General features: G+C 40.0%; 3 protein-coding genes across 6 annotated transcripts; 1 reads left to right on the top strand and 2 right to left on the bottom strand.

The window, feature by feature from the left end:
- Nucleotides 1-29,442: 29,442 nt before the first annotated feature.
- Nucleotides 29,443-53,754, bottom strand: sta (stubarista 40S ribosomal protein SA). Its single transcript, XM_053778530.2, has 7 exons — nucleotides 53,598-53,754; nucleotides 49,890-50,025; nucleotides 45,850-46,055; nucleotides 44,306-44,464; nucleotides 38,877-38,998; nucleotides 31,683-31,914; nucleotides 29,443-29,540 (listed from the first exon to the last, which is right to left on the bottom strand). Exons 2-7 carry the CDS (start codon nucleotides 50,020-50,022, stop codon nucleotides 29,466-29,468), a joined length of 927 nt encoding a protein of 308 aa, XP_053634505.2. The 5' UTR covers nucleotides 50,023-50,025; nucleotides 53,598-53,754; the 3' UTR covers nucleotides 29,443-29,465.
- A 1,537-nt stretch (nucleotides 53,755-55,291) lies between these two features.
- On the top strand, nucleotides 55,292-66,118 carry mRpL23 (mitochondrial ribosomal protein L23). Its single transcript, XM_053778531.2, has 4 exons — nucleotides 55,292-55,426; nucleotides 59,671-59,876; nucleotides 65,370-65,440; nucleotides 65,840-66,118. The coding sequence occupies exons 1-4, from the start codon at nucleotides 55,413-55,415 to the stop codon at nucleotides 65,999-66,001; spliced, it is 453 nt and encodes a 150-aa protein (XP_053634506.1). The 5' UTR covers nucleotides 55,292-55,412; the 3' UTR covers nucleotides 66,002-66,118.
- A 1,250-nt stretch (nucleotides 66,119-67,368) lies between these two features.
- On the bottom strand, nucleotides 67,369-102,220 carry LOC128690021 (Carnitine palmitoyltransferase 2). Of its 4 annotated transcripts, none has more exons than XM_070088580.1 (14): nucleotides 102,074-102,220; nucleotides 99,199-99,280; nucleotides 98,250-98,302; nucleotides 94,001-94,098; nucleotides 92,770-92,915; nucleotides 88,553-88,722; nucleotides 86,277-86,418; nucleotides 81,337-81,493; nucleotides 75,798-76,068; nucleotides 75,302-75,498; nucleotides 72,022-72,191; nucleotides 70,786-71,011; nucleotides 70,100-70,292; nucleotides 67,369-67,682 (listed from the first exon to the last, which is right to left on the bottom strand). In XM_070088580.1, exons 2-14 carry the CDS (start codon nucleotides 99,241-99,243, stop codon nucleotides 67,553-67,555), a joined length of 1,998 nt encoding a protein of 665 aa, XP_069944681.1. In that variant the 5' UTR covers nucleotides 99,244-99,280; nucleotides 102,074-102,220; the 3' UTR covers nucleotides 67,369-67,552. The 4 variants fall into 4 exon arrangements, with proteins under 4 accessions (XP_069944681.1, XP_069944682.1, XP_069944683.1 ...); XM_070088581.1 differs by lacking the exon at nucleotides 102,074-102,220 and adding an exon at nucleotides 101,893-102,065; XM_070088582.1 differs by lacking the exon at nucleotides 102,074-102,220 and adding an exon at nucleotides 101,282-101,300.
- Between the last annotated feature and the right edge of the window lie 41,959 nt (nucleotides 102,221-144,179).

Here is a 144,179-nt window from a genome sequence, read left to right as displayed (position 1 = left end):
CTATGTTTAACTGAACAGGGAATTGTAACTTTTAGTCTCTGAACAGTAATATGGTGAGTGAATGAGGATTCACGTGTGCCATACTTCCTTCGATGATGGTAGTGGGTTTTAATGTTGGAGGTGAGTTAAAATGGAGAGGGAGGAAGAGGAAGAGCAGGAAGAGGAGGAGGAGGAGATAATGGAGAAGAGCTGAACGTGCCTATGTCTTGGCCAGTAGGGTCAGCATTAAGGCAGTGGGATCACAACTACTGCTTCGACCCCTCCTCCAGCACACCTGGCACTAGTTGACACACCCGACCCTGGACACCTGGCACCAGTGGAGTGGCACCTGGCACTCGGCACTTGCCTCTAGTGGAGCGACATCTGGCACCAGTGGAGCGACATCTGGCACCAGTGGAGCGACACCTGGCACCGACCAGGTGAATTTGAGTTACCGTCTCCTTCCTTAGATTAAACTTGATTACCTCCCGACGATTTTAATGCTTCCCAACGAATACAGAAATAAAAACTACCACCCTCAATTTCAATTTGTCACGAGGACAATGGAAACTAGACATCATTTCAAAATTACATAGCAAAAAAGGAACTTTCTGCCCATATTTTAAGCTTCATTACAAGACCTGTCATCTCACTCACATATACAGTAGTTGACACATAAGAATATACAGTAGTTGACACAAGAATATGCAGTAGTTGACACATAAGAATATACAGTATTTGTAGATGAATGGTTCAGAGACTGTCAGACACTGCAACTTCTTGGGATCTTAATACTTAGGAATTCTTCGCTTGCCTAATTCTTGGGCACGACCTACTTCCACATTGAACAAATGTGACACCACCTATGACTGCTGCACCTCTCCTGCCATACGGTTTATAAGCTGCTTCTCCGCTCATATGCCGTATTCTATTCAAGATTGATGGACTGAACACATCGACTCAAGGTTGAGGGACTGATTACCTCATTCTCCTCCTGTTCTTCAAGTTTCTCCTACGTATGGACTGATGAAGCCACTGTGTGGCGAAACGTTTCCTCAATAAAGATACCCAAGAATTGCACATGTGTCTAATTTATCATCATCAGAATATACAGTAGTTGACCCATAAAATTATACCGTAGTTGACACATAAGAATATACAGTGGTTGACACATAAGAATATACAGTGGTTGACACATAAGAATATACAGTGGTTGACACAAGAATATACAGTGGTTGACACATATTTACAGACACAGATGTATGTAGGAGTTACGACCTGTAGGTGATGTCATTGTACTTTAAAAAGTATAGCAAACCTTAAAACAGTTTGTGATCAATTATAACTACTGTATAACCAAAACATGCAAACACAATATGTAATAATGCTTACTGTACATGTACTGTACATGTACTGTACATGTAATGTATGTGTATTGTACACACTTGCACATCCGTATGTTGATATATTATTTTTCCGTTTTTTTTTTTTGGAGTAGTAGTAGTAGTGCAAGTAATAGTAGTAGTAGTAATGCAATTATTATTAGTAGTATAAGTAGTAATAGTATCAGTAACAAATAGTAGTAGTAAGAGAAGGTGTAGAAAAATGGTAGGACAGTATCATCATAGCAAGGTGACATCTGAGGTCACGACCACAAGGTGGCATCTGAGGTCACGACCACAAGGTGACATCTGAGGTCACGACCACAAGGTGACATCTGAAGCCACGACCACAAGGTGACATCTGAGGTCACGACCACAAGGTGACATCTGAGGTCACGACCACAAGGTGACATCTGAGGTCACGACCACAAGGTGACATCTGAGGTCACGACCACAAGGTGACATCTGAGGTCACGACCACAAGGTGACATCTGATGTCACGACCACAAAGTGACATTTGAGGTCACGACCACAAGGTGACATCTGAGGTCACGACCACAAGGTGACATCTGAGGTCACGACCACAAGGTGACATCTGAGGTCACGACCACAAGGTGACATCTGAGGTCACGACCACAAGGTGACATCTGAGGTCACGACCACAAGGTGACATCTGAGGTCACGACCACAAGGTGACATCTGAGGTCACGACCACAAGGTGACATCTGAGGTCACGACCACAAGGTGACATCTGAGGTCACGACCACAAGGTGACATCTGAGGTCACGACCACAAGGTGACATCTGAGGTCACGACCACAAGGTGACATCTGAGGTCACGACCACAAGGTGACATCTAAGGTCACGACCACAAGGTGACATCTGAGGTCACGACCACAAGGTGACATCTGAGGTCACGACCACAAGGTGACATCTGAGGTCACGACCACAAGGTGACATCTGAGGTCACGACCACAAGGTGACATCTGAGGTCACGACCACAAGGTGACATCTGAGGTCACGACCACAAGGTGACATCTGAGGTCACGACCACAAGGTGACATCTGAGGTCACGACCACAAGGTGACATCTGAGGTCACGACCACAAGGTGACATCTGAGGTCACGACCACAAGGTGACATCTGAGGTCACGACCACAAGGTGACATCTGAGGTCACGACCACAGGGTGACATCTGAGGTCACGACCACAGGGTGACATCTGAGGTCACGACCACAAGGTGACATCTGAGGTTACGACCACAGGGTGACATCTGAGGTCACGACCACAAAGTGACATCTGAAGTCACGACCACAAGGTGACATCTGAGGTCACGACCACAAGGTGACATCTGAGGTCACGACCACAAGGTGACATCTGAGGTCACGACCACAAGATGACTTCTGAGGTCACGACCACAAGGTGACATCTGAGGCCACGACCACAAGGTGACATCTGAGGCCACGACCACAAGGTAGCATCTGAGGTCACGACCACAAAGTGACATCTGAGGTCACGACCACAAGGTAACATCTGAGGTCACGACCACAAGGTGACATCTGAGGTCACGATCACAAGGTAACATCTGAAGTCACGACCACAAGGTGACATCTGAGGTCACGACCACAAGGTGACATCTGAAGTCACGACCACAAGGTGACATCTGAGGTCACGACCACAAGGTAACATCTGAAGTCACGACCACAAGGTGACATCTGAGGTCACGACCACAAGGTGACATCTGAGGTCACGATCACAAGGTAACATCTGAGGTCACGATCACAAGGTGACATCTGAGGTCACGACCACAAGGTGACATCTGAAGTCACGACCACAAGGTGACATCTGAGGTCACGACCACAAGGTGACATCTGAGGTCACGACCACAAGGTGACATCTGAAGTCACGACCACAAGGTGACATCTGAGGTCACGACCACAAGGTGACATCTGTGGTCAAGACCACAAGGTGACATCTGAGGTCACGATCACAAGGTGACATCTGAGGTCACGACCACAAGGTGACATCTGAGGTCACGACCACAAGGTAACATCTGAAGTCACGACCACAAGGTGACATCTGAGGTCACGACCACAAGGTGGCATCTGTCTCAGTAGTAGTAACCAGTTACCAGTAACCAGTTACCAGTAACCTGTCCGTTGAGTCAACGGACAGGTTACTGGTAACTGGTTACTACTACTGAGATCTGAGGTCACGACCACAAGGTAACATCTGAGGTCACGACCACAAGGTGACATCTGAGGTCACGACGCAAGGTGGCATCTGAGGTCACGACCACAAGGTAACATCTGAAGTCACGACCACAAGGTGACATCTGAGGTCACAACCACAAGGTGACATCTGAGGTCACGACCACAAGGTGACATCTGAAGTCACGACCACAAGGTGACATCTGAGGTCACGACCACAAGGTAACATCTGAGGTCACGATCACAAGGTGACATCTGAGGTCACGACCCCAAGGTGGCATCTGAGGTCACGACCACAAGGTAACATCTGAAGTCACGACCACAAGGTGACATCTGAGGTCACGACCACAAGGTGACATCTGAGGTCACGACCACCAGGGCAAGAGTGTCATCATTTAATACATGACGGACAGTACTTGGCTCCAGTGCAAAGAACTTTGTCCATTAATCAGCGCTGGAGACAGACTCTAATAGCACCAGGAACCAGACGCAAGACTTCAGCGACCCAGGGAAGGAGTTGAAGGCGGTGGTGCGTCGTGAGAGAGGGAGGGGATGCGTCGTGAGAGAGAGGGAGGGGGTGTGTCGTGAAAGAGAGGGAGGGGTGCGTCGTGAGAGAGAGGGAGGGGGTGCGTCGTGAGAGAGAGGGAGGGGGTGCGTCGTGAGAGAGAGGGAGGGGGTGCGTCGTGAGAGAGAGAGAGGGAGGGGGTGCGTCGTGAAAGAGAGGGAGGGGATGCGCCGTGAGAGAGAGGGATGGGGTGCGTCGTGAGAGTGAGGGGGTACGTCGTGAGAGGGAGGGGGGTGTCGTGAGAGAGGGAGGGGTGCGTCGTGAGAGAGGGAAGGGGAGCGTCGTGAGAGAGAGGGAGGGGGTGTCGTGAGAGGGAGGGGGTGTGCCGTGAGAGAAGGAGGGGTAGGTCGTGGGAGAAGGGTTGGGTCGTGGGAGAAGAAGGGTTGGGTCGTGGGAGAAGAAGGGTTGGGTCGTGGGAGAAGAAGGGTTGGGTCGTGGGAGAAGAAGGGGTGGGTCATGGGAGAGGAAGGAGTGGGTCGTGGGCGAGTGGAAGGGGTGAGTCGTGGAACAGTGTAAGGGGTGGGTCGTGGGACAAAGGAAGGGATGGGTCGTGGAACAGAGGAAGGGGTAGGTCCTGAGACAAAGGAAGGGGAGTGTCAGGGAACAGGAAAGGATCAAAATGTAAATCAGTGTCAATTGATGTACTTTCTCGGGCTGTCCTGTGTTACTCCCCAGCACGTTAATAATCCCAACAAAATAATTTTCTCGTAGAAACGTTTCTCTTTCCAGGAACTTTGTCACAACGGCTTGACAAAATAATTTCCAGTATTTAATTGTGTCATAACCCAACACAGTGTGACTTTCCATTGCTCGACTTTGTTGCTTTACCCTGGGTTCAGTATGCCTAATTTATCACTAATGTATGCCCATGACACTCATGTGTTATTCAACACAGACTGAAAGTGGCACTACTGTGTGTGATTAAGCAGAGCATGGCACAAGGTGCTGTCGTGAGGTCAGCAGTGTGGAAGGTGAGCACCAAGTACACCAGGAGAGTCCCACTTGTTGGATATCATCAGTAATATGATACATGTGCAAGAAAGGTATAAAATACCGACAATATGAAAATTAAGACACATGTGCAACATCTGGATATCTTTATTGTAGTAGACGTTTCGCCATCCAGTGGCTTTATCAATACAGATTCTAGGACATAATAGGAAGACAGTAGAACTATATACAAAAGATGAGGTAATCAGTCCCTCGGCCTTGGAGTTAGTGTTCACAGCATCGTGGTGGAGGAGAATCTGGAGCAAAGACAAGAAGACTGGCGGTTTATATAGGCGTCAGTGGATAGGGACGGGCAGCAGACGAGGGCAAAGTCACTGGTAGGCGGGATTCCCCAGTGGAAGTAGGTCCTTCCCAAAGAGATGGGTTAGTTGCAGCAGCCGTGAAGGTCTTGTAGATGTCCTCTGAACCAAGATTCCATGATGTTGCAGTGTCTGACAAGTTGTGCAAGAAAGGTATAAAATACCGACCACTGACGCCTATATAAACCGCCAGTCTTCTTGTCTTTGCTCCAGATTCTCCTCCACCACGATGCTGTGAACACTAACTCCAAGGCCGAGGGACTGATTACCTCATCTTTTGTATATAGTTCTACTGTCTTCCTATTATGTCCTAGAATCTGTATTGATAAAGCCACTGGATGGCGAAACGTCTACTACAATAAAGATATCCAGATGTTGCACATGTGTCTTAACTTTAATATGATACATTCTTATCAGACAGAGGAAACGCCTAAGAAACATACAGTCGTTCAAGAAATAGCTGAAAACCCTTAATATTATTACATGTATGTAAAGTTAAAATTAAAAAATCATCTCTAGAATTAGTCCACTACTAACAGGAGGTCCATTCACCGATCACGAGAAAAAATGAGCGAAATTATGAAAGATCTGTATAAAACAGTGTTCGGCAAATTACTAAAGAAATGGAGGTTGGAGTATCCAGAAAGTTTCTTCATTACCTTTGCCCACCAGACAAATCATTTATCTGACTTAAGTACAAATACTCTAGAATCCGAAGCGAAAATAAAACACATGACCACATACGGAGCACCGGCGCCAGATTCATGGACCTTCCTGTTTACAAAAAAAATACAAACCACTGTTATGCCAGGGATGGGGTTCACTTATCAAGGTCTGGGGTGGGGGCACTTGAAAATGCAGTGGAGGGAGCTGTTAAGGCTTTAAACTAGAAATAGTTAGTGGTATGGGTTTTTGGGGAAAACAATGAAGTCCCAGTGTAGTAATATTGTGAGTGTTAGGGAAACCTGTAATAGGCAGAATGAAGTGGATATTGGAAAGCCAGTGGCACTAGGTGACAAGGACAGTAATAGGTATAGTGGAAAAACAGAAACGAGCAATAAGGGGAAAAGAGAAAGGAAGATCTCTAAATTTATATTATACTAATAGTCGTATATGGCATATATTCTGTTAGTGGGATGGATTATGAAGGACCTGTCTAGTATGGGCCAACAGGCCTGATGCAGTGTTCCTCCTTTCGTATATTCTTAGAACCAACAAAACATTTAAACACTTCACCGAACAGGAAATGTGCTCTCTGGAGAGGATGTGACAAAGATACGTGTGAAAATATACTCATGCTGGAGGGCCTTGTCTCAGACTTACCATAACAACGTAATGAATGAGAGATATGAGTGGAGGCCAAAGACTGACTCTGAAAAGCAGAGGACACTGTTAACATCCATGAGCCTCGACTATTCAACCTGTTGCCAACAAGTATTAAAAATATTGCTTAAGAAATTGTAGCAATTTTCAAGAGAAAACTGGACACTACCTCCGCAGTGTGCCAGATGAACCAAGCTGTGAAGGACATGTGGGCCGGAGGGCCGCCAACAGCCTTGCGGCCGCGGCCCGCACTTGCGGCCCTAGGGCGGGCCGCAAGGGTAAAAATAAAGCTAGAAACACAAGTCATTGATAAATCACAGGAAAAACGAAAATAGCCAGGAAGCGTCTAAATCTGTCCTATTTTCAACTGTGGCGCAAGAATGGACTAACCAGATTTAACCAATAATATTGAGATGATTAAAAATAAAGGAAGACGGGGTGGGAAAGAGAGAGAGAGAAAAAAAAAGAAATTGGGATGGAGAGAGACGGAGGGATTGCGAAAGTCAAATTTATATAGCTAAAGCGAAACTGAAACCATTAAGGTATGATTTAAATGAAAGGAAGAGGAGAGAGATTAAACACTGCTAAAAAGACGTGCATAGCAATAGAAAAACATGTATAATTGAACAGATGGAGATGGATAACAGTCGTGAATGACAGGAGAAGAGTACGTAAACAGTCATGCATGATGGGGAGGAAGAGTACTTAACAGTCGTACATGATGGGAGGGAAGAGTACGTAAACAGTCGTACATGATGGGAGGGAAGAGTACGTAAACAATCATGCATGATAGGGAGGAAGAGTACTTAACAGTCGTACATGATGGGAGGGAAGAGTACGTAAACAGTCGTACATGATGGGAGGGAAGAGTACGTAAACAGTCGTACATGATGGGAAGGAAGAGTACCTAAACAGTCCTGCATAATGGTAGAATTTAGCAAACAGAGCAATAACTGACAAAAGTAGAGGATAAAAAAATATGAAGAAAAAAAAAAAGAAAAACTGAAGAGCGGGGCAAGAGGGATTAGAGGGGGAGGGGAAGGAGACGGATTAGGGGGAGAGGAAATAGTGAGGCGCGAGAGGGAAACGGTGGAGAGGAACGAGTGGGAAAGGTGGGGGAATGAGTCGGAGGGGGAGGGGAAGGAGAGAGGGAGGAAGGAGAGGGGCGAAGAGCAATAGGGCAAGAGAGGAAGATGGGGAGGGGAGGAGATGGGGAAGAGCATGAAGGAGCCGGGGAGGGGGCGTGAGGCAGCATTAAAAAAAAAAAAGCAGGAGCACAGAGGAGGCTTTAAAGCCGTATATAAGAGATTTTTCTAGGTGCAAGAGAGTGATATTTCCTGGAGACAATGGAGTCTATCCCCTAATGCAGAGCGTCAAAAGAAATGAACATCAAGAACCTACTTACTTTCTAAAGCAAATGAACATCGTGCGAGTGACATCGGCTGAAGGCCGGGATTCACAACACAACAATGAACTAGACAGAAAGACGATACAGCTTCTGTTCCCAGCAACACAGATCCATTCTCTTTTCTTTTGGAAAACAATGGAGACTGATCAGAGAGTTTGCTATGCGTCCTATTAAAGCGAAGTGATCTTTTGTGGATGGATCTGGAGCAGCGCGGCGCACAGTCCGGATGGCGGACGGGGTGATGTAATGAGTATTATCCAGACCTTGCATTATCCGGACCTAGCATTATCCGGACCTAGCATTATCCAAAACCTCGGCCGGCCACGCAGCAAGCGCTCTACACGAAGACGCCATCGTTGCTTCAGCCCTATAGTTATGAAAATCGATCTATTAAAAGAAAGTAAATAAAGAAAAAAGCGTTAATGAAAATAAGTGAAGTTGGAGAGGCGGGTGAATAACGGTGGTTCATGTAAAAGCAATCTTGGTGCGTCTCTCTCTCTCTCTCTCTCTCTCTCTCTCTCTCTCTCTCTCTCTCTCTCTCTCTCTCTCTCTCTCTCTCTCTCTCTCTCTCTCTCTCTCTCTCTCTCTCTCTCTCTCTCTCTCTCTCTCTCTATCTATCTCTCATTCTCTCTCTTCTGGGACATCCAGCCATCCTTTTGTCCGCGCCGCCAGAGTTTGGCCGGGTTTTCATGCAGACGTATTATCATAATGTACTCGGAGGAAGGAACCCACTAGGCCTTTTGTTTGTATCCTCCCAGTTTTAGGACTTTATGTCAAAACACGTCAAGCTCTATGTGACATGAGTCTGAAGCAGGACACTCTAATATTTGTCTCCTGCTGCCCCTCCTCCTTCTCTTCCTCCTCCTCCTCCTTCCCTCCCACCTATTCCACGGCGTGTTCTCCAGTGTTATTCTTTTATCTTACCACTCCATCACTCTCCTCCCCTTCCTCACTCTCTCCCCTCCATTACTCCATCTCCTTTACTCCTTCATCTTCTGACTCTTCCGACTCCAGTGTCACCCTATTCCCTCCGCCACTTCCTTTCCCTTCGCCACTTGCTTATCATTTGTCACTCCCTCCATCCACCTCATTCACTCATGTCCCCTTCGTCACTTTCTTCCCGTCAGTGTGTGTTGTTCCCACTATACAGGGATGAACTAAAAGTTACAAGGAAATAAGACTTTTAAGTCTACCATGAAAAGTGCATGGCAGAATTGGTTCCTAGAAGTTGCAAAGAGATAATGCATGGTTTGAGAAGAATAAAATACCTTTTAAAAGAAAAGAGGATGTGCTGATGAAGTGTTTCCAGTGAAACACTTTAGTGAACGGCACTTCGATAAGGAAAAGAAACTTTTTGCTGATTCTGTGGATATGAAAGAGACTTTATAACATGGTGGATAGGGAAGCAATATAATAAGTGTTGCAAATCTATGGATTAGGTGCCAAGTCGGTGAAAGCTTTTAAGAGTCTTGATGAAGAGTGAGACACAGGTTAAGGTGTATAGGAAAGAAGTGAAATGTTTCTCAGTAAAAGTTGGCCTTGCCTGGAATTAGCCTGGGGTCGCTTCCGGAGGTCACTGCCCGGTCCCAGACCAAACCTTTTGTTGCTGGCGTGATCGATCAAGCTGTTAGTGTTTGCCGCCCGCAGTCCAGCGTATGCACCAGAGCCCAGCTGATCGGGAAATGTTTGGAGAATCGGCCGAGTTTCCAGTTGAAGATAACTTGGGGTTTGTTGGTAATCCCGCATGATGGGAGGGCGTTGAAGAGTCGTGGTCCCTTAACATTTACTGAATTCTCTCTCTCTCAGTGTTCTCATCGCTTCCCTGTTTTTCACTAGAAGTGTCCTGCACCGTATGCCAAGCCTCTTGCTTTCATAAGTAGTAACTTCGGTGTGCAGGTTTGAGACTAATCCCTTCAGTGTATTGCAGGTGTAGATTATGATGTATCTTTCTCGCCTACGTTCTAAGGAATACAGTTCTAGGGACTTCAAGTGCTTCCAGTAATTATGGTGCTTGACTAACTTTATGCGAGCTGTGTGTCTTCATGGACGGGGTTGTAAAATAAATGAATAGTGAGTATTAGTGAGAGGCGCGAGCTTAAAAGATAATGAATCTGAGATAAACTGGGTGTTGTCACAGTTATTTTTTGACTGAAAAAAGAAGCTTTAGAGGTTGAAGGAATTTGGAAGGGTGTATAAAAATTTAAATTCAAAGTAATTTAAAAAGAGCGCAAGATAATGAAAAATATGAAGAAATATACGAAATGATAGTCTGGAGGCCAGATTGAAAAAGATTATAAAGGAAGTGGGTGTATTTACAAAACTGCGAGTGGATCTATAGGAAGACAGGTCAGTGATAAATGCGGTAAATCGCAGAAAAAAACTAGCTAAAAGAAAGTGGTAGGGGTTCTTAGTAATGAAATATGGAAAATAAATTAGAGAATATTGGTGTCAACATTTGTGCATGGTTGCCAGACTTGTTCTTCCAGTGCCGCAGTCAGGAAGCTGGAGATATTGAAGCAGTGTTTAAAATCAATGTGTGGCATATGTGAATATTAGGCATAAAGTGGAAAATAGTGTAGTAGCATGAAAAATACAATTCACATATATGAAACTGACATGTCTAGAAGGTCTAGTTACGTAAAAACTTTGTGGGAAAACAGTGCGGGTTGGGGGAAATAAGAGTATATGAGTGTGTGAGGGGGAACAATGTGTGGTGTGTGTAGGGAAGGTGTGGTGGTGTGGCTAAGCTGCTCCCCGGGTGTGATGGTGTGGCTGTGCCCCCGGGCGTTGGTCAGATAATGTTCAGTTACTTAACCTCCACCAGACATAAACATCACCCGGGGAAAAAACGTATTTTCTCGGTTTGGAACCTCCAGCAAGTGCAGAGTCACGAAGTTTTAACCACTGCACCAAACTCGACTGATTTTTTAGAAATACTATAAAAATAAATAAGAAAAATATAATATGCAGTAATGTGTATCCGAGATCTAAATCAACTTTACCGAGTCGTGAAATTTAATTAAAAATTCAATGAAAGATAAACAACAGAAAGAGTAAAAAGTAAGAATTTACTTTAGTTAATTCATTAGTATTGATATAAAATATTCTTATGTTCCGCTTCTGTCATTTTGCAAGCTACTTTCTACCCGGGATTCCCCCGGATGCCCCCAGGATGCACCCGGGATGCTCCCTGATGCCCCAGGATGCTACCGGATGCCCCCGGGCACCTGGAGCTCCAGGATGCCCCCCAGGATGCCCCGGATGCCCCCCGGATACCCGGAGGGCCCCCGGATGCTGGATGCTCCGGATGCCCCGATGCTACCCGGAGGGCCCCCCACCTGGATGCCCCCCGGGATGTACCCGGGATGTACCCGGGATCCCCGGATGCCCCCGGGATGCTACCCGGATGCTGGGCCCCCCGAGTACCCTGGATCTCAGGATGCTGGATGCTCCCGGATGCCCCCCCGGATGCTACCCGGATGCCCCCCGGATGCCCCCTGGATGCCCTTCTCCTGGATGCCCCGGATGCAACCAGGATGCACCCGGATGCCCCCGGAGGGGACCCAGGATCCCCCTGCAGGATGCCCCCGGGGGCCCCCAATCTGGGTTTACCCGGATGCTACCCGGATGTACCGGATGGTACCCCGAGTACCCCGATGCCCCCAGGATGCCCCGGATGCTACCCGGATGTCCCCCGGATGCTACCGGATGCTCCCCCGGATGCTCCAGGATCCCCCCGGACCCCCCGGATCCCACCCGGATGCCCCCGGTCACCCGGGATGCTCCCCGGATGCTACCCGGATCTCCCCGGATGCTCCCCCAGACCCGGATGCTCCCCCGGGATGCCCCCGGATGCCCCCAGGATGCCCCCGATGCTCCCGGGATGCCCCCGGGACGCAGGATGCTACCCGGATGCTCCAGGATTACCCGATGCCCCCGGATGCTACCCGATGCTACCCGGATGCTCCCCGGATGCTAGGATGCTACCCGATGCTCCCGGATGCTACCCGGATGCTCCCCCGGATGCTACCCGGAGCTCCCCGGATCCCACCCGGGATGTACCCAGATGCCACCCGGATGCTACCCGGATCCCCACCCGGATGCTACCCGGATCCCCGGATGTTACCCTGATGCCCCCCGATGCTCCCAATGCTACCCAGGATGCCCCAGGATGCTACCCAGAGCCCCCCAGGAGCTAAACTACCCAGGATGCTACCCGGGTTTTACCCGGTGCCCCCCGGATTCCAGGATGCACCCAGGATGTTACCCGGATGTTACCGATCACCCTAAATGACCCGGGATCCCCGGATGCCAACCATTGGGATGCTACCGGATGTTTTCCCTGATGTTACCCCCGGTGTTACCTAGAATGACCTGATGCCCCCCTGTACCCGGATGTTACCTGGGATCTACCCTGATGCACTCCAGGATGTTACCCGGATACCTGGATGCTCCTGATGTTCCTGGATGCTACCTAGGATGGCCCTGGATGCTACCGGATTGCACCAGATGTTACCAGATGCTACCCGGATGCTACCCAGGATGCACCGGGATTGCCTACCCAGGATGCTACAGATGTTTCCCAGGATGCTACCCAGATGCTACCCTGATGCTCGGATCCCAGATGTTACCCGATGCTACCAGGATGCCCCCAGAGCCCAGGATGCTACCCGGGATGCTACCAGGATGTTTCCCAGATGCTGAGGTGTACCCAGATGCTACCCAGGATGCTACCCAGGATGCTACCCAGGATGCTACCAAGGATGCTACCAAGGATGCTACCCAGGATGCTACCCAGGATGCTACCCAGGATGCTACCCAGATGCTACTCAGGGTGCTACCCAGGATACTAGCCAGGATGCTATCCAGGATGCTACCCAGGATGCTACCCAGGATGCTACCCAGGATGCTACCTAGGATGCTACCTAGGATGCTACCCAGGATGCTACCCAGGATGCTACCCAGGATGCTGCCCAGGATGCTACCCAGGATGCTACCCAGGATGCTACCCAGGATGCTACCCAGGATGCTACCCAGGATGCTACCCAGGATGCTACCCAGGATGCTACCCAGGATGCTACCCAGGATGCTACCCTGGATGCTACCCAGGATGCTACCCAGGATGCTACCCAGGATGCTACCCAGGATGCTACCCAGGATGCTACCCAGGATGCTACCCAGGATGCTACCCAGGATGCTACCCAGGATGCTGCCCAGGATGCTACCCAGGATGCTACCCAGGATGCTACCCAGGATGCTACCCAGGATGCTACCCAGGATGCTACCCAGGATGCTACCCAGAATGCTACCCAGGATGCTACCCAGGATGCTACCCAGGATGCTATCCCAGGATGCTACCCAGGATGCTACCCAGGATGCTACCCAGAATGCTACCCAGGATGCTACCCAGGAAGCTACCCAGGAAGCTACCCAGGAAGCTACCCAGGATGCTACCCAGAATGCTACCCAGGATGCTACCCAGGATGCTACCCAGGATGCTACCCAGGATGCTACCTTGGATGCTACCCAGGATGCTACCCAGGATGCTACCCAGGATGCTACCCAGGATGCTACCCTACCCAGGATGCTACCCAGGATGCTACCCAGGATGCTGCCCAGGATGCTACCCAGGATGCTACCCAGGATGCTATCCAGGATGCTACCCAGGATGCTGCCCAGGATGCTAGCCAGGATGCTACCCAGGATGCTACCCAGGATGCTACCCAGGATGCTACCCAGGATGCTACCCAGGATGCTGCCCAGGATGCTAGCCAGGATGCTCCCCAGGATGCTACCCTGGATGCTACCCAGGATGCTATCCCAGGATGCTGCCCAGGATGCTACCCAGGATGCTACCCAGGATGCTACCCAGGATGCTACCCAGGATGCTACCCTGGATGCTACCCAGGATGCTACCCTGGATGCTACCCAGGATGCTACCCAGGATGCTACCCAGGATGCTACCCAGGATGCTACCCAGGATGCTACCCAGGATGCTACCCAGGATGCTACCCAGGATGCTACCCAGGATGCTTCCCAGGATGCTACCCAGGATGCTACCCAGGATGCTACCCAGGATGCTACCCAGGATGCTACCCAGGATGCTACCCAGGATGCTACCCAGGATGCTACCCAGGATGCTACCCAGGATGCTACCCAGGATGCTACCCAGGATGCTACCCAGGATGCTACCCAGGATGCTACCCAGGATGCTACCCTGGATGCTACCCAGGATGCTACCCAGGATGCTACCCAGGATGCTACCCAGGATGCTACCCAGGATGCTGCCCAGGATGCTACCCAGGATGCTACCCAGGATGCTACCCAGGATGCTACCCAGGATGCTACCCAGGATGCTACCCAGAATGCTACCCAGGATGCTACCCAGGATGCTACCCAGGATGCTACCCAGACTGCTACCCAGGATGCTACCCAGGATGCTACCCAGGATGCTGCTCACCTCTCTAACTACTATATAAATACCCAAGTTTTTAGCCACAAGAAGAAAGAATTAAAGTCATAATTCACAGGTAACAATTACCTATATGTCGTGTCGAATAGGTAAAACTTGCAATATTGGCTTAAATAGTAACGCTCTTCTTGCCGAATAAGGGAAGCGAAACTTTGTGTATGGAGTTATTTCGCAAAAATCATTCTGAACCTAACGATAAAATATATTTTATGTTCGTTTATGATTAGATTATTGTAAACTTATCTAAAATATATTTAGTTGGATTAGGCTGAATTAAATTGCGATTGTTATAATAAGTTCAGGTAAATTTTCTAAGGTTCTTTTGGTACAAAATTATATTTTTTGCATTAACATAAATGACAAAAATATATTTTTAAACGTATGAAAATTTTTTAGAAAGGATTTAATTTTAAATGAGTTCTTGCTAATTGACCAGTTTTATGTATTCGGCACGTCATATATATATATATATATATATATATATATATATATATATATATATATATATATATATATATATATATATATATATATATATATATATATATATATATATATATATATATATATATATATATATGTATATATATATATATATATATATATATATATATATATATATATATATATAATATATATATATATGGTTATATATATATATATATATATATGGTTATATATACATTATATATATATATTGTTATATATACATATATATATATATATATATATATATATATATATATATATATATATATATATATGTCGTGCCGAATATGTAAAACTGGTCAATTAGCAAGAACTCATTTAAAATTAAGTCCTTTCTGAATTTTTCTCTTATAAGTTTAAAGATATACTTTTTTCATTAATGTTGACGTAAAAATTTATAATTTTGCACCAAAAGGAACTTAGAAAACTTACCTAACCTTATTATAACAAGAACAATTTATTTTAGCCTAACCAAACTAAATATATTTTAGATTTGTTTGCAATAATTTAATACTAAACAAACACAGTGAAATATCTTTCTTTCGTTAGGTTCAGAATGATTTTGGCGAAATTATTGCATACACAAATTTTCACTTGTCCTATATGGCAAGATGAGCGTTGCTATTTAAGCCAAGATCGCAAATTCTGCCTATTCGGCACGACATATATATATATATATATATATATATATATATATATATATATATATATATATATATATATATATATATATAATGTATATATATATATATATATATATATATATATATATATATATATATATATATATATATATATATATATATATATATATATATAATATATATATATATATATATATATATATATATATATATATATATATATATATATATATATATATATATATATATATATATATATATATATATATATATATATATATATATATATATATATATATATATATATATATATATATATATATATATATATATATATACTTTACCTATGCTGTACCTTTGATGGGTTTCGAGAACTTTCCCACTTCCACAGCAGGGTCCTGGGCTTGGTTTGTGCTTGCCTGATCACTCAGGCTGCTGCTGTTGGAGGCCCACTGTCCCACATATCCATCACAGCCTGGTTGATCTGGCAGTTGGTGGAGGTACTTGTTAAGTTTCCTTGTTCTGGAAGTGTTTCTCATATCTTCTGGGAAGATGTTAAAAAGTCTGGGACCACAGATGTTGATACAGTGTTCTATATTGTGCCCTCAGCACCCTAATTTTCACTGGGTTTATTTTACATTTTCCTCCATATCTCTCAACTCAGTATGCTGTGGCAGTGTGAAGATTTGTCACTAGACCCTCAAGTACCTTCCACGTATATATTATCATGTATCTCTCTCTCTCTCTCTCTCTCTCTCTCTCTCTCTCTCTCTCTCTCTCTCTCTCTCTCTCTCTCTCTCTCTCTCTCTCTCTCTCTCTCTCTCTCTCTCTTTGAAACATTCCCAGTAACTTAGCTACTTTATTGGCTCTATGCTAGCTGTAAATTATCTCTATTTATTCCACCTCTGATGAGCAATGCTGTAAATAAGAGACCACAAGCCATTTGAATAATGTCACCATTAGCATTACTTATCTTCTTTTGGAAGTTCTTTTTATCAGACCATTCCTTTCCCTGACTGTCGTAAAATATGTCCTATTGTAAAAAAAAAAAAAAAAACATACGACGGGCGGGGTTAGAACCCACGATCAGAGAGTCACAAAACTCCAGACTGACGCGTTAGCCACTGGGTCAGCTGGCTACAATAAAATTCATCCAACTAAGTATATTTATACACCATAGGAAGGTTAGCATAGGCACCACTGTAACCACAAATGCAAGTTTTTACAGACGAGTCTCCCGCCAGCGTGGCCGTGACGAACTCTAGCTCAAGTCCCCTCAAAGCCGTCATCTTTGAAAGGTCAGCTGATATACAGTAAATAATATCAGATCCTTCACATGTTCTTTTTGCACTATTTGGTGACCCTCTTGCGTTTTTTATATACAATGTTCTCTTTGAACTGTTCATTCTTTCCTTATTTAAGCAGCTGGCTTATTATTTTTACATTCAAGGGGGAGAGCTAAATCTGTAGGGGTTCTACAGCTGGGGGAAACGGAAGCAATTGACTCGATTCAATGAATTTGGGCACAGGCCCAATTCATTAGATCAAAATCCCTTCACCAGCATTAAGAAACATCCCTTGTGGGACACATCAGCTGGAACTTGTCACCAATGAACGTCATGTTATTCGTCTACTCAATTAAAAACTTTGTTTTTATCTTCATCCGCCAATGAGGATACGAAACTGTGGCTAATGTCTTTATCGATGTCTGCTGTTGAAGATAAGGAACAGTGAAGGCGTCTTGCTCTGTTTACTGCTACTACTCTTTGTGCTCTGTCAGTCAAAAAATTTAAAATCAACTTGCTTATGTTCTCAGTTATACTCATCCCCCTCATTTTGTGCGCAATCACCCCATAATAGCATTTCTTAAATGCGTTTGTGAAATCCGAGTGTAACATTATTCTGTGTTTTGGTTTCCATAAAATACCTTTGTAATCTTGTCAGTGGTTTAGTGGTTGTGACAAGCATGATCTTTTCGCTCTAAATTCATGTTAATTTGGATTGTGCAGGTTGTGTTGTTCCATTTTTTTTAATTTGCCTTCTTATTACGCCTTGTAAGATTTTTATGATGCGAGATGTTAGGGCTACTGGTCTGTAATTTTTGGCTGGTGCTCTACTGCCTCTTTTATACAAGGAGCTGTGTCTGCAGTCTTTGAGGTCTCCGGTTTTTTCCCTGGATCTAAGATCTTTCTCTATGCTAATGGTATTTTGCACTGTTTGATAAATATTCCACGAATCTGGTCCAGTTGATGCAAGAGTGAACATGTTTTCTATTATTTTTCCAAAATTCTACGAGATTAGTGCTATGTCAACCCTGTGATGTATGACCTTCTGAAAAAAAAATGAAAAAAAAATGTATTCTCCACCCTGCTTTCGTCTAGTGGGTATTGCATATTTTTTTTAATTTTCCTTTCTTCGTCACTGTATAAACATCCTGTGATTAACGGTCCAATTTGCATGTGGAAATATTTGAGGTTTCTTACAATATCATGGACAACTTTTTGTTCCCAGTATGTTTCTTTTGTCTGGTACGACAGCCTTTTGTTTCATTTCGATAATCTCTCGACCAAGATTATATTTCCTTTGTTGTAGAATATTCACGTAATTTAAGCAACTCACTAACCCTTTTTCTTTCATATATTCGTCTACGCTCTTTTTTTATTTGATTTTATTTTAGTTTTTTTCAGTGGAACATATTTTGTAAGACGTTGTATACTTCAGTGTTCAGTTTGTCCAAGTGCTGGTGAGGATTTAGGGTGCTCATGACTGTTTCGCAGGATATACTGGACAATTCTTTGTTAATTTTGTCCTGGTCAATTCTCTTATTGTTAAAGTTAAATTTACTAAACATCCCTTCTCATACATTCTTACTGAAGTTCACCCCTGATTTTATACCCCTGATTTTATATTGTGATCAGAGGTTAATTTCTCAGTGTATACACTAGGAGTTTATTTTGATCCGTATTTTAGGACTAGTGCAGGTGAACTGCCGTCCCAGTAACTCACAAGTCGAGAGGTTAAGTTTAAAGTCTATAAAAAACTAGCTTCCAAAGTACTTGATATTTCTCTAGTTATTTGGTCGCCACCCGACGCTTTTTTTTTCAGTGGAGAAAACAGAAAAACTAAATGGCAGCCATAACTGCGTTAACACAAAAGAGCTAAATCCGTGTTTTATGTTAATAAAAGATAAACTTTATACAGGAAATCTACATCTTACGTTACAGACAGTAACGTCAATGGGTAATGCGTTCAGTTCACATCTGAAGGACCCTGGTTCGATCCCAGCACGAGTGAAACGTTGGGCAGTTTTCCTTACACTTGATACCGCTGTTCGCCTAGCAGTAAGCAAGTGTCTAGGGATTAGCCGAATGTTATGGGTTGCATCCTGGGAAAGAGAATCAAAGGACCAAAATGTAAATCAGTCATAATTGATGGGCTTTCCTGGGCTGTCCTGTGTTACTACCCAGCACATTAATAATCCTAACAAAATAATTTTCTCGTTGAAACGTTTCGCTCTCCAGGAGCTTTGTCAAGCCGTCACAACGGCTTGACAAAATAATTTCCAGTGTTTGTGTATCATAACCCAACACATTGTGACTTTCCATTGCTCGACTTTACCCTGGGTTCAATTTGCCTAATTTATCACTAATGTATGCCCATGACACTCATGTGTTATTCAACACAGATTGAAAGTGGCACTACTGTGTGTGATTGAGCAGTGCATGGCACAAGGTGCTGCCGTGAGGTCAGTAGTGTAGAAGGTGAGCACCAAGTACACCAGGAAAGTCCCACTTGTTGATATAATAAGCTAGCTTTACACAAATAACTCTCAAGTAGGAGAAAAGTTTATGACAACTTTTCGGTCCGATTTGGATTGAAACGTCGTCGTAAGCTTTTCTCGCTCTCCTGTATGCGAGTTAATTGTGTATTGTTCTTCATGGATATTTTTTTTGTTTCTTATAAAACCAGTTTTAGTTAAGAAAGAGTGCATTAAATGGAGGCCACTAAATACCCTCTCTGTCCCCCTTCCCTTCCCCCCTCCTCCGCCATGCTTCCCCTTGCCCCTCCTCCCCAACGCTTCTCTTCCCCCTCCGCAACCAGACCACAATCGCCTCCAGCTGTTGATCTATGATAATGATCTAGCATTGGGTAACGAGGTGAGAGTGAGTCGACAGTTAACCACCATTTCCATGATCCACTCTCGCCTCCCCGAGTGTTGGGTTTTGACGTGAGGAACAAGTCCAGTAGATTATATGCAAACGAGTGTTGTAACTCTCGTCACTGACGGAGAAATCTTTTAGCTGAAGACGCAGTGTACTACTGACTGTATTCGTGGTGGAAGCGCTAAAACAGTACGGGGTCATATACCCCCTCTGGGAGAATGTGGTGGGAGGGGAGGAGCATTCTGGATTGATCCAAGGAAGGTGAGCACAGGTCCAATTCCTTAGATCAAGAGCCACGCACCGGCATCAAGGAACCTTCCTTGACACAATATTTCTTCACAATTATTCCCTTGACAGTAGGTGCCTTGATGCTGGTGAAGGGGTCTTGACTCCAAGGACTGAACCTGTTCTCCCCTTCCCTGGACTGAAGCCAATTGTCTCCCATTCCCCCAAGAACTGTTTAACCCCTACAGGTTTAGCTCTTTCCTCTAACTATACTCCAGGTAATAATAATTCTTATTAACTCTCCACTCAAGGGAGGTTCCTTGACGCTGGTGAGGGACTCTTGATCTAGGGAATTAGATCTGTGCTTCAGTTCCCTGAATTGAGCCTGAATACCTTCCCCCCTACATGCGCTGTATAATCCTACGGGTTTAGCGCTCTCCATGATTATAATAATCTCATTAACTCTCGGAATTTATCAAAAATGTTTATTCTTAGCACCTTGAACATTTACATACACGCAGACTAAATTCTAACACAAAGCTATAACAGGAGCAACATCAAATTGGCTACTGTAGCAACTACAGTATCAAAAGCCTGACCAAGAAGTAACTATTTCTCCGCCTGTTTCTGATGCTGGAATCTATTCTACGCGAACTGAAATAAGTGGGAGAAACCGTGAGGAAGCTCGCGACCAGGTTAGGCTAACAAAAACGCATGCAGTTGGGGTGACCAAAGCAATGCTTCAGTAATCCACAGGGATGCTGAAGGCCACTTAATGAATTGTAGACACCCGGTTAATCTTTACCCTACCTGAACTAAGAAGGTATCGGTGCTTAGAAGTCCGTCTTATGGTAGGTTCTAACACTACTGAACGGAGAACAGGTAGTTTACAGCCTTTCCACCACCATGTGATTCTTGACCACCCATCGTCATGCCCACATTTCAACACTTATCAGGTGACCTCACCAACACAGCTTGTCAGGGATGTAACCAAGTGGTAACGGAAGCTCCCCAAAAATCAGGGTGATTAACCTTTTTTTTTTTACTCAGTTCGCTTTTTATATATATATATATATATATATATATATATATATATATATATATATATATATATATATATATATATATATATATATATATATATATATATATATATATATATATATATATATATATATATATATATATATATATATATATATATATATATATATATATATATATATAATTAACTCCTTTTTTTAAAAGTTCACTTTTTCATTTTCATTTTCTCATGTTTCTGTTTTTTTTTACTTGATATTATGGATTACATTTTTTCAATATATTTCCTGGAACGCTGGCAAGAAAGATGCACTATAATATACACTTGAAAATCCTTGAGGGATTAATACCAAATTTACACATGAAAATCACTCCCTACGAAAGCAAAAGACTCGGCAGGAGATACATCCCCCCAGTGAAAAGCAGGGGCGCCACGAGTACGCTGAGACAACACAATAAGCGTCAGGGGCCCACGATTGTTCAGCTGCCTCCCAGCGCACATAAGGGGAATTACCAAGACCCCTGACTGTCTTCAAGAAGGCGCTGGACAGGCACCTAAAGTCAGTACTTAGCGTGCGGCCAGTAGTAACAGCCTGCTTGATCAGGCCCCTGATCCACCACCAGGCCTGGTCATGGACCAGGCCGCGGGGGCATTGACCCCCAAAACCCTCCTCCATGTCCCATCCTTTCTCTCACAGCACCGATCTCGCCACTTTTATACTGCCATACTCTCGTTTCATAAATGTCTTATAATCCTTATACGTGTCTATTTACATACTGTACAAAGCCTTAAGTGATCATTTTATCACGCAGCAAAATATTTACATAACACACTATTAGATATGGAAGATTATTAATTCCTCTTAAGTCCACACAACTAGTGACTCCATACATGTATAATGTAATTGTACATACACTAGGACGTAATACATGTACAGTGACCCCACGAGTACTGTGATCCCCCACATGGAGAGTTAAATAGTGACCCACACATCTACAGTACGAATATACGTAGTGATCCAACATTTATAGTGCACGCCACTAGTGACTAGTATTTACAGGTTAATAATCACTACAACACTCGGCAGCCTAACACAGTTTCTTAAAAAAAAAATGCTTCAAGTAATCCCCAAGAGGCCTCCCCTTCTCCCTCGGGGTACTCACATAGATGGTCCTTCACACAAAGCTGGCTGTGGCAGTGGAGCCATTTAAAAATCCCTCTGTTTACTTTTGTAAAATACACCCGAGCCGGGAGCTTCTTTCTCCCGTCACGTCTCCGGCGTTCCAACTTTCCAAAATTTTCGACCACTTCCCACACTGACTCGTACTCCATATAATGCCTAACACAACCCACCACTGGCAATACATGTTCTCTGCAACGTAATAGATGAACCAGTCTTCGCCCTTACTAACGATAGATACATAATTCATGTGAAGTTCGTAGTACTGAAAGATGTATATGGAGTATCTATGGAGGAAGTGTTTCCACCTTGTTTTGCGGGTGGTGTCAGTCAGCCAGCTTAAACTAATGGATATCGATACAACACAACTCAGCCTCTGCTGCAACGTTAAAGTTTTATCGAGCGTTAGGCTAGCTTGGGTAACTGAAGGTCTCTTTTTCCCTTTATGGTACAAGTGACACCTGCAGCAAAATCCATCACCAATGAGGTAAGCACCACAGAAGCGTGATCTGATTGTGAGTTTCTACCTAAACCAACTTGGGATTCTAGTATAGGGCCCCTGCTCAGTCGGATCCTACACAAATGACAACAAAGAAATGAATGAGATACTGAAATCTCAATATGACTCTGTGTTCAGTGAGCCACTAATCAGTCTAAAGATAGACAATCCAAACAATTTTTTCATGAATAAGCCTCAAAACCCTGCCAATGTATGCCAAATTTCTGGCATAACCCTAACTCCACTAGACTTTGAGAAAGCCATCGACGGCATGCCCATGCATTCAGACCCAGGCCCAGATTCGTGTTCATTAAGAATTTCAAGAAACCCCTCTCACGTGCCCTAAGTATGCTATGGAGAAGGAACATGGTTTCAGAGCAGGTCGCTTCTGCCTCTCGCAACTATTGGACCACTATGATATGGTTTTATATGCACTGGAAAACAAACAGAATGAAGATATAGTATATACATATTTTGCAAAAGCCTTTGACAAGTGCGATCATGGTGTAATAGCACACAGAATGCGTACTACAGGGATAACCGGAAAAGTAGGCAGATGGATCTTCAACTTTCTAACCAATCGAACATAAAGAGTAGTGGTAAACAGAGTTAAATCGGAAGCTGCCATAGTGAAGACCTCTGTTCCACAAGGCACAGTACTCGCCCCTATTCTGTTCCTCATCCTCATATCAGAAATAGACAGAGATATAAACCATAGCACCGTATCATCCTTTGCAGACGATACTAGGATCTGCAAGAATGTCATCCATTGAGGACACGGCAAATCTCCAAGATATAAACCAAGTTTTCTAATGGGCAACGGAGAACAATATGATGTTCAATGAAGACAAATTCCAACTACTCCGTTATAGAAAACTGGAGGAAATAATAGCTAAGACTGAGTATACTATAAACTCAAATCACACACCAGAGCGGAAAAGCAATGTGAGGGACCTGGGAGTGGTAATGTCCGAAGATCTCACCTTCAAGGACCACAACAATGCCACTATCACATCTGCGAGGAAACTGATAGGATGAATAATGAGAACATTCAAGACAAGAGATGCCAAGCCAGTGATGATCCTTTTTAAATCACTTGTTCTCTCTAGGCTGGAATACTGCTGTACATTAACATCTCCATTCAAGGCAGGTGAAATTGCAGATCTAGAGAATGTACAGAGAACCTTTACCGCACATAAGTTCCATCAAACACCTTAACTACTGGGAACGCTTGGAAGCACTTTACTAGTACTCACTAGAGCCCAGGCGAGAGAGATATATCATAATCTACACCTGGAAGATTCTGGAGGGACTGGTCCCTAACCTGCACACAGAAATCACTCCCTACGAACGCAAAAGACTTGGCAGGCGATGCAACATACCCCCAGTGAAAAGTAGAGGCGCCACTGGTACACTAAGAGAAAACACAATAAGTGTCTGGGGCCCAAGACTGTTCAACAGCCTCCCACCAGCAATAAGGGGCATTACCAGTAGACCCCTGGTTGTCTTCAAGAGGGAGCTGGACAGATACCTAGTCAGTGCCAGATCAGCTGGGCTGTGGTTCGTACATTGGACTACGTGCGGCCAGCAGTAACAGCCTCGTTGATCAGGCCTTGATCCACCAGGTCTGGTCATGGACCGGGCCGCGGGGGCCTTGATCCCTGGAATGCCCTCGAGGTAGATTCCAGGTAGATAGGCTCTAATCTTATACCAATTTCGGAAAATTTTGAATTTTTCTAAATTCATCATGTGTAAATTTGAATAATATAATAATTGTTTATTAAAATGTGATGCTGATTTGACCTTTCGAGAAATTTCGAGTGTATTTTTTACATTCCACAGTCCACAGCCATCAATCGATCTGTATCATCGAATAATATTAATGCAAAAATAATTAAAACATAATAATGATAATAATATAATTAAATTAAGCTCTGCAGGGAGGAATGTGCAAACTTGATGAGGGAGTAAGATGTAGGAGTGTGCGAGGGCAGTAGTGGTGGTGGTGGGGGGGGTATGGAAGAGTGAGAGGAAATCATCCTCCAAAAGCGTCAGCAAATTTCGACAGAAGAGGGAAATATCCTCACATTTATACCTCGAGTTGCTGGATTTTTAGGCTAAGCCGGTAAACCCAGCGTCGGGAGTATCGATCTCCATCACATTCATAAAAAGAGGCTGTTTGTAATTATGAAAAAAGAAAGACTACAGTCAGCTGAGGCGAGAAATGTTTCCGAGACGACTCTTATTAAATTTATTAGTTTCTTCTAAATATGTTTTGCTGTTGTATTCCCTCGATTATAATCAAAACTAAGCATTAACCCACAAGGGTCATGCAGCGCTGTCTATTCCCTCGCAGAAGGTGCCCTGACGCCGGTGATACTTGTTCTCCCCTAGAATTATAATAAGGGCGCGCTAAACCTGTGAAAGTCATAGAGCGCATGGGGAATGGCAGGCATTTATGTTCGATCCAAGGAAGGGAAGCTTAAGTCTACTTCTTTGGACCAAGAAACCCTTCACCAACAATGTCTCACCAGCAATACTATATCCCTCGCCAGTAATAATATATGCGTACCTTGTCATGGCAACGGAGCTCCGTAATTTTCCACAGTCCCATGAACCAACCAAAGCTCCTGAGATGGCTTAACTGCAGTTACAACTGCACCAATTACATGAAACCCATCATGACCTCAAGAAAAAAAAATGGCTGTGGATACCTACATTATAATCATGGGGAAGTGCTAACCCATAGGATTATACAGCACATGTGGGGGGGGGGGGAATGGAAGGTATTCATGATCAATTCAGGGAACCAGAGCACAGATCCAATTCCCTAGATCAAAAGCCCCTCGCCAGCATCAAGGAACCTCCCTTGAGGGGTATGGGTACCTACAACCTAACAAAATAGACGCCCAAAGGAAACCCAACCCAAACTCAGCCCTGCTGCCGGATACACAACGCCTATGTTAACATGCGTAATACGAGGCTGGAAGAGGGTTGTAATTAAGTTTGATACGAAGAAAAGAGTAACTCTTATATTCATTAGTTAGAGCTAAACCCATATGGGTCATCACCTAGGGATTTTTTTAAAATCGGTAAGGTGCTAAACTCATTATTTTATTATTATTTTTTTTATTATCACACTGGCCGATTCCCACCAAGGCAGGGTGGCCCAAAAAAGAAAAACTTTCACCATCATTTACTCCATCACTGTCTTGCCATTATTATTATTATAATCAAAAAGAAGCGCTAAGCCAACTGTCTTGCCAGAAGGGTGCTTTACACTACAGTTTTTAAACTGCAACATTAACACCCCTCCTTCAGAGTGCAGGCACTGTACTTCCCATCTCCAGGACTCAAGTCCGGCCTGCCGGTTTCCCTGAACCCCTTCATAAATGTTACTTTGCTCACACTCCAACAGCATGTCAAGTATTAAAAACCATTTGTCTCCATTCACTCCTATCAAACACGCTCACGCATGCCTGCTGGAAGTCCAAGCCCCTCGCACACAAAACCTCCTTTACCCCCTCTCTCCAACCTTTCCTAGGCCGACCCCTACCCCGCCTTCCTTCCACTACAGACTGATACACTCTTGAAGTCATTCTGTTTCGCTCCATTCTCTCTACATGTCCGAACCACCTCAACAACCCTTCCTCAGCCCTCTGGACAACAGTTTTGGTAATCCCGCACCTCCTCCTAACTTCCAAACTACGAATTCTCTGCATTATATTCACACCACACATTGCCCTCAGACATGACATCTCCACTGCCTCCAGCCTTCTCCTCGCTGCAACATTCATCACCCATGCTTCACACCCATATAAGAGCGTTGGTAAAACTATACTCTCATACATTCCCCTCTTTGCCTCCAAGGACAAAGTTCTTTGTCTCCACAGACTCCTAAGTGCACCACTCACTCTTTTCCCCTCATCAATTCTATGATTCACCTCATCTTTCATAGACCCATCCGCTGACACGTCCACTCCCAAATATCTGAATACATTTACCTCCTCCATACTCTCTCCCTCCAATCTGATATTCAATCTTTCATCACCTAATCTTTTTGTTATCCTCATAACCTTACTCTTTCCTGTATTCACCCTTAATTTTCTTCTTTTGCACACCCTACCAAATTCATCCACCAATCTCTGCAACTTCTCTTCAGAATCTCCCAAGAGCAGTGTCATCAGCAAAGAGCAGCTGTGACAACTCCCACTTTGTGTGTGATTCTTTATCTTTTAACTCCACGCCTCTTGCCAAGACCCTCGCATTTACTTCTCTTACAACCCCATCTATAAATATATTAAACAACCACGGTGACATCACACATCCTTGTCTAAGGCCTACTTTTACTGGGAAATAATTTCCCTCTTTCCTACATACTCTAACTTGAGCCTCACTATCCTCATAAAAGCTCTTCACTGCTTTCAGTAACCTACCTCCTACACCAAAACTCATAGGGGTTATATATCACCTGGAGAATCAGAGGCATTCAGGGTCGACCCAATAAGTGTACGCATTACACTACGATCATATTATTATTATTATAATCAAAAAGAAGCGCTAAGCCACAAGGGCTATACAGCGCTGCACTACGATCATAGATAAGGGCTAAACCTTCAAAGGTCAATATAGTGCTGCAGAGTAGGGTGTGCTCAACACGCAATATGACTGATCAGACCAAAGAAGGGTAGGATAAGTGGAGACTGGGAGGCAATCAGGGTCATTGCAATGAAAGAATTGCTACAATTGCTAGGATCAAGAGCTTTTCACCAACTTCTGGGAATATTTTGTTCTCCCGGTGCAAGACAAGTTGTTGTGGCAAGTTTCTAAGGATCAGGAGGGAGATCAGTCAACTCCCATTATTCCAGTAGGTTATGTTCCTTGAAGTCTATGCCACATATGAAATAGCAGCTAATGATACGAACAAATGAGAAAAATAGGGTTGTATTCTGGACACCTAAAAAAAAAAAACCTTCAATTTATTTCTCAGAAATAAGAGCTACCTAAAAATGTAGTTGATGTGATCCTGTGCAATATCTGTACTGTCATGAGGCTTAGACAGTGAAAGAAGTTTCACGTAGGGAAAAATCAAGTTAATAAGAAATTTCTTACTTTAGTCTGTTTGCTTGTGCATAAAAAGTGGAGAGGATGACTGCCAAAATGAATGGTTGTGGTTGTTGGGTTTATGGTTACAGATTTTGCATTATGTCAGTAGAGTTGCTAGTTGCTTCAAGTGGAGTAGTACTAATATTTTAAAATGGTCTCTGCTCTAGTTTTAATCTGCAGTACTATATACAGGTGACTAAGGCATCATTGCACTTCCCAGCAGTGCTTAAAAATGTGCCAGGGACTTTTTGCAATCAGCATCTCTACTAGCATGCAGATTATTACATTCATGGGAAAGCAATAAACCCATAGGGGTCTTATGTTTGAGGAAATTTAAAACATGCATGCTCAATTATAGAGCCCTTCAACACCAAGGAACCTCCCCTTGAGGTGCCTCACAGCATCACGAGTATTATAATAATAAACTTAAGCACTAAACCCATTAGGGTCAGAACACCATCAAATTCTTCAGTTTGTCAACACTGCAAACCATTAATGTACTGACTGTCTCATACAACAATACAATGGAATCTTGGTACAAATGATGTCTTTTAAGCATATTTGTTAACTTCTGATCTAACCTTGGACATGATATACTTTCATTACTGGGGCCTCCATAACTGTTGTACCTTATCTGACCCCAGTATACAAGTGTCTGTCTTCCTGCCACTGTTTCCAGTTATAGTACATTTTCAAAATAGATATCCAGGTGTTGAATGTGCCTAATTTCAGTACCAAGAGTGCTGGGACAGTGCTGACACCCAGCATTTGTAAAAAAATAAGTTCATGGGGAAGCAGTAAACTCTCAAAATACTTGAGGGGTTACCTGGAGGTTACCTGGAGGTTATTCTGGGGATCAACGCCCCCGCAGCCCGGTCCATGACCAGGCCTCCTGATGGATCAGGGCCTGATCAACTAGCCTGTTACTGCTGGCCGCACGCAGTCCAACGTACGAGCTACAGCCCGGCTGATCCGGCACTGACTTTAGGTATCTGTCCAGCTCTCTCTTTGAAGGCAGCCAGGGGTTTATTGGCAATTCCCCTAATGCTTGATGGGAGGCTGTTGAACAGTTTTGGGCCCCGGACACTTATGGTGTTTTCCCTTAGTGTACCAATGGCGCCCCTACTTTTTATTGGGGGCATTTTGCATCGCCTGCCCAGTCTTTTACTTTCGTAGGGAGTGATTTCTGTGTGCAGATTTGGGACCATTCCTTCCAAGATTTTCCAAGTGTAGATTATGATATATCTCTCCCTCCTGCGTACCATAAACAAGTGGAAATTTTCACAATGTTGGTCATATCTGGGGCAAAAGTTTTCAAATAAACGCACAATTTTTGCACACCCTTCAAAAACATCACTATAAGGTAACTAAAGACACCCCAACCTGTTATCTTCAAAACAGAACTTCAAGAAGTGATATAATACTGGAGGGCAGAGAGAGAAATGGATCATGACTATTATTTATTGAGGTTTACCAGTTGGTACCATCACCTGCACCACCCCAATCATCGCCAGTTCCAGCAGCAGGAGCAGCCCAGTCATCACCCTGGAAAAGAAGCACAGTCTTTAAAACAAACAGTTTATCATAAGAAATGATAGACATTCAGGAGAATTAACACATTGTTTTTTCATTTTGCATGACGTTAACTACACCCAGCCTTGTTAAAATCTAGGGATGGGATGATACCAATTTATTTCTGATACTTATACTCAATTTTAAGTCAATACCTATATTATTAGCATTAACCAATACCTCCAAAAATTTGACACATCAATTAAATCAATTCACTCTCACCAACTAAGACCAACCTGCGTTTTGCAGTTATTGCAACAATGAATTTACCCTCCTTTTAGCAATATAATGGTGCCTAACTTCCCTCGTACAATCTCAAGAACTTTCACTATCATAATAATCTTCACACTTGTCAAAGTGCTTCTTGATCAAGTCTGTCTTTTCAAAATAATGTATAGAAACTAAAGGTGTTCACACTAAAATCTGCATGCATTTTAGTGCAAACACCTGATACACATTTAGTGGTGTTTATTTTAAAAGAAACTGTTCTTGTATAATACCTATACAGGTCTCCCTCAACATTCGCGAGGGTTAGGGGATCAAGAGCCTCGCGAATGTTGAAAAACCGTGAATGTTTGGTGCCCCAATATTATTTTTTTTTTAATGGCTATTAGGAAAGGTATTAGACAGTGACATCATGTGTTTACTCTTGAACACAGCAAAGAATCGAACATTTCTGCTATTGCTAATAATAACAATAGTAATAATAATAATAATAAATGATATAATTGAAGAAGGAAATTGTACAAAAATACGAGGGAGTGGTTGACACATCGTCAGTGTGACTGTTTATGCTGGAGTGAACATTAGTCTCCCTGCTCTTCCAAACATTTCACAATAATTCAGCAGTTGAGGCAGTGGTATTTAATAACATATATGTTATAAATAATAATAGTACATGTTATTATTAATAACATGTATGTATTTAATAACATATATGTTATAAATAATAATTATAGTACATATTATTAATAACATGTATTATTATTAACATGTATGTTATTAAATACCATTGCCTCAGTCACTGCCTCTACCACTCCAGTCACACTCAATCTACAAGCACCAAACACAATGAATTATTGTGAAATGTTTGGAAGAGCAGGGAGACTAATGTTCACTCCAGCATAAACAAAGTCACACTGACGATGTGTCAACCACTCCCTCGTATTTTTGTACAATTTCCTTCTTCAATTATATATTTATTATTATTATTATTATTATTGTTACTATTGTTATTATTAGCTGTAGCAGAAATGTTTAATTCTTTGCAGTGTTCAAGAGTAAACACGTCACTGTCTAATACCTGTCCGAATAGCCATTCCAATATGCAGTCATGAATGGGTTTACATTATTTACACTAGTTCAATAGCAAATAATGAACAAACAAAACGCTCACCACACTGAGTGGTGGGAGGGCTGGCTGCCAGTTGCGGGGGTCAGAGGGAGGGTAGTAGGGACTCGCAGGTGGCAGGAAACTTAAATATGATTTGGCGGCTGGGAATTTGGCAGTTGGGAATTCGCGAATGTGTGAAGCCCGTGAAATTTGAAAACGTGAATGTTGGGGGAGACCTGTACACTGTATTTCAAATTACCTTACTAATCACACTACTTGGTACTGTATACAAGACATATAACAATTTATTCACACAGTTAACTAGGAATATACCAAAGTATCAGTGTCATCAGAAGAGTATCAGCTAATTTTGAAGGTATTAGTAAAAAAAAAAAAAACTGAATCGTCCCATCCCCGCAGGCAACATGTACCCAATATTCTCTGCCTTTGTTTCCATATTATGATTTTGTCTGACTGCCTCACCCATCCATTTTATTTTTTGCATAAGTGACATTAGTTAGTTTCAACAAATGCACAAAAGAAAAGATTACTTTAAAAAAAAAAAAAAGGAAGGAAGTACAGAAGGAAATAATGGACATCAGTCACAACAATGGATCAATTTTATTATCATATATGTGAGGGACTAAAACCAATTCACAGGTTAGCCATTACTAGCACAGAGAAGCAGGCTTGATCTTTCATCTGCTAACTGTGACTGTCTGACCAGCGAGGATGTTGTCAGTTGTATAGTGTTCTACAAAAACAAAATAAATAGGACTTACAGCTTGACCCCAGTCATCAACAGTTGCAGGAGCAGCAGGTGGTATGCCCACACCAGCCACTGGAGCTGTACTAGCAGCAACAGGTGTGACAGGTGCAGCAACAGGAGCCTCTGCATCAGCTACATCACTGACCCAAGTTTCTGGGGCTGGAACTTCTGCCTTAGCTGCCTCTGCTTCAGCCTTGGCAGCCTCAGCCTTGGCAGCTTCTTCCTTCTCCTGTTCCTCAGGGTCACTAATGAAAATTCAAATTTGGAATATCAATTTCAATGCCAATGCAATCAAAGCATGAACAGAAAAAGGGAAAAAAATTGAAGGAAACAACTAAAGTCTGAAGACCAAGATTAAAAAGGTGTAACAAAGTAGAACTAATTAGTATCAGTCGTTTCAGGTCACAGGGCAATAAAGATAATGAAAATGAAAAAGTTAATGTAGATAATGATGGTCCTGTAATGAAAATTAAACTCAGCATGTATAAGCTTTCAAACTGGGATGAATAGAAAGACATGCATACAATCCATGATGATACCTAGCCTGGAAAGAATAGCCATTCCAGCATATGAACAAGTTTACGTAGAACCATGGCTGTATGAAGATTTAAATTACTTATCAGCCTCCCAGTTAAAATGTGACAAAATATAAGGCGAGTTTGCTACAAGAGAGCTTTCTGGTATGTCCCATGTAATTTTCATATGCCTAGAAAAATGACTGGATGGATAATGAGAACCTTCAAAACTAGGGAGGCCAAGCCCATGATGACACTCTTCAGGTCACTTGTTCTATCTAGGCTGGAATATTGCTGCACACTAACAGCACCTTTCAAGGCAGGTGAAATTGCTGACCTAGAAATGTACAGAGAACCTTCACGGCGCACATAAAGGAGATAAAACACCTCAATTACTGGGAGCGCTTGAGGTTCCTAAACCTGTATTCCCTGGAACGCAGGCGGGAGAGATACATGATTATATACACCTGGAAAATCCTAGAGGGACTAGTACCGAACTTGCACACGAAAATCACTCACTACAAAAGCAAAAGACTTGGCAGACGATGCAACATCCCCCCAATGAAAAGCGGGGGTGTCACTAGCACGTTAATAGACCATACAATAAGTGTCAGGGGCCCAAGACTGTTCAACTGCCTCCCAGCATACATAAGGGGGATTACCAACAGACCCCTGGCAGTCTTCAAGCTGGCACTGGACAAGCACCTAAAGTCGGTTCCTGACCAGCCGGGCTGTGGCTCATACGTTGGTTTGCGTGCAGCCAGCAGCAACAGCCTGGTTGATCAGGCTCTGACCCACCAGGAGGCCTGGTCACAGACCGGGCCGCGGGGGCATTGACCCCCGGAACTCTCTCCAGGTAAACTCCAGCTGTATTGAGCACTTAATACATGATAATGTAAACACGTTATCAGGCATTTTAGATGCTATAAGAAAAAAAATGCTCTTTCCACTCACTGTCAATTTTCGCTTAACCCTTTGACTGTTTACGACGTATAAATACGTCTTACGAGCCAATGTTTCTGACGTATTTATACGCACAAATTCTAGCGGCTTCAAATCAAGCGGGAAAGGCCTGGTAGGCCTACATGAGAGAGAATGGGTCTCAGTGGTCGGTGTGCACCCTGTGAAAAAAATCTGGGACCCAGCGGTGCATTGTGGGAACGCCATCTTGTTAGTCCATTTTCACCATGCCTCTCGGTAAGAAGTTCCTCACTCCTCGGCGGATTGGAGGACTTTTGTTCCCAAGTGATAGCTCTAACAGCGATGAAAATGTCAGTGACAGTGAATTCCAGGGTTTTGAAGCGAGTGTTACAGGAAAAAGTGCCCAGGATAACGTAATTAGTGATGAAAACCCAGATGACCCACAACCTTCCACCTCTGGTGCTGGGCCGGCTTGTTCACGTTCACGTTCGCCTGTACCAGGATGAAAGAGGAAACTATTTGGCCGTGTACAACACCCAGATGATAGCAGTGAATGTGATAGTGATAGTGATTTCAAGGTCATTGAAAGCAGTTCTAGTGACAGTGAGGGTGAATATTCCCCAGTGAAGCTGCAATATATACGACGTAGCATGCGGTCTGGTAGTGTTTCATATGTTGTTCCAAGGGGAAGGAGAAACTCTGGGAGCACATCCCGTGGCCCTACACCACGACCTGATAGTGAAGATGACGATATTGTAACGATGGGTATGAATGATGTGAGTGAAGGAGCAGGCAGTGGTGGTGATAGTGAGGGTGGCACGGCCCATGTGGCACCATCAGCGGGCCACGCTACTACCCACGCTGCTGACTCTGCACAACAACCAGCCTCACCTGACCCCACACTCCCACAACCTGCACTCCCACAACCTGCACAATCACAACCACGGTACAATATCCAGACCCCACCAGCAGATCGCATCTGGGATTGGCAGGACGGTGACGAGTTTGTTCCCAGTCTCCATGACTTTGATGAAACACAAAGTGGAATAAAGCCATCATGTCCACTTGGGAACAATGCCAGTGAACTGGACTGCTTTGAGTTATTCTTCGATGAACCCCTGATGGACATCATTGTCAGGGAAACAAACACATACTGTGATTACACCATGGCAAATACAATTCTCTCACCAAAATCACGGCTACACAAGTGGAAGGAGACAACTGTGGCAGAGATGTACCTGTTTTTTGCCACAATAATGCTTATGCCACATGTGTATAAGCACACTGTCACCACATACTGGGCAACAGAACGCCTGATTTCAACTCCAGGTTTTAGTGACATTATAGGTGTCAATCGTTTCCTGATACTGTTACGTATGTTACACTTTTCAGACAAAACCAGGCCTGACAGAAGCAACAGGTTATATAAGATAAGAAATGTGTTTATGTACCTGAAACAAAAGTGCTGCATGTATTTTTATCCCTTCAGGAAGCTTGTTATTGATGAGTCCTTGATTTTATTCAAAGGAAGACTCTCATTCAAGCAATATATACCAAGCAAGAGGAAACGCTTTGGTATAAAGCTATTTGTACTGTGTGATTGCAGAAGTGGTCTAGTTTTGGATATCATTGTGTACACTGGCAGTAATACTTTGAGAGATACCATGAAGTTATTGGGTATCTCTGGTGATGTGGTTCGAACAATGATGGAACCATATCTTGGTAAAGGGCATATGTTATTTACTGATAACTGGTACACAAGCCCCTTACTCAGTGATTTCTTGCGAGTGAACTTGACAGACGTGTGTGGCACAGTGCGTTGTAATCGTAAACACATGCCAAGGTTCGACGCTGGCACTCGCAGAGGTGAGGTGCAAGCCTTTGCTGCCAATGACATCATGGCATTTCGGTGGCATGACAAACGTGATGTCACATTATTGACATCAGTTCACCGAAACGAAATGGTACACAGTGGCAGGCACAACAGAGAGACCAATGAACCCATTCTAAAGCCTGCAGCTGTCATGGACTACAACCTCAATATGCGCTTAGTGGACAAATGTGACATGCAGATTGGGTTTGCAGACTGTGTACGCAAGAGTTATAAGTGGTATATAAAACTTTTTTTCCATCTTGTTGATATCTCTACACTGAATGCGTATAACATATACAAGTTGAAGACCAACAAAACACCAAAATATGGTGAATTTTGCTTGTCAGTAATCAGACAAATAATTGCAAAGTACCAAGGAGCAACACCTGCAATAGACCAGCGCCCACGAAATTACCAACACATGTCATTTCGTTTCAGGCCTGGTGATCACTACCCCATGCAACTGCCTCCTACTACTGCCAAGAAAAATGCTCAGAAGAGGTGTTATGTATGTATGCATACCATAAAACGCCCACAAACACGCAGAGACACTCGTTTTATGTGTGAGGAGTGTCAAGTGCCCCTCTGCATATACCCATGTTTCAAAGAGTTCCACAAGCTGCAGCAGTTCTAGGAACGTGTTTAGTGACATAGAATGACAGTTTCAGAGAGGGGCCTGAAACAGTCAAAGGGTTAATAGTTTGGGGTTGTGAACCTTGGGAGACGTATAAATGGAGCCCGCCTATATAGAAAGGAAGGACCACAGCAGACTTCCACATCAGTGGGAGTGAATAGACTTTACCTAGTAAAGGCCAGAATCCATACTACAGTGCTCCTCTCTTATGCTCATAAATATAAGTCAGCTATATTGTAAATTTGGATGAAGTTTGGATGAATTCAGATTTAAAAAGGAAATAAAGCACTGATTTGACAGAGTTGTACCATAGGTGAAGGACAAACCACCAAACATGCATACTTTAACTCAATATAGTGATTCCACACAAGTGACATACAGTACACAGGAATTCTAAGTCAACCTCATAAATTAGCCCCGATATATTCAAGAAAAAGGTAGAAGATTGGTAGACAGCAACCACCCAGAGGGGTACTACCGTCCTGCCAAGTAAGTGTAAAACGAAAGCCTGTAATTATTTTACACGATGGTAGGATTGCTGGTGTCTTTTGTCTGTCTCATAAATATGCTAGATTACAGGTATGTCTTGCTACTCCTACTTACACTTAGGTCACACTACACATATGTGTACAAGCATATATATACACACACACCCTTCTGGGTTTTCTGCTATTTTCTTTCTAGTTCTTCTTGTTTATTTCATCTTATCTCCATGGGGAAGTGGAACAGAATTCTTCCTCCGTAAGCCATGCGTGTTGTAAGAGGCGACTAAAATGCCGGGAGCAAGGGGCTAGTAACCCCTTCTCCTGTATATATTACTAAATGTAAAAGGAGAAACTTTTGTTTCTCTTTTGGGCCACCCCACCTCGGTGGGATATGGCTGGTGTGTTGAAAGCTACAAGAAAATTTATTTCTACATCTCTATAGCAAGGTGCTACATCCTTAAAAAAAGCACCAGCTGACAGAGCTTTGCAAGAGGCTAGCAACACTTATTGATATTATTATTATAATTAAGGGGGAAGCGCTAAACCCGGAGGATTATACAGCGCCTGGGGGGGGGGATGTGGAAGGCATTCATGCTTAATTCAGGGAACTGGAGCACAGATCCAATTCCCTAAATTAAGAGCCCCTCACCAACATCAAGGAACCTTCCTTGAGGGGAACACTTATTGAGTAATGTTCTCTTTGTTGCTGAGAGTGTGAATGGAAACCACTGGTAATATTTTGGTGGAAATAAATGGTAATGGTGTCTACACATCTCATTTTTCTAATATAATCATCTCATATTTAAAGTTCATAAATTATTTAGCACTAAGAATTTAAGGAATGTGAGGCGAGGCAGCCATGTGCCATCCAACAACTCTCACATGTATATTAGCCATAGTGATTATGGTTAGCAATAAAAGTTCCTGCAGATAATGAGCAAATATGCTTACTCCAGTGATTTTCTATTCTTATGTAAGTGTTGGCTGTGAGCAAAACTCCTGCCTAGCATTTGCTAGTAGATTTACTGCCATGCTCAACTGTTCTTATGTAATAGCTAGAAGTGATAAGGAAATGCCTAGCATGAGCCAGGTGACCGTCTGTAGTGCTCTTTTAATTAAGTGCTTGGGCTATTTTTTTCTTTTTATAAATATTTAGGTATGGGGGGGGGGGACTCTAGAACATTTTTAGCATTAAAACCATTTGTCCCTTTTTAGTCTCAAAAAATTAGAATATACTTACAAGCTAGATAATGAAAAGTTAGTGTTTGGCAAAGATGTCAGGGATCATTATATGCACATTGTCAGGTTACATCAAGTATATACGGTATACAACATCCACATCCTCACTTTTAAAGGAAAATATGGAATTCATAAGTTAGTTTCCATTTTTTTTTCAAAGAAATTCATGAATAAAATAACAATCACAGCCTTTCCTGGACTTTACATTTTAAAGAATATTTCCAGATGCTGTTATTTCAAACAGGTTCTCTAGCATTTCTTGACAAAATTGCTATAAAAAAAAAAATTACCAAAAAGCTTTCAGGGTTTACAATTTCAAGATTTATCTACTGCATCATCAAATATTGGAAAAATGTGTTAAGTCTGAAGCTCTGCCAAATTTGGTGTTGCAACAGTAAACAAGAGGTAAACTAAACAAATTGGTAACTAGGGGTGACAATTATTTAATTTTCAAATATTAATGCAGCATACAGTCAGCAAAAGTGCAAAGCCTGAGAGTTAATTAAAGTAGCTCATAGATAAAAGAATGCACTAACCACTGCCCTATCAAACAAAATATGCTATAAATATTTATCAATGTAACCCCTCAATATACAGTGGACCCCCGGTTAACGATATTTTTTCATTCCACAAGTGTGTTCAGGTGCCAGTACTGACCGAATTTGTTCCCATAAGGAATATTGTGAAGTAGATTAGTCCATTTCAGACCCCCAAACATACACGTCCAAACGCACTTACATAAATACACTTGCATAATTGGTCGCATTGGGAGGTGATCGTTAAGCGGGGGTCCACTGTATTGGACTAATTGGGAATATTATTCAAGCATCTGTTAAATCAGAAGAGAAGTAAAAAAGCACTAATGTACTCTTCTGTATACCTAATAGAGTACTGAACACAATTTACAGATATACTGCAATGCACTGAAAATAAACCTATGTTAGGTAACAGGACACATTTGAAACAAATTTTTTTTTTTCAACAAACCAGCCATATCCCATCAAGGCGGGATGACCTAAAAAAGAAAAACAAAAGCTTTTCATTTTAGGTCACCCTGTATAAAATTACTAAATTTAAGAAAACAAAAGTTTTTCTTCCCAAATTTAGTAATTTATACAGATGAAGGAGTTACCAGCTCCCGGCATTTAGTCGCCTCTTACGACGTGCATGGCTTATGGAGGAAGAATTCTTTTTCACTTCCCCACGAAGAATTTGAAACTAACGCAACTTTTTATTGTGGCAATGTTTCACTCTCCAGGAGCTTGTCAAAGCACCTGAAGAGTGCAACATTGCCACAATAAAATGTCACCTGAAACTGTTAGTAATTTTACCAACATTACAAAAATAAAAGTGTTAACAGTATAATTTAAACAGTGGATTCTACCCATAATTTAAAAAATCTGTTATACTGAGAATGATTTACTGTATTAAGACCCATAGTTTTTTGTTTTTCATGTATCCAATCAATGTAAATAAGCTTCTTGCACTTGAAAAAATTCTTCCATTAAAAAAAAAAAAAAGGTCAAATTATTGAACATACCGGTAGAAGAACAAATCAGGCATAACGTCAGTCTCCCAAGGAAGGTTGCGGGAAATGGTGCCACGCAGACGTAGAACTTCACGAGCCAACATCCACCAAATCAGACCAACTGAGTGAGGACTCTGAAATAATTTCAATTTTCAGCACAAAAAGATAATATAGGCAGGTTAACCACCACATTAAAGAATCTTTCGAGAGTGAATAGAAATTACATACCCACTTATCATTCAGTAACCATTTCAAGTGTGCAATGGCAGTTGTGTAGTTTGTAAGACTATGTACTGTAAATACAAGGCTATGTACTTGTGGGATAGAATAAGTACAAATGGTGAGGAGACCAAAGAAGTACAGGATAGATTAAGTATGCAATACTTGAACGAACAGAAGAGGTTTGTGGTTAAAGTGGGGGAGGGTACAGATGGGAAGATAAATGATTAGTGATAAGTAACAAGAGTGGCAAAAAAGGAAAAATCAGCACACAAGTTTTTAAGAATGTAAAAATGATATACAGAAGGGAGCACACATGGAGAATGAAAAAGGCTAAACAAGTACGAAGGGACTGTAAAAGTCAATGACTAGAGTCTTTCTCAGCAACTTTTCCAGACGAAAAAAATATTTGGAAAGAGATTAATAAAAACGACTGGTATTTTTCAATGACTGGTCATGGTTGACGCTGTCTCAATAACTGAAGCTGATGTAGTAAAAACCAGAACCAACCAATGGAACCATGGAAACCACCCTACAAAATGCCCAAAACACAGAGTCAGAAGTTATTCTTATCATGCACTGTGGGGATTGGGGGTGGGGTGGAGGCAAGATATTTTTTATATTACCCACACCCACTGTATGGGCCCATTCTCTTGTCTAGGACAAGATCTGCTACTCACAGCAAATTTAAGGGAACTAGGAATTAAAAGTACTAGTATGTCATGGACTGATTACTACAATGTACTGGCACATGATGGACACCTAAAGGGTTAAAGAGTTTATTTCTCAAAATACAAAATCAAGTTTATGTAATACTGAAGTTAGCAAAAAATGATCACTCATCAGCATGAGCATAGCAGTATTTATGCTTTCAAATTTGTTTACACCAAATTACTGACTTTCTAAAATCATAACACTGTATACTACATTGTCATAATATCTGTACATCAAGATTTTAGTACTCGAAACAAGTGGAGCAGCAGAGTAAGCCATAGTCCCAATTGCAATCATTATAAACTGGTGCAAATACTCTAAACGTACAAGGAAATCTAACAATATTAAAACTGTTTCAAGGTGTGATACTCCTCAAAACACTGAAGTAATTCAAATTGTTTGACTATCAGGTTATCATGGAAAAAGATCTACATACTGCAGTGTGTTTCGAGTTCTAATTTTAGAATCATGAATTACATTAATAAATTTGGCACAAATAAAGTATCATCCTTGTGTTTCATACACTATATGCTGGGAGGGAAACTGGTGGAAGCAAGACAGGTCCTGGTTACATGTGCTGCTTCTGAGAAAGTGTTTTCCATGATGCAATGCATGGACCTGCCTAGTCCTAGAAGATAGACAACCCAAACAGTTGAGGTGTGCGCACGTGCAATAAATAAAATAAATACGTACAGCCTCTCCTCACTTAACGACGAATTCGGTTACTAAGAGTAGGTCGGTAAGCGAACTGGTCTTTAACCCCTTGACTGTCAACCCCCAATCCTGAGGTGTCTCCTGGTGTTGCAAAATTAAAAAAAAAAAAAAAAAAAAAAAAATCTTATGAAATGATAGAGAATCTTTTCCCGATTGTAATGACACCATAAAAACAAAATTTGATAGAAAACTGACGGAATTATGCTCTCGCGAAGTTAGCGACCTCGGCGATATTTACAAATCGGCGATTTCGCCCACTTTGAGCCCTATTTTCGGCTAATTCCTTTGTTCCAGTCGACCAAACTCATAGCTATTTCTTTAGAACTCCATTTTTTCTATCGATTGAGTACAAGAAACTGCCCATTTACTGATTTCAACTACCCAATAATGTGGTCAGAAATTTGCAATTTGGCCAATTTCATGAAAATTAAAAAATATGACAATTTCAAAATAAGGTCCAGAATGAACAATGCAGACATTCCTGGCTCTAAAATAACATTTTCTTTGTTCATCAGTCATGTCTCCAGGCCCCTCTGATATTACTTTTGCTTTCTATTTTGAATTTTTATTCAAACAAAAAATAGAAGACTTACTATTATGCAGACTACTGCAATACTGTAATAATTGTATAAATAACATCAACCCATTCATGACTGCATATTAGAATGGCTAGCTGGACATATATTAGACAATGACATCATTTGTTTACTTTTGAACATTGGCAAAAATCAAACATTTCCCCTACTTTGAGCTCCATTTCCAGGTTCTTTTTATAGTAAAATCAATCAAAATCACCTCTATTTCTATAAAATGTTTTCCATTCTATCAAATGAGACCAAGAAAACGAGAATACAACCATAAATACTATATGAAAATAGATCACAAAGTCGGCATTTTAATTAAAACAAAAAAAAAAAACGGTCGGAGTTTTTCTTTTCTCATTATGCACTGCGTGCTCCAGGATTTTTTTTATATGGTGCACACTGACCACACAGACCCATTCTCTCACATGTGGGCCTACCAGCTTTCTCCTGCTTGATTTGAAGCCGCTAGAATTTATGAGTGTGTATACGTCAAACACGGTACCTCGTAAGACGTATATATACGGCCGCGACAGTCAAAGGGTTAAGGAAGGAGCATACTGTACTGGTAGTGTGTTTGTGTCAATCATTTTTAGATATTTTTTTAATGGCACCTTTGCACCAATTATAACACTTTTAGTATATTTTTAAATACTTATACAGTAGTGTACTGTATACTGTAATAAACAGAATAGAGGAAATCAGCTCTATTTTACATTAGTACTTAGGTTTGCATACTTGTTGGAGAGCTGGTCAGAAGTCCGAGCGGTCGGTAAACGAGTACGTGGCAAAGTGAGAAGAGGCTGTTCCCGTGACATGAAATGTACAACACACAATTTAAGGGTTAACATTGAGCTAAATATCCCATGTTATTGAAAAAATCCATCATCTGGATAAAATCTGAAAGACTCTCTTAACCCTTTCACTGACTGTGCCATAGTACTACATGATGAGCTCAGCTCACTTGGTTAAGCTTCAAGCAGTAAATCTGGGTCTATATGAGAGAATGGGTTGATGTAGTAAGTGTGCACCACAAAAAATTGTGCAGCAAGTAGTGCACGAGAAAAAAAAATTTGACTTCTTGGTTTAAAACAGCACCATTGCGGTGTATTTCGTATGATTTTTATAGTTGTATTCTCAGTTTCTTGGTCTCACTTGACAGAATGGAAGACATATTACAGAAACAGAGATGAGTTTGATTGGTTTCAGGACTAAAAGTAGCTTGAAATTAAGCTCAAAGTAGCGGAAATGTCCGATTTTTGCCAATATTCAAGAGTAAACAAATCGTGTCATTCATCCAATACACATCCAAATGGTGGATCTAATTTGCATTCATGAATGCACTGATATTATTCATACAATTATTACCATATTGCATATCAGTAAATTTTCTAATTTTGCGTGTGAATAAAAATTCTTTGTGAATAAAAATTCAAAATGAAATTCATGTTTAAAGCCTGGGAACATAGCTAATGAACAGAGGAAATATTTTAGTGCCAGGAATGCCTGCATTGTTTATTCTGGACCCTAATTTGAAACTATTCTGAAATTGGCCAAATTACCTGTTTCTGAAGACTTTACTGGGTTGTGGAAATAGTTGACTGGGCAGTTTCTTATGCACAATCGATAAAATGGAAGACACATTAGCAAAATAACTAAGAATCTGGTTGACTGGAACATTGTAAATGGCCTAAAATAGGACTCGGTGAGTAAAATCGCCAATGTGTAAAGAGTGCTGACACATAAAAATTTGTGAAAGCATAATTTCATCAATTTCCCATCAAATTTCATACTTTTAGTTTCATTACCTTCAGAAAAACTCTCATTTCAAAAGGGAAAGGAGGGGGAGATTCATGGACAGAGAGCAATTCTCAGATCAGGGGTCTGGACAATGAAAGAGCTAATTATCAGGTATCTCTCAAATAGACGAGATGTTATACTAATTTTATTTAAGTTGTATAGCCCTTCTTATGTTTTTCCAGTTTTGCTGTCTCTTCTGCTTATTTTTTTTTTTCAACAAGTCGGCCGTCTCCCACCGAGGCAGGGTGACCCAAAAAAGAAAGAAAATCCCCAAAAAGAAAATACTTTCATCATCATTCAACACTTTCACCACACTCACACATTATCACTGTTTTTGCAGAGGTGCTCAGAATACAACAGTTTAGAAGCATATACGTATAAAGATACACAACATATCCCTCCAAACTGCCAATATCCCAAACCCCTCCTTTAAAGTGCAGGCATTGTACTTCCCATTTCCAGGACTCAAGTCCGACTATATGAAAATAACCGGTTTCCCTGAATCCCTTCACTAAATATTACCCTGCTCACACTCCAACAGATCGTCAGGTCCCAAGTATCATTTGTCTCCATTCACTCCTATCTAACACGCTCACGCACGCTTGCTGGAAGTCCAAGCCCCTCGCCCACAAAACCTCCTTTACCCCCTCTCTCCAACCCTTTCGAGGACGACCCCTACCCCGCCTTCCTTCCCCTATAGATTTATATGCTTTCCATGTCATTCTACTTTGATCCATTCTCTCTAAATGACCAAACCACCTCAACAACCCCTCTTCTGCCCTCTGACTAATGCTTTTATTAACTCCACACCTTCTCCTAATTTCCACACTCTGAATTTTCTGCATAATACTTACACCACACATTGCCCTTATTGCTTATGATTACTGATATTGTTTTTCTTGTTTTGAAAGTTCTTATAATAAACCTTGTCATTTCACCAACCTTTACTGCATTTGCCTAACTGTTTTCTTCCAAATGACAGATCTGCCAAAAATTATTCCTGCACCTTTGACCTGTTTTAATGCTCTGTGATCTGATCTACCTGTGTTCATTTTATGAATTTCATTCCTCCCATACTTTAGTTGAATGTGCAAAAAATTATTTTTGCAAAAAGAGAAACCTTGGATAATTCAAATGTGTTTCAGTTAGTGGCAAGCCACAAGTCATAGAAAAATATAGAGGGGATGAGGTAAGAAAAGGAATAGCTGTAAGTGGCTATGTGAGAGGCAAGAGTGCTCTAACCTCAATCTACAAAAAATTCTCACTCCTATGGAAAAAGCAAAATACCTATCCTGCCAAAATCAACTTGTTGCTCATCAGAAGGATCAACTGGGCCTACCACTTCCTCAGGATAAAATATTTAATAAATAAAAACAAAAAATTAATTACTAATTATTTGCTCCAGTAACATACCTTGTTATTACATGGGATAGCAACGTCCACAAAACGAAGGGGAGAATCAGTGTTGCAAAATCCAATAACAGGGATATTAACATAAGATGCTTCAGTTATGGGCTGATGGTCCGAAGCAGGGTCAGTCACAACTAACAGTCGAGGTTCACGGAAAGCAGCCTGTAAAATATTTAAAGCTTTTATGTCTATAATATTAAGTAAGAAGTTATATAAATTAAGTACAAAAGACCAGAATTTATTAGTTACAAAGGAAGAGGCATCCCCTGGTTAAACGTGCACAGTGTATCCATATTCCTAAAAGGCCATATAAGGAATGCGCAAATACAGTGGAACCTCTGTTTTCGTTTGCCCTGGTGTTCGCTGAATTCGGTTTTCGACAACTTTTTTCGTCAATATTTTGTCCCGGTTTTCGTTTATACCTTGGTTTTTGTGTCTGCCATACCGAAAGTGTCCACCTACCCGAGCCCACACAAAGCATCCCACGCGCTGAGTCATTCTGACTTTGTTTCTCGTCAAGTGAGCATCACCCTCCGCGTTCATCCAAAACATTTCGTAATAATCCATTTTTTGTGCTTGTTTATTGAGTGCGACTGCTAAACAAGCCACCATGGGGCCAAAGAAAGTTCTGAGTGCCAGCCCTTTGATAAGGGTAGTGAGAAACAACAGAATTCAAGAAAGAGCTCGTAGCAAAGTACGGGGTAGGAGGCGAGTGGCCAGGATGTGGAAGAGTTGGTGGACGACCACGGGGAAGAGCTAGCCACTGAAGAACTGCAACACCTTCAACTGGAACAGCAACAGATCACAGCTGAAGAAATTGCTTCAAAGGAAGAGTGGGGAAAAAATGTGCCTTCTTCAGTGATTAAGGATGTGTGCAAAGTGGAGTGAGTTGCAAAGTTTTGTGGAGAAATATCACCCTAACAAAGCTGTTGCAAGCCATGTCTGCAACATGTTCATTGACAATGCCTTGTCCCATTTTAGGCAAATCTTAGAGACACCACAAACAGACCTTTCTGGACAGATTTTTTGTGCAACAGGGGTCCAGTGCCAGTAAAAGACAAAGAAGGGAAGTAACTCTGGATAGGGACTTGATACCTGAAGTCCTTATGGAGGGGGATTCTCCTTCCAACCAATAACCTCTCCTCCTCCCTTTCCCCTCCTCTCGTCTACCATACACCAACATGTGTCTTCAATAAAGGTAAAAGTGATATTAAACGTTCATTTATCCATTTCATCAGTCCTTTATATTTATTTCTCACTGTTTTCTGTATGTAAAACTATAGTCATTTTCTATAAATGTATTTTTTTTTTAATACTTTTGGGGGTCTGGAACGGATTAACTGAATTTACATTACTTCTCATGGAAAATATTGCTTCAGTTTTCGTCAAATTCGCTTTTTGTCAGACTCTCTGGAATGAATTAATGAAAAAAACCAAGGTTCCACTATATTTCTTAAATGTGCAACATTCATATACTTCATGAAACTACCACTTTTAAAACCTCAGCCAATGATCTAATCTTAATTTTACTCCATGAAAAAAATTACCTGGATTTGGTTGGTGAATGCTCCAGGAGTGAAGCGCCCAGCAATTGGAGTGGCACCAGTGTATCTTGCAAATTTGAGTACAGCTCTCTGTCCCATGGGGCGTGATGATATCACATACACATCAGCAGGATTTTCAATGGCAGCAATTGCACGTGCTGCTAGCAGGATCTTCTCATAGGTCTTGCGCAAATGGATGATGTGAACACCTGCAGGGAGGATATTAATATTCTTTTTCTTACAAGGGCAACAAAAGTTCTTTTTACCAAGTTTCAATAGCAGAATGCCAAATAACAATGGTTACATTCCTGGAATCCAGCAGCTTACCCAAAATCTTAAGTGAATTAACTAGTAATGTCATCAATGCAGAGGACTACGACCACTACATAGTCAATTTAATACAACAGATTATTGTTCGAGTGCATATCTCCTCCCTATCAGTCCTTTGCACTAAGGTTTCACTGCATTCCAAATTACCACTTTTTTTTTAAACAAACCAGCCATCTCCCAGTGAGGTAAGGTGACCCAAAAAGAAGAAAAACTTTCAGCATTATTCACTTCACCAGCCTCTTGCCAGAGCCATGCCAATACTACAGTTCAGATGCACTTCCAGACTGCAATATCTCCAACCTACCTTCCGAATGCAGGCACTATACTTACCACCTTCAGGATTAAAGTCCAGCTAACCAGTTCTCCCTGAAACCTCTCATAAATGTTAGTGCTCATATAACACGTCAAAAAGCACTTGCATCCACTCACTCCTATCTAACACACTTACACAGGCCTGTTGGATGTCCAAGCCCCTCACATGCGAAACCTCCTTTACCACCATCCTCTAACCTTTTCTAGGACGACCCCTACCCTACCTTCCCTCCACTACGGATTCATACATCCTCCAAGTTGTCATATTTTGCTCCATTCTCTCAATGTCCAAACCATCTCAACAATCCCTCCTCATTTTCTCAATAATATTTTTAGTAGCCCTGCATATAATCTCCAAACTACTAATAGTTTGGAGATTGGATGATGATAATTCTCTGTATAATTTTCACATCCCACACTTCCCTCAGACATCATCATCACTACCTCCAGCCTCTTCCTTGCTGCAACATTCACAATCCATGCTTCACACCCATACAAGTGTGTTAGTACCACTATAGTCTTACATATTAATGCATCCATGAACAAGTGGTTTTAAGCAAATAACAATACTGCAACTAGCCAAGACTCAAACCCCCTGATATTTTAGCATGCCTCCTGAGAAGTCTGCCAAAATTCCAAAGTGCCTTAGTCCATTTGGCTAGCAATGCTGTTTCCCATCCTCAGACAGATAAGAACACCCATCACAGTTTTGTATCATTATTTGCAGATAACACTATAATAAGCATTGAAGTCACTTCGGTAGAAGACACTGAAAAATTACAGGAAGATATAAGCAGTTTTCCAGTGGGTAGTGGAGAGCATGATGTTCAATGGTGTTAAGGCGGAATTCCGGGATTACACGAACGAAAAATTTTTTCCGAAAAAAATTCACAAACTGAGTTAATCTTATAGAAAAATAGCTTAACTCTCTGGCAACACAATGGTACCAGAATCATTGTTCTACGACATTCCTACAAGGAATTATGGTCATTTAAATACACCTAGGGTTACGTCACCACCCGCGACAGGTGTGCTCACCTGTCGTCAATTTATTTTTTTTTTTTCCGTTTTTTTTTCGTGTATTTACTGTATTATTCTTTCTAAGATAATAATTGACGATTTGGCATCATAATACAGTAGGTGGGACTTATACGTAGAGTTCCAACCAACCAGGAACCTCCCGACACCATTTTGCTGACGTCATGGAAAATTCCAGTCTCGGGGGTGGCCGGGGAATATGGCTCAATATAACGCTATTATAGCTTCTACGGCTTATTTATCTATCACAATTGATCTAATATGACATAATAAACAATATAAATAACAAAGAAGTATGGTAAATACTCCAGAATGAATAATATATGGAATATTCCCAGAGCGCTCCATCGGGAATAATAGATTCCCATTCTCAGAGAGGGGCTTACATTCTCTTTCTCTCACCTCCAGGGTCCTTATATTAGAGAAAACGAACATGGTTAACTATGATATACACTCGTAATGCAGTATAAGACTGAGAAAAATGTTATTTTCTCGGAAAAAAAAAAAAAAAAGGTGGTCCGGCTGTTTCGTGGATTATCTCGGAAGTAAGTTATTCACATATATGAGCAAGTAACTAAGTTAATAATAGCAGGAATGTAATGAAATTCACAGAGAACATAAAGGAAAGATTGTTTTACAAGCTAGTGGATCGCTTTTTGAGATATCATAATTTGTTTTTGATTTATGTGAGGGCAAAAGTCAGATATTTGGCTGAAAGTCAAAAAACATACAAAATTTATTTTTTTAAGAATGAAGAAAGGATAAATTACAGAACGGCAATCCACTAGAAATACAGTTTAGCATTGTTTTATGCGTAGATAATGCCAAAACAGCTTCTCCAAGTCCCACTTCGACGGTACCTTGCAATATGTATGATTATGTATGATTATTAGTAAATAATTTTTTTCTCAGTTGTTTTTTGAGCTATCTTATTGAAACTTGGTCACATTACTATTGAAAGGTGCTTCTTTACGTACAAAAAAAATGAAAGAAATCGAACGAAAAATAAAAAAAAAAAAATTTTAGGCCATTAGTGTACAGCAATATTCCAGCCTAGAGAGAACAGGAGACTTAAGAACATAAGGAACACTGCAGCAGGCCTACTGACCCATGCGAAGCAGGTCCGTGTCACCCTCTGGCATAGCCCAATGACCCACCTAGTTAGGTCACTTCCACTTAAGGAGCACGGCATCAGACCTAGTAGCGCAAGCTAGTTAGGTCCAACTCACACCCACTCGTGTGTTTATCTAATCTATTTTTAAAACTACACAATGTTTTAGCCTCTATAACTGTACTCGGGAGTTTGTTCCAATCATGAGCTTGGCATCCCTAGTTTTGAAGGTTCTCATTATCCATCCTATCATTTTCCCAGCAAATGTGATAGATACTTTGTTGTGATCTGAGAGTGAGATCCTCTGACATTATCACTCCCAGGTCCTTCACATTACTTTTTTGGTCTATTGTGTGGTTGGAATTTGTTTTATACTCCAATACAGTTTTAATTTCCATAAGAGTAATTGAACTTCGTCTTCATTTAACTTCATATCATTTTCTGCAGTTCATTTAAAGATTTGGTTGATGTCCGCTTGGAGACTTGCAGTGTCTTCAACGGACAAGACACTGTCATGCAAATTTGGGAGTCATTCGCTGTAGCTTACATCTCTGTCTGTCAGATATGAGGATGAGGAAAAGGATGGGAGCAAATACTGTACCATGTAGGACAGAGCTTTTCACTGTAGCCGCCTCTGACTTTACTCTGTTTACTATTACTGCGTGTTCCCTAACCTGAACCCCATTATCTTCATAAATACTCTTAACTGTTATAAGTATCCTATTACCTATTTCATACATTTGTGTCATCTGCCATATTGCTTCCCTACCCACCTTATCATACGCCCTTTCTAAATTTATAAATACAACGAAAACTACCTACCTAAATACTGTTCACTTGTACGCTTCAATGTAAACACGGTCTAAAGCTTCCTTTTTCATTTACAATCCAGCTCTTCATTGTACCTTTAATTCTTTCAATAATAACCATCATACACTATATGGTATACTAAACAAGCTTATTCATTTCCAAAGCTCGATGAGTGGAACGAGTTAGCACAGACTGATAATGTATCCAATCGTGCACCCATAGATGATGGTGCAACTTTTGATGAAAGCCATGTTCAATTAGGTTTCCTTATCATTACGCAAAACTCTTAACCCCTTTCTCTGAAGCATACACTATCCTTCAAGTGCATACAATTGGAAATCATGTGGTTTAATAAAAATTATTCACTGTAAAAATGAACATTGACAAAAACAATACTATGTAATCTTTTCAATTACTGTATACAAATGTAGTATTTATTTACCATCCTGACGCCTCTTGAAGACGTATTGTTCCATCTGAAAGTTTGCATTGTTGGCACCCAAATGAGTTGATGCTGCAAGAAACCTTGTCACATCATTCTCCTCAAGGCTCATAACAGCAAGTCCTCCCGACATGATCTGCAAAAAAAAAAAAAAAATTAATTTTACAAACAGAAAAAGAAAATAGCTATTCCTTAAGGTTCATCTATAAAAATCATCAACACTGGAACCAGAGAATTTACATTTCTAGTACTAAACAAAATGAACATGTAAACTGGATTTACCTAATTTAAAACAAAAAATCAATAGACACTAATCTGGAAATTATGAAATATAAAAGGAATAAAAAAAATACAAACTCTGACAATGACTGCGACAGGAAAATATAGGAATGAGGGAAAAAAAATCCTCTTGGAAAAAATGTCACTAGTAGGGTGCCTCAAATATCTACACATGCCTCTATAATGTTTATAATTCACAGAAATAACTTATCTGAAGAAATAAAAATTAAGTACAGGTACACAAATAGTTACACAAATTATGGTATATATAGTAACACTTGTAAATTACCCAGGATAACCAAAAAAGTCAAAGCGACTTATTTCCATTGGAAGAGTGCCTACTGGCCCATGCTACATGGATGTTTATGGACGATACAAAAAATCTTACGCAAAATAAACAATAAAAATGAAGATTACCTAGATAAACTGAGCATACATGGTGAAAGATGAACTATGATAAAATGCTTGTTATGGAAATGAAAGTAAAATTGGGCCACGTAACAGATTTGATAAATGGTTTTGAAAACCAAGAAGTTGAAGAGTGAGACACTTATGCAACATATGGGAATCTTTATTGAAGAAACGTTTTGCCACACAATGGGGCTTCATCAGTCCAATACAAAGCAGAAAGGTGTAAGGAGAGGAACAGTTTGAGATAATCAGTTCCTCAACCTGGAATCAATGTGTTCAGTCCATCACTAGTAGAAAGTACAGCTTAGGCCCAGAGAAGTGGCTTATACTATACTGTAGTCAGGCGAGTCGAAGCAGAAGGCGGAATCACAGTGGAACCATCCACTAGGGTAAGTAGGTCTTCGTCCAAAGGTTGGACAAGTGTTGAAGAATTCCTTGTATCAAGATCCCATAATGTTGCAGCGTCTGACAGATGTGATAAATGGTTTTGAAAACCGACAAGTTGAAGATTGAGACACTTATGCAACATATGGGAATCTTTGTTGAAAAAAACGATTTGCCACACAGTGGCTTCATCAGTCCATTACAAAGCAGAAAGGTGTAAGGAGAGGAGTTTGAGGTAATCTTGAAACGAAGAATTCAACACTTGTCCAACCTTTGGACGAAGACTTACTTATACTAGTGGATGGCTCCACTGTGATCCCGCCGCCTCCTGCTTCAACTCTCCTGACTACAGTATATAAGCAAATTCTTTGGGCCTATGCTGAACTTTCTACTAGTGATGGACTGAACACACACACTCCAGGCTGAGGGACTGATTAGCTCAAACTCCTCCTCTCCTTACACCTTTCTGCTCTGTACCGGACTGATGAAGCCACTATGGGGAAACGTTTTTTTCAATAAAGATTCCCATATGTTGCATACGTGTCTCAATCTTCCACATAACAGATTGTTTATAAAAACATAGGATTTTGAGATTAGGTATAAAAAAATTCACTACTGATAGATCATATATTATTATCATAAAAAAGAAGCGCTAAACCACAAAGGCTATACAGCGCTGCGATAGATCATATAAATGCTACACTGACAAACTAAAAAATAATTTTAAAACAAGATTTTGTATGGATTATAACTCAAAGGGTTATAATCCAAGATGTCACATGGGTTATTTCCAGTGGCGGAAGGGGTCCTTTAATCCCCTCCCCCAGATTGTGACACACATCAATCAGCTAACACCCTGGTACCTATTTACTGCTAGGTGAGAAGGCAACAAATGTAAGGAAACATGACCTGCATTTCTACACCTGTCAGGGATTGAAAGCTGGTCCCTCAACGCAAGAGTTAAGGTGGCTATCAACCAACCACGAGACAATGATTACATGGTTAGGTAAGGTTTGTCAGGAAACAGGACAAGCGTTTCCTAACGCAGGTCTTAGTCATATGATGACCGACCGTTGGAGCTTTTGGTCATCTGACCGAGGCCTTCCGCTGGCTTACCAGTCCACCCTTTTAAAAATTATGGTCATAGTTATAACCATTTAGTAAATGATTACACGTTTACTCTTCCTTAACTGTATCCAGAAAAGTTAGTAAATGATAGCTTTTAAATACTATAGGGATGGAGAAATGCTGAGAAAGCAGTTTGCAACAAATATTTGACTAGTGTGTAATTACAGGAGAGGAGTCACTGCCATGCCCTGTATTGAATATGGACAAAATATATTGTCCAGGCAAATTCCATTGTTTCCAAGATGGTTTATTGTTGCATTCCACTGGGTAAATTGATTTTGGATTTAATAAACTCCAGATTCCAGAATTGTTCATTATTGCAATCATGGAAAAGAAGAATCATTTGGATTTAATAGATAAATGGCATTACAGGACACTTACATTCGCCCTCCCCCATTAATCTGTTAAATCAAGATTTTGCATTGCAGCGTATGTTAGGCCAAAATTAAAATATGCAACTGCAGTGTGATGCTCTCATGTAACAAAACAAAAATGGAACCAACAGAAATGGTTCGAAAAGTTACAAAATGGCTTGGGAAAAAAAAGTTTAAAAGTAAGTTTATTCAGGTACAGGTACACGTAGTTACATAAATTATCATACATAGCAGCATATGTGTAGATTACCTAGGATAACCCCCCCAAAAAAGTAAGAGGGGTGCAAGCAAGTTTATTTCGGTACGGGTATACATAAGTACAATTATCATACAATGTAAATTACCTAAGATAACCCCCCCAAAGAAAAAAAAGTAACAGCCAATGTGTTAAAATTATAACCACACTCAAGGTCATAAAATGATAAGAGCAATTAAGAGAACTTTTTACTATGTTCAACGGGGAAAACAAGAGATCACAGTTGTAAATTTAATGGTGAAAGAATGGAACGCAATGAAAGAAGGTAATTAGGCCTACAACTAATTATTTTTATTATATTTACACAATGAAATAATTACTGAAGGCAGAACACCGCAAGTAAAACTCGTGCAGCTACAAATACAGCATACAATATTTCCAGTACCAGAAGCATTTTTTCCAGCCCAACTAGAAATTGACTATGTTACTATGTATGTATGATACCTGTAATCAAAAATTTGCGAAACTGTACGTATGTGTAAATGTACCTAATTAAACGTACTTATTTACACGTCTTCTAAGTACCATTCACAAGTAATGGGTGCATGTAACTACCAAACTATTATATCTCTGATGATACATGTGAAAGAGCTCAGAGCTAATATCGTACCTTTTATTACAAATGAATATGTTGAAATGAATACTATGCTAACATACTAGTATATCAAGAAAAATTTGACACATTGTTTACATTCACCAGATACGGTGATGGAGAACCGTACTTATTTATCTTCAAACATCCACTCACTCACAACCGTATTGTAGTTTAATTCAGCAAAAACCCATAAAGACCTAACTCAATGACAGTTATATGTTATTCTGTGATCACTAAAACTCCCCCAAGCCGCTAAGAGGTGAAATAAATGTGACACTCACGGCGGCTATCCGCTCCTCGGCAGGATCACATCAAGAAGAACTCGGAATTGAATCTAACACTCGTATTTCCATGCATTAATAATTTCCAATTCCCTTTATTGCCTCCTACTCACTAAAATATTTAGAAATATCTATCGCACCAAAATTACTCCGCAACATATTTTTTGTAAGCTGAAGTGAATATTACATATTTTCCAAGATTAGAACGCATTTAAAGAGAAAACTGGGAGCTTATTTCATGGCTAACTATGTAAAACTTCACATTGAAAACTAAAAATGTTGATTTAAACATTCAGAACATAACGCATTATTTTTTATAACGGTTATGAGAGTCCATCACCTCAGTAAAATATCTGGGAATCCCTTATAACCCATGCATGTCAGAACTGATGGGAAACAGTGTAGTAAAGAAGGCGAATGCCAGACTGAAGTTCCTCTACAGACAAGCAGAGTGTCTACCTACTGAGGCTCGCAGGACCCTATGTCTAGCCCTTATACAATGTCATATGAACTACGCTTGCTCTTGGAAATAAATGGTATAAAATACCGACACAATGGAAATATAAACACATATGCAGTATAATGTGATCCTTTATTGACTACGTCAATAAACAGATCTGTTTGTTGATAAATTAGACACATGTGCAACTCTTGGGTATCTTTATTGAGGAAACGTTTCGCCACACAGTGGCTTCATCAGTCCATACATAGGAGAAACTTGAAGAACAGGAGGAGAATGAGGTAATCAGTCCCTCCTATGTATGGACTGATGAAGCCACTGTGTGGCGAAACGTTTCCTCAATAAAGATACCCAAGAGTTGCACATGTGTCTAATTTATCAACATGTCGGTTCTCTGAACCATTCATCTACAAAAGATCTGTTTGTGACTTGAAAAAGCCCACTATGTGGACGAAACGTAGTCAATAAAGGATCACATTATACTGCATATGTGTTTATATTTCTACGCTTGCTCTTCATGGTACTCTGCCTTGACAAAAAAAAACTGAAAGATAGACTGCAACTCACCCAGAGCAAAATGGTAAGATTCATCCTGGACCTGAGTCCAAGAGAACATGTAGACCAGGATGAATTACAACAGTTAGATATTCTGAATGTTGAAGAAAAGAGTAAAACAACTGAGGTTAAATCAAGTTTATAAAATTGCTCACAAACAGTGTCCAGAATATCTTGCTGCCAATTTTGTCAAGACTGGGAACCAAAGCAATTATAGTATTAGGATGAGAGAGCACAACTTTGTAGTACCCACAGTCAGTGGCCAGGCTTCAAACACATTTTATTGTACAGCAATAAAGGAATGGAACAGACTACCTGAACATGTCAAAGCCAGTCATAGCATGAACCAGTTCAAGAAGAGTGCCAAAAGGTACCTAATGAATATAGCGACAGAAAGGGAGGAGAATGACTTTTTTTTTAGTTAACACACATGTTAATATAAATAACTCATTTGACCTTATTCCCAGTATATCTCCTTTACAGTATAATACGTAATAAGGTATTAAAAGGACCCCAATGGAAATAAGTCACTCTGACTTTTTGGGTTATCCTAAGTTCTCTACACATATGCTGCTATCTATGATAATTCTATGTAACTGTATTTGTGTATACCTGAATAAACTTACTTACTTACTTACTTACTTACTTACGTAACTGTATTTGTGTATACCTGAATAAACTTATTAATCCCATGCCGCTGGGAGGGTGTACGGTAGTGTTTGCACGGCTCCTGCAGTGCTGTACACCCTTAAGCAGCTTCAACAACATTCTGGTGACCAACCTGACAAAGTTTGTACGAAATGTCAAGTAGATTGTAAGTGATATATGTTAGTCTTTTCTTTTTTTTATCGTGTAGAAGCTTAACCCATTGGGGTCATGTTGCGCCTGAGAAATGGAAAGTATTGAGGTTCGATCCCCCCCGGGAAGATAAGTCCTTGGATCAAGAGCCCCATATGGTATATATCCCCTTGAGGGGATATATGTCTTTTTAGGGTACTTATTTGATTGTCCAAATAGTATTAAATTAATTTAAAGGTCTCAGAAATGGCGAGCACCCCTCAAGGGAGTTCCTTGATACCGGCGAAGGGCTCTTGATGCAAGGAATTAGTCCTTTCCTCACCTTTGGATCAAACGATCACCGGGTTTAGCACTTCAAGCTAAATTTAATAATAAAGTTAGCAAAGTTTTTTTTATGCTTTAAATATTGTTACCTGTGAGAGGCTCTTGATCCAAGGAATTGGACATTACTTTGATCCACTCAGAGTGCTTTCCATTCCCTCTGTGTGCTATACAACCCCTACAGGTATAGCATTTCTTTCCCAATCATCGTGATGTATAGTAATGTACATATCCTCCCTTTCCTTGGATCAAATCTCATGATCCCTCCAGATTCAGCACTTTTCCTATATTTTTTTTTTTCAACACGTCAGCCGCTTCCCACCAAGGCAGGGTGACCCAAAAAGAAAGAAAAAAACTTTCATCATTCAACACTTTCACCATCACTCATACATAATCACTGTCTTTGCAGAGGCGCTCAGATACAACAGTTTAGATGTCACTCCAAACTGCCAATATCTTAAACACTTCCTTTAAAGTGCAGGCATTGTACTTCCCATTTCCAGGACTCAAGTCGAGCTAACCCGTTTCCCTGCTCACACTCCAACAGCTTGTCTGGTCCCAAAAACCATTGTCTCCATTCACTCTTAACTTACATGCTCATGCATGCTTGCTGGAAGTCCAAGCCCCTCACCCACAAAACCTCCTTTATCCCCCTCCCTCCAACCTTTTTGGGGACGACCCCTACCCCACCTTCCTATATACCTTCCTCTTCGTATATATTGTACATTCATAATAATTATTATAACTATTATTTCTACATGACCCTATCTGGTTTAGTGCTTAATTTAATACGTATTATTATTATTTTGTTTTATTATGATGTATCAAATCTGATTATGTACCTCCCATTCCATAGGCATTGTAGGTTTCCTGTGGAAATAAGTTACTGACTTTATTAGATTCTCTTAAGTTAAATGTACGTAATGTACCATTTATGTATGCCTAAAACATTTTTGTGCTCTCAGAACTATTGTAGAAATTTATACTGCTGTTAGTAAAAATCATTTGAATATTTCCTGACTAGAAGTTGATCACTTCCCCATGAATATAATACTCTGTATTTTGTAAGCTATCCAAATTGTAAGTCTCTGAAAATCCTAAATGAAATTCATGACCCTAAAATGTATATTTATCTACTGTTTAATTTAATATGACTCTTACAGGCTTGGTGCCTTTCTGTTTTCTGTGACTGTAATATGTATTAAGAATGTTTAATGGAAATAAGTCACTGAGTTTTTTGGGTTATCCGATCTACACGTGTGCTACTATGTATGATAACTTACGTAACTGTATTTATGTGTACCTGTACCTGAATAAACTTAATTGCACCAACAAGCTTGAACAACACTTGGATGCTTAATTTGATTGAAATATTTGTGTATGCTTTCACATTTTGGGTTATATTATTCATGTTGCTTTCCACACACAAATAGAATAGGCATAAAAGACTTCATTCAGATTATTGACCCTGAGGGTTAATAACCAAAATAATTATTATTAAAAGTGGGTCATACAGTTAACACTCCAGAATAATTCAGTAACAGTAATAATAATAATAATAATAATAATATTATTATTATTCATTTTATGAGCTAAACCCATATGGGTCATGCAGCTTTCTCATAACTCTAGAATACCAAGGAGTGACTTATTTTCATTAAGGTCCATAAGTTCTCCCCTAGGATGTAAATTACATCAGTTATCTACCACCTAGATATGTTCCTTATCTATTATCTGCTGACAGATTGAACCCATATCCTTTTGGTTTTCAGCTGAACAAATCAGCTGAACTGGATTGATTCAAGGGATAAAAATGCCAAAGAAAACATGAGATTAAAATCAGTTTAACCATATCTTCTCGACATTGTAAATGTGTATACAGAAATAAGGTGGATCACAATATCATGATGGGTTAAGTAGCATCTAAAGATATTAACCCTTAAACGGTCCAAAGAGATCGACGTTCAAATTCGTAGTGCTACAAAAGTAGATCTACTTTTTTTTTACATATTTTCAAATATAACAAAAAAAATGTAGATAAAACTTTTTTTTACACGTTTTCAAATGTAAAACAAAAAAGAAGATCTACATTTTTTTACATACTTTCAGATGTTGAAAAAACGTATATATACGTTTGGACCATTTAAGGGTTAACCAAACTTAACCTTGGCTTACCAAAAATTAATTTGTCCTTGATCCCCCTCCCCCCCAAAAAATGTCAAAATGATGTGATTAAATAAGTGTCCATTCTCTAATGGTGCTTTTTAGCCTTACCACTCTATGATGTCTTACAGCACTTGCACATTGTGCCATAAGATAACAAGAAACTTTTTATACTAAGCACACTCACCACATAAACCCATTCTCTCATGTCTAGGCCAAAATTTACCACTCACAGCATATTTAAGGGCACTATGACTCTATGACCGCGGGTTCAATCCCGGCCGGGGGTATGGTTTAAGGGCACTATGATTAAGAAGCATACATATACATACGTATACATGTAAGCAGCACTGGCCTCAATAACATATATACGTACTGTATATACACAAGAGACACTGAAAAGGTTTAAGCACAGGGATTTGCTCTGGTATTCCTAAAACAATGGCCTGGACCTAGATGCAAAGGGAAAATATCCCACCACGCTGATCATACTGAATTTTGCACAGAAAAGGGCATAACCTTATTTTCCTTCAACTTTATAGTTATCGCATGGTCGATTTCGTATGAAATGTGAACTTGAGTACAATATTTTAATGGTGATTTATTGAGAACGCGATCTCTGGATGCATGAAACGTGAGGTTCTACTGTACTTCTGCACTTAAACTTTGGGATGGTCCTCATTTGAGGTTCATGTTTCTCCAAGCTTCTAGGGCCTCTCAACTGCAGAGTTCTTCTCCCAAGTAAAACTTAGAGGTACTTTGCCTGTTCTGATAGATGAGGATGCTTCCACAGGTCACATTGATTTTTGGGCTTTGTCATTGGTGGGTCATTTACATGTGCTGTGTGGTGAGCTACTGTATGTGATTTCACAAATGTAATGGCAATCTTCTGGCCTCACAGAATGTTATCACTTTGACCTACAGTATTTCAGTGTGAACTTAGCTCAGGGTTATATGTGGAGATCCTCTTATGTAAGGTTCTGAAAATATCATTCATCATTTGATAAAGTTGCCTCTTGTATTTCTCAGGTTCCTGTATCAAACGTCTACCAGCTGTGATTCCACCTCCAGTCAAAAGCAGTTTCTTCTATCTTGGGTTCTTGTACAATTTCAGGTGGACCTCCAGGTTTCTGCTTTACAGGCCCTGGCATGTCCAAAATTTGTTCCACCTTCTTATATACATGTATTTGGGAGTCTCATGTCAGAGGGTGGTTAAGGCATTAAAATAAGTATAAAGTACACATAAAGACCTTACCAAGATTCAGAGAGGATTGTATAGATGACAGTGAGGTATTGCATATTCCACATGGGCCTCCCAAGACCTCTAACTCAGAAATGCAACTTGAGTCAAAATGCAGGGTTATATTCAATAGTATTTGTTTGCGTCTTGTACAGTATATAATCCATCCCTTTGTTGTTTATGGCATTCATTTGTTGCATTTAAACACTGTAAACAAAGTTTTTTTTATTGTGAGAGTAGGGCTAATCTCTTCGACATAGTCAGATCTGTTTGATTTTTCATAATTTCATTGTTGTTATTACTGTATTTAGGGGAAGTGCTAAACCTGTAGGGGTAATACAGAATGGGAAGCAATCAGTTTTGATCCATGGAAGGAGAGAACAGGTTTAATTCCTAGGATCAAAAGTCCCTCATCAGCATCATGGTGAGGGATATGACTTCAGTAATGAAATGCTTTAAGAAATAATCCTAAGTAATTCTCCAATTTTTATTAAGAGTACCTACATGTATGCTAATGTCTTAAAAATAAATTACAGGTATCCCATCTACCAGCAAGGGAATCCACAGTTACGAATATTTCTTCCAAATTTCTTTATGAAGCTTGTTAAGCCGAGTGACCCACAACCCCCCAATGTTGTCCAGTTCATTGTGCCAGTGCAGATGACCAGATATGACATCAAAAATTATTTGGAAAAAATTTACAGTGTTCCAGTGGAAAATATTGTAACACATGTGAGAATGGGTGAGTAACTCTGAGTAACTTTTATTTGTAAATCTAAATAGGATAAAATGAGTTCAGTTACTTGGGTTTTATTATTTAATTGAAAAATTGATTATAAAGAAAATAAGTACGCACACGTTGTAGAACAAGCTGCTAGTGGGACAGATTAGTTGGTCACTAACTGATAAAGCTCTTCACAGAGCAAAACATTGTACCAATAAAAGTGTTTTTTACAACTTGTATACTGTACTTTATTCCCAATTATTGGCACTATGCCATTTGGAGCCCAAACCATTACCTGCTAAATATTTTGTACCACCTGAAAATGCACTTATGTAGGAGCATGCAGAACTGTATAGAAACTAGTCTGTTTTACTAATGTACAGTAATTTATTCTCCCTCTCAATAGATTCATTAGTTCTACAGTTGCTACTCTAGCACAGTATGTACTCTATATTAATGTAATTACATTATAAAGTACAGTATACTTTTTTTTTTTTTTCAACAAGTCGGCCATCTCCCACCGAGGCAGGGTGACCCAAAAAAGAAAGAAAATCCCCAAAAAGAAAATACTTTCATCATCATTCAACACTTTCACCTCACTCACACATAATCACTGTTTTTGCAGAGGTGTTCAGAATACAACAGTTTAGAAGCATATACATATAAAGATGCACAACATATCCCTCCAAACTGCCAGTATCCCAAACCCCTCCTTTAAAGTGCAGGCATTGTACTTCCCATTTCCAGGACTCAAGTCCGGCTATATAAAATTAACCAGTTTCCCTGAATCCCTTCACTAAATATTACCCTGCTCACACTCCAACAGCTCGTCAGGTCCCAAATACCATTCGTATCCAATTACTCCTATCTAACACGCTCATGCATGCTTGCTGGAAGTCCAAGCCCCTCGTCCACAGTATACTTATTGTGCTAATTAAAATTGGGCACAGAAATATATGTATGTACAATAATACAATAATATACAGTACAATGTACAGTATTTGCAATAGAATTTGTGGTACATTACACAAGTATATAATTTTAAAAGTTACATTAAATGCCCTTTTTTAACTATTGGCAGCAAGTATGAGTAGTGGGGGGAGGGGGAGTTGAAGAGGGTTGGAATAGTTTTAAAAATGCAATATTAGAATGTGGGGCAGAAGTTTGTGGTTATAGGAGGGTGGGTGCAGGAGGAAAGAGGAGTGATTGGTGGAATGATGAAGTAAAGGGTGTGATAAAAGAGAAAAAAGTAGCTTATGAGAGGTTTTTACAAAGCACAAGTGTTATAAGAAGAGCAGAGTATATGGAGAGTAAAAGAAAGGTGAAGATAGTGGTGAGAGAGTGCAAAAGGAAAGCAGATGATAGAGTGGGAGAGACACTGTCAAGAAATTTTAATGAAAATAAGAAAAAATTTTGGAGTGAGTTAAACAAGTTAAGAAAGCCTAGGGAACGAATGGATTTATCAGTTAATAACAGAGTTGGGGAGTTATAAGTAAGTAAGTAAGTTTATTCAGGTATACACAAATACAGTTACATAGAATTATCATACATAGCAGCATATGTGTAGAGAACCTAGGATAACCCAAAAAAGTCAGACAGAGTGACTTATTTCCATTGGGGTAGATGGCGGCAATATTTTGAGGAACTTTTAAATGTCGACGAAGAAAGGGAAGCTGTAATTTCGTGCATTGGCCAGAGAGGTATACCATCTTTTAGGAGTGAAGAAGAGCAGGATGGGAGTGTGGGGAGGTGCATGAGGCATTATGTAGAATGAAAGGGGGTAAAGCAGCTGGAACTGACGGGATCATGACAGAAATGTTAAAAACAGGAAGGGATAAAGTGTGAGAGGGATTGGTATTTTTGTTTAATAAATGTATGAAAGAAGGGAAGGTACCTAGGGATTGGCAGAGAGCATGTATAGTTCCTTTATATAAAGGGAAGGGGGACAAAAGAGATTGTAAAAATTATAGAGGAATTAGTTTACTGAGTATACCAGGAAATGTGTATGGTAGGGTTATTATTGAAAGAATTAGAGGCAAGACAGAATGTAGGATTGCAGATGAGCAAGGAGGTTTTAGAGTGGGTAGGGGATGTGCAGATCAAGTGTTTACATTGAAGCATATATGTGAACAGTATTTAGATAAAGGTAGGGAAGTTTTCATTGCATTTATGGATTTAGAAGGGCATATGATAGAGTGGATAGAGGAGCAATGTGGCAGATGTTGCAAGTATATGGAATAGGTAGGAAGTTATTAAATGCTGTAAGGAGTTTTTATGAGGATAGTGAGGCTCAGGTTAGGGTGTGTAGAAGAGAGGGAGACTACTTCCCAGTAAAAGTAGGTCTTAGACAGGGATATGTAATGTCACCATGGTTGTTTAATATATTTATAGATGGGGTTGTAAAAGAAGTAAATGCTAGGGTGTTCGGGAGAGGGGTGGGATTAAATTATGGGGAATCAAATACAAAATGGGAATTGACACAGTTACTTCTTGCTGATGATACTTTGCTTATGGGAGATTCTAAAGAAAAATTGCAAAGGTTAGTGGATGAGTTTGGGAGAGTGTGTAAAGGTAGAAAGTTGAGAGTGAACATAGAAAAGAGTAAGGTGATGAGGGTATCAAATGATTCAGATAAACAAAATTTGGATATCAAATCAGAGAGGAGGAGCATGAAAGAAGTGAATGTTTTCAGATATTTAGGAGTTGACATGTCAGCGGATGGATTTATGAAGGATGAGGTTAATCATAGAACTGATGAAGGAAAAAAGGTGAGTGGTGCGTTGAGGTATATGTGGAGACAAAAAAACATTATTTATGGAGGCAAAGAAGGGATGTGTGAAAGTATAGTGGTACCAACACTGTTTTATGGGTGTGAAGCTTGGGTTGTAAATGCTGCAACGAGGAGGCGGTTGGAGGCAGTGGAGATGTCCTGCCTAAGGGCAATGTGTGTGGTGTAAATATTATGCAGAAAATTCGGAGTGTGGAAATTAGGAGAAGGTGTGGAGTTAATAAAAGTATTAGTCAGAGGGCTGAAGAGGGGTTGCTGAGGTGGTTTGGTCATTTACAGAGAATGGATCAAAGTAGAATGACATGGAGAGCATATAAATCTGTAGGGGAAGGAAGGCGGGGTAGGGATCATCCTCGAAAAGGTTGGAGGGAGGGGGTAAAGGAGGTTTTGTGGGCGAGGGGCTTGGACTTCCAGCAAGTGTGCATGAGCGTGTTAGATAGGAGTGAATGGAGATGAATGGTATTTGGGACCTGACGAACTGTTGGAGTGTGAGCAGGGTAATATTTAGTGCAGGGATTCAGGGAAACTGGTTATTTTTATATAGCCGGACTTGAGCCCTGGAAATGGTTTGGAGGGATATGTTGTGTATCTTTATACGTATATGCTTCTAAACTGTTGTATTCTGAGCACCTCTGCAAAAACAGTGATTATGTGTGAGGTGAAAGTGTTGAATGATGAAAGTATTTTCTTTTTAGGGATTTTCTTTTTGGGTCACCCTGCCTCGGTGGGAGACGGCCGACTTGTTAAAAAAAAAATTATGCACAATGTTTCAGGAAGTGTTTGAATTTACATATAAATGTGAGTTTCCTTGGCCTTCATGATGCAACATCTTAAAGAATTATTAAGGATATTAGTAAAGTTAACAGGCTCATTCATGAACATACTTGTCACTGTGTGTATTTTGGGTCTCCTTTCTGGGATGTCAGCATACCTTCAGAAAAAGTTCTCTCATCTTCAAGGTGTCAGGCCCAGTCTGATTATCTTTGTTGTGATATGGTATTTCTTCCCAGTATACTGGTGATAAGGATCACCATGCTATATGACTAGGCAGCATGTTTGCAAAGTCTAGGTCAGAGTGATCTCTGGATACTATCATTTGTGCTTACTCCACTATATGCTTGTGGGGTTTTGCATTAGACCACACGAGGTTGCTTGTAATCTGCTTGGCTGTTCTGGTGGATGAATATACATGCAGTGATCAGGGTCTTTCTTCCCACAAGGAGATTGGTTTTGGCTGATCCCTGGTTTTGAGTGTAGGAGCTTTGTTCTGAGCCTCCAATATGAGATGCATGTGATGAGTACCTGTCTCTGCTCATAGCTCCTTTCAAGGCAGATTACAGAACTGGAAATGTTTTAAATTGTTTACTGAAGAAAATCATTAAAAACTAAACTACTGAGATTGCATCAAAGCACTTGGTGTGTATTCACTGGAGTTGAGGGTATCAGAAGCACTGTTAGGTAATACAATACTGTCAACTTCCATGGTCCAAGATTTTTTTTTAACATTCTACCAGCTAATATAAGAAATACTTCCAAACAAATTGCATCAAATGCCAGATCAGTCAGGTGGTGATGGCTGTATAAGTCTGTGGGTAGCTGGCCTCAACCATGATGTTGAGACCAGCTACCCAGCTAAGGAAATTTGGCCTTAGGTCAGGTTGTGAGGATAGAACACTTAATCATAAATAAGAGCCCAAACACTGAATACATGGCTTTAATATGTGAAAAACTTGTTTCCTTATGTGGACCAATAAAGACAGTCATTTTCCGTTGTCATCTATTATACACTGGTTATCAACTTGTGGCTCAAACTCCTTGCTAATACTGACTTGGTTCAGTTCTTGGAGAGTAAAAATTGAGCAAGAAAATGAATACAAGAGACATTCATGACCCTTGTACTGGTAATGTTTTATAGGCAAGCAGGATGCTTTTCTAGTGGTCATCAGACCCTTACACAGAAATGTGTTGTCCATAATTCAAACCTATGTATTTTAAGTTCAAATATATAGAAAAATACACACATGTAATGAATATAATGTTCTGTAATATAGCACTATATTATTTATATACGCAGTGCTGTATGACCCTGGTGGTTTAGTGCTTTGTTTTGATTATAATAATAATAATGATTTACATACTGTGTGTGTATTACATCACAAACATGTCAGCACACTTCTGGCAAGATAAAAATTTAGTGAATGTCGGTGAGTTTTCTTCTTTGGGTCACCCTGCCTTGGCAGGAGATGGTTAAACTCTTATTGCACCCTCAGGGGAGTTTCCTTGATGCTGGTGTGGGATTCTTCATATTAGGTATTGGACCTGTCCTCTCCTTCCTTAGATCATACCTGATGGCCTCCCTTTCCCCAGGCACTATATGATCCCTCCAATGGGTTTAGCTGTTGCCCATGTTAATAATAATAATCATAAACTCATGGGGGCTCTGCAGCACCCTGAGAATGAGGACAATTAAGTTTGATCTTAGGAAGGGGAGGGGTAGCTCAGATTCCCTAGATCATGATGACTTTTGCTTGCCTCAAGGCACCTACCTCCCTTAAAGGGTGTATTGTAGTATTAACCTTATTTTATATCTGCTAGTGTTAGGCTTGGTCATGTGCTTACAATGTAGTGGCAGAGACTTGGGTTGAATTTCCAGTTAGTTTTGGTTCATCACTAGTATGTAGCTGATTTTTATGGCTATTTATTAATTGAATGAACATTTTCAGGCAAGTTTGAAAGGAACTTTAAGGGTTACATCATCAAAAAGGATGACTATAAAGTTGCTTATGTAACACTGGTATGTAATTTTAAGTTTTTATTTTTACTTCTGTAGTACTATGATTTCTTGCATTTGTATAGTTTGTATGATTCCCTGATATGTATTTTTTAATTATTGCAGTGTCTTTCTTTTACATTTTGGTTAAAAACTGAGACCATAAGTTATCAGTATAATACACCATTTATCATCACACCAGATTTGTTTCCATATCTTGCCATCATCTGTCTTAATATCTGGAAACATTTCATTTGAGAGCGTAAAATATTTTTAAAATTCTTTGTGAATATATAGAAATTAATTGTTTAGTGCTTCACAGATTTCCTCCTCTGAATTTATTTTGGTAGTGTATGCATACGACTGAGGTGAATGTTAGAGGATATTTACCAAAGAAAATATTAATTTTTTTTTTTTCTTTAGCCCAGGACAGAGAAATTTGTATTCCCAGATCTCTTCCCAGAAAACAAACAAAAGGAGGCAGATAAAGAACTTGAGAAGATTGACACTCTAAAGGCTGAATGGGACGCAAGCATTAAAAGACACAAGCACCGGCAGGGAGTTCCAACATGGTTTGGATTGTAATTGCTGTAGTTTCTCTAATAAAGTGTGAATAGTAAAATGTAATGGAGAGATTATTTGCTTAAATATTAGTAAATTTTCATATATGTACTGTATAAATAATAATAAAATCCTATTCTATACTTTTTATTTTCACCAAATTATTAAATTTATGGGGGGAGCAATAAACCCATAATTGTCATGGAGTGCCTAAGGGGGGGGGGGGGAAGGAGGTAATCAGGTTTGATCCAAGGACAGGGAGGAGATGTCTAAATTCTTAGATTAAATGCTCATCACCAGCATAGAGGTATTTCATACCCAATGTACTCTGTATACAACTGGGTGTTGCCACGAGCTCTGCATCTCTCGGTTCCGTCTGGAAACTTTCCAAATTTTTGAGTGTTTTAAAGTTATTACGATGTAAGGCTCTCACTTTATATGAACTCTAAAGGAAAGTGCTACACCAGTGAACACTAAAGTTATAAGAAAATGTGATATCCTTATTTCTTACATGGAAAACTTTTACTGATGTGGAATGAAAATAAGACTAGCTACAATGTACTTAAGCTGAGCCATTATCCAGTCCAAGACCCTAAGTCACTTCAGCTCTATGAAGGCTGAGAAAGGTGAGGAAGCAGAGGCTGGTTTTATCTCCTGACTTTCCTACAATAAATACTACAGCCTCTCCTTACTTAATGATGGGGCTCCATTCCTACGAGTAGGTCGGTAAGCAACTTGGTCGTTAAGCAAGGAGCATACTATACTGGTAAGGTGTTTGTGTCAACCATCTTTAGATATTTTTTTAATGTCACCTTTGCACCATTTATAACATTTCTGATATATTTTTAAATGTTTATACAGTAGTTTTCTGTATACTGCAATAAACAGAATAGAGGAAATCAGCTCTTCTATACATTATTTAGGTTTACACACTGGTTGGAGAGCCAGTCATAAGTCCGTGTCGTCAATAAACGAGTACATTACTAAATGAGGAGAGGCTGTACTTTCCTCTCATCCTATGTTAATGCCAAAAATATTTTAAGGTCAGTAATGAGTATACTGCATATACATTTTCCTTTTTTATTGCTTTTTAGACCTAGTTCTATTGCTAACTTAATATATGATACTGTAAATATGTTATCACTCATTTGTGTGTGTTTATAAGTTAAAAAAAGAAAAAGAAAAAAGGGTGATTCGCTTTACGGCAGTAGCTTGGAACCAGACCTGTCATATAAGCAGGGCCCTCCTGTACAAAAAAAAAAAAAGTATAGATTTTTAGAGCAAGAAGTTACTCACAAAATTTCATTTGTAAGCTTTCACACAGATCAACTATTTTCAAAACTACTCAGATGCATGCCCAGCAGTCCCAGGTTAAAATAATACTAGTTAAAGATATCTTGATTTCTTTTTTTTTCTAACTGATGTGCATACAATAATCAACTTAAATTGCCTACCATTTTTTTCTACAACATTTATTTTAATTTGTTTTGGCTGTTTGTGGGTGCTATAGAGGCATTCAGGAGAATTTTCAGCAATTCTGTAATTTCTCAGATGAATCTCTAACCAAGTTGTAGGTTAAGGATTTGTTAGTGCATCATGAATGATCTTGTAGGCTTTTTCAGCACATTCAATAAAGCCAGCACCATCACGATGAGGATGATACGAGGACAGTACAAGACCCAACCAGTCATCCTGAATCTGGTAACTGCAATATAAATAATGAAAAACAAAAATCATTTCAAGACTGAGGCAGTAAAATGATTGAAGTCATTAACTATAATGATACAGTAATTAGATATATTTCTTCTTCCAACAAACTGGCCATATACCACAGAGGCAGGGTGGCCCAAAAAGAAAAACGAAAGTTTCTCTTTTTAATTTTAGTAATGTATACAGGAGAAGGGGTTACTAGCCCCTTGCTCCTGGCATATTAGTTGCCTCTTACGACATGCATGGCTAACAGAGGAAGAATTCTGTTCCACTCACCTATGGAGAAATTAGATATAAAAATAGTAAACAAACACATACTCAATAAAAAAAAAATATGATTTCAAAGCTAATTACAATTACTATATATTATAAACTACAATTTTTCTTATTTTTTTTTTTTGCACACTCTACCTAATAAAAAGTTCAAAATTACAGTAGACAGTCATTTAACACGGTAGTTACGTTCCTGAAAATGCAGTGTTACTGCTTAAGACTACAAATGCAACAGAAATAATAGTATTTCTTACCTTAATTTGTGGATGCTGGTGATTGTCGATGACTGTGAAGAGAGTGGAGAGTTATGCTGTGGCCCTACTGGGCTGAGGTAGATGGGAGAGGTTCTGGTACTGAAGTCAATGGTTGTACTGGAGTATGCATAAATTCTGTAATTGATTTCTGTTCTCTTTTACCCTGTAGTACATTATACAACTGACGGTGAGGCATCAGCTGCTCTCTTCAGTGTAAAAGCCTAAGTCATTCAGTGAGTGAGTCAAGTCAGTCAGTCAAATTAGTCAGTAAGTTAGTCAGGGCAGTAAGTCAGTCAAGCCAGTAAGCCAGTCAATCAGATTTAAAAAATGGCAATGAAAATATGAAAATATGTATGTAAATAAACACAGCAAGCTTCCCAAGTATTGTCGTCCTACATGTGTATGAACCAAACTGAAGGCTGGGAGGGTGGTGTGGGGGGGCTGAGGGTGGTGGGGGATGACAGCAGGTCTCCCTCAGCCACCCACACCACCCTCCCAGCCTTCAGTTTGGTTCACACACATGTAGGACGACAATACTTGGGAAGCTCCTGTGTTTATTTACATAGTATATATTTTCTTCCTAGGTAGTAGGTTGGTAAACAGCAACTGCCCAGGGAGGTACTACCGTCCTGCCAAGTGAGTGTAAAACGAAAGCCTGTAATTGTTTTACATGATGGTAGGATTGCTGGTGTCTTGTCTGTCTCATAAACATGCAAGATTTCAGGTATGTCTTGCTACTACTACTTGCACTTAGGTCACACTACACATACATGTACAAGCATATATATACACACACACCCCTCTGAGTTTTCTTCTATTTTCTTTCTAGTTCTTCTTCTTCTTGTTTATTTCCTCTTACCTCCATGGGGAAGTGGAACAGAATTCTTCCTCCATAAGCCATGCGTGTTGTAAGAGGCGACTAAAATGCCGGGAGCAAGGGGCTAGTAACCCCTTCTCCTGTATATATTACTAAATGTAAAAGGAGAAACTTTCATTTTTCCTTTTGGGCCACCCCGCCTCAGTGGGATACGGCTAGTGTGTAGAGAGATATTTTATTTTCATTGCCATTTGTTAAATCTGCCAAGCAATCGTGGCAACCAGTAAGCATACAAGTGTTCCTGCAACTGACAAGAAAAGGTTTAAGCATTCAAGTCTAGGAATTACGAAGAAAATCGAGATGTTAGATAAACTTAAGAGTGGCCTTAATGAAGCATCAGTTCGTACAATTAAAAAGAACTAGCTGACTTGACTGAATGATTGACTTGACTTACCGACTGGCTTACTAAATGACTTGACTCAATGGTGTAACCCACAGACCATCCCACCCGGCAGGTGACTGCTCTCAAAATTTTTTCCCCTCCCGCAACTGATAAACTAATTTTACAAAGTGTTAAACAAAAATATGCCACAATTCTTCAATCGTGCTATAACCAAAACGTGCAAGACAAAACCGTGTTAAATGATGGTCTACTGTACATCCTTCACCCATGACTGTCATACACTTTTGTTTTAATCCAAAATGAAGAATATGGAGTATACTACAGTATGGATGGCTATTACTGTTGTTGGGCTGAAAGGTTCAGACATCAGTAATTAATCACTGAGAAATGCTAAACCCACTAAAGCCATACATCTGTAGAATGGGAGTTAAGCAGGTTTGATCCAAGGAAAGGGAAAAATATCTCTATCCTTGGGTCAAGAGAGCTTCCCAAGCATCAATACGCCCATTTCCCTTAAAAAGACTAACAATATATATATTGGTAAACAAGGAACTGTAATGAAACAAAATAGCTAAAAATATTTAATAAAATAAAAAGGTTAAAAACCATAAGGAATCTTACTGAAAACAAAATCTAATAATTAGAGAAAACGTATTCGAACTTACCCAACACCAAATCCATCTCTAACAACTGGTGCAAAGCCACCAAAGCTTATAGCAGCAGATGGAAGAGTAGAAGTAGATAAAATATTGTGATTTATTTTTGCATACGCAGGATCAATGAAGAGGTCTGGCATCCGACCACCTTGGGCTTCCGCTAATTTCCTCAGACCAAACAGGTGACGGTCAAACCCTTGACCTAAGGCATAAAAAGAGAAATACTGAAGGGAAATTTGTGTAAATTTCCTTTATTCAACCCTGTTGCCTATGTAGTTAAGCACCAAAAGGGAATTTCATAGCATTAATATTACTGGCAAAGAATCTTTATCACTGTGTAATCAGAATGACATTTATGTGTATACATGTTTGTATCTGTACATGGGATTAACTATATATGTACAGAGTGGAAGCAAATTTTATACAGGGGTTTAAAATGGATATGACAGCTATTTCACATCTCTGCTGAATGTTAAGAGGTTAGACCAAGAACTAGATCTCACTTCCCTATAAATTCTAATATATAAATACTGTATAGCAAATAAAAGTACACAATGATAAACTATTATTTTACTTTGCTTACAGTACCCCTTAATTCACAAAAACATTAAACAAATTTAAATTTAATTCTACTTTCAAAATTTACAATAACCTGTAACCCAAAATAAACAAATTAATAGATAAAATTGCCTCACCCATAGCAGCCTCTTTAGTCAACATCCCATGATATTTAGAGCATTCCATTATTAATTTCTTCAAGTCTGCATTGCTCGGTGGCTGTGACCGAGACACAGCTTTTGCAAACTCTGTTGTTTCCAAAGTTGCTGGGCGAATGGTCTCTGTACGACCATGTTTAAATGCAGCAGTGCTGCAAGATTCATATGTAGCTACAACCATTCCATGCTGAAGGTAATATGCAACCTGTAAAAACAGTGAGCTTTGAACATAAAAATACTTTCAAATTACCAACAGTTATTTTGTCAACACACTGGCCATCTCCCACCTAAAAAAATAGAAACACATTCACCATCAATCACATCATGAGTCAAATAGCCCTCTGAACTGCAACATTCCCACCCCTCCTTCAGAGTACTACATACTTGTACTCTGAGCCAGACTCAAGTCCAGCTAACCGATTTTTCAGAATTCCTTCAAATATTCCTTGTTCGCATTCCAACAACACGTCAAGCCATAAAAACCACTTGTTTCCATTCAGCCTGGTCTAACACACATACAGACCTCCATAGACAAGTTTTTGAAAACCAGAACAAAATTTGCTGGGTCAGTCATTTTGGAAACAATGTTTAAAGTCTATGGCCACATAATTATCAGTTAGTGTTATCACAGCAAAACAATCTCTTTTTCTATCCACCAAAATTGCCATTACCAGGCACCTGCTCTCTCCTATTAGTTTGTTATATTGAGGGTTTATTTATGTAACATTTATGGAGGGATTCAGGGGAAATTGGTTTGCTGGATCTGAGTCCTGGAGGTGGGAAGTACAGCACACTCTGAAAGACTAATGGGAGTGTAACAGTTGGGAAGGTCATTTTAATTGTGATGTCTCTACTCTTCTGGCAAGACAGCAACTGAATGAATGATGGTGAATGTATTACTTTTCTTGGGGTTACCCTACCTCAGTGAGAGATGGCTTGTGTGTCAAATTTTCTTTTTATGTTCATTATCTGCATTCCCCTTTTCCAACTTTAATGAAGGGGCACCACTTGGCTTCTACCGGGCAGAAGATGTGCTCCCTTCCCTATCTCCTTATCCTTATCACAGGAGATGCAAGGCTGTCTAAAACATCAAGTGATTGGTAGTGAAACTGTCACATCCTAATGCACTTAAAAGTATTTTTGTATATTTAAAATCAATGACTAAATTAGTATTTTACAGTAATGTAGTGCATTTATTATTTAAACATACTGTACCTGGAATCCTAACTGCATCATGGCATCTGGTGACACTTTGTATTTCTTGCATAAATTCTTGCTCAAAATTTTGGATTCCAAAACATTAACTTGTAGAGTGCTGATGTTAGTCTCATATGTTTGGATAGCCTTATTAATAGCAGCCTCTAAATTTGATGTCAAGTTGAATTCTGAAATGAATTACAGTCTTTAAATAATTCCTGTATTACAGTTCCTTGACAACATAATCTATATCCTCTGTTTTATCATTTAATTAAACACTACTAGCTCTTGCATGCATTATTTCTTTCACAGTTTAAAGTACTGGGCTCTTGGCACAATTTATTTTATTTTGCTGTGGAAACCGTCAACAACCCAGGAAGAATGTGACCTCTGCACCTACACATCGCTAACTAGGGGCTCATGTGTCTTACATTGTTATAAACCTTAAACACCTCATCATCCCTAGCTACAGGGTTTATTATATATTGTAATCAAATCTGCTATTACTCTAGTAATATAAATAACCGCATACATCAAGTGTTAATGTACAATGACAGGGAAGGTACAGTATGTAGAAAACTGAGTTTAAAAAACATATATTATAGTACAGTACCATAGTCTAAGCTCTTGATTTGGGCATCAGCTGCCTGATTCCAGCCACTCAAACAGTCTCTCAGTCATCCAGTGCATCTTGTCACACTGTTAAATAAAGGGTAAACAAGGCTTAGCATACCTTTCAAGGCATGGGGATTCTCTGAACAATAAATAAACATGGTTCTCACGAAATATTCTGATGTGTTGGAGCAGTTGCCGGCCACTCGATATTTTCGTCCAGTCATGTATTCCGTAATGAACTAAGACTTGCCAGTCTTTCTTCCTTCCTCATTATGAAAGTAGGTCAAGCTGTCACTAACTTCCTGAACAAGACTTTTTGGTTTATTAACCTCAGAGGGTTCTTAACACAGGATAACCCAATTAAGCCAAGCAGTGTGGTATAGTTCCTTTAAGGGTCCTTTAGTCCTCTTTCCTAGGATGTAACCCACAACAACTGACTCTCAGATATCCATTTATTATTGGGTGAACAGGGACAGCAGGTAAAAGAACTGCCCATATTTGCTTGGGAAGACATAGCTGCAAACAGAAGTATCCAGCACGGAAAATACTGGCTAGTGTGGAACAAGACAGTCCAACTATTCTAAACTTTTATCTCCAACTACTTTCATCCTTCAAGGGAAGAGGATAGGTAGACAGTTTCGATATTTGAAGAACACCTTGAACCTTGAACTACTAAAATAAGAAACATAAAACACAAATAAATACTAGCAAACAAATCCCATTAAATTATTAACATCAAAAGACTCTCCTAAAAGTTCCCCGAGATAAGCAAATTGTTAGTGCATTTTCCACAGTTAGCTGCACACCACAAGCTACACAGAAGGGGCAAGCACACCTGCTGAAAGGTATCTATAGGTGAGAAAAGAGACTTGATGCCAGTGAAGTGCAGTGAAGGGAATTTGAGCTAATCTCCCCTTCCTCACTTTTAATTCCATCTACCCCAGCTGCTTTATCCCATTTCATCCTGCCTATTTATTTCACACTCACCACCAGATATTCCCTCCTCATAACAGATCCTATTTCTCCCTGCCCCATGCATGAAATCACCATCTCCCTTTCATCATTATTTAACAATGCCTCCAAATAAACTATCTTTCCAATAACTATCCCTCCCCCATTTTACCACTTGTTTTTTTTAACAGCTAAGTTAATTAGCTTCCAGGGTTCCTCATCTTTCTCCAAAGTTATTTTTAAGTTTCAGCAAAATTTTTTATTAGACTGTTTCTTTTTGAATTCTTCTACCACTTACTGAACCTCTCCTTTTCTCCCCTATCTCTTCCTTCTGCATATACTTTTTACATTGTAAGTCTTTCATATGCTAACTTTTTCTCCCCCTACCATCCTTTTTACCTCATTCCACCCATCATGCTTCTTTCCACCTACCTATAACCAAAAGCCTATGCTGCATATTCTAGCATTGTATTTTAAAATCTACACCATAATGCCTCAACCACCTCTTTATTACTTGCTCTCACTCTTTCAGCAGTTACTCATCATTCTTATTAACTTACCCTTTTCTTACTTCATCTACTTTTACCTCTCTCTCTCTCTCTTATCCACTCAAACTTTTCTTTTAGCACTTCATCTTCCTTTTTTTTTTTTTAACACTTTCGCCAAAAAATAAGAAACACTTCATCTTCACTCACTCTATCACTGTCTTGCCAGAGGTTTGCCGATACTACAGTTCGAAATCTATGTAATAATCAGACATAGCAGTTACTCCTCTCAAAACAAGAACATCCAGAAGTCTATAAACCAGATGAAGCTCTGCCCTGTATAGTTTGGATAACTGAGCATTCACTGTATTATGCATAAAGATGTTGTGAAAAATGATCCATATAAAAGTTCCATGGTCTGCAGTGTCAAGACAAGTGGCTAAACAATGGCATAAGATGATAGATAGTGAGAAAGACTATGTTTACAATGAAACCTTTATTGCTATTAAAATGGATAAAGTTGTCATGGCCAAAACATCACAATGAAGGTTTCACTGCAAACATATTGTCCTTCTCACTGAAAACAGTCTGTTTTATATGAATCAGACTGAAAAAATAACTTTCACTTTTGTATATAGGTATAACTCAGTATGAGCAGATAAAACTTTACAGATATGCCTGGATCAGAATGTGTAAAAAGAAACTGTACATTGTGTGTGAAGTCTTTGTCCAACAAAACCAAATTTTACAATAAGAAATAATTTAATTAGAGTACAATGTCTGCACTCTGAAGATGTGAGGATGATGCAGTACTGAGGGTCATTTGGACTGTAATTTCTCTGCACTTCTGACAAGGCAGCTACTGAATGAACCATGGTGAATGTGTCCTTCATTTCATCACCTTACCTTGATGAGAAATGGTTGCTGTGGTTAAAAAAATAAGTTTGTTAAGAGGTTAAAGTTAAAAACAAATAATGTTTATATTTCTGTTTGAAGTGATATGTTGTGTATCTTTATATGTACATGCTTCTAAGCTGTTGTATTCTGAGCACCTCTGCAAAAACAGTGATTATGTGTGAGTGAGGTGAAAGTGTTGAATGATGATGAAAGTATTTTCTTTTTGGGTATTTTCTTTCTTTTTGGGTCACCCTGCCTCGGTGGGAGATGGCCGACTTGTTAAAAAACTAAAAAATAATAATTTCTGTACAGTACATGAAATATAACAAAACTTGAGTCATCACACTTACCTAACCTACGAACAAACTGCGAGGCATCAATATTAGCAGGTACACTCTCAGGGTGAATGGATGGCTTCTCCTGAACATCTTTGGCTACTTCATTGAAGTAGCTCATGACAGCTACTCCATCACCCCATGAATGCTCAAAATTGAGAGCACCTTGACCATCAGAAGTGAAGATTACTGAGAAAGATTTGTCAAACCACCTGAAAATAAATGAATTTTAAAAAAATAGCTAATAAAGTGTAATGAAAATTATTACAGATAGAAACTACAGAAAATAGTGCATATAAAATAATAATGTAGAGATTTTAATTAGAGTACAACATAATATGGATTCATACATTTATACAGAAAACTATTTTTAATACTGTACACTAAGTCCTCCAAAAAAAAAAAATACTTCTATTTAGTACTACAAAGCTTTAATTGCAGCATATTTAAATTAAGCACAATTTTATTATACCCTATTAGATACTTATAATAAAATCTGGCACATACAAACCGATTCTTTCCGTTGCCATAGAGAAAAGTGTGAAATATTTTTTCTGGTTGTGAACCAACTTCTACATCATCAAATACTATATTAAAGGCAGCACAATCTATAGCATTCAAAGCAGCTTCGTTTCCTGCTGCAAGCAGTTCTGCCCGGCACGCAGCCCAAGTATTTCGGTTTTCTGATGAGAAGATGGCAATGGGATACTTTGGAGGGGGAGTCTGATCCTTGGCAATGTATGATATGCAGGCATGAATATGTTCTGGAGGTAGTATGTTACCTGGTAAGAGAAAGTGACATAAATAAAAGTTTAACAAAGCAATGGCAGAATTTAATGCAAGAGGTTCCTAACTTACAAACACTGCATTCATAGTTTTTCAACTAAAAATGTGTCTTTTGTTTAAGCAATAATAACAAAGGATGTTTTTCCCTCACATGTTTGTACTGCATCTTGATGGTTGTAAAACTTTAATTGGTCTCAAGTGCTTCATTTGTAAGTGCACATGTGTGTAATTTGAGGAGTTTGTAGGCTAGGAACCTCCTGTTTATTTTTTATTCCTGTATTATTTTTGTGTCATATGAGTGATTGTTATGAAGTGAGTTTCCTGAGTCTCCCATAGATGGAAAGACACAAAACTTGTTGTTTTATAGACTTCAACTGACAGTGAAGAGATCTTTCTTCTTCTTTCAACACACCGGCCGTATCCCACCAAGGCAGGGTGGCCCAAAAAGAAAAACGAAAGTTTCTCTTAAATTTAGTAATTTATATGGGAGAAGGGGTTACTAGCCCCTTGCTCCCGGCATTTTAGTCGCCTCTTACGACACGCATGGCTTACGGAGGAAGAATTCTGTTCCACTTCCCCATGGAGATAAGAGGAAATAAACAAGAACAAGAACTAGAAAGAAAATAGAAGAAAACCCAGAGGGGTGCGTATATATATGCTTGTACATGTATGTGTAGTGTGACCTAAGTGCAAGTAGAAGTAGCAAGACATACCTGAAATCTTGCATGTTTATGAGACAGACAAAAGACACCAGCAGTCCTACCATCATGTAAAACAATTACAGGTTTTCGTTGTACACTCACTTGGCAGGACGGTAGTACCTCCCTGGGCGGTTGCTGTTTACCAACCTACTACCTAGAGTGAAGAGATATAGTGAGAAAACATAAGGTTAATCCCTATTTCTTCCTCACTGGCAATCTTACAGTAGTCATGTAGACTGATAAGCCCAACACCATACATCCCTATGGAGTCTTCAGGACAGGAGTTGAGTCTAAGCAAGTTACAATTCTTATGAGCACTGAAAAAAAAAAAAAATTTAAACCACAGAAAGTGGGCCCTAAAATAAAATTCTTTAACAGTAAAACAATTATCAATTGTCCTGATATTTTAGCCAAAACAAGTTAAGCAGTATATGTGGATACCGTATGCTTTCTGTGTCTGTGATATGATGAACTACTTAGGAAGACAACCACTCTAGTTTTACCTCTCCTTATGCTACAGTAGTAGTGGACCACCTTACTTCCTTTATAACTCATATGCCTCCTTCCACCTATGTAGTAGGTTGGTAAACAGCAACCGTCCAGGGAGGTACTACCGTCCTGCCAAGCGAGTGCAAAACGAAAGCCTGTAATTGTTTTACATGATGGTAGGATTGCTGGTGTCCTTTTTTCTGTCTCATAAACATGCAAGATTTCAGGTACGTTTTGCTACTTCTACTTACACTTAGGTCACACTACACATACATGTTTTTTTTTGTTTTTTTTTTCAACAAGTCGGCCGTCTCCCACCGAGGCAGGGTGACCCAAAAAAGAAAGAAAATCCCCAAAAAGAAAATACTTTCATCATCATTCAACACTTTCACCACACTCGCACATTATCACTGTTTTTGCAGAGGTGCTCAGAATACAACAGTTTAGAAGCATACACATATAAAGATACACAACATATCCCTCCAAACTGCCAATATCCCAAACCCCTCCTTTACAGTGCAGGCATTGTACTTCCCATTTCCAGGACTCAAGTCCGACTATATAAAAATAACGGTTTCCCTGAATCCCTTCACTAAATATTACCCTGCTCACACTCCAACAGATCGTCATGTCCCAAGTACCATTCGTCTCCATTCACTCCTATCTAACACGCTCACGCACGCTTGCTGGAAGTCCAAGCCCCTTGCCCACAAAACCTCCTTTACCCCCTCTCTCCAACCCTTTCTAGGACGACCCCTACCCCGCCTTCCTTTCCCTATAGATTTATATGCTTTCCATGTCATTCTACTTTGATCCATTCTCTCTAAATGACCAAACCACCTCAACAACCCCTCTTCTGCCCTCTAACTAATACTTTTATTAACTCCACACCTTTTCCTAATTTCCACACTCCGAATTTTCTGCATAATATTTACACCACACATTGCCCTTAAACAGGACATCTCCACTGCCTCCAACCGTCTCCTCGCTGCTGCATTTACCACCCAAGCTTCACACCCATATAAGAGTGTTGGTACTACTATACTTTCATACATTCCCTTCTTTGCCTCCATAGATAACGTTTTTTGACTCCACATATACCTCAACGCACCACTCACCATTTTTCCCTCATCAATTCTATGATTAACCTCATCCTTCATAAATCCATCCGCCGACACGTCAACTCCCAAGTATCTGAAAACATTCACTTCTTCCATACTCCTCCTCCCCAATTTGATATCCAATTTTTCTTTATCTAAATCATTTGACACCCTCATCACCTTACTCTTTTCTATGTTCACTTTCAACTTTCTACCTTTACACACATTCCCAAACTCATCCACTAACCTTTGCAATTTTTCTTTAGAATCTCCCATAAGCACAGTATCATCAGCAAAAAGTAACTGTGTCAATTCCCATTTTGAATTTGATTCCCCAAAATTTAATCCCAACCCTCTCCCGAACACCCTAGCATTTACTTCCTTTACAACCCCATCTATAAATATATTAAACAACCATGGTGACATTACACATCCCTGTCTAAGACCTACTTTTACCGGGAAGTAGTCTCCCTCTCTTCTACACACCCTAACCTGAGCCTCACTATCCTCATAAAAACTCTTTACAGCATTTAATAACTTACCACCTATTCCATATACTTGCAACATCTGCCACATTGGTCCTCTATCCACTCTATCATATGCCTTTTCTAAATCCATAAATGCAATAAAAACTTCCCTACCTTTATCTAAATACTGTTCACATATATGCTTCAATGTAAACACTTGATCTACACATCCCCTACCCACTCTGAAAACTCCTTGCTCATCCGCAATCCTACATTCTGTCTTACCTCTAATTCTTTCAATTACAACCCTACCGTACACTTTTCCTGGTATACTCAGTAAACTTATTCCTCTATAATTTTTACAGTCTCTTTTGTCCCCTTTCCCTTTATATAAAGGGACTATACATGCTCTCTGCCAATCCCTAGGTACCTTTCCCTCTTTCATACATTTATTAAACAAAAGTACCAACCACTCCAACACTATATCCCCCCCTGCTTTTAACATTTCTGTCATGATCCCATCAGTTCCAGCTGCTTTACCCCCTTTCATTTTATGTAATGCCTCATGTACCTGCCCCACACTTACATTCTGCTCTTCTTCACTCCTAAAAGATGGTATACCTCCCTGACCAGTGCATGAAATTACTGCCTCTGTTTCTTCCTTAACATTTAAAAGTTCCTCAAAATATTCTCGCCATCTACCTAATACCTCCATCTCCCCATCTACTAACTCCCCTACTCTGTTTTTAACTGACAAATCCATACTTTCCCTAGGCTTTCTTAACTTGTTTAACTCACTCCAAAATTTTTCCTTATTTTCATTAAAATTTCTTGACAGTGCCTCTCCCACTCTATCATCTGCTCTCCTTTTGCACTCTCTCACCACTCTCTTTACCTTTCTTTTACTCTCCATATACTCTGCTCTTCTTGTAACACTTCTGCTTTGTAAAAACCTCTCATAAGCTACCTTTTTCTCTTTTATCACACCCTTTACTTCATCATTCCACCAATCACTCTTTCCTCCTGCCCCCACCCTCCTATAACCACAAACTTCTGCCCCACATTCTAATACTGCATTTTTAAAACTATTCCAACCCTCTTCAACCTCCCCACTACTCATCTTTGCACTAGCCCACCTTTCTGCCAATAGTCGCTTATATCTCACTGGAACTTCCTCCTCCCTTAGTTTATACACTTTCACCTCCCTCTTACTTGTTGTTGCCACCTTCCTCTTTTCCCATCTACCTCTTACTCTAACTGTAGCTACAACTAAATAATGATCCGATATATCAGTTGCCCCTCTATAAACATGTACATCCTGGAGCCTACCCATCAACCTTTTATCCACCAATACATAATCTAATAAACTACTTTCATTACGTGCTACATCATACCTTGTATATTTATTTATCCTCTTTTTCATAAAATATGTATTACTTATTACCAAATCTCTTTCTACACATAGCTCAATTAAAGGCTCCCCATTTACATTTACCCCTGGCACCCCAAATTTACCTACTACTCCCTCTATAACATTTTTACCCACTTTAGCATTGAAATCCCCAACCACCATTACTCTCACACTTGATTCAAAATTCCCCATGCATTCACTCAACATTTCCCAAAATCTCTCTCTCTCTCCTCTACACTTCTCTCTTCTCCAGGTGCATACACGCTTATTATAACCCACTTTTCACATCCAATCTGTATTTTACTCCACATAATCCTTGAATTAATACATTTATAGTCCCTCTTTTCCTGCCATAGCTTATCCTTCAACATTATTGCTACTCCTTCTTTAGCTCTAGCTCTATTTGAAACCCCTGACCTAATCCCATTTATTCCTCTCCACTGAAACTCTCCCACCCCCATCAGCTTTGTTTCACTTAAAGCCAGGACATCCAGCTTCTTCTCATTCATAACATCCACAATCATCTCTTTCTTATCATCTGCACAACATCCATGCACATTCAAACTTCCCACTTTGACAATTTTCTTCTTCTTATTCTTTTTAGTAATCTTTACAGGAAAAGGGGTTACTAGCCCATTGTTCCCGGCATTTTGTGGAGAAAGAATTCTGTTCCACTTTCCCACGGAGATAAGAGGAATAAACAAGAACAAGAACTAGTAAGAAAACAGAAGAAAACCCAGAGGGGTATGTATATATATGCTTGTACATGCATGTGTAACGTGACCTAAAAGTAGAGTAACAAGACATACCTGAAATCTTGCATGTTTATGAGTCAGAAAAAAAGACACCAGCAGTCCTACCATCATGTAAAACAATTACAGGCTTCCATTGTACATTCACATGGCAGGATGGTAGCACCTCCCTGGGTGGATACTGTCTACCAACCTACTGCCTAGGATATTTTAAATTACATATTCTAAATATTCCTATCATGTTATCCACTGTATATACTATACAATCTTTTAAAAAAAGAGGCATTGAATTTTTTTTAAAACTAGTAAATTACATACTAGATAAGCAACATAAGTAAACATACCATCTCTATCAAAGACATCAAATATATAAAAGTGGCCATTTTTCATGAAGAGCATATGCCGTGCATGTGGGTCACACTTCAGACTGTCTTTACCAATCTCTGGTATACGAGTAGAGTGGAAGAGGTTGCCAAACTGAGACATATCCAGTGGAAACACCTAAAATATAAATAGTGATACAGTATTTCATTACTTATACATGATTTTGTAATCAGACTAAAAATCAAATTAAACATTAATGAAATATTAAAGAAAATAATATACAGATTAAATGTGAATCTGTTATAAGAAAATCAATATATTTAAATTTTCTTATATACTGTATATGATCAAAAGCAAGATTCACACTATATTATTTACATCTTAACAAATTAAGCATAAACTTTAATGCTGAATTGAAAATTGAAGTGTGAGCAAGGTAACAGTTGCAGACAACTGGCATTATCATACACCTTTACCCCTCTATAAGCCCATTAATGAGGTTTCTTTGTACAGCTTGCTTCAAATCAGCTTACATATTCATTGCATTAATTTCTTTTTTAATACAACAGCCACCTCCCACAGAAGCAGGGTGACTCAAAAAAGAAGAAATGTTAAGTTCTTTCTTTCTTTTTACATTTAGCCATTATACAAGGGAAGGGGTTGTTAGTCCCTTGCTCTCATGCACTTAATGTCACCACCTATATTTCTACCCTCAATTATTTTTATGACAAAATTATATCCTATTGCAGTGGCACCCCGGTTTTCATCCTTAACCTATTCCAGAAGGTCGGTTGAAATCAGAAATGGACGAAAATCGAAGTAATATTTCCCATAAGAAATAATGTAAATCCAATTAATCCGTTCCAAACACCCAAAAATATTAACAAAAATACATTTTATAGAGAATAACTATAATTTTACATACAGAAAACAATGAAAAATAAATATAAAGCACTAATTTTAATGAATAAATGAACATTTAAATCACTATTACATACCTTTTTTGAAGACTCTTGTTTTCATATGGAAGAAGGTAAGGAGGGGAGAGAGAGGAGAGGTTATTGTTTGGTAGGGGAATCCCCTTCCATAAGGACCTCAGGTATCAAAGCCCTATCCAGGGTTACCTCCCTTCTTTGTCTTTTACTGGCACTGGGACCAGCTTGAGATTCACTGCACCTCTGTTGCACAAAAAATCTGTCCCAAGGGGCCTGTTTCTGGTATCTCTTTGAGATTTGCCTAAAATGTTGCAGACATGGCTTGCAACAGTTTTGTTAGGGTGATAATTCTCTGCAAAACTTTGCAACTCACTCCACTTTGTACACATGTCCTTAATCACTGAAGAAGACACATTCTCCCCTCTCTCTTCCTCCTCCTCTAAAGCAATTTCCTCGGCTGCGATCTGTTGCTGTTCCAGTTGAAGGTCTTGCAGCTCTTCAGTGGTTAGCTCTTCCCTGTGGTCCTCCACCAACTTTTCCACATCTTGGCCATTCACATCCAACCCCATGAACTTCCCGAAAGACACAATAGATTCTACAACAGGCGTAGGGTCGTCAGGGTCAGCCTCAAACCCTTCAAAATCCTTCTCTTGGACACATTCTGGCCACAATTTTCTCCAAGCAGAGTTCATCATCCTGGAAGTCACTTCCTGCCAAGCATTGTCTATAAGGCTTATGCAACTGAGGATACTGAAGTGATTCCTCCAGAACTCTCTCAGAGTCAGTTCAGTGTCTGAGGTCACTTCAAAGCACCTCTGAAATACTGCTTTGGTGTGGAATTTTTTAAAGATTGAAATGACCTGCTGGTCTATGGGCTGGATGAGAGGAGTGGTATTAGGAGGCAAGAACTTCACTGTGATGAAACTAAACTCCTCAAACAATTGGTCTTCCAAGTCTGGAGGATGAGCAGGAGCATTGTCCATTACCAGGAGGCACTTGAGTGGCAATTTATTTTCCAGGAGGTATTTCTTCAAACTCGGGTCAAACACTTCATTGACCCACTCAATGTAAATTACCCTTGTGACCGATGCCTTATTGTTAGCCTTCCACAGCACACACAATATACTCTACATGACATTGTTTTTCTTGAACACTTGAGGATTTTCAGAGTGATGCACCAGTAAAGGCTTCACTTTGAAATCCCCACTAGCATTATTACAGACCAAAAGAGTTTGCCTATCCTTCATAGGCTTGTGTCCTGGCAGTGCCTTTTCCTCCTGCTTGATGTAGGTCCTCTTTGGCATTTTCTTCCAAAAGAGGTCTGTTTCGTCACAACTGAACACTTGTTGGGAGAGGAATCCTTCAGTCTCTACGTACTCCCTGAATTCATCAACAAATTTTTTGGCTGCACGTTTGTCCGAACTTCCAGCCTTGCCATGCCTTACCACACTGTGTATGCCACTTCGCTTCTTGAAACTGTTGAACCAGCCTTTGCTGGTCTTAAATTCTCTAACAGCAGCACTCGTTCCAGGCATTTTCTTTACGAGATCCGCATGCAACTGCCTTGCCTTTTCGCAAATTATCCCTTCCACAACACTATCTCCTGCTAACTGTTTTTTGCTGATCCACACTAACAACAACTTCTCCACATCTTCGATTGTTCGAGGTCTCTGTTTCGTTAGCATATTTACCCCTTTTGCAACATCAGCTTCCTTGATTTTTACTTTCTTCGCCATGATGGAACTCATTGTTGATTTGGATTTCCCATACATCCTAGCGAGCTCGGCCACAAGTACGCCACTTTCATATTTTGATACAAGCTCTTTCTTGAATTCTATCATGTTTCTCACCTTTATCAAAGGGCTGGTACTCTGAACTTTCTTTGGCCTCATGGTGGCTTATTTCGCATTTGCACTCAACAAACAAGCACCAAAAACAATGGATTAATGCGCGGAGTATTGTTCACTTGACAAGTGACAGAGATAGACTGAGTCGGCAGTGGCCCGGGAAGGCGGACACGTCAGATACAGACGATTTCAGAGTCGATGTATGAAACCTAGAGTAAAAATTCGCCAAAAACAGTGGTTGAAATCCAAATTGTACAATATTCGGACTGGAAGAAAACGGGAGTTTTACTGTACAGTGGACCCCTGGTTCGCAATATTAATCCGTTCCTGAGAGCTCATCGTAAACCAAAATTATCGGAAAGCGAATCAATTTTCCCCCATAAAAAATAATGGAAATCAAATTAATCCATGCAAGACACCCAAAAGTATGAAAAAAAAACTTTTACCACATGAAATATTAAGTTTAATGCAATAATTACAATAACAATAGAATAAATAACAATAGAATAATTGGCACTTACCTTTAATGAAGATCTGGTGATGATTGATGGGATGGGAGGAGGGGAGAGTGTTGAACCTATTGTTTAGAAGGGGAATCCCCCTCCATTAGGACTTGAGGTAGTAAGTCCTTTTCCGGGGTTACTTCCCTTCTTTTAATGCCACTAGGACCAGCTTGAGAGTCACTGGACTTCTGTCGCACAACATATCTGTCCATAGAACTCTGTACCTCCCGTTCCTATAAGATTTGTCTAAAATGGGCCACAACATTGTCATTGTAATAGTCACCAGCATGGCTTGCAATAGCTGTGTTAGGGTGATTTTCATCCATAAAGGTTTGCAGTTCAACCCACTTTGCACACATTTCCTTAATCTTTGAAGTAGGCACAATGGATTCCACAACTGGCATAGGCTTCTCAGGGTTAGCCCCAAACCCTTCAAAATCTTTCTTAATTTCCATACTAATTCTCACCCTTTTTACCACAGGGTTGGCACTAGAAGCTTTCTTGGGGCCCATGGTGACTTATTTTGCAGAAACAAGCACCAAAACAGTGATAATATGGATAATAAGGAATGTACCGAATGTATCCTTTGATGCGCGCACACTGGCTGGCTTGTAAACACTGGCGCACACAGGGCAGTTCAGGCCACACATGGACACGTTTCATACGAATCGCATCGCATACCGGGTTTTGTAACAGGAACTGAGGCAAATTTTTGGTGATATAATGCATCGGCTACTGGATTTATCGGATACCGATAGCATTGCGAACTAGGGGTCCACTGTACTTATATACTACTAACCATTTTATATTACTATTGTTAGATCTTTCTTCTTCTTTCAACAAACTGGCCGTATCCCACTGAAGCAGGGTGGCCCAAAAAGAAAAACAAGAATTTCTCTTTACAACTTTAGTAATACATACAGAATAAGGGGTTAATAGCCCCTCGCTCTCGGCATTTTAGTCGCCTCTTACAACATGCATGGCTTACAGAGGAAGAATTCTGTTCCACTTCCCCATGGAGAACTATTGTAAGATATTTTTTATAAAAAAAAAAAAAAATCACTTAGAATTGTTATAAATGTTAATATTCACAATATTTAGACACAAACTGCATTAAACTGTGGGTAGTTTCATGCCAACATATAACTATATTAGTGTTAAAATCTTTCAATCCTGGTTAAAGTTTGCGTGAAATGTTCTGCATAACTATGACCGCTTTAAAAATATAAAAATATTGTTTACCCCATCTTGTAAAAACATATTTATGTAATTAATATTAGACTTGCTCAACTCTGACTCCCAGGTGTGAGAGATTAGTTGCATCAAGGATTTAAAATACTTTAGTACAAACACTTGACAATGAGTCCATCAATGCCGAACATACCTCAATCCTGGGAACTGGATGTGAGGGAGTGTACAGTACCTTTACTGCATAAAACAATCAATACACTGTGTTAGACCTAATAAAATATTATCCTAAACAGTACTGCTATAATGTCAAGGGTAATATGCAATACAGTATTACATATAATTGTTGGGTAGTGTTATCTAGCACAGTTACCTTGGATGAGCTTTGGCATTCTAACTCTAGGGATATAGCTATGATTCCAAAAAACCAAAACCACTTTCATTTAGTGGCTTACACTCAGTATGTAAACAACAAATTCTTCTTTACCTTCAAAGCATAAGCAGCATAAGATGCCAAAGAAGTTGGCATCCATCGCATAATATTACGAAACCGTTGATTATCACTCTTTGCAGGATTAAGATGATAAACAACTGGCTCCAAGACACTATCCCGAAGAGTGCACATATATCTGTTGAATTATACAAAATATATATATGCTGTATATATAAAAACAGGGCGGCTAAAATGCCGGGAGCAAGGGGCTAGTAACCCCTTCTCCTGTATATATTACTAAATTTAAAAGGAGAAACTTTCGTTTTTCCTGTTTGGGCCACCCCGCCTCAGTGGAATATGGCCGGCGCATTGAAAGAAGATATAAAAACAGGCTCAAGTGATAACCAGCAACACTGAACAAGGAAACTTATTTACCACTGCCAGACTCTACATAATATTTTTAGACCCTCTGTGATATCCCACCAAAGCATGCCGACTCAAGGAAAACAAACATGTATCAAATGCACTATTTAACTGCACTTCAAGAAGGGCATCATCATCTTGATCAAATGTCGACAAAATGCACCTGAAGGTCCCTTTCCCAGGACAGACACTGTACTTCCCAACTTTCATAACTTAAGTTTAGCTTGCTGTGTTTCTCATATTACTTTACTCATCTTCTACAAGCACTTAAAATCCTATAGGCCATACACAAATAACCAGCACATAGAAGAGAGGAGCTTAGGACGATGTTTCCGAAACGTCGTCGTAAGCTCCTCTCTTCTATGTGCAGGTTATTTGTGTATCGTTCCAGTCACGGTATTGTGCCTTTTTTTTATTATTTCCTATAGGCCACTTGTCTCTCAGTCTAAAATACTCATTTCTGTTTTCAATGAACTGGTTGTATCCCACCAAGGCAAGATGACCTAAAAAGAAAAATTTCTGTCAGTTCTCATGACATGACACGCATGGCTTATGGAGGAAGAATTCTTCTCCACTACCTATCATACCTATCCCAATTAATGACCCCAATAGCTCTAGTCTGACCTGGAATGCTGTATTAATTCCTCATTTTTTCAGCTCAAATAGTGAATACCAGAATGTTCTATGCTCATTTTCATTTATACCCATTTCTGTTACATAGCATTTATCCACTTTAAATTCCATCATTCATCTCTTATCCCACTTAATTTTTTATAGTCATTTATATACAGTAGGTTAAAAACATTATGAGAGTATATACTGACCCCACTAATGACATTACTGTATCTCATGTTGATATTCTGAATCATCTCATTAACTGCATTTTTCTTGCAAATACAGAATCTCTAATCTACTTCAAAAGTTTGCATTTTTATGCCTCTAATGTTTTGAAGTTTTCCAATAAGTCTCTCAAGAGAGACCCTATCAAAAGCCTTAAAATCTAAATATATGCAATATGTGCATCATTAGTATTAGTCAGAGGGCTGAAGAGGGGTTGTTGAGGTGGTTTGGTCATTTAGAGAGAAGGGATCAAAGTAGAATGATATGGAGTGTATATAAATATGTAGGGAAAGGAAGGCAGGGTCGGGGTTGTCCTCGTAAAGGTTGGAGGGAGGGGGTAAAGAAGGTTTTTGTGGGCGAGGGGTTTGGGCTTCCAGCAAGTGTGCACGAGTGTGTTAGATAGAAGTGAATGGAAACGAATGGTTTTTGGGACCTGACGAGCTGTTGGAGTGTGAGCAGGGTAATATTTTGTGAGGGGATTCAGGGAAACCGGTTATTTTTATATAGCCGGACTTGAGTACTGGAAGTGAGAAGTACAATGTCTGCACTTTAAAGGAGGGGTTTGTTTCTAAACTTACAGGTAGTAGGTTGGTAAACCAGCAACTGCCCAGGGAGGTACTACTGTCCTGCCAAGTGAGTGTGAAACGAAAGCCTGCAATTGTTTTACATGATGGTAGGATTGCTGGTGTCCTTTTTTTTCTGTCTCATAAACATGCAAGATTTCAGGTATGTCTTGCTACTTCTACTTACACTTAGGACACACTACATATACATGTACAAGCATATATATACACACCCCTCTGGGTTTTCTTCTATTTTCTTTCTAGTTCTTATTCTTGTTCATTTCCTCTTATCTCCATGGGGAAGTGGAACAGAATTCTTCCTCCGTAAGCCATGCGTGTTGTAAGAGGCGACTAAAATGCCGGGAGCAAGGGGCTAGTAACCCCTACTCCTGTATATATTACTAAATATACAAGGAGAAACTTTTGTTTCTCCTTTTGGGCCACCCCGCCTCGGTGGGATACGGCCGGTGTGTTGAAAGAAAGAAGAATGTACATGACACAAACCTTAGAGATGACACTAGGGTGTTTGTAGCACGTATAACTGGGTCAGAGTAGCCTGGGCGCTCCTCAGGATGGAAGGCCATGAAGGGATTGTAGTTCAGCACTACAGGTACGCGATCACTCAGATACATATCAAACCAGGGGTCCGAGATGTAGCTTGTGTGTTTGTTTGCCTGACGATACAATTTCTCTATTAATTATGTGAACAGACAATGAAAGATAACATAACATGTATTTATTCTAATTATTGCCAGTAAAAGCTATTAAAAGTCTGTATAAAATAAGTAAAATAAAGATGAACTCAAAGAATTCAGGGGCAAATCAGTTAATATTTTTCTCCACTGCAACTTAGCTTTATCAACATCTTCACCTGTTTTAACATTTTTCCCCTTATCCTCTAATATTTCATCATCTCTTATGCAACACACCTTATTCACAGTGTAGGGTTATTCTATTCCAGTCTATTATCTATATTTTTCTTCCAACTGAAAAGGGGTAGACCAAACACACTGCAGCCTCTCTCCCTCTCTTATCCCACTTGTATACTATTTTTAAATTGTATACTTTGAGCTGGAGTGCACAGCTTCTTGCCCTCTACAAAGGCGAATTATTATTATTCATTGGCTCTTCAAGCTGATTTCTCTAACCGGGTCTACATCTCTATTCACTCTAACATCCTCTCCCACCTAATGCTTCCACTGCCTGTAATCTGTAATAAAATAAATATTATAAATAATATAAATAAGTAATGTACACTGGCCATAATGTGCACTTATTATTCTGACCACACAGTAAACTATTCTGCAACTATTCCATCTTTTGACAGCTTAATACTGCATGTCCACCGTGTTTTGATTTCCCATTCTTGTATACAGTATACCCCTCTCATAATCCATGGGTTACATTCAATTGAATAACCAGGTTCTAATGTCGAGGAGTAAGCACATAAAGGTGTTACCCTGCATGCCAAATAAAAATCACTTTAAATTCATTCTATAATGTAAATATGATAATGCACAATACTGAAATTTTGTGGATGCCTGATATTATTACATACAAATATAATAAACATTCTCTTCAAACTTTTCTACAAATGTTTTATATAAATTAAACATTTATAAGATACAAAATTTGGAATGAAATACAGTGGTACCCTGAGTTTTGCCCATAATTTGTTCCAGAAGGCTGTTCGAGTGCCGTTACCGAATGAATTTGTTCCCATAAGGAATAATGTAATAATACACTTACATAATTATTTGAGCTGGGAGCTGTATGAAACTCAGGGTACCACTGTAGATAAGAAAAATAATGTTCAGTGACCATGACTTGCTCTCACCTGGCAAGAATGGTGGGAAGCTGAAAGGTTCACAGCCACCCACAAGCAGACTGAACAAATGTATGACATTTACTACCAAATTTCATGTTAATTACTTTATTTTAAATTTAGAGTACATACATGATATCAAGATTCTTTTGTGCCACCAAAATATTTGGTTGTACGTTTTAATTGCATTGTGGAAAAGACACACTATGTGCAGTTGCATTATACAAGGGTTGACTGTACTTCATAACATTATTATATTATAATAATCTTAGGGAAACACTACACCAGTAAGGGTCAACATGAAATATGGTTGAATGATTTATAGAACAAATAATATGCATATGCATTTTTTTTTTTTAACAAGTCGGCAGTCTCCCACTGAGGCAGGGTGACCTAAAAAGAAACAAAATCCCCAAAAAGAAAATACTTTCATCATCATTCAACACTTTCACCTCACTCACACATAATCACTGTTGTTGCAGAGGTGCTCAGAACACAACAGTTTAGAAGCATATACAGTGGACCCTCGACTAACGCTATTAATCCGTTCCTGAGAGCTCATCGTTAATCAGAATAATCGTTAGTCAAGTTAATTTTCCCCATAAGAAATAATGGAAATCAAATTAATCCGTGCAAGACACCCAAAAGTATTGAAAAAAAAAAAAATTTTAACACATGAAATATTAATTTTAATACACACAAACTAAAGAAGACATGCACAGTTACATGACACTTACCTTTATTGAAGATCTGGTGATGATTGATGGGATGGGAAGAGGGGAGTGTGTTGATGGTCTTAGTGTTTAGAAGGGGAATCCCCTTCCATTAGGACTTGAGGTGGCAAGTCCTTTTTTGGGGTTACTTCCCTTCTTCTTTTAATGCCACTAGGACCAGCTTGAGAGTCACTGGACCTCTGTCGCACAACATATCTGCCCATAGAGGCCTGTACCTCCCGTTCCTTTATGACATTCCTAAAGTGTTTCACAACATTGTCAGTGTCACCATTAAACACTTGTTCAGGTTTCAGTCCTTCACTTTCTATGTACTCCTTGAATTCCTGCACATATTTTTCAGCTGCTTTTTGGTCCAAACTGGCAGCCTCACCATGTCTTATCACACTATGTATGCCACTACGATTCTTAAATCTCTCAAACCAACCTTTGCTGGCCTTAAATTCACTCACATCACTAGTTGCTGGCATTTTTCTAATTAAATCGTCATGCAACTTCCTAGCCTTTTCACATATGATCGCTTGAGAGATGCTATCTCCTGCTATCTGTTTTTCGTTTATCCATACCAATAACAGTCTCTCAACATCTTCTATCACTTGCGATCTCAGTTTCGAAAACATAGTTGCACCTTTGGCAAGAACAGCTTCCTTGATTGCCGTTTTCTTGGCCACAATAGTAGCGATGGTTGACTGGGATTTTGTGTACAGCCTGGCCAGCTCGGAGACATGCACTCCACTTTCATACTTAGCAATGATCTCTTTCTTCATATCCATAGTAATTCTCACCCTTTTTGCTGTAGGGTTGGCACTAGAAGCTTTCTTGGGGCCCATGGTGACTTATTTTGCAGGTGCAATCACTAAAAAGGCTGTGATAATATGAAATGTTCCGATTGTATGCTTGGAAGCGACCGCAGTGGCTGGCTGGCTTGTAAACACTGGCCAGAAGTGGACGCGTCTCAGACGGAACAAATAGTGTTGGTCGAGTTTTTTAGCGCTAATCGAGGCAAAATTTTTGCGATAAAATGTATCGCTAGTCAGATTTATCGTTAATCGATGCCATCGCTGGTTGAGGGTCCACTGTACGTATGAAGATACACGACATATCCCTCCAAACTGAAAATATTCCAAACCCCTCCTTTAAAGTGCAGGCATTTTACTTCCCATTTCCACGACTCAAGTCCGGCTATATAAAAATAACTGGTTTCCCTGAATCCCTTCACTAAATATTACCCTGCTCACACTCCAACAGGTCGTCAGGTCCCAAATACCATTCGTCTCCATTCACTCCTATCTAACACGCTCACGCATGCTTGCTGGAAGTCCAAATCCCTCGCCCACAAAACCTCCTTTACCCCCTCCCTCCAACCTTTTCAAGGACAACCTCTACCCCGCCTTCCTTCCCCTACAGATTTATATGCTCTCCATGTCATTCTACTTTGACCCCTTCTCTCTAAATGACCAAACTACCTCTATAAAAATTACAAGATGTCATTATATCACTGCAATGGAAATGTTGTACTTGGTATTCATAACCGGGTGCATTCTGTGAGATCATGAGTGGTGAATATGCAGCTTTTGAACTGTATTATCGGCATGCCTCTGGCAAGACAGTGATGGAGCGAGTAATGATGAAAGTGCTTCTTCTTTTTCGGGTCACTCTGCTTTGGTGGGAAACAGCCGTTAAGGGTTGCTCTCTGTTTCCCCATACCCAAACAGAATTACCAGTTGAACGTTTTGTGAGAGTAAGACACATGTGCAACATCTGGGTATCTTTATTGTAGACGTTTCGCCATCCAGTGATTACCTCATCTTCTGTACATAGTTCTACTGTCTTCAAGTTATGTCCTGGAATTTGTATTGATAAAGCCACTGGATGGCGAAACGTCTACAATAAAGATACCCAGATGTTGCACATGTGTCTTACTCTCATCTTGTCGGTATTATATACCATTCGTACACAACATGAACGTTTTGTGTTATTTCAGGTCGGTTGCAGTACATGTCACTGTTCTGTGAACTAAGTCCTTAGACAAAATAATACCTTAGGGGAATTTATGGTTCTGGCAGCCAGATTAGAAGGATAAAACCAGAAAATCATATTTGAGTTGTAGACTTACAGGTACCTGAGAGAGTACAGTATTCCCAAAATAATTAAATAATTTAAACCTTATCCTTTTGTTTCAGTTGAGCATGTAAATCCATCCCTGATCCTTCTTTGAACTGGTCAACAGCACGTTTTGTAGCACTATACTCTTCATCACTTAATAAGGCTTTCTGTGATCGTAAATAACGAGTACATGTCTTGTCCAAATCTGAAAAAAATGCACCAAATTAAGCATTCTTCTAATAATATGCATTGCATAGGATAATTATCATTATTTTTATTAGCAAGCACTAAACCCTTAATATTGTAAGAAATATTTCATATGAAATATACTGAAATATATTATGCTATGATACTGGAATTAGCACCATAGGAATACATCTAGTATGAAATGGCTATTGGGGATAAATGAGTATAATACAACACAGAATAATTAGAAAATGGATGATCCTTCAAAGGACTGCTGTACTGAATATGTAAAGAAAAAGAAAGAAACGTGAATTTTATAATAAAAAATACATGACACAAGTAAATAAGCTAAAAAAAATTAAGGCACTGCAAATACAGTGGTTGAGCATGCTTAGAAGGAAAGTGTAAGTGAGCAAGGTGTAAGCCAGGATGGTGTAAGCCATTAAGGTGTAAGCAGGAAGTTGTGAGTTTGGTAAGTGAAAGATATTCAAACCACCAATGTAAGCAGAAAAGCACTGTAAACCCATTACATTCACAGAGACAACCCCCAATAAAATGCAGAGATCAATATTCAGCATTACTATTATTATCATAGGGAATGGAATGAATATAATCATAGGAAATGGAAGGTAATCAGATAGTGAAGGAGGAGGACGTGACAAGTCCTGAAATTAAAAGCTCTTTACTAGCATCAAGGTATCTTCCTTGAAGGATAAACTCTTAATAAATGAAGGATCTGCTTAAAGTTTCAGGTCACTGCAAACAGGCATTTTCAAGTAAGCCAGAATTTAATTGTAGAAAAAAAACAGAAAATTATAAAATATGCATCAGACCCATAAGGCATATATGCTAATCAAACAACAAATTTATTTACAAAGATAATACATATGTACAGCATAAGAGATTTCATAATTTAAGGATACATACATACAGGTAAAGCTCATAGTTATGCAAAGCAAGTCAAGCAGACTAAATATTAAACAAACCCCCCAAAAATTGATAGAACAGTTAAGGTTTATATAAATAACTGCAGTGTAAAATAATTAAGGTGCATGATCATGATTGCTCAAAACATAATTTCTCGAGAAAATTTTACAAACTCACCTGGTATAGGCAGTCGCAATAAGGACTTCTGAAAATGCATTGTTGGTATTTTTGATCTGTGAATGTATCGATAGTCATCTTGGACACTAGAAGTGTATCTAAGTGAAAAAAAAAAGAGAAAAAAATAAGATGTGATAAATTGTAAATTTTTGCTATGGATCAAGAATTCTGGGAAACCCTGAACAATAAAATATGGTAAAACCTCGATTTAACAAACTTCAATCTAATAGACTTGGAAATATGGAACAAAATATGGGTTCAACTGATTTGGAAACAAAGGACAAGGTCTGTTATTGCTATGATCATGGTAAAACAATCTCATCTCTATCCACCAAAATTGCCATTGCCAAAATGGCCAATGCATTAAAAACTTCATACTGTATCACATCAATGATATCACACAAGTGTGAGGTGTATGCTGTGTAGGTGTAAATTTATCCATTTTGTTGAACAAACTGGGATGACTGGGGTACTGGTTTCCATGCAATAACTTGAGAATGCCTCTTCTGATCAGTTTCAAATTTTGAATAAATGTGTATCTTAACAGAAGGTTCAGATTTGTTTTTATGCTACGTAAGTGCCAACTTGTCAATTTTATTTACAAAATTGGGTGGTGATGTTGTATACAGCATTCTGGAATGATCGGAGATTGGGTTAATTGATACATGGGATAGTTCTCTCAGATCATGTGCCTACCAGAACACACATTCTGTACTGTAGTGATAATGCAAAGGGGAAATAACCTGCTTGACTTAGTTATGGCAAACAATGAATCCCTTGTTAATAATTTAGAAATTTCAGAGGAACTGGGTGCTAGCAACCACAAATCAATTACATTTAGCATTGAATGGAAGTACGATAGTAGCGATAACTCAGTAACAGTCCCAGATTTTCGCTTAGCAGATTACGATGGGCTTAGAGAACACTTATCATCTGTTGACTGGCTAAGAAAAGCTACAAGGGACTATGAAATTAAAGTTGCTAGGGATTCTAAAACTAACCCAAAAAGTTTTTTCCAGGTCTATAGAACAAAAGTTAGAGATAAGATAGGTCCCCTTAAAAATAACTATGGGCACCTTACTGGCAAAGAGAATGAAATGTGCTCGATTTTTTAATAATTATTTTCTCTCAGTTTTTAAACAGGAAGACACTAACAATATTCCAGTAATTAATTTTTATAGTGGGCTAGAAGAAGATAAATTATGTAACATCACAGTCACTAGTGAAATGGTTGTGAAGCAGATAGACAGACTGAAGCAAAATAAGTCGCCGGGTCCTGATGAGTTTTTTTCAAGGGTTCTTAAGGAATGCAAAATGGAACTCTGTGAACCATTAACTAATATTTTTAATTTATCTCTTCAAACAGGTGTAGTGTCTGATATGTGGAAGATGGCTAATGTAATTCCTATTTTTAAAACAGGGGACAAGTCGTTACCGTCAAATTACCGCCCAATAACCCTGACCTCAATTGTAGGCAAATTACTAGAGTCAATTATAGCTGAGATTATAAGAAGCCATCTCGATAAGCATAGCTTGATTAATGATACTCAGCATGGATTCACAAGAGGCCGGTCTTGTCTAACTAATTTATTAACTTTCTTCAGTAAAGCTTTTGAGGCTGTTGACCACGATAAAGAATTTGATATTATTTACTTAGATTTTAGTAAGGTTTTTGATAGAGTTCCGCACCATAGACTGTTAAAGAAAGTGGCGGCTCATGGCATTGGGGGAAAAGTACTCTCGTGGATCGAGTCATGGCTCACTCACAGGAAGCAGAGAGTGTCCATAAATGGGGTTAAATCCGAGTGGGGATCTGTAACAAGTGGCGTTCCACAGGGATCAGTCTTGGGCCCGTTGTTGTTTATAATATATATCAATGATCTTGATGAGGGAATTACTAGCGATATGAGCAAATTCGCCGATGACACAAAGATAGGTAGGATAATTGATTCAAACGTAGATGTTATGGAACTTCAGGAGGATTTAAACAAACTCTATTCTTGGTCAGAAAAGTGGCAGATGCAGTTCAATGTAGATAAATGCAAGGTTCTGAAGCTTGGGAGTGCCCATAACCCTAGTACTTATAAGTTAAATGATGTAGAACTTAGCCATACAGATTGCGAAAAGGACTTGGGGGTTATGGTGAGTAGCAACCTTAAACCAAGACAGCAATGCCTAAGCGTACGTAATAAGGCAAATAGATTACTGGGATTTATATCAAGAAGTGTAAGCAACAGAAGTCCAGAGGTCATACTGCAGCTTTATACATCATTAGTAAGGCCTCACCTAGATTATGCAGCTCAGTTCTGGTCTCCATATTACAGAATGGACATAAATTCGTTAGAAAACATTCAGCGTAGGATGACTAAATTAATACATAGCATTAGAAATCTTCCTTATGAAGAAAGATTGAAGACTCTTAAGTTACATTCACTTGTTAGACGAAGAATGAGGGGAGACCTGATCGAAGTGTATAAGTGGAAGATAGGTATTAATAAAGGGGGTATTAATAAGGTCTTGAGGATGTCTCTCCAAGAGAGAACCCGCAGTAATGGATTTAAATTAGATAAGTTTAGATTTAGAAAGGACATAGGAAAGTATTGGTTTGGAAATAGGGTAGTTGATGAGTGGAACAGTCTACGTAGTTGGGTTATTGAGGCTGGGACTTTGGGTAGTTTCAAATTTAGGTTGGATAAGTACATGAGTGGGAGGGGTTGGATTTGAGTTGGACTTTCACATCAGAGCTTATTTCTTGGGTGGCATTGAAAATTGGGTTGGGCAAATGTTTTGTTAGTGGGATGAATTGTAGAGGACCTGCCTTGTGTGGGCCAGCAGGCCTCCTGCAGTGTTCCTCCTTTCTTATGTTAAAAAAAAAAAAAGTATAGTAATGTCAGTAAGTTACATGAATAGTTGTACAAGTGGCTGAAAGTAAGGTGATGAAGATGGGGCAAGAGACAAGGAACCAGTAGCAGTTAAATCAATGAAAGGAAAAAAAAAAACACGAATCATAAAGAAAGACCTAGGGGTGGATGCACCAACAGGTTAATTCCAACAGGACTTCCTAATATTAATGGCACACACTAAATATAAGTTGAAGAAAAAGACACATGTGCAACACTTGGATTTCAAGGAATCCTTCAAGATTCTGTATATCACATACATAAGATCAACCTCAGAGTATGCGGCATCAGAATGGAGACCACACCTCAAATACATAAGCTAGAAAGGGTGCAAAGGTTTGTTATCAGGCTGGTTCCTAAAACAAAGTGCCTGAGCTAAAATGACAGACAAATCTCACAATGTTAGAGGAGAGGAGAAGCAAATACTTCTGAGGGGGTTCAAGAGTTTTCCTACCCCAACAGCCCAGCCCTGGCCCAGGGTTGTCTGGTGCTTTACAACATACAAAATATTTAGCCACATCAATAAAGATTCTCCTTGGGAAAGTGGAACAAAATTCTTCCTCCATAAGACATATGTGTTGTAAGAGGTAACCAAAATGCTGGGAGGAAAGAGCTAGTAACCCCTTCTCCTGTATACATTACTAAATTTAAAAAGAGAAACTTATTTTTCTTTTTGGGTCACCCTGCCTCGGTGGGATATGGCCAGTATGATGAAAAAAATAAGGATAAAAACAAGCTATTCTTAAGGGTTGGAACAAGGATAAGAATATACAGGAGGGCCCTGCTTTACAGTACTTCACTTCACAGCATTTTGCTAATGCAGCAGTTTTCAAAAATACCCATTCTTCACTTATTCAGACTTCCTACAATAAATATGTTCACTCACTATAAGGTAAGGATGAAAATATTTTAAGGTAAGTAATGTGTGTATACTGTATATGCATTTTTTATGCCTAGCTCTATTACTTACTTAATATATGATAGTGTAAACATATTATCAGGCTTTTATTTGCATTTGAAAGTGAAAAAAACTGTTTCACTTAACGGCGATTTTCTGTATGCAGCAGCAGCCTGGAGCCTAACCTGCTTTATAAGCAGGGCCTGACTCTACAAGTAAAAAGTGAACAATTAAATATGCCAGAAAAAATGAGAAGAAACTTCTTCCAAGTGAGAGTACAGTAATAAGTGCATAAAGTCCCCAGGTGAGGAAGTAAGACAAGCAAACTGCAAACACAGGTTCAAGCATAGCTATGACAAAAAAAATCCCTGAGACTAGGGGAAGAGGAAGGGGAAAAATTAAGATAAGAGTTAATTCTCCAAACTCATACAGGCAACTGTAGGGTACTTACATAGAGGTTGTGTGAAGCCCTCGCACCACACTGCCTTTCACAGTTTTTAGAATCTGTGAAGGATTTAATGAGATCATTTTAATACACTTTTCCTTATAAATAGGATTTCAATATCAAAATTAAATTACTGTTCTCCAACTTTGTTACACTCTAAATCTGCAAATTTAAGGGTCTCCCACAAATAATTTTAATTATTCACAGACTGGCACAAATATGGAAAATTTGATGAAAAATCAAATTTTATTTAGTTAAACATCTAGTATACAAATGACAATATTTTAAATATTCATTTCAATTAATACTTTTAGAATTATGAATGGAACTATGAGAGGATTGAATTTACAGTACAGCTGAGTACAGTACAGTAGTATTTAGATTTTAAGAAGGCATTTGACAGAATTCCTTATGAAAGGCTAATCAGGAAATCACAAAGCATAGGATGAATATAAGGCAAAATATTCCAGAGGATAAGAGATTTCTGGACTGAAAGGAAAATGTGAACAGTAATAAAAGGTACAATCCTTTCACAAGGTAATATCACCAGAGAAGAGATTCTTACCAAATTCATGTGTCTAATCGCTATACTGTAAATGGTTACTAGGTCCTCTCTCTCCCTTCTCCATGAGTTGTATCATACCTCGTCTCAAAGCCATGCATGGTCTCTGCCTCCACTACATCATAAATGCTTGCAGGTGATGCAAAATTCCTATGCAAGATATGCAAGACCTGAACACATTGTGAAAGTGGAGTGATAATTATAGGTGGAATTTAATTGCAGCAGATAAGGAATGATCCAAGGAAAGGGAAAACTAAGTTCAATTCCTCAGACTGTATCAAGAAACTTCCTTTGAGGAACTGAAATGAAGAGAAATGATCAATGCTTCCTCAAAACATATCTAGCCTAAATTACGTATAATTTTTACTGGCATTACTCAAATTATAATCTTACCTGCTTTAACTGCACCTTAATGATTTTGCTGTGAGTCAGCAACATTTTAGCTGATACAGTAGAAGATATGTATAATGAAGTTCTGTAAATTAGAAGACAGAAATTAAAATCAAATAAGCTAAAATAAAATAGGTTTATAATTGAATGACACAAAATAACTTATAGATGTACTGTAAGTTTTTATTTAGGTTTCATACTTTGTTACAATGGTCCTCTATAGTAATTTATGGAGAAATTAACCTAAGATCATCCAGTAAAGTTGAACAACGTAACTAATTAAGGTGTCATGACAAAACATTATCATATTTAGGGGGAAACTGTAATCCCGTATATATTACAGCATCTGGGAAATAGGAAGCAATCAGATTTGATCTGAGGAAGAAGGCAAATCCAATTCCTTGGATCACAAGCCTCTTACCAGCATCAAGAAACCTCCCTCGAGGGGCTTGACAAAAGAATAGAAGTAGAAGTGTTGAGAGTGATCAGTGCAAAAGGAAGTGTGTGAGGCTTCATGTGACATTTTGAACAGTGATAACGTATCAACACCAAAAAAAACTCCCTTATGGGAGGAAAGCACATAATAATAATGTTTATGTATCACACATGATGATTCTTGATTCTATGTGCCCATTGGTAAGTTCAGATGTGAGACATAGGGAGGGGGGGTTGTTCCTCAAAAACCCCAATGGAAATAAGTCACCTTGACTTTATTTTAGTTCTTAGGTAATCTACACATATGCTGCTATATATGATAATTTATGTAACTGTATTTATGTGTACCTGTACCTAAATAAACTTACTACAGCTTGAGCAACCTCCTGTAAATAGTAAGTAATTTTTATCTAAGTCTTATACACAACCTCAAACTTACATTAGCTGTACAGAATAAATTATGAAGAATTTAACCTAGGATAACCTCTTACATTGTGTCTTATTTAGAGAACACACCTTAAGCAAGTTTATTTATGTACGGATACATACACACAATTTTAGATGATTACAACTGTCTTCCATAGCAACATGTGTAAATTAACTAAGTTTATTCAGGTACAGTACACATAAATAGTTACATAAATTATCATACATAGCAGCGTATGTGTAGATTACCTAGGATAACTAAAAAAAGTCAAGATAACTTATTTCCATTCGGGTCTTTGAGGGACAACCCCCCAGAAATCTAAAGTAACTTATTTCCATTAGGGTCCTCATAAAACCCCAGATGAAAGTAAATCCTCCTGAGGAATTATAGAAATAACCTAGATTAAGTCATAATAAACTATCATTTTTTTTTTTTTGCATAAAGTACCCATAAATACTACTGTAAATTCCAGGTAAACTCCAGGTATATGCAGTGAAAAATGATAAACATTATTTCTAGTAAGTATGATTGACAAATGATTCAGGAAAAGGTGCCACAATCGACTTACTTCATAGAAAGCCCCTGATTATGTAATCAGAGCATTGCTGGCAGCCTTAAATTAACTTACAATTACTTTTATCTTAAAATTACTACTTGAATTTTTAACAATATCAATTTGTTGGAGGCTTCAGTAAAATAATTTGCTATTTGTTGAAGTTACTATAAATGTTCGTTTGTGTAGTGCAATTTAGGTTCAAATACATTTTTGCCTTTATGTATACTATAATAATTTTGCATATGGCTGACAATATGATTCCCATACTGGTGCCACAATAAATGAATTTCTGGTATTATTTGTATTACTACAAATAATACCATTATTTGTATTTAGTATTATTTGAAGAATATTTAAATAATAAAAATAAATAATTATATTATTATTATTATTATTAATCATTATTACTGTATTATAGTTATTAATCATTATTGCTATTATTACATCACATTACTGGCACCCCACAGAACAATCTGCAAATCATCATGACTTCAGAGGAAGATAAGCTTTATTCGGCTCCCTATATATATAGTACATTATATGGTTTTTACACATTACTGAACATTAATAAAATAGTTGCCATACACACATTAACAACTGTTACACACAAACTGGTAGTAAACTGTGGATTTATCCTGGGATAACACAAAAAAAAAATTAATATTTACCAGCTGTATAACCCCTACGGGTTTAGCACTTCCGATTATAAGGGCCCCCCCCCCATCTGGTTTAGCGCTTTCCCGTGATTAAACAAGAAGCGCCTGAATTATAATTATAGTTGAAGTTTGTCATTACGAATGAATAGAAGGTCCACACGGATAAAAATTCGTAATTATCTTTTTAATAGCTACGTATTAGATTCATGGGGAGAGCTCTAAACCCCAATGGGGTGGCCCGGTGGTCTGGTGGCTAAAGCTCCCGCTTCACACATGGAGGGCCCGGGTTCGATTCCCGGCGGGTGGAAATTCCGACACGTTTCCTTACACCTATTGTCCTGTTCACCTAGCAGCAAATAGGTACCTGGGTGTTAGTCGACTGGTGTGGGTCGCATCCTGGGGGACAAGATTAAGGACCCCAATGGAAATAAGTTAGACAGTCCTCGATGACGCACTGACTTTCTTGGGTTATCCTGGGTGGCTAACCCTCCGGGGTTAAAAATCCGAACAAAATCTTATCTCTTATCTTATCTCTTATGCAGTCTGGGAATGGGAGGTAATAAGGTTTAATCTGAGGAAGGGATGAAGGACTAGCTCCAGTTCCTTGGATCAAAGACTCTTACCGGCATGGACTTAAAAATCTGATTATAAAGATTTTTTGCGCGGGGAAAGCGCTAAACCCGTATGAGTTCCACTCAGCTCCTTGGCAATGGGGAGAGATGGCGTGGGCAAACAGCTGTGATCCAAGGTAAGGGAACTTCAAACTCCTTGGATTAGGAGCTCTTAAAAAAGACAAAAGCTTACGAAGGTGTTGTGTTGTTGGTGAGGTTTGTTGAGGACCACTAGATTTACGCCTCGGGTGTGAATTATGGTACAGCCATACACACACACTGGAAAATATAATAATATAACATCTTTATTTACTACAAGTACATGTCCAAGGTATACAGGCCTAGCTTTTAAAAACTAAAAATGAAATCGAGAGAAATCCAAAATACTTCTTTTATGCCAAATCCAAGGCAAAAACAATATTCAGAAAGTCCCCAGTATTGGGACTTACACATATGACAGCTAAGAAATGAGTGAAATAATACTGAAAGTCCCAATAAGACTCAGCATTAAGTGAGTTGTTAATCAGACTAAGGGTTGACAACCTAAATTATTTTTTTATGACCGAGACTCAAAATTTGGTTAATTAAGAGTTTCTGATATTATCCTAACATCACAAGACGTTGAAAACTAAATAAATGACATGCCCATGCACTCTGCCCCAGGTCCAGACTCATGGAACTCCGTGTTCATGAAGAACTGCAAGAAGCCCGTCATGTGCATGAAGTATTCTATGGAGAGGAAGCATAGACAAGGGGGTCAACCCAACACTCACTAAAAACAACAGACATAACCCCACTCCACATTATTATTATTATAATCAAAAATAAGCGCTAAGCCACAAGGGCTATACAGCGCTGCACCCCACTCCACAAAGGTGGCAGTAATTGCAAAGAATTGCAGACCAATAGCACTAACGTCCCACATCATAAAAATCTTTGAAAGGGTTCTAAGAAGCAGGAACGCCAACCATTTAGATATTTAACCCATCAGTTGCATAACTCAGGACATGGGTACAGAGCAGGTCGCTCCTGCCTATCCCAACTACTGGCCTACTATGACGTGGTCTTGGACGCCCTGGAGGACAAAAAATGCAGATGTACTATTCAAGTCAATTCAATTCAAGTTTATTCTCTATAATGGTTACAATGTGGAGTTTACAGGTTTTGGGTATTTTTTGGTTTACATGTTATAAAATACTAATTACAGAGGGGGCCACTAGGACACCTAGCATGGCTTGGCATTTCGAGCAGACTTAGATTAATTCTTAACATTAAATCCTTACAGATTATGATATTAAGGCTAAGTGACTAATCATAATTTGTGAGTTTAGCAATGTGAATGCTTTTGTTTTGGCACAATACAAAGTGTCTATATTTGAGTATCATAGGCAAACTTATGACTAGTTAGGATTTATTATTTTAAGATTAAGATTAGTATTTCTGGGTTTATAGTCAGCGGGTGAGTGAGTGTAATTGTGAACCACCAAGTGGTTATCATGTAGTTAGTTGTCGGGGTGGATCAGGGAGATAAGATGTTTTCTAACTGTAGTTTTGAAAGTGATGAGTGTGTCTGCAGTTCTAGAGTTTTCAGGTAGGGTGTTCCAGATTTTAGGTCCTTCGAAATACATTGAACTTTTGTAAAGGTTTAGTCGAACACGGGGAATGTCATCGAGATGTTTGTGTCTGGTGTTATGCCTGTGGATCCTGTCACAACTATCAAGAAAGTGTTTTAGGTCAAGGTTAATATTGGAATTTAAGGTCCTGTAGATATAGATTGCACAGTAGTAAGTGTGGATGTTCTGAACAGGGAGTAAGTTTAGATCTACGAAGAGTGGGGGGAGGGGGTGTTGCAAGGGATGGGATTTAGTGATTATTCTTACTGCGGCTTTTTGTTGGGTTATTATTGGCTTTAGGTGTGTTGCTGCAATTGAACCCCAAGCACAGATAGCATAGGTGAGGTATGGATATATAAGTGAATGGTATAGTGTGAGAAGGGCAGTTTGCGGTACGTAGTATCGTATCTTGGAGAGGATCCCCACCGTTTTGGATATGGGTGCTGAAATTTAGGTTGTGTCGAGGTATAGGCCAAGGAATTTGCCCTCATTATGTCTGGCAATTAGAGTGTTGTCGATCTTAATGTTAAGTTACGCAACACCTGCTCTGCTACCAAACATATAGTAGGTTTTGCCAGTGTTAAGTGTAAGTTTATTGGCTGTCATCCAAGTCGATATTTTGAGTAGCTCCTCGTTAACAATGGTGTTGAGGGTGGCAAGATTAGGGTGGGAGATGACATAAGATGTTTAGTTTAATGTTTATTATGCACCCCATACCCATCCTGTGGGCGGTAGTCAAAAGATTACAGAGGTACATAATTGGTCCAGGGACTGGACTCCAGCAAAGAGAATGGGTTTCAGGTGTTGGGATATGTTTGGAAGATCATTGATGAAAATGAGGAAGAGCAGGGGTCCAAGGACACTTCCCTGCGGAACTCCAGTATCAAGTGGCCGTATTGATGAGGCTGTGTCTTTAACGGTGACATACTGATACCTATTAGAAAGGTAGGATTTAAAATATGCAAGCGCATGGCCTCTTATACCATAGTGGTCAAGTTTGTGGAGTAGGATGCCGTGGTCTACTGTGTCAAACGTTTTTCTTAGGTCAATAAAAATTCCTAGTGGATATTCCTTATTTTCCAATGCTGTGTAAAGCAGGTCTAGCATTTTTATAATTGCATCATTAGTGCTTTTATTTTTCCAGAATCCAAATTGGCAGGGGTTGAGTATGTTTTGTGACGTTATAAATGAATATAGTCTCCTGTGCACGAGCTTCTTGAAGATTTTGGATAGCAATGGTAAGATTGACATTGGCCTATAGTTGTTTACGTCTGTAGGGTCACCACCTTTATGTATTGGTGTAACCCTTGCTGTCTTGAGTAGTGTCGGGAAAGTGCTAGTTTCTAGTGACTTGTTAAAAAGTAATGTAATAGCATGCGAAAGGACATGGGCCGCTCGCTTGTACAATAATGGTGGGACGTGAGACAGATTCCCCGAGTTATTTTTAAGTGACTTTATGATCGCAGTGACTTCCGTGGGCTCAGTTGGTACACGATAGAAGGAATTTGGGAAATTCCCATCTAGAGTCACTTGTTTGCACAGAACTGCTTAATGCCTCAAATGACGTAGTGGAAGTTTTAGCAGTAAAGGTCGAGAACCAAAACCTAGTCATTGTGGAAGTCTACAAGCCTCCGGATGCAACATCCCAGCAATTCCAGGAACAGCTGTTAAAAATTGACCACTGTCTGGAAAATCTTCCAGCTCCTGCACCCAACATCTTGCTCCTGGGGGATTTCAACTTAAGGCACCTAAAATGGAGGAATATAGCAAATAATATTGTTGCAGTAATAACACCAGGAGGCAGCTCTGATGAAAATTCACACTCACACGAGCTTTTAAATCTCTGCACAAAATTCAATTTAAACCAGCAAATAATAGAGCCTACTAGACTGGAGAATACACTAGACCTCATATTCACTAACAATGATGATCTGATAAGAAATGTCACCATATCAAAAACAATATACTCAGATCACAACATAATTGAGGTTCAGACATGTATGCGAGGAGCCCCAGACCGACAAAATGAGACTAGTCACGAGGGAGCATTCACCAAATTCAACTTCAATAACAAAAACATAAAGTGGGACCAAGTAAACCAAGTCCTAACCGATATAAGCTGGGAAGATATACTAAGCAACACAGACCCAAACTTATGCCTAGAACAGATTAACTCGGTGGCACTCGATGTATGCACAAGGCTTATTCCTCTAAGAAAAAGGAGGAGTAGATGTAAAATAGAAAGAGACAGGCGCTCCCTTTACAGGCGACGGAAAAGAATAACAGAGCGGCTAAAAGAGGTCAATATATCTGTAATGCGCAGGGAGACACTGGTCAGAGCAATAGCAAACATCGAACTTAAGCTAAAAGAATCCTTTAAGAGTCAGGAATCGCGGGAAGAACTAAAAGCTATAAATGAAATCGAAAGAAACCCAAAGTATTTCTTCTCCTATGCCAAATCAAAATCGAGAACAACGCCCAGTATTGGGCCCCTACTTAAACAAGATGGGTCCTACACAGATGACAGCAAGGAAATGAGTGAGCTACTCAAGTCCCAATATGACTCAGTTTTTAGCAAGCCGCTAACCAGACTGAGAGTCGAAGATCAAAATGAATTTTTTATGAGAGAGCCACAAAATTTGATTAACACAAGCCTATCCGATGTTATCCTGACGCCAAATGACTTCGAACAGGCGATAAATGACATGCCCATGCACTCTGCCCCAGGGCCAGACTCATGGAACTCTGTGTTCATCAAGAACTGCAAGAAGCCCCTATCACGAGCCTTTTCCATCCTATGGAGAGGGAGCATGGACACGGGGGTCGTCCCTCAGTTACTAAAAACAACAGACATAGCCCCACTCCACAAAGGGGGCAGTAAAGCAACAGCAAAGAACTACAGACCAATAGCACTAACATCCCATATCATAAAAATCTTTGAAAGGGTCCTAAGAAGCAAGATCACCACCCATCTAGAAACCCATCAGTTACACAACCCAGGGCAACATGGGTTTAGAACAGGTCGCTCCTGTCTGTCTCAGCTACTGGATCACTACGACAAGGTCCTAAATGCACTAGAAGACAAAAAGAATGCAGATGTAATATATACAGACTTTGCAAAAGCCTTCGACAAGTGTGACCATGGCGTAATAGCGCACAAAATGCGCGCTAAAGGAATAACAGGAAAAGTCGGTCGATGGATCTATAATTTCCTCACTAACAGAACACAGAGAGTAGTCGTCAACAGAGTAAAGTCCGAGGCAGCTACGGTGAAAAGCTCTGTTCCACAAGGCACAGTACTAGCTCCCATCTTGTTCCTCATACTCATATCCGACATAGACAAGGATGTCAGCCACAGCACCGTGTCTTCCTTTGCAGATGACACCCGAATCTGCATGACAGTGTCTTCCATTGCAGACACTGCAAGGCTCCAGGCGGACATCAACCAAATCTTTCAGTGGGCTGCAGAAAACAATATGAAGTTCAACGATGAGAAATTTCAATTACTCAGATATGGTAAACATGAGGAAATTAAATCTTCATCAGAGTACAAAACAAATTCTGGCCACAAAATAGAGCGAAACACCAACGTCAAAGACCTGGGAGTGATTATGTCGGAGGATCTCACCTTCAAGGACCATAACATTGTATCAATCGCATCTGCTAGAAAAATGACAGGATGGATAATGAGAACCTTCAAAACTAGGGAGGCCAAGCCCATGATGACACTCTTCAGGTCACTTGTTCTATCTAGGCTGGAATATTGCTGCACACTAACAGCACCTTTCAAGGCAGGTGAAATTGCCGACCTAGAAAATGTACAGAGAACTTTCACGGCGCGCATAACGGAGATAAAACACCTCAATTACTGGGAGCGCTTGAGGTTTCTAAACCTGTATTCCCTGGAACGCAGGATGGAGAGATACATGATTATATACACCTGGAAAATCCTAGAGGGACTAGTACCGAACTTGCACACGAAAATCACTCACTACGAAAGCAAAAGACTTGGCAGACGATGCACCATCCCCCCAATGAAAAGCAGGGGTGTCACTAGCACGTTAAGAGACCATACAATAAGTGTCAGGGACCCGAGACTGTTCAACTGCCTCCCAGCACACATAAGGGGGATTACCAACAGACCCCTGGCAGTCTTCAAGCTGGCACTGGACAAGCACCTAAAGTCAGTTCCTGATCAGCCGGGCTGTGGCTCGTACGTTGGTTTGCGTGCAGCCAGCAGCAACAGCCTGGTTGATCAGGCGCTGATCCACCAGGAGGCCTGGTCACAGACCGGGCCGCGGGGGCGTTGACCCCCGAAACTCTCTCCAGGTAAACTCCAGGTAGGTAGTCCCCGGCACGGGCATTGGTACGTGGGATTTTACTGGCAAGATTAGATCCTATGTTTGAGAAGTCGTTTTCTTGTTAGCTGTATAAGTGGGATGCAGTGGTGTTTTATGAGGTTTAGTTAGAACAATATTCTTGGTTTTTTTTCAGTTTGTGTGTCCCCAGAATCTGGAAAAGTGTTTTCCAGGTCTTTTTTATATCTCCTCTTGTGTCTGAATCTGCTGGAGTAGTACAGTTGTTTGGCTTACTTTATTAATTTGGTGAGAACTGTTGAATATTGTTTAAGAATATCTTTGTGTATTAAGCCCTGTCTATATTGCTTTTCATATTGGTGTTTCTTATCAATGGATTTCAGAATGCTGCTGGTTGGCCATGGGCAACCAAGCCATTTATTCGTGATCTGTTTCGTTTTTATAGGGCAATGTTTGTTGTATAGTTTAAGTATTTTGTTAAGAAAAATGTCTGTCCAATCGTCAATACCAAAAGGTTTCGACAAGTACGATCATAGTGTAATAGCACAATATGCGTGATAAAGGAATAACAGGAAAAGTTGGTAGATGGATCTATAACTTCCTAAGAAATAGAACACAAAGAGTAATAATAGAGAAAATAAAGTCTGAGGAAGCTACAGTGAAAAGCTCTGTTCCACAAGGTGCAGTACTCCTATTCTGTTTCTCATCCTTATTTTTGACATACAGAGATGTAAGCCACATTACTGTGTTTCCCTTAGCGCATGACACCCGAATTTGCATGACAGTATCCTCCATCGAAGACACTGCAAGTCTCCAAGCGGACATAAACCAAATCTTTAAATGAGCCACAGAAAACCGTATAAAGTTCAATGAAGACAAATTCCAATTACTCCGCTATGGAAAACTCGAGGAAATTACAGCTGTATCGGAGTTTAAAACAAATTCCAACTGCACAATAGAGCAAAAAACTGTGAAGGACCTGGGAGTGATGTCAGAGAATCTCACTTTCAAAGATCACAACAATGTATCTACCACATCTGCTAGGAAAATGATAGGATGAATAATGAGAACCTTCAGAATTAAGGATGCCAAGCCCATGATGATTCTCTTCAAATCGCTTGTTATCTCTAGGCTGGAATGTTGCTGCCCCTTTCAAGACAGGCGAAATTGCAGACCTTGAGAATATATAGAGAACTTTCAAGGCTTGTGTAAGTACGATAAAGCGCTTAAATTACCGGGAACAGATGAAGTCTCTTGGTTTGTACTCCCTGGAACACAGGTGACAAAGATACATGATAATATATACATTACTATGAAAATCCTAGAGGGACTAGTCCCAAATCTGCACATGGAAATCATTCCTTACGAAAGCAAAAGATTTAGCAGGAGATGCAGCATCCCCAGTGAAAAGCAGGGGCTCCCCGAGTACGCTAAGAGACAGGGGCCCAAGATAGTTCAACTGCTCCCAGCATACATAAGGGGAATTACCAATAAATCCCTTGTGGAAAATTGCATTTATCTGAATGTAACTAATTATGTACATAACAGTAAATGATAACAAAGATAATTATTTATCAATGTTAAGATAAGATTTCGTTCGGATTTTTAACCCCGGAGGGTTAGCCACCCAGGATAACCCAAGAAAGTCAGTGCGTCATCGAGGACTGTCTAACTTATTTCCATTGGGTCCTTAATCTTGTCCCCCAGGATGCGACCCACACCAGTCGACTAACACCCAGGTACCTATTTGCTGCTAGGTGAACAGGACAATACCTGGAGAGTTTACCTGGAGAGAGTTTCGGGGGTCAACGCCCCCGCGGCCCGGTCTGTGACCAGGCCTCCTGGTGGATCAGCGCCTGATCAACCAGGCTGTTGCTGCTGGCTGCACGCAAACCAACGTACGAGCCACAGCCCGGCTGATCAGGAACTGACTTTAGGTGCTTGTCCAGTGCCAGCTTGAAGACTGCCAGGGGTCTGTTGGTAATCCCCCTTATGTGTGCTGGGAGGCAGTTGAACAGTCTCGGGTCCCTGACACTTATTGTATGGTCTCTTAACGTGCTAGTGACACCCCTGCTTTTCATTGGGGGGATGGTGCATCGTCTGCCAAGTCTTTTGCTTTCGTAGTGAGTGATTTTCGTGTGCAAGTTCGGTACTAGTCCCTCTAGGATTTTCCAGGTGTATATAATCATGTATCTCTCCATCCTGCGTTCCAGGGAATACAGGTTTAGAAACCTCAAGCGCTCCCAGTAATTGAGGTGTTTTATCTCCGTTATGCGCGCCGTGAAAGTTCTCTGTACATTTTCTAGGTCGGCAATTTCACCTGCCTTGAAAGGTGCTGTTAGTGTGCAGCAATATTCCAGCCTAGATAGAACAAGTGACCTGAAGAGTGTCATCATGGGCTTGGCCTCCCTAGTTTTGAAGGTTCTCATTATCCATCCTGTCATTTTTCTAGCAGATGCGATTGATACAATGTTATGGTCCTTGAAGGTGAGATCCTCCGACATAATCACTCCCAGGTCTTTGACGTTGGTGTTTCGCTCTATTTTGTGGCCAGAATTTGTTTTGTACTCTGATGAAGATTTAATTTCCTCATGTTTACCATATCTGAGTAATTGAAATTTCTCATCGTTGAACTTCATATTGTTTTCTGCAGCCCACTGAAAGATTTGGTTGATGTCCGCCTGGAGCCTTGCAGTGTCTGCAATGGAAGACACTGTCATGCAGATTCGGGTGTCATCTGCAAAGGAAGACACGGTGCTGTGGCTGACATCCTTGTCTATGTCGGATATGAGGATGAGGAACAAGATGGGAGCTAGTACTGTGCCTTGTGGAACAGAGCTTTTCACCGTAGCTGCCTCGGACTTTACTCTGTTGACGACTACTCTCTGTGTTCTGTTAGTGAGGAAATTATAGATCCATCGACCGACTTTTCCTGTTATTCCTTTAGCGCGCATTTTGTGCGCTATTACGCCATGGTCACACTTGTCGAAGGCTTTTGCAAAGTCTGTATATATTACATCTGCATTCTTTTTGTCTTCTAGTGCATTTAGGACCTTGTCGTAGTGATCCAGTAGCTGAGACAGACAGGAGCGACCTGTTCTAAACCCATGTTGCCCTGGGTTGTGTAACTGATGGGTTTCTAGATGGGTGGTGATCTTGCTTCTTAGGACCCTTTCAAAGATTTTTATGATATGGGATGTTAGTGCTATTGGTCTGTAGTTCTTTGCTGTTGCTTTACTGCCCCCTTTGTGGAGTGGGGCTATGTCTGTTGTTTTTAGTAACTGAGGGACGACCCCCGTGTCCATGCTCCCTCTCCATAGGATGGAAAAGGCTCGTGATAGGGGCTTCTTGCAGTTCTTGATGAACACAGAGTTCCATGAGTCTGGCCCTGGGGCAGAGTGCATGGGCATGTCATTTATCGCCTGTTCGAAGTCATTTGGCGTCAGGATAACATCGGATAGGCTTGTGTTAATCAAATTTTGTGGCTCTCTCATAAAAAATTCATTTTGATCTTCGACTCTCAGTCTGGTTAGCGGCTTGCTAAAAACTGAGTCATATTGGGACTTGAGTAGCTCACTCATTTCCTTGCTGTCATCTGTGTAGGACCCATCTTGTTTAAGTAGGGGCCCAATACTGGGCGTTGTTCTCGATTTTGATTTGGCATAGGAGAAGAAATACTTTGGGTTTCTTTCGATTTCATTTATAGCTTTTAGTTCTTCCCGCGATTCCTGACTCCTAAAGGATTCTTTTAGCTTAAGTTCGATGCTTGCTATTTCTCTGACCAGTTTCTCCCTGCGCATTTCAGATATATTGACCTCTTTTAGCCGCTCTGTTATTCTTTTCCGTCGCCTGTAAAGGGAGCGCCTGTCTCTTTCTATTTTACATCTACTCCTCCTTTTTCTTAGAGGAATAAGCCTTGTGCATACATCGAGTGCCACCGAGTTAATCTGTTCTAGGCATAAGTTTGGGTCTGTGTTGCTTAGTATATCTTCCCAGCTTATATCGGTTAGGACTTGGTTTACTTGGTCCCACTTTATGTTTTTGTTATTGAAGTTGAATTTGGTGAATGCTCCCTCGTGACTAGTCTCATTTTGTCGGTCTGGGGCTCCACGCATACATGTCTGAACCTCAATTATGTTGTGATCTGAGTATATTGTTTTTGATATGGTGACATTTCTTATCAGATCATCATTGTTAGTGAATATGAGGTCTAGTGTATTCTCCAGTCTAGTAGGCTCTATTACTTGCTGGTTTAAATTGAATTTTGTGCAGAGATTTAAAAGCTCGTGTGAGTGTGAGTTTTCATCAGAGCTGCCTCCTGGTGTTATTACTGCAACAATATTATTTGCTATATTCCTCCATTTTAAGTGTAAGGAAACGTGTCGAAATGTTTCCATCCGCCGGGAATCGAACCCGGGCCCTCCGTGTGTGAAGCGGGAGCTTTAGCCACCAGACCACCGGGCCACATAGACAAGTAGGAATTTGGGACACCTAGGTCATAAAAAATGTCTCCCTTCGATACCTACAACTGTCATAACCACAAGTTGCTCTGGACCTATTAATTAAATGAAATATACATACACCAGGAATACTGGTAAATATTATAATCAAAAAGAAGCGCTAAGCCACAAGGGCTATACAGCTACTGGTAAATATATAAATTTGTGGACTGTATATTAAAAATAATAAATGGTTATATATATACACAATTACATAACAGAAGGAAAACATATCTTAATATCACTCACCAATTTGACTGGAGATTAATGTGTATCATACTCAGAAAAACCTCACTCTAACTAAATCTATGAAAATAATGCTGGCCAGAATTATACACAAATCTAGAGAGCTTATCTGAGGTTCCTGGAGCTGTCTTGTCCAGTCGTCTGATATCTCAAGTTATGCAGCAATGCATATCCACCAATTTCGCCTCCTATTTGAGAGGTGTCAGCACGAAAAATTCTTCCCATTACACCAACGTTTGTACAAAATTCAAAACCAAGATGGCGAGTCTCGTCTGCGCAGACGCAGGCTTTCCGTTTTCTATGACATAAATATTATTAAATACAGTATGGCCATCTATTTACATATAAATACTGTATTTCCGGAAAATATGTACAGTATTTTCCACATCCCTGGCTGTCTTCAAGAAGGCCCTGGACAGGCACCTAAAGACAGTAACATGACCAGCCTGGCTGTGATCCATACGTCGGTATGTTTGCGGCCAGCAGCAACAGCCTGGTTGATCAGGCCCTGATCCACCACGAGGCCTGGTCACAGACCGGGCCGCGGGGGCATTGACCCCCGAAGTAGCTTAATAAAAAAACTAAATCTGTTTGGTATAGACAGTAAAATGAAGTGTATAAAGATTAAGTTTATTCAGGTATACACAAATAGAGTTCCATAGATTATCATACATAGCAGAGTGACTTATTTCCATTGTTTGGGTAAAAATACAAACAAGTCTTATCTTATTAACAGTCATCGACGACACATGAGTTTCTTGTGTTATCCTGGTTGGTTAATCCTCCAGCTTACAAATCTGAGCAAATATTATTTTAATCTTAGACACTACATGCATGTCAGGAGAATTGATAGGGAACAGTGTAGTAAAGAAAGCGAATGCCAGGCTGAAGTTCCTGTATAGACAAGCACAGTGTCTACCTACTGAGGCTCGCAGGACCCTATGTCTAGCCCTTATACAATGCCATATGGATTACGCTTGCCCTTCATGGTACTCTGCCTTGACAAAAAAACTGAAAGATAGACTGCAAATCACCCAGAACAAAATCGTAAGATTCATCCTGGGGCTGGGACCAAGAGAACATGTAGGCCAGGATGAATTACAGCAGTTGGATATGCTGAATGTTGAAGACAGAGTAAAACAATGTAAGTAAGTAAGTAAGTAAGTTTATTCAGGTAAACACAAATACAGTTACATAGAATTATCATACATAGCAGCATATGTGTAGGGAACCTAGGATAACCCAAAAAAGTCAGACAGAGTGACTTATTTCCATTGGGGTCCTTTTACCTTATTATTATAGTATAAAGGTTATAATATTTTCTTATTATTCTACAATGAAGATAACATCTTATTATCATACTAAAAAGACTATCTGCTACACCAAGGTCATTAAGACTATCTACAATACGAGGGTCATTACAAGGAATAAGGTAAAATTTACACGTATGTTAGCTAAAAAATAGAAAATCATTCCCCTCCCTTTCTGTAGCTACATTCATCAGACACCTTTTGGCACTCTTCTTGAACTGGTTCACGCTATGACTGGCTTTGACATGTGCGGGTAGTCTGTTCCATTCCTTTATTGCTGTACAATAAAAGGTGTTTGAAGCCTGGCCACTGACTGTGGGTACTACAAAGTTGTGCTCTCTCCCCCTAGTACTATGATTGCTTTGGTTCCCAACCTTGACAAAACTGACAGCAAGATATTCTGGACATTGTTTGTGAGCAATTTTATAAACATGATTTAGCTTCAGTTGTTTTACTCTGTCTTCAACATTTAGCATATCCAACTGCTGTAATTCATCCTGGCCTACATGTTCTCTTGGTCCCAGCCCCAGGATGAATCTTACGATTTTGTTCTGGGTGATTTGCAGTCTATCTTTCAGTTTTTTTGTCAAGGCAGAGTACCAAGAAGAGCAAGCGTAATCCATATGGCATTGTATAAGGGCTAGACATAGGGTCCTGCGAGCCTCAGTAGGTAGACACTGTGCTTGTCTATACAGGAACTTCAGTTTGGCATTCGCTTTCTTTACTACACTGTTCCCTATCAATTCTCCTGACATGCATGGGTCAAAGGGGATTCCCAAATATTTTACTGATGAAACCAAAGTGATGGGCTCCCCATTACATTGAACATTAAAATTATTTACCCTTCTCAGTTTATGTTTCGTGCCAAAGAGAATGGCTTCAGTTTTCCCTAGGTGTAATGATAGTTTGTTGTCTACTAACCATTTGCTGCAGGACTCCAGTTCCAGTGATAAAACATTAGCAATATCTTGTGGGTCTTTACCTGACACTAACAGAGCACTGTCATCTGCATACAGTAGGAGTTTGCACTTGACACTGATAGGCATATCATTGACATAACATAAGAATAATAAGGGACCCAGAATACTACCTTGGGGAACTCCACATGTTATCGGCAGGGGTTCTGATTCTGTTTTGTTGATTTTGACTATTTGTCTCCTGTTGCTAAGGTAGGACTTAAACCAGTCTACAGAACCTATACCAATAGCTTGAAGTTTATTACATAATATATTGTGGTTGACAGTATCGAAGGCCTTTTGCAGGTCTAAGGTTACCATGCCTATGAGGTTCCCCTTTGACATTTCAGTTCTCAGGTAATCCATCAGATTAATAAGGGAGGTGTCGGTTGAGTAGGATCTTCTAAAGCCCGATTGATAGCTATGGAGAATGTTGTTGTCATTAAGGTACTTAACTACTTGAGAATACACCGCCCTCTCTAGAATTTTAGATATTATACTGAGTATACTAACAGGCCTATAGTTGCTTACATCAGACCTACTATTTTTCTTGAAGATAGGAGTGACTCTGGCCTCCTTGAACCCCTCTGGTACTGTATTAGTGGTGATTGATAGATTTATTATGTGAGCAATAGGGATTGACAGTTCAGAAGCACCATCTTTTAGGAACTTAGACGGGATGTTATCAGGGCCTGTGCTCTTAGTTGGGTTTAACCTGCTTAGTTCTTTTTGAATAAAGTCATGAGATACACTTACTAGTTGACAACTGTTTGGGGTTACCCCTTTATTGGTATAGTATGTTTGAAACTTATCAGAGTCTGTGTTAAAGGTATTTGATGCAGCTGGTAGTTTACTTACTAGTGTTGATGCAACAGATGTGTAGTAGGAATTAAAGCAATTTGCCACCTTAGATGTTTCGTGGCATACCTCATTATCGATAGTGAGTACTATGTTAGACCTATCTACTGGCTTATGGCTATACCCCAACTGTTTTAGTTGTTGCCAGAGCTTTCTGGGGTTATGCTTATACTCTTCAATTTTTGAGCAGTAGTGCTTTGCCTTTGCTCCTTTTATAAGTCTCTGTACTCTGTTCCTCACCCTTTGGAATTCATTTAGTGCTGCAATATCCTGTCTGTTTGCTTTAAATCTTTTTAGCAGCTGGTCTCTGAATTTCATATTATCTAATATCTCAGTATTCATCCAGGGTTCAGTTCTTCGTTTAATCCTAACCTCTTTAACTGGTGCAATATTATCAAGGATGGTAGTGAACATTGTTTTGAATTTTTCCCAGGCATCGTTTACGTCCGTGCAACTTGTTATCTCTGTCCAGTCACAATTGTGTAGCCTATTTACCAGTGTTTCTTTACTGTAGTTTCTAGTTGACCTCATTTTTATTGTCCTGTGTAGGCCTATCCTATCCCTAGTTATTTTCCTGGTGCAGTAAATGATGAAATGATCACTAAGACCTGTGGTAATGACGCCTGACTGACTAATGTTCTCAGAGCGGTTACAAAGTATGTGGTCAATTAGGGTGGCTGAGAACTGTGTGATCCGGGTTGGAGTATTAATAAGTTGAGTGTAACTATTTAATCCTAGAATTTGCTTATACCTTTTGCATAGCCCGTTATTTTGCTGCTGAAAACAGATATTGAAGTCGCCCAGTATTATTGTCTCGCAATTGTTTTCAACTCCGGACAAGACTCTGGAAAAGTCTTCTAAGAACTGGTCCTGGGTAGGAGGGCGGTAACTAGTTCCTACTAAGATGGGTTTGGTCTTAGGAAGCAGCACTTCAAACCATAGAATCTCCAGTTTATTGTTATTTAAATCAGGTCTTGGGTTGTAAGCTAAGTCATTTCTAATGTAGGCACATACTCCACCACCCTTTCTGTTCCTATCTAAGCGTTTTATATTGTAACCATCTATTTTGACCTCGTCGTCAGTCACCGTATCATCCAACCAAGATTCAGAGATGGTTATAACTGCCGCCCTAATTTTGTTAGCTAGAATCCTAATCTCTGCCAATTTAGGAAGAAGTGATCTTGCATTGACATGAATAAAGTGAAGGCCTGTTTTCATAAAACAATCATAATCATCAATATATGGTAATGGGTCATTTGTATTAAAATTTGGTAAATCAATGTCATCACTGCTAAAGGGTAACTGTGCCAAAGTGCATTTGTTACACACAAAATGAATTCTGGCACCGTTGCTATAATTGTACATACATCCATCATGCACCCACCCCTTACACATTTTACATAAGGTGCCTTTTCTGTTTTTCATGCGTACTTTAGTACAGTGTATGCACCTGTTTGGTAGTGTTTGAGATAATAATGGCTGTATTGTCTCACACTGACCTATGTATGCATTACATATGGAGTTAAGGTTATCATTCCTAGCTACTAGACCGTCATTATTGCCGTCATTTATCTGTCTGTTTTGCCTCTGCACAATAGTTTGAGGTCCTGGATTAATTTGGATATCACCACTTAAGAGCGCTACAATAAGAGCTGTGTGCCACTGTTTCTGTTTAGGTATGCGGTGTTGCCATACCTTGCGGCGATAGTGAGGTTTACTTTTCTGGTAGGATGGCAACTGTTGGGCTTTTACTGTCCAGGGCGCTGTTACTCCATTCACCTTTTCCAACCCCCATGACTGATTTCTTTCTTCATGGAATTGAAGAAGAAATATAAATATAATTATGCCAGCCTGTACCCCCCTAATGCCTGCCATTTTCACTCTTCGCTCTTTTACTCATATACAATAATATTTATTTCTCTTTTCCAGTCCCTAGTACACTTAGTATCTGCTTTAGCAATCACCACTGCATTACTAGTAAAATTTCCTCTTCAGAAACCATCTTCACTGCTCACTTTTCCCTTAACTTCACAACACCCTTACATTTAACCCCTTATTCACCCTCCCCTACCCACCTCACTTCACAGTCTGGCTTCACCAATTAACTTCTAACTCCTTTCCATTCTGGTAGACCAGAAAGGTTTAATCCATGGTTTTATCCTTCCAAATCCCCCTCAATTCCATTTATCGGGGGTTGTGTCGTGTTGTTGTCTCCTGACCTGTTTTGCTGACTCAACCATTTTTAAAACACTGAGGGGAGTAACACCACCTGACTTTCCTTGAGTTTATAGATATATTTGGCTTTTTCTGCTATGATTCTCTCACTGTACACTGGTCAGCTGAATATAGGTCAGCTACTAAAACATTAACCTTGACTATTTAACTATTCACTTCTTTCCCAAGACTGTCACTGAGGGATAACCGTCCTATACCTTGGAGTTTTATACTGTTGATTTGACGATGTCTCCTGTGTTTCCCTCTCGTTAGCACTGGTACAGGTGATATGATGGTGGTACAGATATGATGCTACTGTCAACAGATGAACGTCAGTAAAGATGAGAATTTCACTTCGCTAGTTGTACGTCTGGCAGTAGCGGCTGTTTGAATGCCGGTCAGCCATGTTTAAAGGCTCAAATCTTTCCCTCGTTTGGCACTGACGAAAAAAGTCCTACAGACCTGTCATTTCCTTGGAGATTTAGTTGATCAGGTTTTCTGCCATGTTGTCTTCCCGTTAAACACTGGTGCAGTTGATTTGTAGGTCAGTTATTTCACTGTAGTGGAAAACGTCTCATGTCTGGTTCACGTCTGGCAACAGCAGGTCTGGTACTTGAATGCCAGTCCCTCTTTTGTCATATTTAGTCCATTTCGTTGTCGTCACCGTCAGTTTTTATGTCACTATAGGTTCCTTGCATGTTGTTGCAGCAGTACTTGCCAACTTGGCCATCACTGGAGTTCGGATAGGCCCAGGGGACGGCAAGATGTAGGAGCAGCCTTGTTGCTGCTTGCTGCGGCTGAGTCTTTGTAGTTAGTGATGTGTGGGAGTGGCTCTTGATCCAAGGAGCAGAACTTGACCTCCCTTTCCCCTCAATGGAGGTTTCTTGATGCTGGTGAGAGGCTCTTGATCTAGGGAATTGGATCTTTGCTCCAGTTTCCTGAATTAAGCCCAAATACCTCCCATCACCTTCCTACAGGCACTGTATAATCCTACAGGTTTAGCACTCCCCATGATTATTATAATAATTTACTTCCCTTTAGAATTAGATCAAACATGAATGCCTCCCAATCCCCAGGCTTTATGACCCCTATGGGTTGAGCACTCCCCTGATTAAAATAATTGTATAATATACAAGTTACAGGGCTCTTATTCCAGGAAATTTAAGCTCTGGTATCAAGACTGGTGAAGTGATCTCACTCATGTTTCCAAGTCACTAATCAGTCATGATAATGATTGTTTCGGATTAATGTATAAATATTTGCAATAATTTGAAAGCCTATAGTATGTATAGCATTTCAGGAAAGTTCTATATAAAAGTATAGTGAAACTATCAGCAAGCACTGACCTAATCTTAACTTAAACCCAGCAGCCAGGTAGCAGAGTTTATGGGGTAGCAACTTGTTTATAGGTTAGGGTAGTTTAGGTTTAGCTTGGTTGTATAACCTTATGATGATACATATTTAACCGCAACTAAGCAAATTGAAAATAAATGAACACTTCATGTCTGGCAACGTAGTTCAATAGCTAATTTACATTTGGGCACTTGACTGTGAGTTATATATCCTTAGTCATTTTTATATCACTTGTGATGACTGCGTCAATCTAAGTTTCCTTGGTGGAAACCTGAGAGGCAGTAAGGTAGAGGCTTGCCAGCATGATGCATTGAAAAGTATTGTAAATGCAGCTAAAGCAGTACAGCATTTATTATTCAGAGGTAAATCAAATAAATCTAATACAGTATTCCAAATTGGTAAGCTAGAGGTTGGCAGACAGCAATAATTCAGAGAGTCACTTCCATGCTGTCATATGAGTGTAATAAAACTGTTTTGTTCTCTAGCAAGATTTCTGTTTTTTTTTTTTTTTGGCATTTCCCCATGAATATAATACTGTCTATCATCTGGTAGGAGCCTAATAGTACATTCAGTGCATACTTAGTTTTACTTTGCTGTGTCTTTTTAATTGGTCTTATTCCAGTATTATTTCTTTCTTAATTTAGGCCTGGTCTGAGACTGGGTCATGGTGGTGACATGATGGTCTGAGACTGGGCCATGATGGTGATATAACAGTCTGGCCTGGACCATTATCAAATTGTTGTGACAACCATTTTTAAGGACATACTAAAACATCATCATAAGTTTGCTAAATGTGGGTTATTCATGAATACCTGGAACATTATAAGAGTTTTGATAACATAAGTGAGCTGTAAAAGGGGGCTTCAGACACTGAAGAAATCAGAGGGGAAAAAAACATCCATGTATTATTCTAACACAATCTCTTTTTATCAGGAAAAAGACTGGCAATGTTGCTCATCCTTTCCTCTTGAAAAAGCAAATAACCTCATAAATGAATGGTCAAAACATCCAGGCATGAAAACCTTCCATCTCATGTTAGAAAAAAATTAGAGAGTGCTTCTGAAGAAATGTTGAAACTGATTAATTTTATGAGCCAAAATATTGATGAGAGTGATTGTCTCTTCACTGAGTATGAATTTGATAATGCATTAACTAAAGGTCAATCAACTGCTCCTGGACAAGGTGAACAGACTGACTGATGTTGTAGTGGCCAGGCTTAGGCTTGGTTGCAAGTACTTCCAGCAGTTTGGGAGACACACACATGATGATCAAACTAAATGCAAATTATGTGATCAGGCATATGGTCACTGTCTTGAACACTATGTGCTTAATTGTCCACTTATTGAAGAATGTATAGTGTCCCAACATACGGCTACCTTATACACACTATAGACTTTAGGCATTTTGGGTCTAGGCTGATTCTATACGATGTCAGTGTACACAATAGTTGAACATATGAACTATACTTAAGGATGATAACAGATTGTAATGCATTGCAAATTATAGTAAGTCACAAATCACTGTAATTGAAAGAATCAATAATGGTATAGTACAACAAAAGAGAAAGAGAAGATCAAAATAGGGAAGATCAATAAAGTGAAAGAGGAGATCAATCGATCTGTATTCATGTGATCTACGGATTCTGATGAAGCATATTTACAAAGGAAAAAGTGTTTAACAGAAAAGGCGCTCAAGTCTTTTACTGTTAACTCTCAGAATTCGGAGAGAACGTGAACACAAAAAAAATTTTTTTTGAACATCAGTAAGTTAATATAGTAAACACACAGTTGCAGTACTCTCTAGACTAGATTATCTATCTATAGAGATTATTTACATTTAATTCCAACTCTGTTAGAGTGAGATTTACATATGCAGAATGGCTATCATCTCTGGGGGGATCAAATTCTGTTGCAATGGATGACACATGCAATGGTTGAGGAGGATCTAAATTGGTATTTACGAAAGATACTTGGGGATTCAATTTTCTTCTTCTTATTCTTTTTAGTAATCTTTACAGGAAAAGGGGTTACTAGCCCATTGTTCCCAGCATTTTAGTTGACTTTTACAACACGCATGGCTTACGGAGGAAAGATTCTTATTCCACTTCCCCATGGATATAAAAGGAAAAGTAATAAGACCAAGAACTATTAAGATAAAATCAAAGAAAACTCTGATGAGTGTGTATAAATAAATGTGTACATGAATGTGTAGTGTGACCTAAGTGTAAGTAGAAGTAGCAAGACATACCTGTAATCTTGCATGTTTATGAGACAGAAAAAAAGACACCAGCAATCCTACCATTATGTAAAACAATTACAGGCTTTTGTTTCACATTCACTTGGCAGGACGGTAGTACCTCCCTGGGCGGTTGCTGTCTACCAACCGTCTTCCCCTCTGATTTGTGAAGCGGGAGCTAGAGCTCCCGCTTCACACATGGAGGGCCCGGGTTCGATTCCCGGCGGGTGGAAACATTTCGACACGTTTCCTTACACCTGTGGTCCTGTTCACCTAGCAGCAAATAGGTACCTGGGTGTTAGTCGACTGGTGTGGGTTGCATCCTGGGGGACAAGATTAAGGACCCCAATGGAAATAAGTTAGACAGTCCTCGATGACGCATATATATATGGAGTCAAAAAACGTTATCTATGGAGGCAAAGAAGGGAATGTATGAAAGTATAGTAGTACCAACACTCTTATATGGGTGTGAAGCTTGGGTTGTGAATGCAGCAGCAAGGAGGCGGTTGGAGGCAGTGGAGATGTCCTGTCTAAGGGCAATGTATGGTGTAAATATTATGCAGAAAATTCGGAGTGTGGAAATTAGGAGAAGGTGTGGAGTTAATAAAAGTATTAGTCAGAGGGCTGAAGAGGGGTTGTTGAGGTGGTTTAGTCATTTAGAGAGAATGGATCAAAGTGGAATGACATGGAGAGCATTTAAATCTGTAGGAGAAGGAAGGCAGGGTAGGGGTCGTCCTCGAAAAGGTTGGAGGGAGGGGGTAAAGGTGGTTTTGTGGGTGAGGGTTTTGGACTTACAGCAGGCGTGCATGAGCGTGTTCGAATGGAGTGAATGGAGACGAATGGTATTTGGGACCTGACGATCTGTTGGAGTGTGAGCAGGGTAATATTTAGTGAAGGGATTCAGAGAAACTGGTTATTTTTATATAGCCGGACTTGAGTCCTGGAAATGGGAAGTACAATGCCTGCACTCTAAAGGAGGAGTTTTGGGTTATTAGCAGTTTGGAAGGATATGTTGTGTATCTTTATACGTATATGCTTCTAAACTGTTGTGTTCTGAGCACCTCTGCAAAAACAGTGATTATGTGTGAGTGAGGTGAAAGTGTTGAATGATGATGAAAGTATTTTCATTTTGGGGATTTTCTTTCTTTTTGGGTCACCCTGCCTCGGTGGGAGGTGGCCGACTTGTTAAAAAAAAAAAAAAAACTTGGGGATTCCTCATTACAGGTCTCCCTCAACATTCGCGAGGGTTAGGGGGTCAAGAGCCTCGCGAATGTTGAAAAACCGTGAATGTTTGGTGCCCCAATATATTGTAGGGAAATATATTACAATACTGCTTCCTTAACTTGTTGAACCATGAATAATCATAAAATACATGAAAACGTCGTAAATTGTACTAAATATATACTACATGTTATGCCTTAATAACGTATGTTATTTAATAACATGTATGTTAATAACATGTATGTTATTAACATACATGTTATTTAGCCACCAGGCCCGGTGGCCTGGTGGCTAGAGCTCCCGCTTCACACACGGAGGGCCCGGGTTCGATTCCCGGCGGGTGGAAACATTTCGACACGTTTCCTTACACCTGTGGTCCTGTTCACCTAGCAGCAAATAGGTACCTGGGTGTTAGTCGACTGGTGTGGGTCGCATCCTGGGGGACAAGATTAAGGACCCCAATGGAAATAAGTTAGACAGTCCTCGATGACGCACTGACTTTCTTGGGTTATCCTGGGTGGCTAACCCTCCGGGGTTAAAAATCCAAACGAAATCTTATTTTATCTTATCACAGACTCCACCACTGCCTCCACCAATGCCTCCACCAATGCCTCCACCAATGCCTCCACCACTGCGAGTCCCTACTACCCTCCCTCCGACTCCCGCAACTGGCAGCCAGCCCTCCCACCACTCAGTGTGGTGAGTGTTTTGTTTGTTCATTATTTGCTATTAAACTACAGAATAAATAATGTAAACCCATTCATGACTGCATATTGGAATGGCTATTAGGAAAGGTATTAGACGGTGACATCATGTGTTTACTCTTGAACACAGCAAAGAATCGAACATTTCTGCTATTGCTAATAACAATAGTAATAATAATAATAATAATAATAATAATAAATACTATATAATTGAAGAAGGAAATTGTACAAAAATACGAGGGAGTGGTTGACACATTGTCAGTGTGACTTTGTTTATGCTGGAGTGAACATTAGTCTCCCTGCTCTTCCAAACATTTCACAATAATTCAGCGGTTGAGGCAGTGGTATTTAATAACATATTTTTTATTAAATAACGGAAAACAATATGATGTTCAATGAAGATAAATTCCAACTACTCCGTTATGGAAAACTGAAGGAGATAATAATTAGAACTGAGTATACTACAAACTCTGATCATACAATAGAGCGAAAAAATAATGTGAGGGACCTGGGAATGGTAATGTCTGAGGACCTCACTTTCAAGGATCACAACAGTGCCACGATCACAACTGAAAAGAAAATGATAGGATGGATATTGAGAACGTTTAAAACAAAGAGATGCCAAGCCAATGATGATCCTTTTTAAATCACTTGTTTTCTCTAGGCTGGGATACTGCTGCACATTAACATCTCTGTTCAAAGCAGGTGAAATTTCAGACCTAAAGAGTGTACAGAGAACCTTTACTGTACATATCAATTCCATTAAACACCTCAACTACTGGGAACGCTTGGAAGCACTTGTACTTGCTGGAACGCAGGCGAGAAATACATATATCATAATCTACACTTGGAAAATCCTAGAAGGAATGATTCCGAATCTGCACACAGATATCACTCCCTACGAAAGTAAAAGACTGAGCAGGCGGTGCAAAATACCCTCAATGAAAAGTAGGGGTGCCATTGCTACACTAAGAGAAAACACCATAAGTGTCTGGGGCCTAAGACCGTTCAACAGCCTCCCACCATGCATGAGGGGAATTACCAATAGGCCCCTGGCTGCCTTCAAGAGGGAGCTGGACAGATACTTAAAATTATCTCTCCACTTCTTCAACTGTCTCCTGTATAAAATTCACCTCTGTATTTGACTGAATAAGCCTGCTGCGCAGTCTTAAGACAAGAGATACCAAAGTGTAGGGAATATCATTCAACATATTACTGGGGTTGTTAATAGCTACCAAAACTTACGCCTGAGTATCATTGAACGTGGTTTAGAAAGACACATAAACAAACACTATGACATATTTATTAGAAAACGTTTCGGTCCTGGGACCTTGATAACTTCTAACATACAGAGGCAGAAAGAAATTATATATATAGACTATGTTAGAAGTGATCAAGGTCCCAGGACCGAAACGTTTTCTAATAAATATGTCATAGTGTTTGCTTACGTGTCTTTCTAAACCAACTTGTCGGTATTTATTACCAAGGTTTATACCATCATTGAACATGTTGTATAAAGGCTACGACGGTTTATGCTATACGAGCCTTCATGGAGTCACCTTCATGAAGGGGATGGTGTATAGACCATCCTACACGTGTACTACTACCAAGCATCGAAGGTTGTCATTACAATAGTGTTTAGATTGGCATCATGCACCTGCTTTTTATTTATACACAGTATATGAGTCTTTAAATAAATATGATACTAAAGACGAAATGCGAACCAACGTTGTCATAAATAAAGAAGAGTGTCATAGAGGGAGGCACTGCAGTGTTGCAGCAAACATCGATCCTCGGAATTTTCCACATACGGGCTTAGTGCTTTTTCCTTTGCATTATTTTTGTTAACCATATATGAGATTTTCCATATACATATGCTCAAAATTCACCTGAAGAAAACGAAGATGAAAAAGAGATACTCGTAAATAAAGTTAGGAAAAAAGAGATGAAGTGAGATGCCTGGCGCAGGGTTGAGGGTGAGGCCGCATGGTTGCCAAAACTCAGTCTGCACATGGGAATTTTCCATATACACACAAGGGAAACTTTTTATATGCTTATATTCAATAAAAAATAAAAGTAAGTAAGAATAAGTGTAGGGACAGTGAAGTTAAGCAATTGATCCAGGTGATCACTCCAAGGTTAACATGAAGGCGCCTCCCACAGCCAAGCTTTTGTCTTCCTGCATGTACACTGCGTCACCCTATCACGGTGATTCATATGAAAGTTTCTTCTCACACCTACTCTTTCCCTCCCACGTATTTCTCTAACCTATTTTTAATGCTTCCCAGAGTTGGCTCTGGGAATGGCACTATTTGCCAGTTTTTCCACTCGTCTACAAATATTAGCAAATTAGTGAAGGAAACTTCTAGATGTATTGACACCAGTCATTGAACACAAGTATACATGCAACAGATAACATACTCATGCGTTGTATGTACAACTCACGTAGGCACATTATGAGTTGGAATGGTGCCAAAATAATCATAAGGAAGAACAATTCCATGTAAACGCAGATGTTGAGAATCGTCTATTATCATGTAGCATTTTACACCATGTTAAGTAAAAGGACAAGTTGATTGTTCTACCATATTGTATTACTACTACAACAACTAATGTTATTACTACTACTACAACTAATGTTATTGTGTGATGAATGGTTTTGAAAATAGACAAGTTGAAGAATTGAGACACTTATGCAACACATGGGAATCTTTATTGAAGAAACGTTTCGCTACACAGTGGCTTCATCAGTCCAATACAAAGTAGAAGTGGGTAAGGAGAGTAGAAGTTTGAGGTAATCAGTCCCTCAACCTGGAATCGATGTGTTCAGTCCATCACTCTTGTAGGAAGTGCAGCTTGCTTTGCTTGTTCAGACCAGAGCTTTGGTGAGATGGGTAAGGAAGAAGGATGGGTAAGGATAGAAATATTGGAAAAGGGTGGGAGGGGGGTGAGAGGTAGGATATAAAGGCAAGTGGCCCAACCACTTTGGTGTAATTTAAAAAGTGTACGTGAAATGATAAGATATTATTTAAGGGGTATAAGACTAACCCATCAGAGTCACATAGATATAACAGATATATAAGTACATGACTCTGAATTGGTAGTAATTATACAAGTTGCAATTGCTTTTTTTTGCGATTGCACAACGGATATTTATGCGACAAGGAAGGCAATAATTTTCTGGCCAGTTTATAAAATTTCGTGACAATGGCTTCTTACAGGTGGTGTCCAACCATAGTAAATAGCATAATTTTTACATTAGAAAGTTATATAAGATGTCTCCCTAATTGGGGGCGATGATTTTCTCAGTATACATAGAAGGGTTCTGGTGGTACCCAATCTTCTTCATCAGGGAGGTTGCTCAATATCATGGGTCGAGGGTAATCATCTTTATGAACAAAACGCCGGACCCTCTGCGGGAGAGTCATTCTTTGAGTCCTGTGAGGAGGAGTATTGATTATATAATCCGTGGTATTTACCACTTGTATAGGATGTTCTCTATCTGGCATGTATAGTTCTTGCATTGAATAGAGTTGTTTCTTTTTTAGAGTGTCGAGGCGTACATTTATGGCAGTAATATCTTGTTGTATGTGTAAATCTGCCATTTTAACTCTGTCTCTCCTGGTATCGGTAATGAAGCGAAGAGCTCTATTCTGGACCCTTTGTAGCCGTAGCATGTTGGTCTTTGTTGTTAATGACATTGGGACACAAGGGTATTCGAGTATTGGTCTTATTATCATTTTATACAGATGTTTTTTGACATGTTGAGGGGCTTGATTGAATCGAAAGAGACTGCTAAGACCGGCTTTGGCTATGTTGATCTTTTTAGTTACATGAGATGTTGAGTGGAGCAGCCTGTCTATTTCATATCCCAAAATCTTGTTAGGGTTTCTAATGGCTACAGGTGTACCTCTGATGGAGATACCCCCTTCATCTTCAATTGTTGATGCAAAACATCCTATCGTGCTAACAAGGACCTTGTCAGGATTAGTTGTAATTCTCCATTTCTTTCCCCAATTAGATGTTCTACGAAGTTCAATATTCATTTTTTCTATGACTCTCTCATACTTGTATTTTCCTGTTACCGGAAAATACAAATACTACTACTACTACCACAACTACTACTACTACTACTAATATTACACCTCACTATGAGCCTATATACACCCTCTGTGTCCATGTATTGTTTGTAACGGCTTGATAAAGCTCGCGGAGAGCGAAACGTTGCCACAATAAAATGTCACATTAGTTGCATTTGTGTCCTTTTACTTAACATTTTACACCATATTACAAAACACAGAGTTTCAACATCTCTCAAGTTCTGGCTCAGTAATCTCAAAACTCCCAGACATATCTATCAAATAAATCACATCACCATAAGCAGACCCTACCCACTCTTACATGCCCAGTACTACGTTACCCTCGTCACTGTTTCCAGAACCATCAAGTTAAATTACATCTCCACTAGCAAGTTTCACCCATGCTTGACTTACTTCGCTCTACTTCCTCTCTGGTTCCTCTATAAGTCTCTTTTCTCTGTTCTTATGTTATCCTCTAAATTTACAAACCACAACAACCAGCTGTGAGTGCCAGCTGCTTCTTGGTTCTCCTTAAGGAATAATGAGTTTCCCTAACCTACTTTATATGTTTTGTTCATGAAGTTCCATGCGATACCTGTTTCAACCAGGATGTATTGAGCAATATCACTGATTCTTACCAAAATACAGATTTCAATGGATGTTTACCTGGAGTTTACCTGGAGAGAGTTTCGGGGGTCAACGCCCCCGCGGCCCGGTCTGTGACCAGGCCTCCTGGTGGATCAGCGCCTGATCAACCAGGCTGTTGCTGCTGGCTGCACGCAAACCAACGTACGAGCCACAGCCCGGCTGATCAGGAACTGACTTTAGGTGCTTGTCCAGTGCCAGCTTGAAGACTGCCAGGGGTCTGTTGGTAATCCCCCTTATGTGTGCTGGGAGGCAGTTAAACAGTCTCGGGCCCCTGACACTTATTGTATGGTCTCTTAACGTGCTAGTGACACCCCTGCTTTTCATTGGGGGGATGGTGCATCGTCTGCCAAGTCTTTTGCTTTCGTAGTGAGTGATTTTCGTGTGCAAGTTCGGTACTAGTCCCTCTAGGATTTTCCAGGTGTATATAATCATGTATCTCTCCCTCCTGCGTTCCAGGGAATACAGGTTTAGAAACCTCAAGCGCTCCCAGTAATTGAGGTGTTTTATCTCCGTTATGCGCGCCGTGAAAGTTCTCTGTACATTTTCTAGGTCGGCAATTTCACCTGCCTTGAAAGGTGCTGTTAGAGTGCAGCAATATTCCAGCCTAGATGGTCAGTCCATCAATCTTGAATCTATTCAAGATTGATGGACTGACCACATCGACTCAAGGTTGAGGGACTGATTACCTCATTCTCCTCCTGTTCTTCAAGATTCTCCTTTGTATGAACATTAAAATGGTATAAAATACCGACAGATTGTTAGGTAAGACACATATGCAACAGTTAGGTATCTTTATTTTGAAACGTTTCGCCTACACAGTAGGCTTCTTCAGTCGAGTACAGAAAAGTTGATAGAAGCAGAAGATACTTGAAGACGATGTAATCAGTCCATCACCCTTAAAGTTTTGAGGTGGTCAGTCCCTCAGTCTGGAGAAGGGCATTGTTCCGTTGTCTGAAACAATATGAAGTTGAAGTGACAGAATCGGGCCTTATATAGTGCCAGGAGGTGAGACGTAGGTTGATTTGGGAGGGCAGGTCCTTCCCAAACCCAGCCGTTCTCACTAGTAGAGGTTGTTGAAGTAGATGGTCTGTACCAAGATACCCTTGTGTTGCAGTGTCTGACAGAATGAACATTAAAATGGTATAAAATACCGACAGATTGTTAGGTAAGACACATATGCAACAGTTAGGTATCTTTATTTTGAAACGTTTCGCCTACACAGTATGCTTCTTCAGTCGAGTACAGAAAAGTTGATAGAAGCAGAAGATACTTGAAGACGATGTAATCAGTCCATCACCCTTAAAGTTTTGAGGTGGTCAGTCCCTCAGTCTGGAGAAGGGCATTGTTCCGTTGTCTGAAACAATATGAAGTTGAAGTGACAGAATCGGGCCTTATATAGTGCCAGGAGGTGAGACGTAGGTTGATTTGGGAGGGCAGGTCCTTCCCAAACCCAGCCGTTCTCACTAGTAGAGGTTGTTGAAGTAGATGGTCTGTACCAAGATACCCTTGTGTTGCAGTGTCTGACAGAATGAACATTAAAATGGTATAAAATACCGACAACTTTTCTGTACTCGACTGAAGAAGCCTACTGTGTAGGCGAAACGTTTCAAAATAAAGATACCTAACTGTTGCATATGTGTCTTACCTAACAATCTGTCGGTATTTTATACCATTTTAATGTTCATTCTGTCAGACACTGCAACACAAGGGTATCTTGGTACAGACCATCTACTTCAACAACCTCTACTAGTGAGAACGGCTGGGTTTGGGAAGGACCTGCCCTCCCAAATCAACCTACGTCTCACCTCCTGGCACTATATAAGGCCCGATTCTGTCACTTCAACTTCATATTGTTTCAGACAACGGAACAATGCCCTTCTCCAGACTGAGGGACTGACCACCTCAAAACTTTAAGGGTGATGGACTGATTACATCGTCTTCAAGTATCTTCTGCTTCTATCAACTTTTCTGTACTCGACTGAAGAAGCCTACTGTGTAGGCGAAACGTTTCAAAATAAAGATACCTAACTGTTGCATATGTGTCTTACCTAACAATCTGTCGGTATTTTATACCATTTTAATGTTCATTCTGTCAGACACTGCAACACAAGGGTATCTTGGTACAGACCATCTACTTCAACAACCTCTACTAGTGAGAACGGCTGGGTTTGGGAAGGACCTGCCCTCCCAAATCAACCTACGTCTCACCTCCTGGCACTATATAAGGCCCGATTCTGTCACTTCAACTTCATATTGTTTCAGACAACGGAACAATGCCCTTCTCCAGACTGAGGGACTGACCACCTCAAAACTTTAAGGGTGATGGACTGATTACATCGTCTTCAAGTATCTTCTGCTTCTATCAACTTTTCTGTACTCGACTGAAGAAGCCTACTGTGTAGGCGAAACGTTTCAAAATAAAGATACCTAACTGTTGCATATGTGTCTTACCTAACAATCTGTCGGTATTTTATACCATTTTAATGTTCATTCTGTCAGACACTGCAACACAAGGGTATCTTGGTACAGACCATCTACTTCAACAACCTCTACTAGTGAGAACGGCTGGGTTTGGGAAGGACCTGCCCTCCCAAATCAACCTACGTCTCACCTCCTGGCACTATATAAGGCCCGATTCTGTCACTTCAACTTCATATTGTTTCAGACAACGGAACAATGCCCTTCTCCAGACTGAGGGACTGACCACCTCAAAACTTTAAGGGTGATGGACTGATTACATCGTCTTCAAGTATCTTCTGCTTCTATCAACTTTTCTGTACTCGACTGAAGAAGCCTACTGTGTAGGCGAAACGTTTCAAAATTAAGATACCTAACTGTTGCATATGTGTCTTACCTAACAATCTGTCGGTATTTTATACCATTTTAATGTTCATTCTGTCAGACACTGCAACACAAGAGTATCTTGGTACAGACCATCTACTTCAACAACCTCTACTAGTGAGAACGGCTGGGTTTGGGAAGGACCTGCCCTCCCAAATCAACCTACGTCTCACCTCCTGGCACTATATAAGGCCCGATTCTGTCACTTCAACTTCATATTGTTTCAGACAACGGAACAATGCCCTTCTCCAGACTGAGGGACTGACCACCTCAAAACTTTAAGGGTGATGGACTGATTACATCGTCTTCAAGTATCTTCTGCTTCTATCAACTTTTCTGTACTCGACTGAAGAAGCCTACTGTGTAGGCGAAACGTTTCAAAATAAAGATACCTAACTGTTGCATATGTGTCTTACCTAACAATCTGTCGGTATTTTATACCATTTTAATGTTCATTCTGTCAGACACTGCAACACAAGAGTATCTTGGTACAGACCATCTACTTCAACAACCTCTACTAGTGAGAACGGCTGGGTTTGGGAAGGACCTGCCCTCCCAAATCAACCTACGTCTCACCTCCTGGCACTATATAAGGCCCGATTCTGTCACTTCAACTTCATATTGTTTCAGACAACGGAACAATGCCCTTCTCCAGACTGAGGGACTGACCACCTCAAAACTTTAAGGGTGATGGACTGATTACATCGTCTTCAAGTATCTTCTGCTTCTATCAACTTTTCTGTACTCGACTGAAGAAGCCTACTGTGTAGGCGAAACGTTTCAAAATAAAGATACCTAACTGTTGCATATGTGCCTCCTTTGTATGGACTGATGAAGCCACTGTGTGGCGAAACGTTTCCTCAATAAAGATACCCAGGAGTTGCACATGTGTCTAATTTATAGTACTATTACTATCACTGCTGCTACTACTATTACTATCACTATTTCTAATATTACCCCAATGGAAATAAGTCACTCTGACTTTTTTGGGTTATCCTAGGTACTTTACACATATGCTGTTATGTATAATAATCAATGTAACTGTATTTGTGCATACCTGAACAAACTTACTACTATTAGCACTAATATTCCCAATATTGCTGGTGGTATTCCTTTGCTGTTGCTGTCGTGCGCCGCTGTGTTGTTCTAAAGGTTATCTCTACTCTAACCACCCACTAAGTAGGCCTTATTTATAGTTTTAAGAAACAATCCCATGCCAAATTAGTATTATGTCTGTATATACATCAAGTTCGACTGAAAAGGGGAGACGTGTGCAACAAAAAGAGAGGAACAGCAGTAAGTTTGGCAACGCTGCGCGGAAGAGGCTGGGAGGTTGCTAGAAGGTTCCTCTGTGATGCACAACCTTCCCCCTTCACTCACTGTTATCACCCCTTTCCCTTCCCTTGGTACAGCTATGCTGCAAATGGTACAGCTAGTAAATAAGTAAGTTTATTCAGGTACATAAGAGCATATTAGAATCAATTATAGCTGACTTTATCAGAAGTCACCTTGAAGAGCATAACTTGATAAATGAATCTCAGCATGGATTCACGAGAGGTCGTTCCTGCCTGACAAACTTACTGACGTTCTTCAATAGAACATTTGAGGCAGTTGACAGTGATAAGGAATATGATATTGTTTATTTGGATTTTAGTAAAGCTTTCGATAGAGTACCTCACAAGAGACTCTTAAGAAAAGTGGCAGCTCATGGTATAGGAGGTAAAGTTCTAGCATGGATTGAGGCATGGCTAACCAATAGAAAGCAGAGAGTTACCATTAATGGAGTGAAATCTGAATGGGGATTAGTCACTAGTGGCGTTCCACAGGGATCAGTTTTGGGCCCTCTCTTGTTCATAATTTACATTAATGACCTTGATGAAGGGATTACGAGTGACATGAGTAAATTTGCTGATGATACGAAGATAGGCCGTATAATTCACTCTGAGGAGGATATCAATGAACTCCAGGACGATTTGGACAAATTAATGTCTTGGTCTGAAAAATGGCAGATGAAGTTCAATGTGGATAAGTGTAAGGTACTTGCCCTTGGTAATGAAAATAACCCTCGAAGCTATAATCTAGGTAAAGTAGAGCTTGATCATACAGAATGTGAAAAAGACTTGGGAGTCATGGTAAGCAGAAATCTGTAAAGTAAAAGGACACAAGTGCAACTAATGTGACATTTATTGTGGCAACGTTTCGCTCTCCAGGAGCTTTATCAAGCGTAATGGCTTGATAAAGCTCCTGGAGAGCGAAACGTTGCCACAATAAATGTCACATTAGTTGCACTTGTGTCCTTTTACTTTACATATTGTCGGTAATTCTACCAACTTTATTACAAGCAGAAATCTAAAGCCAAGACAGCAGTGCCTTAGTGTGCGCAACAAGGCCAACAGATTACTTGGATTTATCTCAAGAAGTATAAGTAACAAAAGTCCAAAAGTTATTTTACAGCTCTATACATCACTAGTGAGGCCTCATTTAGATTATGCTGCTCAGTTTTGGTCTCCTTACTACAGGATGGATATAGACTCATTAGAGAGCATACAGAGAAGAATGACTAAAATGATTTTCTGTGTAAGGAACCTCCCGTATGAAGATAGACTTAAAGCCTTAAATCTCCACTCTCTGGAGAGGTGTAGAACGAGAGGAGATATCATTGAAGTGTATAAGTGGATGACAGGCATAAACAAGGGAGATATTAATAAAGTACTGAGGGTGTCGAACCAGGTAAGAACCAGAAATAATGGATATAAGTTGGATAAATTTAGATTTAGAAAGGACATAGGTAAGTACTGGTTTTCTAACAGAGTTGTAGATGCGTGGAACAGTCTTCCTAGTGGGGTGATAGAGGCTAGGACCTTGTGTAGCTTTAAGAAGAGACTGGACAATTATATGAGTGGGAGGGGCTGGGTTTGATTGGTGTCATTGGGTACGGGAGTTATTGAAGATTGAGACACTTATGCAGCATATGGGAATCTTTATTCAGGAAACGTTTCGCCACACAGTGGCTTCATCAGTCCAATACAAAGAGGAAGGCGTAAGGAGAGGAGGAGAATGAGGTAATCAGTCCCTCAACCTGGAGTCGATGTGTTCAGTCCATCAATCTTGTAGAATGTACAGCATAGGGCCGTAGACGTGGCTTATATACTGTAGTGAGGTGACGTGAAGCAGATGGAGGCGGGGTCATAGTGGTACCATCCACTAGTCGAAGTAGGTCTTCGTCCAAAGGTTGAACAAGTGTTGAAGAATTCTTTGTAACAATGGATATAAATTCTCTGGAAAATGTACAAAGGAGGATGACAAAGTTGATCCCATGTATCAGAAACCTTCCCTATGAGGATAGACTAAGGGCCCTGAAACTGCACTCTCTAGAAAGACGTAGAATTAGGGGGGATATGATTGAGGTGTATAAATGGAAGACAGGAATAAATAAAGGGGATGTAAATAGTGTGCTGAAAGTATCTAGCCTAGACAGGACTCGCAGCAATGGTTTTAAGTTGGAAAAATTCAGATTCAGGAAGGATATAGGAAAGTACTGGTTTGGTAATAGAGTTGTGGATGAGTGGAACAAACTCCCAAGTACCGTTATAGAGGCCAGAACGTTGTGTAGCTTTAAAAATAGGTTGGATAAATACATGAGTAGATGTGGGTGGGTGTGAGTTAGACCTGATAGCTTGTGCTACCAGGTCGGTTGCCGTGTTCCTCCCTTAAGTCAATGTGACCTGACCTGACTAGGTTGGGTGCATTGGCTTATGCCGGTAGGAGACTTGGACCTGCCTCGCATGGGCCAGTAGGCCTTCTGCAGTGTTCCTTCGTTCTTATGTTCTTAACAAGATCCCATGATGCTGCAGTGTCTGACAGTTGTGATGAATGGTTTGAAAAACCGACAAGTTGAAGATTGAGACACTTATGCAGCATATGGGAATCTTTATTCAGGAAACGTTTCGCCACACAGTGGCTTCATCAGTCCAATACAAAGAGGAAGGCGTAAGGAGAGGAGGAGAATGAGGTAATCAGTCCCTCAACCTGGAGTCGATGTGTTCAGTCCATCAATCTTGTAGAATGTACAGCATAGGGCCGTAGACGTGGCTTATATACTGTAGTGAGGTGACGTGAAGCAGATGGAGGCGGGGTCATAGTGGTACCATCCACTAGTCGAAGTAGGTCTTCGTCCAAAGGTTGAACAAGTGTTGAAGAATTCTTTGTAACAAGATCCCATGATGCTGCAGTGTCTGACAGTGGGTCATAGTGGAGGGTACCACTATGACCCCCGCCTCCATCTGCTTCACGTCACCTCACTACAGTATATAAGCCACGTCTACGGCCCTATGCTGTACATTCTACAAGATTGATGGACTGAACACATCGACTCCAGGTTGAGGGACTGATTACCTCATTCTCCTCCTCTCCTTACGCATTCCTCTTTGTATTGGACTGATGAAGCCACTGTGTGGCGAAACGTTTCCTGAATAAAGATTCCCATATGCTGCATAAGTGTCTCAATCTTCAACTTGTCGGTTTTTCAAACCATTCATCACAACTGTCAGACACTGCAGCATCATGGGATCTTGTTACAAAGAATTCTTCAACACTTGTTCAACCTTTGGACGAAGACCTACTTCGACTAGTGGAGGGTACCACTATGACCCCCGCCTCCATCTGCTTCACGTCACCTCACTACAGTATATAAGCCACGTCTACGGCCCTATGCTGTACATTCTACAAGATTGATGGACTGAACACATCGACTCCAGGTTGAGGGACTGATTACCTCATTCTCCTCCTCTCCTTACGCATTCCTCTTTGTATTGGACTGATGAAGCCACTGTGTGGCGAAACGTTTCCTGAATAAAGATTCCCATATGCTGCATAAGTGTCTCAATCTTCAACTTGTCGGTTTTTCAAACCATTCATCACAACTGTCAGACACTGCAGCATCATGGGATCTTGTTACAAAGAATTCTTCAACACTTGTTCAACCTTTGGACGAAGACCTACTTCGACTAGTGGAGGGTACCACTATGACCCCCGCCTCCATCTGCTTCACGTCACCTCACTACAGTATATAAGCCACGTCTACGGCCCTATGCTGTACATTCTACAAGATTGATGGACTGAACACATCGACTCCAGGTTGAGGGACTGATTACCTCATTCTCCTCCTCTCCTTACGCATTCCTCTTTGTATTGGACTGATGAAGCCACTGTGTGGCGAAACGTTTCCTGAATAAAGATTCCCATATGCTGCATAAGTGTCTCAATCTTCAACTTCCTCTTTGTATTGGACTGATGAAGCCACTGTGTGGCGAAACGTTTCCTGAATAAAGATTCCCATATTCTGCATAAGTGTCTCAATCTTCAACTTGTCGGTTTTTCAAACCATTCATCACACGGGAGTTATTTCTTGGGTGGCTTTAGGTAGAGATCGTTTTGATAAGGACCTGCCTCGTATGGGCCAGTAGGCCTTCTGCAGTGTTCCTACATTCTTATGTTCTTATGTTGCTTACACTTCTTGATATAAATCCCAGTAATCTATTTGCCTTATTACGTACGCTTAGGCATTGCTGTCTTGGTTTAAGGTTGCTGCTTACCATAACCCCCAAGTCCTTTTCGCAATCTGTATGGCTAAGTTCTACATTATTTAACTTATAAGTGCTAGGGTTATGGACACTCCCGAGCTTCAGAACCTTGCATTTATCTACATTGAACTGCATCTTCCACTTTTCTGACCAAGAGTAGAGTTTGTCTAAATCCTCCTGAAGTTCCCTAACATCTACGTTTGAATCAATTATCCTACCTATCTTCGTGTCATCGGCGAATTTGCTCATATCACTAGTAATTCCTTCATCAAGATCATTGATATATATTATGTCACAAGATACTTGAAGACGATGTAATCAGTCCATCACCCTTAAAGTTTTGAGGTGGTCAGTCCCTCAGTCTGGAGAAGAGCATTGTTCCATGGTATGAAACAATATTGTTTCATGCCATGGTATGAAACAATATTGTTTCATACCATGGAACAATGCTATTCTCCAGACTGAGGGACTGACCACCTCAAAACTTTAAGGGTGATGGACTGATTACATCGTCTTCAAGTATCTTCTGCTTCTATCAACTTTTCTGTACTCGACTGAAGAAGCCTACTGTGTAGGCGAAACGTTTCGAAATAAAGATACCTAACTGTTGCATATGTGTCTTACCTAACAACATATATATTATAAACAACAACGGGCCCAAGCAATATAAACACAAATGCAGTATAATGTGATCCTTTATTGACTACGTTTCGCCCACACAGTGGGCTTTTTCAAGTCACAAACAGAACTACGTAATTCTGTTTGTGACTTGAAAAAGCCCACTGTGTGGGCGAAACGTAGTCAATAAAGGATCACATTATACTGCATTTGTGTTTATATTGCCATTGTGTCGGTATTTTATACCATTTATTTCCAACGGGCCCAAGACTGATCCCTGTGGAACGCCACTTGTTACTGATCCCCACTCGGATTTAACCCCATTTATGGACACTCTCTGCTTCCTGTCTGTGAGCCATGATTCGATCCACGAGAGCACTCTTCCCCCAATGCCATGAGCTGCTACTTTCTTCAACAGTCTTTGGTGCGGAACTCTATCAAATGCCTTACTAAAATCTAAGTAAATAATATCAAATTCTTTATCGTGGTCAACAGCCTCAAAAGCTTTACTGAAGAAAGTTAATAAATTAGTTAGACAAGACCGGCCTCTTGTGAATCCATGCTGAGTATCATTAATCAAGCTATGCTTATCAAGATGGCTTCTTATAATCTCAGCTATAATTGACTCTAGTAATTTGCCTACAATTGAGGTCAGGCTTATTGGGCGGTAATTTGACGGTAACGACTTGTCCCCTGTTTTAAAAATAGGAATTACATTAGCCATCTTCCACATATCAGAGATAAATTAAAAATATTAGTTAATGGTTCACAGAGTTCCATTTTGCATTCCTTAAGAACCCTTGAAAAAACCTCATCAGGACCAGGTGACTTATTTTGCTTCAGTCGGTCTATCTGCTTCACAACCATTTCACTAGTGACTGTGATGTTACATAATTTATCTTCTTCTGGCCCACTATAAAAATTAATTACCGGAATATTATTAGTGTCTTCCTGTGTAAAAACAGAGAGAAAATAATTGTTTAAAATCTAGCACATTTCATTCTCTTTGTCAGTAAGATGCCCATAGTTATTTTTAAGGGGACCTATCTTATCTCTGACTTTTGTTCTATATACCTGGAAAAAACTTTTTGGGTTAGTTTTAGAATCCCTAGCAACTTTAATTTCGTAGTCCCTTTTAGCTTTTCTTATCCCCTTTTTAATGTCCCTCTTAATGTCAATATACTGATTCATAAGATGACCCTCGCCTCTTTTGATACGCCTATAAATTCCTTTCTTATGCCCTAGTAGATATTTCAGCCTATTATTCATCCATTTTGGGTCATTTCTATTTGATCTAATTTCTTTATAAGGGATAAACGTTCTTTGAGCAGCATGTATTGTGTTCAGAAAACTGTCATATTGATAGCTCTCTTCGTTACCCCAGTCAACAGATGATAAGTGTTCTCTAAGCCCATCGTAATCTGCTAAGCGAAAATCTGGGACTGTTACTGAGTTATCCCTACTATCATACTTCCATTCAATGTTAAATGTAATTGATTTGTGGTCGCTAGCACCCAGTTCCTCTGAAACTTCTAAATTATTAACAAGGGATTCGTTGTTTGCCAGAACTAAGTCAAGCAGGTTATTACCCCTTGTAGGTTCTGTCACAAACTGCTTCAAAAAACAATCCTGAACTACTTCTAAGAAGTCGTATGATTCTAAATTCCCAGTCAAGAAATTCCAATCAATATGACTAAAGTTAAAGTCTCCTAGAATTACTACATTATCATACCTTGTGGCCCTAACAATTTCCTCCCATAGTAGTCTCCCCTGGTCCCTATCTAAATTTGGGGGACGGTATATCACACCTAATATTAATTTTTCATGCCCTTCTGAAAATTCTATCCAAACAGACTCTGTATGTGTTACTTCAGACTTAATACCCGTTTTTATGCAACAGTTCAAGCGATCTCTGACATACAATGCCACCCCACCCCCCTTTCCGACACTTCTATCTACTTGGAACAATTTAAAACCCTGGATGTGACATTCTGCAGGCATGTCCCGACTTTTTGAATTAAACCACGTCTCAGTAATGGCAAATACATCTATGTTACCTGCACTAGCAACTAGTCTCAACTCGTCCATCTTATTCCTAGCACTGCGACTATTTGTGTAATAAATATTTAAAGACCCTCCTCTCTCTTTACCCTTCCTGCTCCTTTCTGTTATTCCACTAAACCTATTACTGTCCTTGTCAATTAGTGCCACTGACTTTCCAATATCCACCTCATTTTGCCTATTACTAGTTCTCCTAGTACTCATATTACTACCCTGCGACTTCACAGTTTTCCCGCAAAAACCCATACCACTAACTATTCCTAGTTTAAAGACCTAACAGCTCCCTCCACTGCATTGGCCAGTGCTCCCACCCCAGACCTAGATAAGTGAACCCCGTCCCTGGCATACATGTCATTTCTGCCATAGAAGAGGTCCCAGTTGTCAATGAATGTTACTGCATTTTCCTTACAGTATTTGTCCAGCCAGCAATTGACACCAATTGCTCTGGACAACCATTCATTTCCAACTCCTCTCCTTGGCAAAATGCCACATATGACAGGTTTCCCACCCTTCCTCCTAATTATCTCTATTGCTGACCTATACCTGCTAATCAGGTCCTCACTCCTACGTCTGCCAACATCGTTGCCTCCAGCACTGAGACAGATAATAGGATTGCTCCCATTACCTCTCATGATGTCATCCAGACGGCTAACAATATCCTTCATCCCAGCCCCAGGAAAACACACTCTCTGCCTCCTACTCCTATCCTTCAAGCAGAATGCCCTATCCATGTACCTAATCTGGCTATCCCCAACAACAACAATGTTTTTACCTTCCTTTGCGTCGTCCCTCGTGATGCTCCGAGTAGTCGACTCACATTCTTCAGGTAGCATTACACCACTTGTAGAATTCTTCAACACGTTCTCGATGGTCTTCGTTGGGGTTTCTAGGGATGTCTCACTCACGTCTGCCAATGCTTCCTTGGTGCTCGTTGTGGCATTCCCAGTAGAACATTCACATTCGTCAGGTAGCACCGAGAATGAGTTGGAAGTTTCCACGGTAGTCTTCTGGTTTCTCGTTGTTTCTGCCTCTCCAACTGTTTTCTTGATCTTCAGCTTGGTTCCATGTTGCCCGGCCACTGACCAAGCTCCCCTCTTAACCTGGGGACTCACAACAGGAGGATTACTGCGAATCCTCTTGTTCTCCTCCGTTAATCGCCGTATCTCCAGCTTAGCAACTCTGAGCTCTTCTCTCAGCTGCTGGTAAAGCTGCTCAAGAGAGGGCATCCTGGTTCAGATTCACAGAGAGCACACAAACAGGTCTTCACAGAGCTAAGTACACGTCAATCTTGAATAGATTGATGGACTGAACGCATCGACTCAAGGTTGAGGGACTGATTACCTCATTCTCCTCCTGTTCTTCAAGTTTCTCCTACATATGGACTGATGAAGCCACTGTGTGGCGAAACGTTTCCTCAATAAAGATATCCAAGTGTTGCACATGTGTCTAATTTATCAACCCCATTTATGCCCACTCTGCTTCCTGTCTCTGAGCCATGACTCAGTCCATGAGAGCACTTTCCCCCAGTGCCATGAGCTGCCACTTTCTTTATCAGTCTTTGGTGCGGTACTCTATCAAAAGCCTTACTAAAATCTAAATAAACAATATCAAATTCTTTATCATGATCAACAGCCTCAAAAGCTTTACTGAAGAAAGTTAATAAATTAGTTAGACAAGAACGGCCTCTCCTGAATCCATGCTGAGTATCATTAATCAGATCATGCTTATCCAGATGGCTTCTTATAATCTCAGCTATAATTGACTAGTAATTTGCCTACAATTGAGGTGAGGCTTATTGGGCGGTAATTTGAAGGTAACGACTTGTCTCCTGCTTTAAAAACAGGAATTACATTAGCCATCTTCCACATATCAGACACTACACCTGTTTGAAGAGATAAATTAAAAATATTAGTTAATGGTTCACAGAGTTCCATTTTGCATTCCTTAAGAACCCTTGAAAAAAGCTCATCAGGACCCGGCGATTTATTTTGTTTCAGTCGGTCTATTTGTTTCATAACCATTTCACTAGTGAGTGTGATGTTACATAATTTATCTTCTTCAGGCCCACTGTAACAATTAATTACTGTGATATTGTTAGTGTCTTCCTGTATAAAAACCGAGAGAAAATAATTATTTAAAATCGAGCACATTTCATTCTCTTTGTCAGTAAGATGCCCATAATTATTTTTAAGGGGACCTATCTTATCTCTAACTTTTGGGTTAGTTTTCGAATCCTTAGCAACTTTAATTTCATAGACCCGTTTAGCTTTTCTTATCCCTTTTTAACGTCCCTCTTAATGTCCATATATTGATTATGTAAAGTAAAAGGACACAAGTGCAGCTAATGTGACATTTATTGTGGCAACGTTTCGCTCTCCAGGAGCTTTATCAAGCCATTGAACGAACATCAAAATGGTATACAATACCGACAGGTTGTTAGGTAAGACACATATGCAACAGTTAGACAACTTTATTCCAAAACGTTTCGCCTACACAGTAGGCTTCTTCTGTATTCGACTGAAGAAGCCTACTGTGTAGGCGAAACGTTTCGGAATAAAGTTGTCTAACTGTTGCATATGTGTCTTACCTAACACACTATCAAGCCATTACATGGCTTGATAAAGCTCCTGGAGAGCGAAACGTTGCCACAATAAATGTCACATTAGTTGCACTTGTGTCCTTTTACTTTACATATTGTCGGTAATTCTACCAACTTTATTACAATATACTGATTCAAAAGATGACCCTCACCTCTTCTGATACGCCTATAAATTCCCTTCTTCTGCCCTAAAAGATATTTGAGCCTATTATTCATCCATTTTGGGTCATTTTTATTCGAGCTAATTTCTTTATACAGGATAAATGTTCTTTGGGCGGCATGTATAGTGTTCAGAAAGTTGTCATACTGATAGCTCTCATCGTTACCATCAAGATTGATGGACTGAACACATCGACTCAAGGTTGAGGGACTGATTACCTCATTCTTCTCCTGTTCTTCAAGTTTCTCCTACGTATGGACTGATGAAGCCACTGTGTGGCGAAACGTTTCCTCAATAAAGATACCCAAGAGTTGCACATGTGTCTAATTTATCAACATATATATTATTAAACAACAACGGACCTGTGTACGAATGGTATATAATACCGACAAGATGAGAGTAAGACACATGTGCAACATCTGGGTATCTTTATTGTAGACGTTTCGCCATCCAGTGGCTTTATCAATACAAATTCCAGGACATAACTTGAAGACAGTAGAACTATGTACAGAAGATGAGGTAATCAGTCCCTCAACCTAGGAGTAGGTGCGAACAGCACCATAGTAGGTGCGAACAGCACCACGACTATGGTGCTGTTCGCACCTACTCCTAGGTTGAGGGACTGATTACCTCATCTTCTGTACATAGTTCTACTGTCTTCAAGTTATGTCCTGGAATTTGTATTGATAAAGCCACTGGATGGCGAAACGTCTACAATAAAGATACCCAGATGTTGCACATGTGTCTTACTCTCAACAACGGACCTAAAACTGATCCTCCCTAATTCTACATCATTCCAGAGAGAGCAGCTTCAGTTCTCTCAATCTGCCTCCTGGGAAGTTTCTCATGTATTTTTTTTTAAATCAAGGTATATGTATATATGCACATCTGACCATTGTTAATCTGGGAACTTTTTGATGGAGATCTTTTGTTAGGGCGCCGCCGTGAGAGGGTCGCCACAACAGCTGTGCTGGAAACACTGGTGGAACATTCCAGACTGGTTCATGCTGAGACTCATTCAACGGTCGTGGTGCAAAGCCACCATTACCTTACATTCATAGGGGAGCGCTAAACTAGTAGGGATCATACATCGCCTGGAGAATGGGAGTAATCAGATTTAATTTAAGGAAGAAGTTAGCACCATTTCCTTGGATTAAGAGCCCTTCAGCATCAAGACACCGTGTAGGGAAGGCCACCATAGATGGACGAGCATTCACAAAGGCGCCTTGAAAAAAATTAAAATATAATACAGATTTCAGTGTCGATTATGCCAACACATTAATGTGTCGGGGGAGACGGATTCCCATGACTGCTTCTGAAAACCTGTAAAGTAAAAGGACACAAGTGCAACTAATGTGACATTTTATTGTGGCAACGTTTCGCTCTACGGCTTGATAAAGCTCCTGGAGAGCGAAACGTTGCCACAATAAAATGTCACATTAGTTGCACTTGTGTCCTTTTACTTTACATATTGTCGGTAATTCTACCAACTTTATTACATTCTGAAAACCTTTAAAAATAGGTTAGACAAGTACTTGAGTAGACGTAGGTGGGTTATTTATGTAGGTGGGTGTGAATTAGACCTGCCCAACATGGGTCAAATAGGCCTGCTGCAGTGATCCTTCTTTCTTATGTTCCATGAGCTATCTGAATAATTGTTACACTCTGGGAGAAGCGCTAAGCCCATAGGAGTCATACAGCGTCTAGGGGAATGAGAGGCATTAAGGGTCGATCCAAGGAAGGAGAGGTCTAATTCCTTGGATCAACAGCCCCTCACTGGCATTAAGGAGACAGCTAATTTTTTTTTTTTAAGAAAAAATAACGCCATGAAGAAAGATCTAGCATTTTCTCTGGGCTAATGGACATATTAACGTTTGTAAAATAGAGCACTGTATGACTACAACGGAATTAGCACCTTTTTAAGAATAAAGCAAATAGAAGTCGAATTGCATGAAACTTATTAGTAATAATGATTACAAAACAATATTGATCCACATCATACGTGACGTCAGCTTCAGTCGCCGCCTCTCCCATCTCCCACGATGGCCGCATCACCGCTATGCTCACTTATCCTTCCGCACTTGGCTTAAGATTAAAATAAAAATATGTTTAATTATATATTCGTATGTTATAACAGTATACATAAAAGTTTTGTTATTTGACTTAATGATATTTTTATCGTAAGT

This window comes from Cherax quadricarinatus, chromosome 25 (genome assembly GCF_038502225.1).
Source record: "Cherax quadricarinatus isolate ZL_2023a chromosome 25, ASM3850222v1, whole genome shotgun sequence".
Lineage (NCBI taxonomy): Eukaryota > Metazoa > Arthropoda > Malacostraca > Decapoda > Parastacidae > Cherax > Cherax quadricarinatus.
Note: the sequence above shows the minus strand (reverse complement) of the source record. Positions and strands in the feature narration are given on the sequence as shown.

Coding starts and splice junctions, on each gene's coding strand:
- sta (XM_053778530.2), bottom strand. CDS start 50,022: ATGTCGGGAGGACTTGCTGTTATGAGCCTTGAGGAGAATGATGTGACA. Junction 46,056..49,889: donor CTTCAAGAGGCGTCAGGATG/GTAAATAAATAC, acceptor TCCTCCCTGCAG/GTGTTCACATCATCCATTTG. Junction 44,465..45,849: donor CATTCACCAACCAAATCCAG/GTAATTTTTTTC, acceptor AATATTTTACAG/GCTGCTTTCCGTGAACCTCG.
- mRpL23 (XM_053778531.2), top strand. Junction 59,877..65,369: donor TGTAACACATGTGAGAATGG/GTGAGTAACTCT, acceptor GAACATTTTCAG/GCAAGTTTGAAAGGAACTTT. Junction 65,441..65,839: donor AAGTTGCTTATGTAACACTG/GTATGTAATTTT, acceptor TTTTTTCTTTAG/CCCAGGACAGAGAAATTTGT.
- LOC128690021 (XM_070088579.1), bottom strand. Junction 94,099..98,249: donor GGGCTTCACACAACCTCTAT/GTAAGTACCCTA, acceptor TTTTTCACTTAG/ATACACTTCTAGTGTCCAAG. Junction 72,192..75,301: donor GCAGTTTGTTCGTAGGTTAG/GTAAGTGTGATG, acceptor AATTCATTTCAG/AATTCAACTTGACATCAAAT.